Source organism: Lineus longissimus, chromosome 6, assembly GCF_910592395.1.
Source record: "Lineus longissimus chromosome 6, tnLinLong1.2, whole genome shotgun sequence".
NCBI classification, from domain to species: Eukaryota; Metazoa; Nemertea; class Pilidiophora; order Heteronemertea; family Lineidae; genus Lineus; species Lineus longissimus.
The window spans coordinates 9,601,372-9,745,550 of NC_088313.1; the positions used below are offsets into that span (position 1 = coordinate 9,601,372).

The 144,179-nt window shown below is 41.7% G+C and overlaps 5 protein-coding genes, 1 long non-coding RNA gene and 1 pseudogene across 7 annotated transcripts; 3 read left to right on the top strand and 4 right to left on the bottom strand.

Moving 5' to 3' along the window:
• The first annotated feature begins 33,102 nt into the window (after window positions 1-33,102).
• On the top strand, window positions 33,103-36,423 carry LOC135489957 (uncharacterized). The gene is made up of 5 exons (XM_064775594.1): window positions 33,103-33,253; window positions 33,899-34,047; window positions 34,397-34,960; window positions 35,366-35,492; window positions 36,299-36,423. Exons 1-5 carry the CDS (start codon window positions 33,103-33,105, stop codon window positions 36,421-36,423), a joined length of 1,116 nt encoding a protein of 371 aa, XP_064631664.1.
• Window positions 36,424-39,651: 3,228 nt separating this feature from the next.
• On the top strand, window positions 39,652-68,311 carry LOC135489672 (uncharacterized). Its single transcript, XR_010447191.1, has 4 exons — window positions 39,652-39,966; window positions 44,742-44,792; window positions 44,922-46,083; window positions 66,326-68,311. It is a non-coding gene; the product is annotated as an uncharacterized LOC135489672 (long non-coding RNA).
• Window positions 68,312-70,707: 2,396 nt separating this feature from the next.
• LOC135489651 (uncharacterized) lies at window positions 70,708-75,532 on the bottom strand. Of its 2 annotated transcripts, none has more exons than XM_064775096.1 (3): window positions 75,208-75,532; window positions 73,385-73,511; window positions 70,708-71,376 (listed from the first exon to the last, which is right to left on the bottom strand). In XM_064775096.1, exons 1-3 carry the CDS (start codon window positions 75,484-75,486, stop codon window positions 70,964-70,966), a joined length of 819 nt encoding a protein of 272 aa, XP_064631166.1. In that variant the 5' UTR covers window positions 75,487-75,532; the 3' UTR covers window positions 70,708-70,963. The 2 variants fall into 2 exon arrangements, with proteins under 2 accessions (XP_064631166.1, XP_064631167.1); XM_064775097.1 differs by lacking the exon at window positions 70,708-71,376 and adding an exon at window positions 71,934-72,112.
• A 2,281-nt stretch (window positions 75,533-77,813) lies between these two features.
• LOC135489233 (uncharacterized) lies at window positions 77,814-79,858 on the top strand. Its single transcript, XM_064774492.1, has 5 exons — window positions 77,814-78,030; window positions 78,321-78,379; window positions 78,840-78,933; window positions 79,329-79,389; window positions 79,776-79,858. The coding sequence occupies exons 1-5, from the start codon at window positions 77,904-77,906 to the stop codon at window positions 79,792-79,794; spliced, it is 360 nt and encodes a 119-aa protein (XP_064630562.1). The 5' UTR covers window positions 77,814-77,903; the 3' UTR covers window positions 79,795-79,858.
• Window positions 79,859-81,024: 1,166 nt separating this feature from the next.
• LOC135489958 (uncharacterized) lies at window positions 81,025-82,483 on the bottom strand. The gene is made up of 4 exons (XM_064775596.1): window positions 82,421-82,483; window positions 81,980-82,054; window positions 81,590-81,715; window positions 81,025-81,330 (listed from the first exon to the last, which is right to left on the bottom strand). Exons 1-4 carry the CDS (start codon window positions 82,481-82,483, stop codon window positions 81,025-81,027), a joined length of 570 nt encoding a protein of 189 aa, XP_064631666.1.
• Window positions 82,484-89,151: 6,668 nt separating this feature from the next.
• LOC135489959 (uncharacterized) lies at window positions 89,152-95,073 on the bottom strand (annotated as a pseudogene).
• A 31,710-nt stretch (window positions 95,074-126,783) lies between these two features.
• LOC135489774 (uncharacterized) lies at window positions 126,784-135,783 on the bottom strand. Its single transcript, XM_064775292.1, has 2 exons — window positions 135,662-135,783; window positions 126,784-130,037 (listed from the first exon to the last, which is right to left on the bottom strand). Exon 2 carries the CDS (start codon window positions 128,280-128,282, stop codon window positions 127,230-127,232), a length of 1,053 nt encoding a protein of 350 aa, XP_064631362.1. The 5' UTR covers window positions 128,283-130,037; window positions 135,662-135,783; the 3' UTR covers window positions 126,784-127,229.
• Window positions 135,784-144,179: the final 8,396 nt, after the last annotated feature.

Sequence of the window (144,179 nt, forward strand, 5' to 3'; positions counted from 1 at the left end):
TGTGGCTGTGAGGCCTATTACAAGGGGATGAAAAAATTGAACTAGATCAACTGGCAAGTGTACCCTTTGAAAACACTATCTCAATGTTCCCCATGCCCTGACGTATTATGATTGGACACTGCAAGACGTTTTCAGTGGTGGGGTACCCCCGCCAGACTTACGTAACTGATGCACGAAAATTGATCTAGATCAACTGGAAAGCGAACCAAATGTAACCAATTGCAAAATGTTCAGTACCATCCCAGGTACCATAGTTGGGCACTGCCAGCCATTTTTTTCAGTGGTGGGGTACCCCTGCCAGACACACCCAAAGGGCCACGCCCAAGAATTGAACTAGATCAACTGGAAAGCGAACCGAATGAAACAAATTGCACAATATTCAGTACCATCCCAGGTACCATAAATGGGCACTGCCAGGCATTTTCTGTGGTGGAGTACCCCTGCCAGACACACCCAAAGGGCCACGCCCAAGAATTGAACTAGATCAACTGGAAAGCAAACCGAATGAAACCAATTGCAAAATGTTCAGTACCATCCCAGGTACCATAGATGAGCACTGCCAGATATTTTCAGTGGTGGGATACCCCTGCCAGACACACCCAAAGAGCCACGCCCAAGAATTGAGCTAGATCAACTGGAAAGCGAACCGAATGAAACCAATTGCAAAATGTTCAGTACCATCCCAGGTACCATAGATGAGCACTGCCAGACATTTTCAGTGGTGGGATACCCCTGCCAGACACACCCAAAGAGCCACGCCCAAGAATTGAGCTAGATCAACTGGAAAGCGAACCGAATGAAACCAATTGCAAAATGTTCAGTACCATCCCAGGTACCATAGATGGGCACTGCCAGACATTTTCAGTGGTGGGATACCCCTACCGGACACACCCAAAGGGCCACTGGATCTTTGCTGAACTGCGTGATAAAATGTTATACAATAATTATCTTTCACTTACCTCGGGAACATGAAATCCACAGGGGCTGGGTGCACTGACGAAAGCTTCATGGAGCTGAAGCCCATTAGTAATGCACTCTGAAGTGAGTGCGGGGCCCTAGGCCCAAATGGTTGCGACAAAAATCGACCACTTACGAAGATGGGAGAGTGTGAGACTTCCCCATCACAGGCACTACAGATGTGCAGTGCCAAATCCAGAGCGCCCTGGGGTGTTCCCAGACAGTGGACACCAAGGAAATGATAACAAATGATGTTGACGTGGCAATTTGGTGTCCACTGCGCCTGCATGACCGCAACTAGGAGTAGGGAAACATTCGATCACGAAACTACAGGTTGGAAATAGCGTCTTCACCCAAGCCAAAGATATGGCTAACGCCCTAAACCGCCAGTTCACAGGTGTTTTCAACAAAAAGCAGCCCCTAAGCCTTTCTCAACTGTCAGGTGACAAAGCTCAACGCTCCCCATCTGGAGTCAACACCATGCCGGACATCGAGGTTAACGTCCAAGGCGTCGAAAAACTCCTAAGCAACCTGAACCCAAATAAAGCAGCGGGCCCAGACAACTTCAGTCCAAGGATACTGAAAACGCTGTCCTCAGTCCTGGCGCCCACTTTGACTATAATATTCAGTCGGTCCCTGATGGAAGGAGTGGTACCAAGCGACTGGAGACATGCCCTAGTGACGCCCATCTATAAGAAAGGGGACAAATCAGATCCGGCCAACTATAGGCCAGTCTCCTTGACTTGTATCTGCTCCAAGTTAATGGAACATGTTGTAACTAGTAACATCATGAGGCACGCACGCAATCATAACCTCCTGTATGATCTCCAACACGGCTTTCGAGACAAAAGATCTTGTGAAACTGAACTACTAGGTTTCATTGACGACCTGGCAAGAAACATGGACAAAGGCAAACAAACCGATGTGGTAATAATGGACTTTGCTAAAGCATTTGACAAAGTGGAACATCTCAGGCTCTGCCACAAGCTAAGACGATACGGCACCCGTGGCCACACCAACCGATGGATCCAGAGCTTTCTTTCAGGGAGAACCCAGAGGGTGGTACTCAACGGGGAGAGGTCGGAACTCGGTGATGTGCTATCGGGTGTCCCTCAAGGTTCGGTCCTGGGGCCGTGCTTGTTCCTATTTTACATAAACGACATGCCAGATGAAGTCAGATCAAGGATCAGACTCTTCGCAGATGATACAATAATGTATATAACTGTTAGCGCCGATTCGCCATACACACTGCAGGAGGACCTATAGACCGTCTGTCCAAATGGGAGCCGGATTGGTTCATGGCTTTCCACCCCGACAAATGCGAGGTTATGTCTATAACAAGAAAAAGGGATCCAGTACTCTGGTCATACCATCTGAGAGGCCATGAACTAAGGCGAGCAGACAAAGCAAAGTATCTCGGGGTCACAATAACAGCTACGCTATCATGGAAGCAGCACATAAACAACGTGACGTCCAAAGCAAATTCCACACTTGGCTTCCTGAGAAGAAACCTACGGGTGAACTCCAGAGAGATAAAGGAGAGGGCATATTTTGCGCTTGTCCGTTCAAACTTAGAGTACTGCGCATCGGTTTGGGACCCACATGACCAACAGGCCGCAAGAAATATCGAGATGGTACAGCGCCGTGCGGCAAGATATGTTACAGGCCGCTTTGAAAGAAGAGCGAGCGTGAGCGCGATACTCCAGGAACTCAACTGGACCACCTTAAAACAGAGACGCTCGGATCAGAAGCTAGCTATGATCTACAAAATCAGGAAAGGTCTTGTAGCTATGAACGAAAGAGACCACGGCCTAATACCACTCACAAGCCAAGTGCGGTATAACAATTCATGCAGCTACCATATACCAAGGGCAAACAACTCGTTCTTCCCCTCATCTATAGGGTTGTGGAACAGTTTGCCCGAGGTGGTCGTGACCAGCTCCAGTCTTGAGCAATTCAAGACTGGACTGAAAATCCATCATTAAACAATAACTGACCCAGAGCTCTGTAACATCTTGAGCTCTGGGCTCATAAGTGGCCACCAACATCTGGGCCATTTACCCGCTGCGCACACACATTGCCAGTTACATTAATCTTCAATATGATGAAGGAAGTTAACTTAACGGAAGAAGAAGAAGAAGAACTGAATGAAGAGATCATTCAGGGACTGTCTGACAGCTGTGATTGTTGACCCGACGTCATGACATCATGATGACGTCATGGCATCCTTGTGATGTCACCAGTGACTTGTAGCCTGAGCCTACATGCTCTGTTGCTCATGGCAACAAAAGAGGACCAAAATGAAGGATTTTGGCTACTGGGCACCGTGCACTGATGGTATGAAGCAACCATGTGTGCCTGATAGGTCATGAAAGTGCAGAAAATGCGGTTTCGTCAAGAGAGACTCATCAGATGCGTGTGGCGACAAAGAAATACAGTTGGATATACAGAGGTATCCTGATAGCGGGACCGCAAGGAGTCAATTTCTCCCCTTGATTCACATAGAGTAGATCTTGGTCAGTCCATCCAGGCAGTATGGCCTGCTGGAGGGCGGTCTGAGCCAAGCAGTTGGCAACAAGTTGGTCTAGATGGTTAAAAGTTTAACCTGTGTGCCTAAAGAAGACACGTGAAACCGGAGAGGTTGAAACAGCTGGACAGTAAAGGAAATAAGTATACGGAGAGAAATAGTATTTAAATAACGTGGCAATCGGATCCATCCACGGACATTTTGCGATTGGTTTGCAAATGAAGATGACCTCAGAAATAAGTATGAGGAGCTCCCATTCAGGAATTACAAGTATCGTCAGGGAAAACACAATGTTTCATGTTATACCAATATGAAACGGCCATGACTTCTTGATTGTATAAAGTGGCTCACAACAATCTCCTGTAATTGTCATGAATAGGGGATCACCCATGTATTTTCTACAAACCAGTTCCTTCTGATCTTATGAAACTGATCCTTCCTGAGGACATCGTTCTTGGATGTACTGTAAAATATGTGATAAGCGAACGGCCCACAAAACTGTTCGAGAGGAAATCATTGCGTATACATGTTCAGGTCCTTTGAAATAGGCCTAGATGACGCTGATGACAAGTGTCGTTTTCATGTGGTTATAGCCTAGGTGTTATTGGTGGTAGACTTCTACCCCGTTCGTGCAAAAGTACTTGGGCTCATTGAGTTGAATTGGATGAAAAGAAAGACAAACAGGATGTGATGATTAATACTAGGTTTAAGTCAATTCTTCGTCCAAATCTACAAATTCTAGACCACTGTCTTCGATTTCAATGTTATCAAAATCAATAATGTCTTGATCAACGTGATCTGGCATTGGCTCATCTCCTTGAAGCAGTCCGCACGCACGCCAGGCCGTATGGATTGCCTCTTCCGTTGTAGGGCCCCAGGAGTCGCTGATAATGCGCAAAAGCGTATCCCTAGTAATTGGCTCACAACGACCATGTTCATCATTACTTTGGATCTTCCAGGCCTTCCACATTTTACGCATGTTAATTTTGAAGGAACGGATGACAGTTTTATCAAATGGCTGGACCAAAGAAGTACATCTTCCTGATACCAACTGGATAAAACCAGGCGCATCTTCAATGTGATGCTGAACCTGGGCATTTCTATGGGCTGGGAACATGTCCCATATCAACAAAAATGGAAAGGCATAACCTACAAAAGGGAGAAGACTGTCATTAACCTACGATAGTAGTGTCTGCCAGTTTGCCCAACCCGTTTCAGACCCGGTTACTCGGACATTGTCCGGTGCATTTTCCCTCAAATCCTGGATTACTTCCCCGTCAGCCCTCAGTCCTCTGAGTATCACACACGCAGGCATCTTTCTCCCATCCCTTGTAATCCCTAAAGTTACTGTACATCCTAGTTTCGGATTCCCTCGGGACGTGCGAAGATCAATTTGTTTTGCCCCCTTTTCATTGTATTGTATCGTATCGTATCGCATCGCATCGTATCGCATCGCATCGCATCGCATCGCATCGTATTGTATTGTATTGTGGCGCCTTGTCAAAAAGAGCAAACGTTTCATTCATGTTTATCACAAGTTCAATCCCATTTTCATCAACCGTCTGGGTAACATTTTGCTGAAAATTGGCCACAAGTTCATCCGCATTTTCGGGAAAAGCCGTAACATTTTTGCATTGTTTCCTAAAACTAATACCGTTCCTAGAGAGAAAACCAGTTAGCCACCCCCTGGACGCCCTGAAGTTTGTTAATTGTGGCCGATGCTGCCGGTATTCCTGTTGCTGCTGTTCGGGGAGCACTGCCCACCATGTTCGGAAAGACTGTTCAGCTTTAATCATCATGTCGTCACCCGAGACAGGTACCCCATGTTGTCGCCTTGTTGCCATCCATTCACGAACTGACCTGTCAACCTCTGGCCATAAGGCTGAAAGAAATGTGGACTTTAGAAAAGAACAATTTCAAATTTAAAGTTCCAGGTTCTCATGGACATCAAATTTGAAAAGAAAATGACATGGAAGATGGCGTTAATTTTCTGTTAAAAGTACAATACAGCACTCACCAATGCCTCTTTGTCTTTGTCTGCGCCTGTTGACCTGCCTGCTCGTAGTTTCGCGATGTCTCTCTCGGAGGTCATCCTCTTCGCGGAGCCATCGGCGCATAGTCCCGGAGGGGATGTTATACTCCCTGGCAAACTGGGGCGATGAAATCCCATGAGGCTGCCTGATGTTTTCGTTTTCATAGACATCGAGCAGACGGATTTTCTCCGCCAGTGAATACGATCGGTGACGACGAGCAGGAGGTTGTAAGGCATCGACATTTTCATCAACATTATTGATGTCGCCATTATCCATTGGATGAACGAAATCAGAAAACATTATCAAAATGCCAAAAAAGACAGTGCACATCATTTTGGTTTCTTGCTGACGCTTGCGATTGACAATCTTAAATGCACGAGGAGGCCAGCGTTAAATCGGTTATTCAATATCATCTAAATTCAAAGTGATATCAGACATGGATTTTGTGGTACATGTACATGCTCAATAAATCGTGTAATTAGCGTCATCCAGAAGTATTAAGGTAGCAGGAAGGGTTGGGCGTTTGTGGTTTCTGAGTCTGAGGGGGTCGGTGTCTGTTGACTGTGCTTTAAGAGAGACTAGGCATGGCGCCAGTCTCTCTTAAAGCACAGTCAACAGGCATTTGGTCTCAGTATTTGGGTTTTGATTGCCATGACTGTACCCCTGTAAAAGTCAGAGGAGGAGAAGTTTGGAATGATGAAAGCATTGAAGAAGAAGAAATGTTATTATTGAGGAAAGCAAAATTTATTATGAGACGAGAAGGCAGTGTCCTGACTTGATTATTTTGAAAATGGCAGTCTGAACACATTAAAAGGTGGAACATGGCATTTTATCGACTTTGAAGTGTTCCGCAGTTAAAGGGAGACTATAGGCAGCAGCTAGGTAGGCAAGATAAAGTCATACAAATTTGCCAATAGGGGTCAGTCATATCTCTAGGCATGGCGCCAGTCTCTCTTAAAGCACAGTCAAGAGGCATTTGGTCTTAGTATTTGGGTAAGTACAGAATCAAGGCAGCTCAGAGAGCAATGATTGAACGATGCTGTGGACAAGTCCAAGGATACTGCATCAGTCACGACCAACTTCTCATCAGAAAGCGTCACCACCAGCATATTCAATGTTCAGTTCCAACCTGTACCAGTCCAATGCACGCCTGTCATGGTCAGCAGTGGTCAGCTTAGCGCGATATGGAACATTCTTCCGAAACTCAAGCGAGGGAAGTCTGCTCATTAGCCTATCTCGCGCACTGCTCCTTCTTGTCAAACATCGTAGTGAAATCGTGGTACAGTGGGGCGTCCTCGAGGATTGCAGCTGGTCGGACAGACGTGAGGTGGAATGTGGGCGGCTGCACTTCTTCGTTGATGTGCGATGGCAGATAGCACAGTTGTTGCGTTGCATGACAGCTGAAAGTGAATGTGATATCATAGAACTGAGGCGTTTGCAATGAGACTATAGGTGAAGTAGAAGCAAGGAGTGAAATGGGCCATCTTCCAGTGACTAATATACAGAGTAAGGGCACTGGGTGTTGTTAGATTCAGCATTGAATGTATTCCTCGTACAAGCGTGAATAGTGTGGACATACAGTGAGAGGTGAGAGACCCCTATTGACTACTTCTTGTAACTTTATCTTGGATATTATATTAGTATTGAACTTCTAGCCATGGAATATGAAGAAATTGAAGTTGTAGGCATGGAATATGAAAAATTATTCAACGGTGAAAGACATTATTCCATGAGGCTTTGCCGTGATCGCAAAGGACGCGACGCGATTGGTTCACATGCTAATGAGGTATGATAATGATAATTACCTCTATAATGCTACTTGGATAGCGACTGTGTTGTTGATTGCAACAGTGGTCTATGTCAATGTGTGCCTGTAATGTCAATGAAGTATGATGAGGTGATGACGATAGTGCAATTATTAAATATTGGCAAGAGATCATACTACAAGATAGGTCTTGTTTTTGACAGATGACTGTGCGACATTCCCATTGGGTCTTGTTAGAGTCAGCGCTGCATGTATTCCTTGTACAAGCTTGAATAGTTGTGACGACTTTGAGGGGTGAGAGACCCCTATCGGCTACTTCGGCTAACTTTATCTTGCCTACCTAGCTGCTGGCAATAGTGCCCCTTTATCAAGATTGAAACCCACTGTGCGGGGCTAAGAAATTACCTTTATAATCCTAGTTGGATAACCACTAGATGATTTGAAGAGTGCTCTGGGGATGTGTGCCTGTAATGTCAATGAAAGTATGATGAGGTGATGACGATAGTGGAATGACGAAATACTGGAAAGAGATCTATTCCTAGAAGAACATATGTCCTGTTTTGACTAGGTGGCGCATTTTAGAATCAGCAGTGAGCACTGTGTGTAACATGGTGGAGGCAGCGGAGATAATAACTGTGTCGAAAGTATTGTTATAGGGCCTTCCCTAGGCCCATGGGGTTAAATTTACAATCCACGATTGAAAAGACGTAGTTTGATCGCATTCAACTATAAATCCATTGAACAGTTGTGTTCCTTTAGTCAACCGATGACCTTTTGTTGGGCCATGATCGGGGATTGTAAACTGTAAATGTATTATGGACTGGGAGACAGGGGAAACACAACTGAAATAGACCAAAACAAGTGATTTTGGGGCTTTGGTTTAGACGCATGCCCCACATGCGCCATGCGGGATTATACGGTTCGTGAACTTGTTGACATCTACATGATCTAGTGCTGTTATTGGTCATGGTATGGTACATGGTAGGCCTAATCATCATGGCTATATGTTTCAGGAAAAGCTCGGAGTAAAATGAACTGCCGATGAATAATGATGTTGTTCATGTTTACCATGTTTACCATGTTTACTAGTACATAGCCATAGGGTATGCACTGGCCAGTGCACTTTGTGCACGTCGTCATGGTCATGTACGTGATTCCTTGCATATTTTGTTTTTTGAATGCGCATGCTTTTTGGGCAAAATCACTTGTACCAACACTAATGAATAATGTCTTCTTATCCCTATGACTCCATACACAGTGAGGGCATTGTCCCATTCCCATCAAATGGTAACTTATTGTACCGTATTAGGGTGGAAGTTGGGGAGCAGATACCTACCGTTGCACGCCTGTCATAATCAGCAGTGATGAGCTTAGCGCGATATGGAACATTCTTCAGAAACTCAAGCGAGGGAAGTCTGCTCATTAGCATATCTCGCGCACTGCTCCTTCTTGTCAAACATCGTAGTGAAATCGTAATGGAAAACGTCTGGCTTTGCGCCAGACGTTGAGACTAATAAGTGAAGAACTAATAGGTAAAGAACTTCTACTTGCGCGAGACTGCTCTGATAAAATTATCATTGCAGAGACTACGGTGACGTACACATATATTTTTTACAATCAAAAATGCCCTCAAAAGACGACATGGAATGATTATTTTATTGATATTTCCTACTATATACCTTCCAATTATCACTTTATACAAATAGATCGGCGTTAGGTCGCATGCTTTTCTTTCCTGGTGACACTATAAAGCAAAATAGTTGCAACCCCGTAAATGCGCTATAAGTCCAATAATAAGTGACGGTGACCCGTTATAAATGTTTCGCCAGCTTCGCTTTTTTGCCGCTACGCGGCGCGTTGGGCCCTTGCGTCTAGGCCTATTTCAAAGGACCTGCACATGTATACGCAATGATTTCCTCTCGACCAGTTGTGTGGGCCGTTCGCTTATCGCATATTTTACAGTAATTGTCACAATGGACTGCTTATAATTCAAGCAGCCCAGTTTTGGGTGAAAACATGAACAATTTGATGTCATAAAACCCCATATAAAGTCAGCGCTTCGCTTCATGAATGCCCGTCATGCTTAAAGCGAAGCATGTCTATTATGTCACCTAAAATGCACACCCTTTTTTTTAAGAAATAAGAAAGAGATTTTACTTGGTTTATGGTTTTATAATTATGGCTCTTCGTCAAAAAAATGCAAATTTTTATCGTCACTAACCTGATGATCTTCCGACCAATAGTCAAATTGTTTTAAGATCCCTTGTAGTCATAGCTATCGACAATTTTGAAAAAATGCAGTTACGACGAGTCGAAAGCTTCTCTTTAGGTGGGTTTGCATAGGACATGGCTGGAAGGAGGGAGTCTTCGGAGTGCAAACGGAGGAGAAAACACCTTTGTAAAGAGTTCAGCTCCAAAGGGGCATTTTCACTTGACTGGGGGGGGGGGGGGGGCAATTGTACAGGGGTTTATTTTACTAGGGGCGGCAATTTTCTGGGTGGCAATTGTCGGGCGGCAATTGACTGGGGGGGGGGGGATTTTCCTAGAACCCCTCTGGATATTAGCATCATGAAAGCGTTTAAATGCCAACTACGTGTCATCTGGAAAGCCGGAAAAATCGGTCACACCGAGGATGATTGGAAAGTCCCCAAATCGAACTTCGAGAGGTCGTGAAAATGATCAGCTTGGGAGAGGATCAGTGCTCATGCTGTGCGCACTTTTGGAGCTGGAGATAACCGTTTGCTCAATTATTGACGACAATGAAGGTCAACAAGTAGAACTTGGACAATTAGCTGAAATTCAACAGAGTGACAAGGAAGATGATTTACAGTTTCTAGATGAAGAGCCCAATTATCAAGAATAAACAAAATTGTTCTTTGCTTCATCAGATAAAATGTATCCATAACTTGGTAAAAGAAATGGCAAGTTGCCATTGAAATAATGCATCTGCCTTCCCTTCATTTACGCAGCACTATTTCATTCACAGTAAGCATTCAACGGCTGCAACGCATTGCCCATTTCGAAGGGCAGGTTTGATTTTGCGTTTTGAGTGTTGTAAGATTTTAGGCGAACATGGATAGTCCACTAACCCAATGTTCTGAAGCTTTGACAACATTGTTCGCAAACGCCAGCTAACCTCCAGGACTGACATAATAACTGAGTATTCCGTAATGCGCAGGTCGCTTAATAGTTTGGATCATCATTGGACATCAACGCTACTGTTAGAGTAAAAATTGACAACAGCGCTGGACTTCGAAAAAAATTTAAATCAGGTCTGGTTCAGACGGCGAGCTGTGCGAGAAACTGCAGCTGTATATCCTTGATTCCTACCCACACACGGCTGGAATTCCACCACTGGTGGGAGAGCTTCCAGGTGATGAAAGAGACAACTTCCTTTTGAACCGTCCCTCTTTCAGTGCTCTCCAGGATGGATCAGCGGTTTCATGAAACGAGAACGTATTGTATTTCGTCCTATGACAAGAAACACGACTTCGGTTCCAGCTGACGCTAATGAGCGTGTCCCCCGATTTCAAGGAAACGTCAGGGACATAGTGAGGCAACATGTCATACATGCAATTTACAATATGAATGAAACCTTTTGTCAGTTGGACTTTCCGCCCATGTATACGGCAGCTACTCAGAGACGAGCGATGTTGACGTTAAAACGTCAAGGGGCAATTCTAGATTAGGATGCACCGTTTCGTTGACAATTGGATCTAATGGGGAAAAAATGCCAGCCCCTGTTGTGTTCAGAGAACCAGGCTTCATTCGAGAAATTCGTGGACTGGAAAACATTCCTGAAAATGTCCGTGTCACTTCATCACGGTCAGGGTTGGAGAATCGTGACACACTCCAACATCGGCTTGATGAAGTCTTTTTTCCATTCATTGGTGAAATTTAACCAAATACAAGGCTTTTACTCTTAGATCAGTTTAGACCTCACTTGGCAGGTTGAGACGGACTGTTTGTTCATTTCTCTATTTTCTGCCTTTTGTGAAATATGAGCACATCAATTTCTTCCATTATCTCCTGGTGTCATTTAGGTTCATCTTCTGTGCGACATGCGACGGGTTTTGCTAGATGGGGTCACATCTATGAGTCAACCTTTGGACTTGACCATTATGCGGGCAAGACTGGAAGCATGCAAATACTGCAGCCGATGGCACCTGTCCTAGAATACCCTTTGCATCTGTTCTACAAATCATTAGCCGAGCTTGGGATGACGTCCCTCCTGAATCCACAGCACGTGCCTTTCAGGTAGCAGGACTCGTCCCGAATGAAAACAGGGAGTACAGAAATATTGCTAATGACCTTCTTGAAGATGAAGATGCTGAGGCCAATGAGATTGATTTTGATGACCTTTAGAATGATGATCCAGGTGATGCCTTGTAATTCCACTGTTCCTATGGTCAGAAATCTGAATGTACCTTAGAAGTAATGAGAATTGATTTAGAAAAGGACATTTTCAAAAACCGAATGTACTGAATTTTTAATGATTGGAAATAAAGTGTAATTTCGGACAGGTCAGTTTTAGTTTTGGTCAGTCATCTACTGATCTAGGCCCATTCAAAGTTAAGTGATCATTTAAATCAGAATGCATCAATGCTTTCTTCAAACTCTGGCTTACTCATGTCATTTTCAAATGACATGAATTAAACATTATCCTATGACAGGACAATCTGTCCTAAACGTGTCTCAATATTCCTTGCGGTAGTGTGTGCTCTGAACACCCCTCTTGTACCCATTAAGTATACTATAATAAGGTATGGCCCGACTAGCGAAAAGACCGATAAAATTCGAACTTACTGTATGTGGAATACGAACTTCCAGGAGATCCGGACTCGCAATTTGTCACTTCAAAACATTCTAGTTACGTATAAGTAGAACCTTGTTAGGTGGTATTTATGGTTCATAAGAGTTCCTGGCAACTTGAATATGAGTGTAACAACGGGGCTCGAGGTGTTCATGTACATCTTCGTTACTCTAAGTGTCAGCTATATCCCCATATTTCAACGAAAATACGATGAATGCTTACGTGTGTCCGTGTTTTCACAAAGTAGCTAGGGACTAGATTGAAAACTGTTGATCAGTTTTTACAGCGATTTGAATGATAAAGGTAAACCTCGATTTTGATACCGACATTTTGATACGTGTTTCATTGGGGCGTAAAACGTAGTAATGGTGCTAAAATTTACACGACGTGTGTATATTGTCGATCGTAGATGTGGCCAATATTTTAGATAATTGTTGTGCACCTATCGCTTAGATATACAACTTTAAAAAACAGAATAACAGAATAACCCGACACAGTTGTTTCGTCGCCAGCCTCAGCAAATACGGCGATTTCTGTCCGTCTAGATGGGCGCGTTACAAACACCTTACAGTTCTGAAAGGAAGTTGCAAAACTTGGGCGTCCCTTATACATGGTTATACCTAGAGGTAGCATTCAAGTATTCTCAAAATACATGACCACGAGATCATCATTATGATGGTTGCATCATGTGTGCTATGTAACAGGCAGAAAATAAAACGACTTTTGATTGAGAGCTACCCGACGATAATATTCGTCACAAACGTATTTTACTTGTACTGTCTAATTTGTCGAGTTGATCGACAAATTAGACAAAGGTGTCGTTTATGTAGACGTGTTGTCTTCAGTCATGGCTCATGTCTGGTCCAGTGCCTTTTACGATTCATGGTTTTATAGCTGAACAAAACTGAGTTTTCTGTTAGCGTATAGGTAATCCGAAAATGAAACAAACAACCGTTATGCACCCCTTGAGTTAAATTCTGAGTACACGTGGCAAACTTTATTATAATTTGACCGAGATATGGTCATAGCTTACAGCTACATTAAGAATTGATAACATGTCAATAATCTATAGCATTGATCCAATGTATCAATGTTTAACATAGATATGTAAAGGAGCTTTACTCCTTTCTAAAAAGGAACTATTAGGTTTCCTGGCCTTGCAGTCGATCATATTCTGCCTGTTCCATGATGTACATCTCTGCAACCTTCGACTTGATTTCTGAACGGACAACTGAAAGGGGAAATAACGCCAAGCAATAAAAAAGTCAAGATTTAGTGACAATTAGTATAGGAACATACTCGCTTAGCCTTCAAAATTCTCTACCAGGGCCAATAGCCTTGTTTCTTTTCAGAGACAAGCGCATCGAGCTCTAACATGGGAAGACCACAGATGCCGAGAGGTATAAAGCGGTGAGAGTCCATCACTCAATATTGTATATTATAGGCTACTACACAAGCGCCCTCCATCTACAAATAAAACCGAGGCGAAGGAACACGGGCGAATTCCAGATATTTCATTTTAACACACACTGAGGAATGGTTCCCAAAAGGAATATGAATCCTAGCTCTGATGATTATCATCCTTACTAATGAGGTTTAATGCCGTTCCTGTATGAAGAAGGTGGTTCTACAAAATGAGAAAATGTGGAAAACAATCCATAAACTGTTTTTTTTGGATGAAATGCTGTACACCTGCTCGAGACGAGGGCTCTATAATCATCAGAAGTGCAAGCTCTGGATGACCCCCTTTAAAATGTCAAGCGATCGCATGATTCGTATTCTTACCTTGACAAGTAGCCTCGATGACGGAAGTAGCGATATTCTCTAAATTGCTGTAGTCGCTGGCTCGGAATACCATCGACTCGTCACCATTAGTGAAGTACATTGCCAGGAACATGCGACTCCCCATTATTCCGGATGGGAAATTTTCCTCGGATCCCGTCCCGACCACGAAAAGGTGTATCCCCTCATGTCGGGTGGCTGCTGCTTCTTTGAAGGCGAACAGCGGCCACGAGGGAGCCCCGTCAGTGATCAGGATGAGCACCTTAGGAGCGGTACACCGTGCACCTGCATCGTACGTCTGGTTCAGCAACTGCGACCGCGCGATGAAAAGTGCGAGGTGCGTATTCGTGTTGAAATTATCCTCGGGCTGTGTCAGGTCTCGGAATTTGCGCCCGATTTCTGCAGGGCCCTTTTTGTTCGCATCGTCCCCCAGCCAGATTCTCGCAACTGCCTTATTCGAGAACTCAATCAAGCCGATGTTTAAAGAAGCCACCTTTTCCGCCATCTTGCCAATGGATGCTACGGCAAATTTCTTGACCGCCTCGAAGTCTTTTCCAGGAATGCTAGCGCTGTTGTCGATGACGAACACCGCATCTAGTTTGTCAACGGGTTCGCATATGCCTGCATTGAAAGAAGTTAAAGTTCGAAGGTAAACGAAAATATGTTGCACAGCAATCTCCAAAAGCTTCATCGAGTCACATTAATAAGACAAATACAGTATTCGAAATAAAATAGCACGACATATTCTTTCTTTAATGGAAAGTGTATTTGAAGGAACGCAAATAATCCGCCCTGGCGAATGCATGTTTGTCTTTTGACAAGCATTTGAGCGATTTCTTGCATATCTGTGAATCAATAAAGTTGATTGGTGGTACACCCAAGTCTGGAAATTCAGAAAATCGAATGTTTTCTTCCTTTACCTGCAACAGCACTAACTGCCAAACACAACAACATTGCCGCAAAAGTGAAGGAAGGCATCTGGTTCATTTTGAGGAACAAGTTGCGTGTATTATTGTAATATAGCAAAGGCATCTCCTACCTTTTATAAACTTGATGTAACCAGAGAAGTACTGGTACGGTCTGTGGCAGTCGTTTGTTACTGTATTCAGGACAATGTCTTTGTCCATCCATAAGAGTGAAATAGTGTTTACTTTCATGGACAGCTGTCCTAACAGCGAACTAAATACATGTAATGGTCAATGCTGATTTTAGAGCTTAACCAAAGCCAGTTGCAGACGCACCAAAAATAAGCACGCTACTCTTTTAGTTACCAGTAACGCAAGCAGCATCTTGGTCGAGTAAACAAAGAGATGTACGGCCCATTCTTTCAGTAAAATCAGCCTGTACGTGAAGGGAAAAAACTTCTCTCCGTGCGCGTCAAATTTCAATTGTTGACAATTAAATGAGGAAAACGAATAACATGCTTTTGTTGGAAACCATAATTGTTGAAAAAGGGTTGGTGAGTGATAATAACTGCATTTGTTCGTCGGAAACAAGATCGGCGTCTCGTCTGGGCGTTTATAACGCCCACGTCTAAGATGATTCATGTGTCTTTCTTTGAAGGGTGGCATGTATAGTTATGGCTGACTTCTTGTGAACAAACTGTAAGAGTGTGATTACATAAATGTTACACAGACCTGGGCAGCTGGTGTCATAGTTGACCGGCTTTAGTTGACACTGTGATAGAGCATTGATGAGGCCTAGCCTAAGGATAATCTAGTGTCGAGCAACACCACTATCTTTTGATAAATGTGATCTGGTCACATTCGTGAGTTCGATTAGCTTAGTACGACGTGCGCTTTTGGTTTGTGCAGAAACGTTTCTGGATTAGGCTTGGGATCAAAAACACTGATCCGACGTATTCAATGCGACCGACCAGATAATGGACTCGTCGATGCCTTTGTCCAGGCATTTTGCATAGATGTATGAGGTACACAAACAATGACACCTGACATCGTGTAACACCCCTACAATGGGCCTTTAGCCCCGTCCGAAAGTGTACGACATGTACAACCATTATATAAAGCGCTTTATAAAGAACTGACAAATATATGAAGAATCTTTATACTTATTTATTCATTATCAATACGGGAAGAACGTACCAAGTAAATGACGTGACACTTAAATAGGTTAACCCACGTATAAGTCAACATCTACATGTATTCTTGAGGCATACTCGTATCTGAACTGAAGCCAAGATGAGTGTTAAAAGCTCTTGGATCCCAAAAGCTGAAAATCCCGGGATCCAAGGGTGGTCACGTGGTTGCGAAATTTGGTCTGACTTTCACGATGTATAGCGCCCGCATAAAACCGCCAAAGTCCGGTACCGAGGCGCCATCTTCCGATGCATGCTCTAACTCACCGTACTGTACATCGAACACGCTAAAACAAGCAATAAACTACAGCTCAAGGGAATACAAATATCACTGAGACCGACCTGTCGGTCGTTGGGAAAAAACGTTATTTCAAAATGACCGACTGGTCGGTAACCGGGATTCAAGAGGTTAATAGTCCGAATCGATGAGATCTACTTTGCCCTTTTTCAAATTGCGTTGTAGAGCACTTTTAGTGCATGCTCTGTGAAAAAAATTAACAGCTGATAATGGTCTCCATTAAAAGCTGCCAGATATGCGACTAAGTAGATGTTTCTGCACTGATGATAGCCGGCCCTTCACGAACAGGTTCCCCCAGGTACTTGGCAGTAAGGTTGAAGGTATAAGAAGTTCCTGGGATGAGTCCATCAGCTTTGTACTCTGTCCTTGTCGATGGCAGAAATACGCTATATGAACCTCCATACGGCCGGGTACTTTTGCGGAAATCGAGCTGTGGAATAATAAAAAGAATAATGAGATTGAATTTCTGCAAGATGAAAACTGATATAGGGTGCCACAAAAAAAACACCTCAACATCCTCGGCCACTTGGTAAGCCTGGGCTACAGCTACAAATACTGTCTTCTCCCACTTAACCGAGCGCGGCTGAATCGTAAAATGACTAAGTCCAAATGAATAGGTCGATTTTACTGGTGGCAGGCGAACATTAGAAAGAACAGCCACAGCTGATAATTGACTCCCTTTTCGTGGGCAATGCCAATGCCTTCCACGTAAGTGGATAAAAGACATGAACATTGACATGGGGTAGTCCTGTACTGAATGAATGAATACAATACAACTAGCGTCCTCATTTTATGCCTATAGTGTCCGTTGACCAGAAATTTCTAATCTAGGGTCTATAATAAATCCAGCTTCATGGGTCTGCAGAATGTCCCAATAAAGAAGTCTTGCTGTTAACGAATAAATTAAAGAAAAGATTTACTTATCAATTTACCAATCAATTTTATTATCCAAACGGGATTTACACGTCATCATCAAAAACATCCTCTTCTCCTTCCGAAAACTCAATCCCCTCAACAAACTGCTCAAGCTCATCATTTACCATCTCTACCCCCTCCCCGACTTCGTCATCGTCCTCAGGAACTAGGCCACTGGCTCTCCAACCGTTCATAATCGTCTGTTGTGTGAACCTTTCCCAGCCGAGGCTGATCATCCTGACCACATCCCGCCTGGTGATCCGCTCACAATGTCCTTGATCATCAGTGTGGCCGATTTTCCACACTTTCCAAATGGTCCTTAGGTGACACTTGAAGCTCCTGTTTACGGTCAAGTCCAAGGGCTGCAGCAGCGAAGTACATCGTCCTGGAATGAAAGTGTCTGTCCCATTCTCTGCGGTGATTGCATCACGAAATTGCTGATTTCGATGCGCCGGATACCTGTCTAAAAGTAACAGGAACGTGGCCCCTGCTACAAATGGCACAACCAGGGCCTGCAACCACTCGATTAGCGATTAGTGTCGGGCCCAACCCTGTGGACTACCAGTTATCTGGAAAAATAAACAACAAGTATGAACATTTACATTACTTTTCTGAACAGTCAGACACGCACAATGTTTTGGTTCCATCCATGACAAACCTATAATAATTTTAGTCATAGGAGTTCTGATTTTCCTAAAAAATACTACCATTAACTAGAATAACCGTCAATGACAACACTGATGACGTCAGGTACATTTCCTGTACTACAAGCACGGACTTGTATTCTATGCCAATACTCACTCGCACATTGTCTGGAGCATTCGCCTGAAGCTGCCGAATGACGTCACCATCTGGTGCCAAGCCTCTGAAGTTGACCTCGGCTCGTCCTTTTCGTCCGTCTGTCGTAACTGCTAGAGTCACCGTGCATCCAAGTTTCGGGTTGCCTTGGGATGATCCAATGTCAACATTCTGAGACCCAGTCGCTTCCATTGTTGATCTTGGCACCATATCAAACAACATAACACAACACAACATGATGACATCAAAATCAGCGTCTCTGATGAGGTCGGCAAAATCTCCCCGGTAGTCGGCAACCAAAGCCTGGGCGTTGTCAGGTAACCCCCTTGAATCTTTGGTCTTCCTTCGATAGCTGATTTGTTTCCTTAAATGGAATTTGCATATTGTTAAAATTCACCACATACAATCCATTAAGGCCGATCCATGCAACAGCGGAATGAAACTCACCTTTCCATAAAGTTGCTAAGCCAATGTGCAGATGCATGGAAAAGGTATCGCAGGGGTCTCTGGTCTTGTCTTTCGGCCTTCGTTTCGTTCGGAAGCTCTGCCCACCATTGCCGAAATTCTCTTCCAGCTTGCCCTTTAATATCCTCACCGGAAACAGGGAAACCAAGTCTTCAGCGCTCAAGGAACCAGGTGTTCAAATTGTTTTCCATTTCGGGCCATATGCTGAAATAAAAAAGCTAACACGTTTAACATCTTTGGAAATATTGATTGCCGATAACCACAGGTATGAACGAAATGTTAGTCCTAGGAATAAAGGTCCCAGGAACAATAATACTGATATTGTTAAAGGCAATGGTCAGGGTCAGTCGCTTTGATGCATAGTGCGACTTATTCTTCCGTCCATGACACAGAAGCGGACTTATTCCGGTCGGTATAGGCCAACAAGGAAGGAAATTCATTTAGCGAGGAATATAATGCTTGTAGAAACACTACCTTGTGCATCAGTGCCGTGTTGCCGTTGTCTCCTCCGTCTTCTATGGTCTTGAGTTGATCTATCTCGGAGGGCAAACAAGTCATCCTGTGTGCTTAATCAACGTCTAAATGTCTGCGGTGCTATGCGGTGGTGTGTAGCAAAGGATGTCGCAGTTTCAGCATCACGTAATCCTATAGCATGCTCCAACTGGTATGTCTCGATAAGGTCAATCTTCTGATTGAGACTGTAGCTTTTCTGGTGCCTACATGCACCAGGTACAGCCTGGTTAGCATCATCTACATCATCATCATCATCATCATCAATCATCGTCGTCGTCGTCGTCGTTGTCGTCGTCGTCGTCGTCGTCGTCGTCGTCGTCGTCGTCGTCGTCGTCGTCGTCGTCGTCGTCGTCGTCGTCGTCGTCGTCGTCGTCGTCGTCGTCGTCGTCGTCGTCGTCGTCGTCGTCGTCGTCGTCGTCGTCGTCGTCGTCGTCGTCGTCGTCGTCGTCATCATCATCATCATCAGTAGTGGCTGTCAACATCATCTCCATGCTCCATTCCATACGTTAACATCATCAGGGTGCCTGCTAGGCCTACCCACAAAATCCATCGCATTGCGTGCATCTTACCAGAAGAACGTGGTCAAAGCAAGATGGCAGACAACAATTATGACATTTGACACGAAAGTGCCCTTTATTGGATTTCCCCAACAAGAAAACGATTCCATAATCGATTAGATAAAATAAATTCATTTGAAAGACTCTGGATTGGTCAACCATTTACATGAACTTACGTAACTTCAATAATCATCACCCTGACTGCAGGGATTACTGGCCCTGACCGCGACCAGGCGTTATTGAATTGACAACATTTACAAGGTTGTCTTCCTATAACCATTGATCAATATAATTGGCTGTCATATTGAATGTTTGCAGCCCACCGGTAAAAGACTGCCATGTTTCTGGACTTAGTCATTTTCGAGCCATTTTCCTGGCGCTCGGTTAAGTGGGAGAAGACAGTATCTTTATTGAACGCAATATTATGATTCTTCTCTAACTTTAACACTGGTACTAGTGGTAGCATTCTTAAATTGCCACGATCACACGAGTGAGGCACTTAATTAACTTACCAGATAACTCGTTAGACTACCAACCGTTTGGATGGTCCCAACGTAGCCAGACAAATGTAGAACTTCTCGAATTGTTAATATCAGTACCATTTGAAGTTGGACAGTGCATCATGCTTAAACATTAATTACCAAATGAATAGAATGTAGGCCTTCTATTAGGTCAACTACGGCAAGGAGTCCAATTTAATTTAATTTCGACATTTCACTTCTTTAGGTGTCATCTATTTATTCGGGTTTTATCACCATCTATGCGTCTTTATAAATGTATCGACCTAGATGTCCGATCAAGACCAAAATTAGTTGATCCGTACGCGATCTCGCTCATGCATAAATTATCGTTGTGATTACTTTTGTAGTTATTCACACAGGCAGCTGGGGTAACAACGTATTATGTCATCACCCCTCACTCCTTCCATTTGACAGATTAACTGCGAATACGACAACCAACATAATAGTTATGCACGAGCGATATTTAGCGTACGAATAAAATGGATTTGTCTTTCGGACACCGTGTAGAAATGACAACAAATAAGTTACAAAGACCTACCGATTGGGTAATCAGTCGGGACGTAGATAGTGGACAGGTTACCATATCTACAGTCCACTTCCCGGGCCTGGACCTTTACAACGTACGTTTTCGCCGGGTCCGACACGGTAAATTCACCCGTCGTTTCGAAAGGACCTCTGTCTGGTTCCACGCGGCCATGGCCCCACTTGCGTGGTAGCTGTGGAAGATGCGGTAACTGTGGATCGTGATGGGACGCCAGCTTGATTGAATTGGAGGGTCAAAAGTCGCAGAATATTTTTATAACGAGACTCTGTAGAAAAGGAGACAAGAATGTCAATTATGGTTAGATGAAGTTTAATTGGTCTCCTGCAGAATGATCTCAATACAATTAATACAATACAATATATATACAATTGCAGTAACGGATTCACATGGTGATATAAAAGCTAGCTACAGATTGTACATGTCAATATTAGATAAGCTAAATACAACCCGAGAAGTATTTGGGCAGCAGGCATATAGACTTAAATTAAGTACATGTATGACGCGTCATGAGAGCTAAAGGTGTGGTGAAATATAACCGATGAAAATTGTAGTAAAAGGTTCGCTTACCTGTAGGAGGGGAGACAAGAATGTCAATTATGGTTAGATGAAGTTTAATTGGTCTCCTGCAGCATGATCTGACGATTCCGCCTGGGTCAAGATGTTATAAAGCAGGCCTAGACCACGCCCGGAGCCAATCAAAATGCTCGAACCACAAACGACATCCTGTGACCCTCACTAGGATGACCAATCGACGTCCTCCACGTTTGGACGGTTGGAAAAGGGACATTTTTGGCTGGACCCTGTCGTGCCCGGACGCGAACTTAAGAATTTATATAACTTGTAAATCGGACGGTCTCGTTAATCTGAAACGTGCCGTTTTTAATAAAATGCTGACCGGTCCCTTGAGTTTGTTCGGGCACGTAGTATTTAATTAATGATCGTGGCAGTGAGATTTGATTGATCTTTGCCGAAGCGGATGATTAATCCAGAGTTACACCGATCTTCGAAATGCTCAAATAAATGACGTGCCATTGTCCAGTCTATGATGACAGGGAGTTATGTCATTAAAAGAGAGTGAAGTGGACGGTCACGTTCAGGCGAGTTGCTGGACGTGTCCTAGACAATATTGTTCAGCTTAAATTGGTGAAAAGTAGTTTCGTAAACATTGATAAGCATACCTAATAATCTTGACAGTTCTATGAATTAGTAAGAAAATTTGTTAAAGGTTGCACAAAATAGATCGTGTAAAAAGTTCTAAAATAATTCTAATTCTCGCCTGCACTGGACATTCATTTGGTCCTTCTCAACAATAGTTGATGTTTGCCATTTTTAGAAAAACCTTGTTTTGAACATCTCTTCAATGGCGAAAAAAGCATAAAGCCGTATTGGCACAATCCATATCTGTAGCTTCTGTCGATATTTGCGTATATTCAAATGGCCGCGGCAGAGTCAATCACTTTTATTGAGAAATTGTGAAAAGTAGCGAATAATTTACGACAAGGATGAGCGCTTACGTACTCCCTTTTTCAGCAATGAAGCCTTCCGATTCAGACCAGGGACAAACTCCTTTCTCGTTGAAAGCCCTGACTTGGAGTCGTAGTCAAAAGAGAGGGGTAGGCCAGTATACCTTGACAGCCGGTAGTCTGTGTGTGAAAGTCCAAGACTGGAATACTCTTCTTTGAGTATCTAACCTGTTAATGACAGATGGCAAAACGCATGGTATGCATACGTTCAGTTAGGAAGACTCACGTATGCATGGGCATAGAAATCGAAACGTCGTCTATACACACGTCAATTTTTTTCTGTTGCTGAGAAAATTTCTTTATTGTTGAATTTAAGCAAACGAATAAATTGATTCAATGAACTAATTGATTTATCAAAATGTGAGCCCTTGCGTCATACTCGCACAGATTCCTCAGGAAATGCAGGGTGTTTGCATAAATTAAAGGTCTTTTAAATGCAATCGCTATGAGGTCAACTGTTCGTGCACAATGCCAGGGCGTAAGAAGAAAGCTTTAGCATGACACGTGGCTTGAAACACTGCTGTGGAGATAACCCTATACGTTCCTTACCTCATACTTAGTGACGTTTTCCACTCTCGGTTTTCGATGGTATACATCAATTAATTCCTCAAATATTATGCCGTTCCTCGAGGATGAACCGGGGGCGACCCAAGTCCTTGGCAATCTAAGACCCTGGTCTGAAGGGAAGAGAGGTGGGCTCTGATGACAGGAAAAGGTCCACTAAACGGTCTTACCATGGGAATATTTCATTGTCGTATCCAAGGGCCTGTATTAACTAAGATTCTCAAGTTCGTTTTGGTAACTTTATGTTTGAGAATTTTCTATGTTTTGACTGAAGTTGATTCTCAAAGAATCTTATGTCAACTGTTCTCAATATCACGAGAAGATGGCACTGCACGGAAAAAAGCCTAAAAAGATTGGCAAATTTGTCAGCATTTCGCTGTAGTCGGCTCGTTCTTGGTGATGTCTAGTCCGAAGAAAGTGTATTTGGATATTTAGTGCTTTTTTAGAAGTTTCAGATAAAATATATGAATTTCAATCAACTGCTGTATTTTCTGTATGAAATTCAAACGAATCCTTGTGCCATGTTTTCGTGAGATGGACAACAGCTCCAGATCTTTGCGCCCTAAGGAAAAAAAGATACTTACAAGATTCATCTTCACAGTCCGATGTTGTAAAAGCAACATCCAAAAAGGAGGAGGAAGACGGGTAAAGTCGACATCTTCTAATGGCGTTTGGGCGTCAAATGAGCGTTAAATGAACATCAAGCACGTCGTCATATCCGGTGAACTACTTTCACTTCTATAAGGTCAGCTAAAATTCTCCCGCACACTACGTACTACATTGGCATTATCTCTTCAGTTGCGGGTCATTTAGAACCCAATATTATTTATTTTGTTACAGCCTGTATGCTGTTAGCCTTTGTGGACGCCAGTGAGACTTGTTCACAAACACGGTTTATTTTAGGCCTATGCATTTACTTACTTATGTAAGCGCATGGGTTCATTTCTGGCATAGTTTTCTGTACTCAGCCATTCGTGCACAGAGCTCTGTGGTGAGGAGACCAGAAGAACGTTTGCTCTTGTTTCTCCTTCTTGGACAATTTACTCCAAGGTTCGACGTTTTGTGATTAATTCTTTCCAAGCCAAATGGAAAGAATGTTTTTCTAACTGTGTGTCGGGCTGTGTGTCTCGAGGGATATTTCATATATTATGTAGTATATACAATGTACATAATATATTACATATATTATGTAGCTACAGTACATTATCCTTGGTTCAGTTTTCAGTGATTATCCTTTGTCAGTTGTTAGTATCCAAAGCCAGACCTGGTACATCTCGAACTATGTATTGGCACAGACCTACACAGACTCGTGCACATGTGATACAGCTATTTCGTATCGTCGTTTTAAAACAAGTCTCTGTGGCGGCCTCAAGGAGGAGCACTTTACGTTTACCATTACGTGTACGTGTACGTGTTGTCGTACTTCCTGTTAGAATCGATATTATGTACTTCCTGTTGGATGTGTACTTCCTGGTTGTCATTCAAGGCCTTCGTGAACCGTGACTTCTCTTTGTCACTCACTTCCGGTACCGGACTTAAACTCATCCTGTTCTTTTTCGTGACGTCATCTCTACATGTACATGACTGTGTTTCTACTGGCGGATGTGTCTTCAGTTACCGACGGATCGAACTTTTCCTAGCTTTCAATGAGATGTGGTGTTGACAATTATAATATGTTTATATTTACCTAACTTGTTCCTGTTATTTTAAATAAATTATGTTTGTGTCAAAAACAGCTTCGAGGTTTTGTTCTTGGGGAAAATATCGGGTGTTTTATGTAGCTACAGTACATTATCCTTGGTTCAGTCTTTAGTGATTATCCTTTGTCAGTTGTTAGTATCCAAAGCTAGACCTGGTACATCTCAAACAAATTCATTCACCCATGTTGAAAGTTATGGAAAACTTCGTAAAAGTTTGTAATTGACTTTATAGAAGTGTAACGGGAATATATCTATGAACTAAATGCCTACTACCATGATTGGGAAAGTCCCCAAATTGAACTTCGAGAGGTCGTGAAAATGATCAGCTTGTCTTGGGAGAGGATCAGTGCTGATGCTGTGCGCACTTTTGGAGCTGGAGATAGCCGTCTGCTCAATTATTGAAGACAGTGAAGGTCAACAAGTAGAACTTGGTCAATTAGCTGAAATTGAACAGAGTGACAAGGAAGATGATTTACAGTTTTTAGATGAAAACCAGAATATCAAGAATAAACAAAATTGTTATTTGCTTCATCAGATAAAGTGTATCCATATCCCGGTGAAAGTCAGATAAAGTGTATCCATATCTCGGTGAAAGGAATGGTAAGTTGCCATTGAAATAATATATCTGCCTTCCCTTCATTTACACCATAACATTTCATCCGTCGTAAGCAATCAACGGTTGCAACACTCTTCCCATTTCTAAGGACAGCTTTGATTTTGCGTTTCGAGTGCTGCAGGATTTTAGGCGAATATGGACAGTCCACAATCTAGCCAAATGTTCTGAAGCTTTGACAACACATGTAACATGTTTCAACATTGTTCCAGGTTACCTCCAGGACTGACATAACTGGCATGAGTGTCCCGTAACGCGCAGGTCACTTAATAGTTCGGGTCATCAATGTTTATTGTTGGAGTAAAATGGACATCATCGCTATTAGTTGCTTTTACACGAGGACGGTTTTAGCCCTCCTCACCTCGAGCCACTTGAAGCCGGATCACCTGTAACTGGCTTTGCGCTATCTACACGAAGACGGATCAAGTCGCCGACTCAAGTTCAGTTCAGGCCACTTAAACCACTCACCCGTCGCTTGGTGGCGCATGTGACTTTTTTTTGGCGGGTTTGAAAGTTGCGTTTTGGTACGTTTTGGTACAACACTCGGCTAACTTCTGCTCCACGAGTAGCCATTGCGAGTAAATAATCAATGTATTAGACACAAAATCGAGATCAATCAAAAAAAGCTATAAACTGACACTGACACTCCTGTTATATATATGATTCTGCCGCGTGTTTTCATGAACTGCTATATCATGATATACCGCGCTACTCGATTTTAGTACCGTGCGCAAAGTGACTCGATGCCAGATCGGCTCTACACGAGAGATTAAGCGTCTTGAAGTGGCTCCAACCCGCCTCACGTGACTCGAGTCTGCAGTGCTAACGCGCCTCGGGTCAGGTCACTTGGAGACGGTTCTGATTTCGTTCTACACGGTAAAAATTATCCTGACCCGCCTCGAGCTGGCTCGAAGCCGGTTCCAACTGTCCTCGTGTAGAAGCAAGGCCCACCCATTACAGTGTTGGAAGGGTACAATCCGATAAAAGTAATAAATGCGGCCTTAGGCCCCTCAAATTTAACCAATCTTTGGTATGTTTTTTTGTGTCGTCATTTCCTCCCCAGTTAAGTACGTATTTTGTTAAGCAAACCGATACCTTAAGCCACCGTGATGATGACACAAACTAATTCCAAATACATAGTTTTTAAAGTAATAGTCGGCCTTTTATTGCAGTATGTTTGTTCTCCTTTTGTTCACCAGGAAACTATTTTTCTGAACGTGTTAGATGCTTTTCCAATTTTGTTTCAGCTCTTAGATAGTCGGAAAACGCGTTATTCGTTATTTTCAGTACATGCAAGTTCTTTCGCGAAAGACCTTTCCCGCCACGTGAGTGCACGCCGAGATCCGAGTTCACGTCACCCCTCGATTAAGACGAAACGTGATTTCCATTTATCGTTGCAGTTGCAGGGAAATCAAGTCCCATCATCGTGACTTCGGAAAAGTCGATATCAGCACCATGACGTCAATGAGTAGATCCCAGCCCAAGTGTGACAATGGGTGATATGAATAAAGACTAGCAAATGCTTTTTTCTAAAACTCCGCGTACATTTACACTAGGCCTTTCTGTACAAAACTAATCTTTATTCATATCACCCAATATTAGGAATTGCTTACTATATCTATAATCATTATTTCTATGTTTCTCTCTGGCTCTGGTGAACCCAGACACCCAGGATCGTTAACCGTTATAAGTTTAAACACCTTTCTTCTTAATTGCTCCTTTCCATTGTTTTATAATCTCTATTATCTGTTAAAGAGGTTGAATAGCGCCTCCAGAAGCAAGCAACAGCGCCACCCGTAGCAGAAATAAGAACTGCTTAGTGACGCCATGGTTTCCATATACGGCATCTCATTTGCATATTTTTACAACCTTATTTACTACGAGTTATAAATATGCCAATAGCACGTGGATCATGCCGGGCGGCGCTGTCAGGTGTTTTCACTATGGGTTACATAATCGGCTACAAAGAGGCCAGTGTTCTGGTAAATGAAGTTAGTAATGATAGCGAAAGAATGTTAGTGTATGTTACGCAGTCAATAGCGATAGTAGTGAGTTGGAGAGAGGAGAAAATGGAAAATGGAGAGAATAGTAGTATGGATTTCGAGTCCCAAGAAGAAACTTTGCAAAGTTTTCATCAAACTGATAATCATATTCCTTCCTTCTCTGTCGTCTCCAACAATTAAAAGTTGCTGCAGTCAACCTGATGCGTTTATCCGCGAGCGAATCGACGAGACGAAGCATTTTTCAAGCATCCGACTCGAATGGTACCTTACAGATCCGCAAGGGGCGCGTTACCGAAAATGTTGCAAAAATCAATAACGTGATCGTAAATATTGTCATATTTTTCAAAATGAGAGTATGTAGATGATACGCAGACGGTAAACTAATGAAAGGCCAGTATCTATTGAACCTTACAAGTGATTTGGGGGCCTTGAAACTCCTTATATTTATCAATGAAACCTTATTCCCGCCTAAGGTTTTGACCGGGCCGTCCAAAACTCCCCATTTTTTGGCGGGCCATTCCCTTTAAGCTAGCTGTTTGACCCCTTTTTAACTTCCTGATTAGCAGCTGGTTACTAGGCCCCTGCCCTGGTCCTGTCTGGTAATCTTGTATTGCTGTGTACTGATTGGTTGTTTCTTTAATTACCGAGTGCTGGTTGGCTCAGAGCTTGATATTTGGGCTAGGCTATTTACCCATTAGGGATGTAATAATAATAATAATTTATTGTAAAAAACCTCCAAATAAGGAGCAGACAACACAAATATGCAATAAAAATCATACACAGAGAACGAATAAAAAAGCGATCAAAAGGGTGAAAGTAAAAGCTTCAATAGTTTATGGCTTTTCCGGTTTAGATTGGCACATAAGGTTTTTACCGAATCGACAATTCCATTTTCCTCCCTGGTGATACGTCTAGGCCTACATGTTGGATTTACAAACAGGACATTGGCGGCAGAGAGGCCCGACGAACTAAACACTCGGTTACACAGGGTACCCTTAATTTTTCTCGTGCCAATGACGACGTCTCGTGCTTTACAATCGATGGAGAGAATCCTTCTTAAAAGTCCAATTTGCTTCTGTTCGATTACTTTCCGCGGGTTGTCAATATCTAATGCCCTTAATAGAGGGCTATGATGACAAAATTTCGATAAACCAAAGCATCTTTTGATCAGGGAACCCTGCAACTTTTCCAGTTTCCAAAAAATTGCCCCGACTCAGATCAATTGTGTGCATACCATAAAATAGTGACGGAGAGCACACGCTCTCCCAATGTTTCACTTTCGCACCAGTCCAGAGACCTGGATAACACATACCACAGCCACTTAAACTAAAGTAGGCATTTCTACAAGATCGCGCGCGATGTGTGTAATTAGGTATAAATGATGATGTTAAGATGTTCTGAGGAAATCCTGGCAGATCCTGGGTCCGTATTCACAAAGCTTCCGTAAGCACTAAGGGTACCGTAAGGCATCCGTAACGATTTATGTGGTATTCACGAAGCTTCCGTAAATTTACGCATCCGCAAATCACGACCGTAAACCAGCCAATATTTGCGGGAGCGACAGAGTACCCGTAAATGCTACGGAAGCTCCGTAACAGCTGAAATGGCGGCCTTGTTTGCACTCTTTGCCGAAGAAAATCGGCGAGCATTGAGGCGGCAACGCATTTTTCGCGATCGGACTCAACCCCTGGACATCTACGACGATGTAGATTTGATCGACAGGTACAGAATGCCGAGGCACGTCCTGGTTGAAGTCATTGACTTGATCCAAGACCAAGTTGAGCACCCAACACGGCGGTCACATGCAATCCCTGCAACTCAACAGATCCTCGTAGCCCTGCGAATCTTTGCAACTGGTCAATTCCAGTTGGCAACTGGCGATGTGAGTGGGATCAGCCAACCTTCTGTTTCCCGGATTGTTACTTGAGTTGCCACGGCACTTCAAAGGATTTCTCACCGAGTCATTGCGTTTCCTCGGGACCGTGTGGCACAGAATCGTATCAAGGAAGGCTTCTATGATGAACGACACAGAATCCCGAACGTTTTAGGATGTCTTGATGGATCACTCGTCGAAATAAAATGCCCCTCCGAAGAAGAAGCTGCCTACATTATGCAGACATCACTATCACGCCATCAACGTACAGGGGCTCTGCTCACATGACAAAAGATTCACTAACATTGTAGTACAGTGGCCAGGCTCCACCTATGATGCATTCATTTGGAGCCACTCCAATCTCAACCGACAAATGGCCAATGGTCTCGGAGATGGTTATCTTCTTGCGGACTCCGCATACCCACTTCGACCCTGGGTTTTAACACCCGTGCGGAACCCCGAGGATGAAGCTGAGCGCAGGTACAACGTCCATCACCGAAGGACGCGTCAAAGGATAGAGGGTACATTTAGCAGATGGAAAATGAGATGGCAATGCTTACACAAGGACGGTAAGGTTACATTGAATTATCAAAATGCCCTTTATTACCGTTGAATCGTCCCATGAAATAGTAATTATCACGAAGTACGCATGTAATAAACAACATATCAAAATAAGTGATAGGGCACCCAATATTTATTGAAATATTGAGGTGAATGAAAAGGGAAAGAATTTCTGAACAACATGAGCTCATTCAAAATCAAAAGACTCAACTGCACACATAACGGCAAGCTACATTGTGTCAGTATTTCGATTTCTTTATTTTGATAAATCAGCTCTAGTTCTTAAAATGTTTTGCTGCTCCCCCCCTTAATCTCAAACAAACAAATATTTTTGAAACCCTTTCTATTTGCAGGTGGTGTCCTCAAACTCCGCGCAGAGTGTTGTTGCAGAATCATTGTTGCCACTGCAGTGCTGCACAATATTTGTGAGGAACGTGGTGTGCCAGTTCCCCCCGGCGCAGGCCCCGTCATTGGTGACAATCCTGACCTTGATGTGAACAACCCAGTCATAGACGATGATGCTGATGGCGCAGCAACAAGAGCAAGAGTGATTAGGGAGAACTTTTGGAACTGAAACAATGGTGTTTGACTGGACATCACCACAAGCGTTCCCTATAGTAACATTGAACAACAATTTATTGTGTACATACCGCAGATTCACTTTTCTAATACCACTGCCAAATATGCAAAAACTGACCACTATTTATTATTCATTTGGCCACTCCAACCAGTCGTCATGACGGCTAGAAGGCCTGTGTGACACGCCTACCACCTATTTCCCTGGTGATGAGTGTGGCTATTTTTCCAAAATGTTAATTCATGAAGGTAATGAACTGGTCTTAGAAAAGTGAACCTACGGTATTGTGCTCCCTTTCCTAGGATATCCACTTGTGCTGACTGGTTTAACTGTGAGGCGAGCATTCATCGGGAATTTAAATTCGCCCACTTGAAGACGTACCCTGATTAATATTCATGCAGAGTGATCGAATTTGGTTTTTAAACCACGGGAGTATAACCTCGCTATTAACCTGGCTAATGTCCGCCTCTTAGTTAAACTAGCCAGCTCAGGTGGATGTCTTAGGAAAGGGAACACGATATACATCGTACATCGCCTCTTTTTCGGCCACCACATGAATCATTGAATACTACTTTACCCTGGGAGCTCAACCTATTCATGTATGTAACAATGGGAAAGCTTACACTGGCAGTGGATTGGTCGGCCAGTACACAACAAATGACCTCCATCCATCTTTGTCGTCATGATTTCTTAGGCCTGCTCCAGCAAAAACAGTCACGTCAAGGAAATGTACCACTTTGCACCGGGACTTTGCACTAGGCCCTAGGCCCTATAGCGATTAATTGATCTGCCTAATGTGATTCACAGAAAAACTTTGGTTAGGCAAAAGCCACACAATTTCGGCAAATATTCCCTTGGCAAATATTGGCTTTGGGCTGTTGCATAATCAAAGTCTTTCTGTGTTTTTTTATTTAGAAAGAGAGGCCTACCGCCGGTAATTAGGGTAATTACGAGTAATTACTGGTGTGAGTGCGACTGCTTTTCCTGAAGCGGGTGCAGACATTGATAAAAAGTCCAGTGATCTGAAAGTGGCTAATATATGCCAAAAATGATTTCGAACAGTTGAAACAAACAATCTATATAGCCTATATAGGGCTAGTCTAGTGTACCAATATTGTTCGACACTTCTCTGTATAGTGCGTGATGGATTCGACTCCCTGACAAACAAAACAATATAGAAATAAACAAAAACAGATAATCATGTGCTATTAGCCTAGCATACACGTGGTCATGGCAAACAATTACAATTCTCAACAGGCGTTATCATCTTTAAAAGTCATAGGCCTGTCTCCTACGCTTTTGAGAAGGCCTCTAAAACGATATAAGCAAGATAAGCTGGGTGTGTGTTCATCAATTCAAATTTGCTAATTTCAAGAGGGCCTCTCAAAAGCGTTGGACCCTCCTTGTTATAAATTACTGTGTTCACTGGACCACACGCCATTGTCAATGCGTTGCGTCAGACTGGCAAAATTCTCCCAACCGGCTTCTCGGGCCATATAGTCTTTAAGTGAAATAAATGTGCCACTAATAGAACTCTTTAAGAAGATCCACAGCAAACAGATTTTCGTTTAAAAATGTCAACCACACATCTACTCACAAAAGACCACACTGCAATTTTGAACACTTCTGCCTACTTTTGCTGTGATGGGTCACGTTTTTATATAATATCGATCCACAGAGGTAAGAGAATAAAATCTATGCCCACCTTTTGTCGTTTCGCCTTGGGCATGGGGACAGCCAGGCCGGGGTCAGCAGTGTCGAACCCTCCCACTATGCCATATGTTCTAGTTGCTCCAATAAGACCAATCACCCTTCTGTCTATATCCGTCATCTGGCTATTATCCTCTGCTCTCACATTGCCCGTTATTCCATCTTCAGCCCTTTCTTTATTCGCATTCTTCTTCGCTCGTGTTTTCATGTCATCCCACTTTTTTTTCAGCTGATCCACAGTGCGAGTTACGTCAGGGGGAGAAATCGGCTTCACTTTCTTTGCTATTGCTTTCCAGCATTCCCCCTTCCTCACGTTTGTCACTTGATCCGTGAATTTCGAATCTATCGTTCTGAAGTCCTTTTCCACCAGCTCGAGCAGTCGTAATATTTCATTCTGGGTAAAGTTGGCCTTTCGCTCCTTCTTCTTTCTCTGCCATTTTCACTATGTTCCCACACAAAACAACAACAATACGAAAGAAAACTGGGAAAACCCTCAATATACACTGCCAAGTACAGCGAGTCACCCCTCACCAGTGGAGGCTGGACATACTACACACTAGTTCCACGCTTCAGTGTTATCTCAGTTGTCGGAGAGTTGCCCGTAGCGGGCGATGTATCGGCGAATCTGATTCGTCGAAAAGTTACGGATCCGTAACTCTACGGTGCCGTAGCAGCGGTCTACGGAAGGCATACGGAACCTTTTGTGAATACCGCGCAACGCAAATCGTACGGTACCGCAAGGGCTCCGCAAATCACGGCTACGGCAGCCGTACGTACGGAAGCTTTGTGAATACGGACCCAGAAATCCATCCTCCACCCTCTGTAGCTAAACACGACATTCTCGTGCCGTCGGATAACTAGTGTCGGATAACTAGTGTCGGATAAGTGCTGTCGGATAACTGCTGTCGCATATAAGGTTCCTCAGCCTCCCGCATCGCGGCGCTCTTGTGTCTTGATGATTATTGTTTTTGCTCTAAGCGACATACGATTTACCAATTGGTAACTGTAATGTAGTAGGCGCACTTCAAATGGCCTTGCTTTTGCACGTTTATGCGACAGTAGTTATACATTCGCGTTATGTTCTTTGTAGGGGTCGCGAGTTAGATACGCGCGTTTTGCTCTGTACGCACGGGTTGCTCTACACACACACACACACGAGTCGCCAGTTATAAAGACGCGTTTTAGGACATCATTTAATGCGGAAATAACCGCCCATAGAACTCACCCGGGGGGGAATATTACCGGCAGCGGGTTCGCCCAGCCCGTCCGCGCCACATGAATGGGCGCGCCCCGCACCCAGCGCGGTCAAGAGTAATTGCACGTGTTCCGCGACGCGGACGATCGGAGCCACTCATAGCGCTCTGCTGCAGCTGAGCAGCACGTAAGTAGATCAGCATGGATCAACAGTTCATTTTTGACCTTGATGCAGCAGGCCCCAACATGCCGGCGACAACAAGGAGAATAGATCGAACATCATCGGTTTACGATGTTTGTTTATGGCTGCAAGAAAACCAGTTCCCGGGAGGAACTGTGGACGCGTTCAGAGGTAACATTTGGCTGCACATTTCACCATTTTAGGGATTTATTTTAGCCTATGAGAACTATCTCACACCGGGATCTTACCCGAGATCTTAGGCCCATGCTCTGTGCACAATGAAATGTACACTGTATTGGCATCCATACACACATGATAGCCTACGGGACAACCACGAATCACGATGTAGATCTAGGCATACATTGTGCACATTTAGATTTAGGGGATTCACAGGATTTTAGTATTTTAACAAGTGGGTTGGTAGAGCCCGGGTAGAGCTCACCATGACAGTCAGTGCAAACAGTGCAGTGTATTCAATCATGGAGGTATCGGTATTCCATGATTCAATAAAGGAAAACTGTAGGCCTGGCTAAACGCGCACGAGGGGGCCTGTCGTCTAGAAACCCTTGTTGTGTACCTCATTGGCTTAGTATGCATATCGATTGCGCATGCATTGTTATTGCTGGAGCACATTGTCTTCATTCGATGAGGTATGCAGCAGGTTTTTTTCAAACGGCGGGCTCACATGGTTTACAGTTTTCTCATTCTGCATTGAATACACTCGGGCCTACTCCTTTAAAACACTGGCTTTTCTGGAGAAACTAACCCCTATTATGTCATGTCACGAGTGTACTTAGAATTTACTTTCCATTTCAGACAATTTAGTTGACGGGAGTGTGGTCCATTCTCTGAAAGAACATCAGATAAGAGAGCTGATCCCACAACTTGGAGTCCGTGTGAAATTCGAAGAGCTGCATCAGCAAATGTTGGGTTCACCAACACCCACTGTTAGATATGACTATGAGGTAATTATTAAGTTGGCAGAATGGTTGGCACCAATCAGATCGTCTAGAACGAGATGGCTCACCACCACCTGAGATGTCACATAGCCTAAAGAGGGTGCTGTTCAAACAGACACGAGAGTGTTTCCAGACGGAAAAGCTTGAAACAATCTTTTTAAAGTCTGATTGTACAGGTTCAAATGGAGTATGGGATTTAGCAGTTTCTGAACCAAAAGCCTGAATTCAGGCAAAAGGCTCCCATGCCGGTTGAAAAAAAATCTTATGTCAAACATGGACGAGGCAGCCCCTGTACAGCATGTTCGTGATCATTCGGATCAAAGCTGAATGTAGAATTGTGTTTTTTTCATTTCAGACAGCGGAAACTGACTCCCAGGTTTCACTTGATGCAACACTATCGGAGATCCTGAGCAGCTCCCAAACTGTAATTGAGGGATTTGAAAGTCCGGCATCGTTTGATATAAGCCCAATAGCATATAAGCTAGCATTGTCACCAGCACCCAGTTCGAGTTGTTCATTTTCCATATCAACTGATTTTCCAAGGAGTGCGACGTTCGCTACCCCAACGATCAGTCGTCCAGCCGCTGCAGCAGGCTGTGCAGCCTCCAGTCCAACCGAGGTGATATATCAGCCTCTACCGCCTTCAAAGCCTTCGACTTTCCAGACATGCCAGATCCCTGGTCCTCCGGAGACACTACCAAGGCCGCTATCTTTGCCGAACTTTAGTGCTCGCCTAAAAGACAGTATAACGGCAGGAAAGCTGGGGCTGGATTCGTCGGTAAATAACCTTTTCATCGTGGAATGTGTGAACTATTTCACCAGTTTCAAATCGAATCTCGCCAAGGACTATACAGAAATAGCCGAAAAGATTGTGACAGAATACCCTGTCCTGGGTGACCCGTTTGGAAAAAATAAATGGGTAAGCTGAGTGCTCTAGAATACCACAGGAGAATATGCATGGTACTTTTTTTTGTTGGAGACGGCAGAAACTAAATCAAAGCCACAGCTGTACAACCCGGTCAATTTTTCCTTCGAAAAGGGTATTATAACTGGTTTGACTACCCCAAAATTTGCAAAATTCCAAGGTGTAAGTGAAAACCTGTCTGCCACTTGCACTTTCATGACTTCATAACAACAAGAGTAATTGCAGTGGCCTTACTAATGTGGAAGCAGTGATACTGATACCACCTTGAAAATTGGAATAATATGATACCAAAAATACATAAGGCGAGCTAATAACATGAGACTCCAGTGATGATTGCATCGAAGATTTGTTGTCTTATAGTTTCTAATGTAATCTAATAATTTAAAATTTCACCTTCAGGATTCCATCCGAGAAAAATTCATCAATGCTGTTCTCTATAGGCGAAAGACGCCTAGGGCGAAACGTGACCAAATGGAGAAGCCTGGGAAAAGGAGGCAGAAAGTTCTTCCCGACCACAGTTATGGAGGTGAGCTTTTTTGTCACATTCAGTGGCATTAGTTCCCCTGCAACCAACTTGCTGCAGAAATTAATTTCCTTATTGGGGAGCTTGGGGAGAAAGTAAAGCATGGCTTTTTGAAGTATAACAGGTGGGTGGGAGTTTGGAACCATTCATTTCTTGGGTGCTCGTTGTTCTTCTTTCCAAATATCTCTTTAAAACCAATCAATGACTTTTACCCAAGTGAGCATTGCTGTGCCAGGATCTAACTTAAAGATCACCTTCAGACCTGAGTGTCGAATCTGGCCATAGAGTAAGCGTTTGATTTTAGCACTTGTCCGCTTTGCCGGGACAACATAGATTTTTAGACTGTCAAGTCAAATCTGTGTTCAAGTTGTCCAATGGACAAGTGCTGATTTTCCATTTTGTATTAAGTTTTTAGCATGTACCGTGCTATTGCATATAGGGAGGGGTTAAAAACCTTCCAGAATCTTGCAATGTCACCTAATATTTGAATCGCCCCAAGTCTAAATTTCAAAATGTTCCTTGCTGGAGATGTCCAACCTTCCTTCCCCAGATCCCCACCAGTACAGTAGGCTAGCCTACATGCGTGCAACACACATGACTGACTGCATAAACCCCTGCTAATACTGTAAGGTACTGCTCCACTTTCCAGGTGGCAGCACAGTCTTGCGTAAGCTATTCATTGTATTTGCTGACTTGTGCGGTCATCTATAGAACAGTGATATCTTCTAGTAATCTACCGATGTGCCCCCAACACCCAACTTCTACCACGTTCTATGTGCCTCATATTAACCTATGTTTCTTCTTTCCAGAAAATGTCAAGTTACCTAAGACCGAACTACAGAAACTGTCCCCTAAGAAGTCGACGGTGAAGGCTTTGCTGGAGGCAACATACACCAGCCGGAGGGATTGGATTACCTCTACACCCTCACCGTGATTTTCACAGCTGTCACTGTGATTTTGATTACTATAACCATAAAGGTGCATCTTTGTGCCATGTTTATTGTGAGAAATGATGATGATAATCAATGGGAGAGGTTTTGATAGAAAATGTCTTTTATATAATAATTTGCCATGATTTTCACAGCTGTTACTGTGATTTTGATTGCTATGACCATAAAGGTGCATCTTTGCGCCGTGTTGCATTTGATAAATGATAACAGTGATAATGATAATGAATGGAAGTTTTGATAAAACTGTGATTTTATTACTATTTTGCATTAATAACGATGATGATGATGATAATTACATTGAATGTTTCAAGTTTTGTTAAAGCATTTTTTTTGAGAAAATAAACGTTATTTTAGACATAGTGTTATTGCTATGGTTCTGTTGCTTTTTAGATGGGAGGGGGAAATTCGACAGCCCATCATGAACTGGCATTGCATGCCCATGTGGGACGGGCACACCGTTAATGGGCAAGGCCAGCCCATGATGGGCTGTTGGATTACCCACTAACTCGGTAAAATTGTGAGGACAAGGAAATTACCCAATATTGCCTTGGAGTGAATTTTACCCATGAGATGGGTAATTCGGAAACCTGCACTAGGCTGGCCCTGCCCATCCGGAATGAGCTAGGATTACTGTTACAAGTACGTCAAATTACCCATTATCTTGGTAATTGTGAGGACAAGGGAATTACCCACATTTTTGGGTGGATTTCGCCCATTTAGTTTTTTGTGTGTAGTTGACTTCACCCTTGGCCTTAGTATGGTAAAGATTCATTCATATCAACTCTTGTTGATACTTTGTTGTGCACATAATTTTGTAATGTTTCAGTGTCGGTTGTAGATAAGAAGTTAGAGTGACGTGGGTAATAAATAATGTAAATAGATGTCTTATATGGTTTTGTCTTTGGGTTCGAGTTCAGAGTTGCGACGTTTACGGTGACAAAATATATAAGCCATTTTTACCGCTACACAAGGAAACGCCTGACTAGAGCATCGTTCAACGTGGAAAGGATCGGTGCGTGGAAAGCCGGCGGGCAGAAAATGCATGCCGCATACCGTCTGCAGACTGGGGGTTTTCTCATGATTCAATAGAATCTAAGGTTTGGAATTAGGGGACCATATCAGTAGTTGCTTTGCGCCAACTTTTTTTCAAAGTTTGTTTTCTTATATTTGAATTGCCTGTGAATCATCTTGCAGGAAGATTTTTTTGGGTGTGCATGACATATGACGTACTTAATACAGAACATGTATATTGTATCGGCCTGTTGTGCCTCGTGCGCCTGGTAATTGATTGGCCGGCAAGGTTGGGTTCGTTTCAAAGGCAGCATTTCATGATAAAAAGTGCTGAATGACATGGGTAAATATAATTAAAAATAACAGAATGAAGAAACCCAGGGAACAGAAAACCATTGTATATCAAACACCCACCTTGACAGTTGTCCTCTGTCTCTTGATGTTAAGTGAAAATACCGGCCTCTTTGACATTCTAAACAGGTGCTGTTAGGCCAAATAAAAAATGTTTTCAGGCAAATGTTTATTACTACAGTCCTGGTCACAAGATACATCCTAGCTGATTAGCATCATGTTGGCCCTACGTGCTAAATCCGTGCGAGTCACACATACATGTAGCGTGCCAGTGGATGCACTTGGTTCACAGTTAAAGGAATTTAGGCCTACACCCCAACTCGTGGTGTATCGCAAAGCCTGTTTGCACAACGGCCTAGATAATCTTTGTTCTACCGTTTGGCATATACCTGAAATGGCCTCTTATTTTTTAGTGTGAAAATCACATGGCAACTGTTGAGATGGTCCCCTAATTCCAGATCTTAATTTTAATACAGAAGTTGGCTGAAAGCAACTGCTGATATGGTCCCCTAATCCCAGACCTTAGATTCTATTGACTCATGAGAAAACCCCCAGTCTGCAGACGGTATGCAGCATGCATTTTCTGCCCGCCGCGTGGAAAGCTAACTTGGGTCAAATCGGAGTCAACATCGGCAAAGCGCGATAATTCAGTCAGATTTGAATGTGTCTTTTTTGGTGCAATTTGTTGATGGAACCTACTTGTGCAGAATAGGAGGTGACTGGGGCAGCCGACAGCTTCGTAATATTGCCCTTAATAATGCCAATGGTCCTTTAACGTCACAAATTTGGGCTTGTGCAAAATTGATTCTCAAGAAGTCCGTTCTGAAGAGGTCACTAACTACATCAATTGCGACCAAGTCATGTCAGTGCATAATGAATAGATAAACTTAGAAATGTTGATTAAGGAATAATTACTTCAATCAAGGCACACTATTAACTAAGTTTAGTATCAACATGTGTTAGTAGGTATTTTCTTCGGAACGTCGCAGATCATAATCACAGATCATAATAGCAACGTAAAATTGATGTCGCCCTCTTGCTTATATATATCGTTACTACAAAGTTTGAAACTGAACTTAAAATTGATATCTTCAATTTAATTAATACTTAAATACAAAACGGGTATACCTTTATTTCAAGCTGCAGTATGTATATAGATACATTATATAGTCCAGTTAGGATATGCCTATTTATTGTAAAGTGGCAAGACGATGTTTTTTTCTATTTGCTAATGGTACTACGAGAAACAACATATCATATCATATCATATTATATCGTATCATATCATTACCGGCGTCTTAACCCTATTGGATTTGTGCCGGAGGTATGGGGTCCACTATAGGCTACTGTCCACCTATGTATGCACACGAACAACGATCGGCCTTTCAGACGACTGAATCGTTTCTGTATCTGATTAATTCGCCACGTGTATTGCGCATTCGACAGCAGCTGTTGCTGGTAAATCAATATTAGAGATATACAATTATTAAAGCTGTGCTATCAGTTCGTGTCTAACTTTCCGGTATAACTTTGCCCGAGTCTTGTCCAATAATTAACCATGCATGGTCATGTCGGCAGCAGCAACTGGTTGGTTTTGTGGTGAGACCTCTGGGGAATTGTCGATCCTTTTTCACGAAGATCGTGTGGTAGATCGAATTTTGGTCGAGAAAGCAATTGCAATTGCCATATGAACACAGTGATGCCATCTGAGCACTATGTTGTGCATAACAACTGACAATTAAAGTACACAGTGTGTTGTTTTGATGCTTAGATAGTTATTGATTAGGTTCCAAGTTTCTTTTGTAAAAAAATTAGCAACCGACCGCGCCGACTTCACGCTGCCAAGGCGATGGGTGCTTACGGAGAAACGAATGGCTACGCGACAAACTTGCCTTAAGCGTGACAGGCAATGTAGAGACTATATTTCCAATGCATGTAACTGTTGCCACATAGTATGCTGACGATATTATTGGAAACTCGCTGCATTGTTTGTCGCGTGTGACACAGTCATGACAGTGGGCATTGTGAAGCAATCGGAATATTGTGATAAGTTGCTCATACATGTAGATACACGGACCACCAACATCTCAAATTCGGAGACTGCGCCAGTGTTTGATCGTCTCATTAAACCTTCCATGTTTCGTGCACTAGAGTTAGTGAATAAAGTGAGTATAACCCTACTTTAAATTGTGGTACAACTTCAGATAAAGGGGCGGACGTACAGACCAGCAGGTTTGGATGCTGGTACTTGTGCAGGAACCTTCTTATATTTGCTTACATGTCCGTGTACATACAACTTACTGGCAGGAATCGTGTTTTGCTACTCGTGAATACGGAGCTGTAACTCGATATTCAAGAGCTGCAACTGCTGATTCCTCATTTATGAGGCAGGAATCCTATTAAAGTTGCAACTCAGGATTTATGAGTTGCAACTCAGAACCCGAGCTAGAACTCGGGAATTCGTCGACTATCTTTGCGAGGGCCAAAGTTGAGCAAATGTCCGTAATTTTCAAAAATGGCAATTTCTTTTTAGCTCACCTCCAGAGGGTGAGTTTATCTTATATCGTAGCGTCCGACTTCGTCCGTTAGCGATGAACGTTTTGTAAACTTGCAACTTGGTATATATGTTCTCCTATGTAATGACACCGGGAGACCAAAATTCAGTCCGGTTCAATACTTGAAATTGTCACAAGGTGGCTAAAACCGAAAACATAAAAAGTGCCATAATTCCATAACTAAGGGCTCGATCATCACCAAATTATTATCGTAGTTGGTACATGACATGTCACACGAGTTTTTGATTTGACCTACTTTTCAAGGTCACACGTCAAATAGCGTGAATTAGCCAATGGTGGCCCGTTTTGTAACTGCTGGAGCTATTGACTTGAATTTGGTACATATGTCACCCCTTGTAGACTAAAGTTCGGTCAGGTTCGATTCCTGGTTTGGCCACCAGGTTGCTAAAATCGAAATCAATAACATGTCTGTGGTGAGATAAGCACAATGGCCCTGGCCATTTCATTTTTCTTGTCTTTAACCTCGGGACAATACAATTTTGAAATTATGTTTATGATGCCGTAGGTTATTTACGTTCGTTAAATTTTGGAACGACATTTCTATCTGTTTATCAAGTCTCGATACCGATGGTAAATGACTCGTGTATAGTCCAGCGTTCGACAAGATCGACCACAATAAAAATATCCTTTCAAAAACGAGAGGAGTCAAACCCATTTCATTACATCCGCCAGATCTTCATATAAAGAATTACTCGTATGTTACGTCGTAATCTACGGAAATATTATTAGAATTATCGCAAGGAGCCTAAAATTATCGATGTTGTCCCTTAAAATAGTATTAAATGCACATAATATTTACTTACAAATAGTGGATTCAATCATGAGCTATTTCGATTTGATGGGCAAACCTAGAAATTAATTTTTCAAAAATATGAATATTCAGTTACCTCCAAGGTATCATCTCAACGGCTTATCAAAACCCGAGATGAAAACTCGCGAAATCGCGAGATGAGTAATCATTATTTTCTGCCCCAAGATTTTCTGCTGCACTGAACCATGACAATCCCAATTTCCGAGCAGCCCTGAGACTTTCAATTAAATGGCAATGCGGCTGAAGGCAGTAAAAAGGCTACATGCAACTGTATGTCGAAACACACGACTCTCACTGCCGGTTGCCATTTTTGAAAAGGCCACTCTTACACTCTGCGTTATACCGCGAGGAGGCATGACATACAGTAGTCCGAGCTGGTACAAGAGCTTGATAACATTATGGTGTTTTGTATGATCTTCCCTTTATCGCATGCACATCGACTGAAAAACGCTTGTAAAGCCACACTCGCGAGACTTTCAAACGCTTTGTCAATCACTGTGTTGAACTTATTCTGACGATACTAGTCGGCCTAATGGCAAATAATATGCGAACAAATCATAAAAAATCTCGGACACTTTATTAAGAGAGTAGCTTCACGGCAGGTATGAAAATCTGAAATGTCAACAGAAAAAGAAAAAAATCGGCGAGAAGGGAGTTGGTTTGTGACAGTTTACCATGAATGAAGAAAAAAATCCTGCATTGCATTAAAAATGGAAATAAGGATAGCTCCCTACTATAGCCTCGATCCATGAATGTTCGCCTTTTCAGATTCCATGATATTTGCAAAGCATTTTCTGGCGGATGGTGCGCTCTCCGAGGCTGGCATCTCGTGATTTCACATTGCGCATCTCGCGGTTTATGCCCACTGCTGTATACATGCTTCCCGAAATTGGTGGCTTGCATTGGAACTAACTTTTCCCCCTTGTCCGTCATTAAAGGCATTCACGTGTGTTGGTCAACCATGACTATCTCCTTTGTCCCTCCACCATAAGGCCTAGTTTCCCCTTATGACATCACTTTTTCGGACACTCAGCGTCCCATTTCTGGAAAGGTGTATTGTATGACTTATCCGGCCACCACGATCAACTTGTCTGACAGGCAAATTATTGAATATACACATTCCAGGCCAAGTTATGAAAGGCCAGATTAGGGTAACATGCTCATGAAAATCGATCTAGGCGTACATTGTAATTGTTATCCCGTGGTGATGTCAGTCTATAGAAATGACATGACATTCATTAACCCTCACCTGCGACTAACGGACTTAAATTGAAAAAGCTCGCGATTTCAACAAAAACAATTTTAATGCCTCGTGGGCCAAACTCCAAATCAAAATGCACGGATCTTATGCAAGGGGTACAAAAATTTGAAATCACTCAGTATCGTGATGCTCATCCTCAAGGATCACACCATCTTCACTACCTTCATTGTCTCCCCACCAAAATCTATTCCATCAAGGTCTACATGCTCCGGTACAGGCTCTTCATTCTGAAGTAGCCTAGAGGCTCTCCACGCGGTGTGGATCGCTTCAGGGGCTATCTGACCCCAGGACTCGCCAATGATGCGCATGACAGCAAACCTTGATATGGCAGGAGATTGGCCATGTTCATCATTGTGTGCAATTTTCCATGCCTTCCACAGCCTGCGCATGTTACTTTTGAATGATCGTATTTTCGTCAGGTCAAGAGGTTGTACAATCGAGGTACACCTCCCAGGAATCATGTGCACACAACCGGGTGAATCTTTGATTGTCTGTTGGAGGTGGGCATTTCTGTGGGCTGGGAAAATGTCCCAAATTAAGAGAAAGGGAAATGCATCCCCTGCAAAAGGCAGGAGGCAATCATTAGCCCAGGCCAGAAGCGTTTCCCAGTTAGCCGAACCTGTTGGTCAACCTGTTACCCGGGCATTTTCTGGAGCGTTAGCTTGTAAATATTGTATTTGTTCTCCGTCTGCCCTTAAAGGCCATATATCAAGGTTTGAAAACATGCTTGATACTCATGAAATATGTTGAGGGTTAAAAAAAAAAGATCCCAGACATTAAAAAAATTCTAATAATAAAGTCATTATTTAGTTATTTCAATTTTCAATTTTAAACTATTTGAATTTCCCACCACACACAACTTTAGATTAGTTCCACATGTGGCCGCTAGGGATTTTTGGATGACGTAGATCAGGTCAGTCAGAACAAAGCAAGATGGCTTCCGCATACAGTTCAGAGAGTGAGAGCAGTGAATTTGAGGATGTTTTGGTCGATACAGAAGGATATTTAAACGTTGAGCTGTACATGTTCGAGCCATTAATATCACTAGATCATAATGAGAGTGATCATTCGGACGAAAGTGATTAGAATTTGTGGTTAATCAATTTGCATGGCAGACCTGCCGATATAGCAAAGAAGACATTGATAGACGGTTGCAGATGCATAACATGTATGATTTTTGAACAGACTAATGTTGCACAATATTGTTTCGCCTCGTCAGTGTTGTATCGCCAGTTATGTCATGACGCTGAACTACTATTGAAAAGTGACGGTATTATGCACAATCATCTTGACGTGACGATATAATGCCGTGCAACGTTAGATAGGCCTAGATGTCAGATGACAATAATCTGTCATTGACAGTGGCTGTCACTGACACTGACCTGTGTCGCTGTCACCTTGCTATGGCTGGAACACAAGAAGACACTATGCGGTATCACAGGCCCCAATAGGGCCTACACATTATGTATAACAACCGACCTCAGCAGCCTCGGGCATTAAATGCAATTGACATGGTTGGAACAGCTGTTTTTAACAAGTGGCATTTAATATTCAGTTGGATGCAGATATCCGGCTTCATGTGATAATCCGTATCGATAAAGTGATCACTGCAAAGTTTGGCCGAAGGCCCAGGCTTCCAACACTCCAAACGTTTGCACTTCCGAATCCACAGCTTCCTCCTCTCTCGTTCAACTGGCTTTGGAAATTCATGAAAATGGGTCCCATCCGTCATTCGATTTTTCTTTGTGCTATCCTTGACACAATTCGGAGCCACACAATACACCATAGTGAATGAAACACATTACTTCCAGGTGTGCATAATTAATTAAGGCCCTCCTGCTTTTATGATTGCATGACATGTACAGATGACCTGATCTACATCACAACTTTTGCTGAACCCGCCGCCTGGCTCTAACAAGCCAGTTGCTAGCCTGATTAGGTAATCAAGTTGTCAAACACATAATTGGCTATATCTTCAAAATGGATTGAGCTAATTGCATTTGGTTTTCTGTATTGTATAAAGTGTTAGGTACACTTTTGAAATCGTCTTACAGCAGAAAATGGCAAAAAACCTTGATATATGGCCTTTAAACGCCTAAAGATCACACTGGCGGACATCTTTCTCCCGTCGACAGTAATGCCCAACATTAGTATTAACACCAAGCTTTGCGTTGCCGCAGGAAGTGCGTACGTCTACTTGTTTTGCTCTGTATGTGTATCTGGGAGCCATGTCCCATAGGGCAAAAGTCTCATTCACATTAATGATGAGATCAATTCCATTTTCTTCAACAGTTGCAGCGACATCCTGGCGGAAATTTTCCACCAGTTCATCAGCATTTACAGGTAAAGTTGTTGAATCCTTGCACGATTTTCGGTTACTTAGGTCATTTCTGTTTCAAAATCCATGTAACCATCCTCTTGAAGCTGCAAAGTTAATTCTGTTCATCTGGTATTCTTCTTGTTGGTCATCAGGTAGCTCTGCCAACCATCCATTGAACTCACGCTGACTCTGCATCATCAAATCCTCTTCGGACAATGTGAGTCCTTGTCCACGTCGTCCATTCATCCACTCCGTAACCAAACGGTCAACCCCGGGCCAGAGGACTGAAATAAAAAGTTTCATCTCGATCATCACCAAATAACGACAAAGTTCCCAAGAACCACATCAAGCGATTACATTGTTGATTATCATTCGGTTGTGGGATTAAACTTTTTTTAAATGCTGATGAAATTTTTCGCCTGCCGCATCCCAAAGCCATTTCGAGACCTACCTACGCCTCTTTGTCTTTGCCGATGCATTCTAGCTTGGCGATTGGTGGCCCCACGCTGCCTCTCTCTAATTTCTTTTTCTTCATTGAGCCATCGTCGCATCGTCTTTCGAGGGATGTTGTGCTCCCTTGCAAATTCGGTGGCTGAAATCTCACGAGGCTGCCTTAAAATGTAAGCAGCATGACAATCATCCAACAGAAGGATTCTCTCAGATAAAGAATAAGATCTGTGACGTCGAGGATAGACATCATCATCATCATCATCATCATACACTGTGACAGAATGTGCCTGTCTTTTTCAATGTCTAACACGCCTGAGATGTCCTGACCAGCACGATTTGAAAATGATGACAATTTCAGCCACGCCTGTACTGCACTGTGGATTAAAACTGTGGTCTGCCGTTGAAAAGAAACTCACAAGTGAAATGTCATTTATAACTTGGCCTGGATTGTGTATATTCAATATTTTGCGTGTTGGGCAAGTTAGTCGTGGTGGACGGATAAATCATGTCCCGAACTTCACACCTGGCCTCAACCCACGAATGCAAAACCAAACAGCAGTTACTTTTTAAACAAATGACGAATCTGTGCTGTTATAAATAGTAAGTCGTTTTTTGGAATGTCCTCATTCATGTACGCTCATTCAAGATAGAACGAATACAATAGCAGAGAATGCCGTGGTGACTTTTATTTGCTCACCTGACCACAATGTAATGTCAGTTTTCATGCAGCGAGTCGATGTGGATGCGCCAGTAGTTTTCATGTTTGTAAACATGATACAGTATGCCAAACGCATTGCTGCTTGACGGTATAGCTCGGGGATCATAGGTTGAGCTTTTAGGACGACGATTCTTAATGTGTTGACGGTAAGTCGGCTGGTATTTTACTCGAGTTTATACAGTCAGTCTTTTTGTTTCTGTTCATGCAGTTAAGCTTTATATGTACACTCATGTCTGTCCTCTCCGCCTGGGTTATCATCAGTCATCGGTTGGACGGCTTGGCGCTCACTGTTGAAATGCCCAATATTCCAGCGATGGCGATGCAGTGGAAGCTTCATCTAGCAGGACTTTTCAACATCCAATCATCACAGGCGCATAAGGGCGTTTTTCAAAAGTGGTCATCACCAAAATAAAGCCCGCACCAAGCTTTTTAATGCTACATTTTACAAACGTAAAGTTTATATTCTTAATATAGGTGACCTATACACCTTTCCAGAAATGGGGCGCTGAGTGTCCGGAATAGTGATGTCATAAGGGGAAACTCGGCGTTATTGTGGAGGGACAAAGGAGATAGTCATGGTTGACCAACACACTTAAATGCCTTTAATGACGGACAAGGGGGAAAAAGTTAGTTCCAATGCAAGCCACCAATTTCGGGAAGCATGTATAGGCGCAGGAAGAACAAATTGATGATGTGCATTGAGCTTTAAGTGAATATGCACATGCTAATGTCTAATTTTAAAAGATAGGCATAAAACTAATGTATAAAAAACTTTATTTCAGTACAGCACAATGTTAATCAGCAGTTTGTTCTTCCTGCACCACCTGGAATGTTTTAATTTTCTACCTGCCATATCTTGAAGTCGGTTAGTTTGATTTTATGCGGTTTTTACACTTGTGTTTCTTATGTTGTGCTCTATTATTACTCATTAATCAAAACAAAATCTATCATTCCGTCGGACAAAAAGCTACTTTCTGTGGTCTGGGCCAAACATTGATGTCCCTACAAATGTCCTCAGTAGCTTATACCAGACACATTTTGAGAGATTTCAGATACAGATTCGTCACAGTTTTTCATTGAAAGCGTAAAATCAGTGTGTCGGACGATATCAACTTTTTGAAACTCGCTCTCAACATGTACACTCATGCCTGCCCTCGACACCCGGGTTAAAACTTATATGATATATATTCATATATGAGATTGGGGAAATCGAGTTTTCTCGCTTTTTTGATTCACTCGAAATCAAGTATTGATTGTAATTTCGGTCACCCCTGCCGGCAATTGGACCTGTTCCGGGAAGTTATCGTTTCATCAGTGCACCTCATTGTCTGATAATTCAGCTCATGGAATTGACATATGAACGAAATACGAATGATTAATAAAAATTGATGCCCGGGGAACGTCATCATACATATTTTTGCATACCGGTACCAAAAAGGCTGTAAGCTGCCAAGTTACTGTCTATTCTACAGCAACTCGCATTATCAACACAAAATAGAAAATATCAAAACTGACTGAATTATAACGCTATTCCCATTCCCAACTTTACCCGAGTTTATTTGGCCTCCCTGCCGAGATCTATTTGGTGCAGATATATGCACGGCGAAGCGCTCACGGTTACAAACATCTACACGCCCAGGTCACGCTTACTGCGACGAAAATGCAAATGGCTTTGCGTCATGATAGTGGAGTGACTTAAAAGTCCGAACTTGGCGTAGACAAACGAGGCGGAAAACGTTTTTCGAGCCAGTAGATGTGCGTGCTAAAAATAACAAATATTGCGTTTTTTTCTACTCATCTAGGAGTTGGAAAAACGTAAGACACTTTAAAAGAAGGGTTACTCGTGAAACAGAAGAAGAACAATACTATTCCGAAGTAAAAAGCCGCTCACAGCAGTGTATATAATGCATCAGTTATCATGTTCCATCCGTTCATTCCGACAACTCGACAACTTGACGATCGCGAGGCCGCCCCATGCAGTCTAGATACACAAAGCAAAATAAATTTGAGGCGGAAATATCGATATTACTTTATCTGTATGTTTGCTTTGAGTAGCTATGGCTACATAGTGCGCTTTTGTGTGTAGTATGTAAAACAAATCGTATGACAAGGATTAATAAAGCGTCTTATAGCTTTCAATTTATACTGTGGAAACACCCATGCGGGAGCCTTGGCCATTAAAAATCTACTTAAACGGTGCTTTACTCAAACAGTATTTCGTTCGACGTTTCGTCGGTCAGATGATAGTCGGGCCTTGTGCTCTTGTACTCATGTGTCAGGTAGGTTTTCAAAGGGGCGGCAACTTTTCCGCTCCTATCTTTGTCATATTCTTTTATGGCATGTATTGGTACATATCATTCTTCTACGCATGATCAGATTTTGGAAAGGCTTTAGCAAAAAGACGACACTTTACCTTTAGCTATCGTCTCTGGGGTACTTCACTTCACATGTTCGCCCCCTGTACAGTGTGTCGTGCATTTATGTACAAGGGGCGAACTTGTGAAGCACTGGCGATATTTCTGAAGTTCTTACCTTTCGGTCACTTACGGGACATCAGTCTGTGGATTGATCTTCACACAGTTTTTAACCACTTGCAGAGCCTTGATTCCGTCGGCTGTGTTTTAAAGAACTGATAGCATTATCAAGAGCATTATTACCAATATGTCGACTGCCAACTCACCTTTCACTTTACAATAAATGTTCCAATCTTTGTTTTGTACAAAAGATGAAAGAAAAATCTAAATCTGACTGGGTTATCACGCTATTCCGATTTTGATCCCGATTGGTCTTCGGTGCAGCGAATATCATGGCGCCATTTTATTGGCTAGGGAAATTAACTCTACCAATTCATGTAAGTTGCAAGTCGTGGTCATTTAGACTGTTTATCACAAATCTACTACAGTTTCCACAGCTTGGTTACAATGGTTGATTTTGAAAATGATCACAGCCGATGTTACTCTTCGAAGATTTACATTGGTAAAACGCGACCTATTGCGTTATTTTTTCCTTACCTCGCAGTTAAGAATTTAGGCCATGGCCAGACACACGGTGAATTGCATTTAAACAAAGCCGCTCGAATTTGGACGGGTTAAATATACATTCCCGAGTAACATGAGTAAGGCCGAAGCCGAGAAATCGGAAATGTCCGTGATACGCATTTGGATCGTCTACTGACTACATCCATTACCCCCACGCGGTGGTTAAAGGTATCGGTTTGCCTAAAATATACGTGCTTACCATGAGAAGAGAGACAAACAGAAGATTGGTTAATTTTGAGGGGCGTTAGGCCAACATTCATTATTTTTTCATACGATTGTACCCCTCCAACACTGTAGTGGGAGGGCCTTCTTTCTATTGTGTTGCAAAGGTAAACCAATAACTTTACCCACCGTACTCCTGTGCACAACTCAAAACGAGGCATACTCTCAAGACACCGTAAGGTGCACTTCGAGTGAAAGAGTCCAGATAGAGATAAGTATAATCCTCCAATGTTGTTTATAAACAGAGGTATACAATGCAGTACAAATAAGGTCACTGATGTACACAAAACTCACTTCGTTTGGAGGAATTCAATAACCTTAATACTTCATTTGAGTGATGAAAACAGTTTCGACCATATTTACGTATACCATTTCAATTATATTTTAGGGGCAAACCGATACCTTCAACCATATTTCGAGCAACCTTTTAAATTTATGTTTTGTATTCTTAATAAGGAGGAAAAATATCACAAAAAGTTGAGAATATTTGGTCACAATGGCACACCAGTTTTTTTCAACTTTTTGTAATATTTAGCTCACATGGAGCTTATTGTCATCATGTCTTGTCCGTCTTCTGTCGTTCGTCTGTCGTCCGTCAACAATAGGGGCACGTTTGCTCACTAGTCTAGAAAGGTTAAACTCGGTGTGAGGATGTCTTATAACAACATGACTCAACACAGAAAAAATCATTGCCATTTGACCTACTTTCTTGGCTCCAGGCGACCATCTTTGAAAACCGTATTTTGTCAATATCTCATGAACGCTGATAGCTAGAACAATGCAACTGATTTTTACTGTCAATACTTCAGATAAGATCACATGACATAATATATGGGTTTTTGATTTGACCTACTTTTGAAGGTCATAGAGGTCAAACTCTTAAATTTCAGCGAAGGTAGCACGTTTCGTCATTCATTGTCAGAGACTCTTCAAATTTGATATGTAGACACCTATTGGACATCTGTACATATTATCAAAAACTCAGGTCAATGTGATATACTTTTCAGGTGTAAATAGGTCAGGTCATGAAACTCAATGTCAGTTATATCAAGAAACCTTCACTGTGTGATCCTCAAAGGTGCATCATTGATCGATATGATCAAGATTGACATAAAACGTATAACATTTTGACCTTGACCTAGTTTCCAAGGTCAGAAAGGTCAAACTCTAAAATTCCACTAGAGTTGATACGTTTCACTACTTGTCTATATGTCTGAGATTCTTCAGATTTTATTTGGAGACACCTATTGGGTATCTGTACAAGTTGACCCAATTTAGGTCAATTGTGACCTAGTTTATCAAGTTCACAGAGGTCAAACTCTAAAAGTGTCATTGACAGTGCCACATTTTGTCACATCTAAAAGTCAATTTGACCTGCATATGCAATTTCAACTGCAACTAAATGATTCACAGGTGAGCACAATGTTCCCAGGACATTTCCTATTAACTTATTTCACATCCAGTCTAAAACAGATAGTTTAGAACCGTTGATGTGATCATGTGTTAAATATATGTGTTCATTGCTTCAGTTTAATCATCAGGTTTGGTCTCAAAATACATCCCTAAATTTCACAAAATGCTTTCTAATTTGAGATCTCTAATTTGATATTTCGATAAGATTGATATTGAAATATCAATTTGAATGAATTAGTTACAGCACCAACATTGGCAAACCAAATAATGTTTGGATATATTTTGGAACCAACTAGAGGATAAACCAAAGAAATTAGGGTAAAATATTGGCGTTGAGTATTTTTAAAGATACAAATAGTTCGGTCAATTAATTTTTTTACACTACCATAGTTTTATATGAAAGCCTAACCGATACAGTTCGGAGACCAGTGATTGAATCGTATTCAGACTATGTTGTCCGAATATTTTATATACTGATCTCTGGACGCTTTCACTCGAAGTTCATCCTACTGTGTCTGAAGAGAATGCATCGCTTTCGAGTTGTGTACTGGGGGTACTGGGTATATTTCGGCAGAAGATCCAAATGCACATCACGAACATTCCCGAGTGCTCGACTTCGGCCTCACTCGGTAATGTGTATTTGACCCGTCAGCTTTAATCTTATTTTTTATGGTAAAAAAGACATTGTTCCTTGAAATAAAGTACCTTCTATTTCAATCAAAGTAAGGTCAGGCAAGTGAGTTTCCAAACCGATCGTTGATTTCACACTCCTGATAAAAATGAAAATGGCTACACAGTGTTAATGATTTACGACATCATTTCGACGGATATTACTCGCCATTGTGTTATCAAGCTGCAGTGCAGTGGATTTTCTCCCTTATATCCTGGGTGGAGTTGGATCAATAAAGGTTGTGCTTGGCGGCTAGTTTATTAGCGGTTCAGGTTTGTCAGTAGAGGGTGGATGTGTCGATCTCGTTATTTTCTCTGCCAATGAAGAGGAATTGATACATTTCTTTCGTAAGAGGAATTAAGAGGACAAAAGAATAGCCTCACTCCCTGATCTTCCTGTAGTTTTCTTAGCCAGTACAGAAACCTGCTGGGAGTGAAGGAGCTTCGCATTCAACCGTTATTGCATGCGTTTATCCTGGATATATGATTACGGTAATCTGTTTAGGTCTGGTTAAGAATTTGTTAGTCGTCTTCGCACTCCTCGATTCAGGACTTTTCCCGAAAAAAGTCAATTTTTCTTATTCGTTTTCTTCAAAATATATAAATGTTTTCATTGGTCTGGTCGTCTTAAGCTGAATTTTAGAACTGACGGGTCAAATATACATTTCCGTGTAAGGCCGACGCCGAGCTCTCGGGAATGTTCTTGATGTGGATTTCGATATTCTACAGAATATACCCAGTTCCCTCAGCGCACAAATCGACAGCGGTATTAGTAAGGTTTCCATTTAAAACATGGTAATGCAGTGATGAATATACCATATTTGTACTGATCTTTACAAACAATTAATCAACGCCAACATATGTAACTCCAATTTATTCGGTTTTTCATCAGGTTGGTGTCAACATTTGTTCTTAAATTTCCCAAATGCATTTAATTTGAGATCTCGAATTTGAGATTTCATTGATATTGATATTGAAATATCGAAAAAAAGAAAGTTATAGCATGAAAATTGAAAAACCAAATACCTTAGAATGTATTTCAAGGTCAATTTGGTGATAAACCAAAGAAATAAGAGCGATGTTATGTTGGCATCGATTTGTTTGTTATGATACAAATTGCATACGTTTTCGTCCCGAACATCTTATATAGTGATATTGGGACGCTCTCGATCACACAAAGTGCATCCTACGGTGTCTACAGAGAATGCCTCGCTAAATGCCCTGGGGGAGGGAAAAGTTATGGCATTCATGCAAGTATCTCCCAGAGCTCAAAATCTATTTTTTTAGCTTTAACATGTTCAACATGTTGTAACGAGGTCATCTAATGTTGGTTCCGTTGTGCACTGCGAAAGTTCGCAACATTAACTTTATGTAACGTCGTAAGACCGGCATATGACCTGCGTAGAGATTCCCACTCAATGAAAGGGGTGATCGCTGAATAGATAATTTGCAACAGCGGGGGGGTTGCATCCAGAAAACTGGCGTCGTATGGCGTAATAGGATAGTGGTACATAACAATGCGTTGTTGCTGCATGTTCTGGGACCGTATATCCCACGAAAACGAGGCATTTTTCAGTCGAAGCGCACGGCGGACTATAATAACCGTGATACAAGTGGCCCAAAAAAAGTTACTAAATTCACAGGTCGATTACTCCATAACATGGAAAGGTTAGCACTGACATATATCACTAGATTCGGACTATCAAGGGTTTCGTCACAGTAAAGAAAATAAAAAATGCGACATAAAATTACTATGCCAAAACACTAAAACTGGGAGTCATTTATTCAAGTAAGATTCGGATTAGTACACTTCTTTATTTTCTACGCTGTGACAAAACTATCTAACTGAAAACCTTATGCCTTCAAAGGTCGACATCGCGTTTAATGCTGTACAACCTTTCAGTGTGATATCTGACAATGTACATGATGAAACAGAGTTATCGATTTGTGAATATAGTGATTATTATCATTTACTTGGGGGGGGGGGGGGGGGGGGTCAAAAAGTGACAGGTAAAAGTTATCAATGGGATTTAATAACCAAATCGAACGATATATACCAGGGCCCATATTCATAAAACCCGGGTAAACTAGCAGCCAACTAGGCCTTAGCTGACTGCCAAATGTCTGCTCCATAGTATGCTGCTATTTTCCTATTCATAAAACCCTGCTAAGAACATTGCCAGGTAGTTGTCAACTAAGATTTTGTTAGTTATTAGCTAGGCATTTGGCCTTTGTCCCAAACCACATACCACAAGGCGCGTTAGTTTCACTTTCAATGGGGATGGCATGTAATCATTTTGTGTGTGCCTTTCGACTCAATATCAACATCTAAAATAATTTGTAACTCCGCATAAGATGGACCGATTTTGATTCTGTTTGCGGCATATGGTTGGAATTGTATATTATTTCCCTATTGGCTTTTTTTTAATGTTGCAGGGTTTGATAGTTTGATTTTGAGAATTAAAAAAGCCCCCAAAATAAAAAAGATATACCCGGTTGATTAATTTTTTTTTTGTCCACTTTTTTGAGTTTTGCTGGAAACTAAAGTTACTTCTAATACTTTTAGTAAAAAGAAATTTTCATTTAATGTTCGTGATATTGTATAGAAATTATCAAAGTTTTGACGTTTTGATATTCTTTGATATTTTAGGATTTTTCAATGTCATTGAATACTAGAGGGGGTAATATGAGCATACCTAAACATCAAATCAAAATATCACCTGTAGAGGCAGAAACATATCAAAACTAGTATGATTACGATGATATAATATTTCGCTCAAAATTTCAGGATTTTAACATGTGATAATGCTCAAATTCATGAAATATGCCATGAGTGGAATGAACAGAACACAGTTGCATTGAAAAAAAATTTTTTCAAAAGATTTTAATATATCACAAAAATTGAAATAAGTATATCTCTGAATATCCCGTTCTTTTCTCTTCACACGATGCACTTTTGCCAGCTCCTGAATTCATCTTGCCTCTGAATCCAATGTAGAATTGACAATATTAGTTGCCAACTAGTGACTTAGAGGTACCTCAGAGCACCTCTGAAGTTAGCAGACAACTTAGCACGAAACTGAGCTTAGCGGGTTTTATGAATAACACTTAGTACCCAACTGCGTTTAGTTGGCAGCTAGGGTCAAAAATAGTTGCCAACCAGGCTTAGCAGGCTTTTATGAATATGGGCCCAGGAATTCGGCCCGACTGACAAGATTTTTACTTTGGATTCTTTTTTAATTCCCACCGTTGTGAGGGTTGTTATTTCATAGTTAGTTGGTAAAACTAATTTGTAAATAGTGAAGCGTCACTCAAGCTGATAAACAACACACCCACTGGTGGCAATTAGTAAACATGACTCCTAAAAGTATAATATAAATGTTTGGTAGATTTCTGACATATTTATTTATTTAATAAAACCTCCTGAAAGGAGAAGTATATACAAATTAAATACATCAATGGCCGAGATAATACACAAAACAAATAATACATAATGCACATGATACAATGCTAATATTTATATATAATGCACGTGATATTAAAAAGCTTTGGTGAGTAATTTGGCGAGGGTCCTCTCAGTAGAGTCTGGATATGATTTGATTGATACAGAATGGATCACAATGATGCCTAATCACAGCCCGACTATGTTGTGAATCAGTTTCTGTGTTATTTTAGAAGCTGTTGTCATAGCAACCATGGTATCATGTCATTACACTGTAACCATTTGTTGTGTACGCAATATCACATGCGTTGTGCAACCAAGAACATTATTTGTGTTTATTAGGTTTTTTATTATCATTTTTATCATCAGTATTATATAGGTTTTATTCGTAACAAGTAGTTACGGACAGTGTAGTAATCGTGTGGTTATATATACATGTGCATGTGTGTGTGCACGTGCAGGTGTATGTGAACGTGCATGTGCAGAAACACCCAAAATACATTTCTCATCTTGAGAGGAACAATTAGTCAACATTTACATCTACATGTATATGATTCGAAGCAACTGGAAGGTCCATTGGTATATCTAAGATTACAGAAATTAATTGTTATACATCATATATTGAACTTTACCAATACATTTTATTCGCAACAAGTAGTTACATACAGTGTAGTAATCGTGTAATTGTCTAAATCATAGGATGTAAACCTAACACTCTACGAACTGCCTTCCGCCAGGTAGTATAAAAAGTTTCAATCGTCCTATCATTCAAGTCCCAAATGACACAAACATACAAAGACATGCAGTAAATGTTAAACAATCTCAATTTAGTTTCGAATTTGCAAAAATGGAATTTTGACAATAAGACATTGACTCTGCGCTTAAAATCGGACACAGTCCTGGTTATCTCGGAATTCCTTGCATCAGGGCTAATACGGTGGCCTAAATGGACGGCCGACCCCTCCGCAATCATGCGTGCACCTAATCTATATCATAATACTATAAGGCGGCTTGATAAAGTGCCATTTGGGGGTAGTGTTTCGTCTCGAAATTTTGCACGTTTGCAGGTGATATGTTATCCTGATGCAACGTTATGTTTATTTTCGGAAATTTACTTCAGCGGAGCAGTAATGAAGGATTTTTAATCGGACACTGTCAATTCTCCTTACCACTCACAGAAGCCAGGTCATTGCTGTTTAGTTATGCAGGGGCTTAACCAATTACCTGCACTCCCTGTGGGGTGGCTAACATTACCTGTTGAACAGTTGGCTGTCGGGGGATGATTGGAACAGCCTGTACCTGTTGACCTGCTGAACTATTAAGTTAATGTTATTTTCAATCCACGATTGCAGGTCACCTGATGTTCGAGATTTCGCGGGGAAATAAATTGTAAACAAACGTATGTGTGCAGTTCAAATGTTAACAAAAATGTATTTTTGGTACTTTCGGTTGCTGGACTTGGGTTTTCCCGCAGTAAGGAGCTGGGGTCAAATTGGTGGTCTATTGTTTATGGGTGCTGTGTTAGCCAGAGCTAGCCCTTGATTATGAAGGGATTTTCAAATGAAGGTTACCATGGTCTGTTTATGTGCTCACCACAGCTTTCAATACTTGATCTGAAGAGGCGCGCTGACCCTGAAATGGCCTTATCAAGGAGCTGCTCACGGTGCTGAACTTCTAGCTTGCCTGTCGAGTAAGTGCCTTGCCCGAGACCTGGCTACATGTAGGAGGAGCACGCATTTTAAAGTTATAGTAGTGATAAAATGCAATTGGCTCGAGCCATTTGGAGGCCGACATGTGATGGCCTATCTGGGTACTCCTTCTTCTCCGTATAAAAAGGCGCATATTGCTGACTAAGGAACGAGGCATTGCCTCATCATCTCTATCGGACCAACTGATATTCTTTTATATGCACGCATACAGCACGCCACAGCTAGGTCCGAGTCTGTGGACAAATTGTTGGTTTAATTTGTCTCTTCGATATGGCTCCTTTGATATTGCATTAGATTTTCATTGCAATTCAATCTATTCAAGGTATAGCCCATTTGAACCAGCCTGCGCCACGGGTGCAATGCTAGTTGGAAAGCTATTGTAGGCGGACCATCAGCAAAGTTTATACAATTAGGCCTCAAGTATAAGAGGTGACACTATTAGTGGCATTAGAAATAACTAGATATTCCTCGGAATAAATGGAGGCGACGTTTAGCTTGGTTCCAAGTGAGAATTTGGTTGGACACAATATTGTGATATCATCAGCATACCCAAAGGCACCGGCAAAAATTGTCCCAACAAAGCACCCCTGACCAGAGTCCTTGAGGCGCTCTAGAAGTTCATCGATATATATTGAAAACAGAGCCGGAGACAGTATACCCACTTGCTTCACTCCGTTTGTCACTGTGAAGAAATCAGAGTTATAGTCGAGCCACCTAATCCGCATTTTCTGTTTCATGTTCAATGTTTGACAAACCTTCCTTTTTATCCGAAGACGGAAGAGGCGTGTATATTCCAATCTATCGAATGCTTGAGAAGCGTCAAGCAACATCGCATATACTGAGACCCGCCATTGAGATAATATTTGATTATTTCACTAACAACATAAGTGCAACTGGTGGTGGAAACACCCTTCTTATAACCAAACTGCATGTCGGAGGGCTGAAGTTGTTCCTTAGCTTTAGAAAGAATGACGGTTTCAAAAAGCTTGGAAATTGGGCTGTTGAGTGCAATGGCCGTGTAATTTGTAGAATCGTTTAGAGATTTCTTGGCATTTCTAGGAATACTAGGAATAATTGCACTAATTAGCATGTCGGGTGGAACGTGTCCATGCCGTATCATAGCAGTGAACAGAAAGGATAGCAAAGTGTGGAGCCTGTGGGTGCCATGCTTTAGATGACTGGTTGATAGCCCGGGCAAACCGTCATTCTTGTTAAAATTTAGGTAGCAATCTCGTCCACTGTTGCAAATGTTGCCGATTACATGAACTATTGGCACATGAGCATTTGGCTGAAATAAGACAGTCTGTGTCATGGACAGTAGTTGTCATTATCTGTCTATTAAAGGAAGCTGAGGAAAATGAGAAAACAAAGTTGTATATTTCCTGGCAAAATGGTCCCCAATAGCAGCTTTACTGGTTATTCCGTCGACCATGTTTGGAGGTTTCTGAGATGATTTATTCCTTTTTTCGGACCTCTGACCAGAAATCGGCTTTGTCTTTGTCTGCTAAATGATATTGCGCACGCGTCCGACGCCCGTTTTTGGCAACGACTCCTTCCCGCAGACTCCCATTGGTTTTCCATAAGTTATCACCTCTGCAGCCCAAACGGTTATGTGTTTTTCAATAGATTTGACACACAGGGATATGAACAAAAATGGCATCGTCCTTGTTATCATTGATTACGTAATTTGCATGAAATCCTGTTTCCGGACAACAACTCCTCCTAACCGCTTGGCGGAGAGCACTGACATTTTCTAGGATGATAGGTAATATGTTTAAGTTGCATGTGGGTTTAATTTTTTCAATTATGTAACTTATTTGCATGATAATGAGCCTCATTGTTTTTTACCTCGTTAGCTCACAGCTGGCTAATTATTAATGCTATCGTTTTGCAATTTCAGGGATTTTCAACAACATACACTGTGGGAAGCCTCCGAGTTTGCGCCGTGAACTCCGGATACCTTTTGTTGATATTATTGTTTATCTGACATGCCTATTCTGTTCCCGGGACTAGGTAGTTAGTAAAACCTCGAAGCAGATTTTGTTCGTTGCACGCTAAATTTTGCATCATTGGGTTGCATCACCTGCATTCAATAAATGTACCGCAGTCGTGGACTTTATCGAATTGGAGCAAATTCATCAACAAATTGACGTGTGCAAATCTATTATTAGTATAATTCGTGTTCGGATAGGAACAGTCACAACATTAACCGGCCCGAAAGTTTGACGTCTGGCCAGCCATTCCAGTCCATTCGATGAGGCCCCATCGGGCAACCGGTGGCCCTTTTGACGTAGGTGCATTACAAGAAAATTGGGGAAGTTCAATTGTATTGTAACTGCATCTTTTTAGATCAAGGGACGGTCGTCTCATGTTACTGGCAAGTTATTAAAGTCAACGCTATAAACCTTGAGTGGAAGTTTAGTGGAAGGTTAGTTCCGTGATAAGGTAACACAATCAAATAAACTATTCACATTGAACTTTGGGCGAGGTACAATCCAAGCAGTGCAATTCAATGATACAAACCCAGCGTCCAGCGTCCAGCGTCCTGCATCCTGGTATTGGAAAACTATGGGTTACAAAACTATGGATTGGACTGGGAAAGTCAGGACTGACAGTCATCGCCTCCACCGCCTGTGTGCTGTCAACATTATGATATTGGAGTGGGAATTGGGAGCTGAGAACTTGTGTTAATGTCGGTAGTTTGGGAGCGTGGGTCTCTAGTATGAGGTGTGGGTCCTAGGGCAAGACACTTGGCAGACGGGTCATGCTGGTAGAGGTGTGAGTCCTCAGGCAAGACACGTGGTATGCAGATGGGTCACTAAGTGTGAAGTGTGGGTCCGTGGCCAAGACACTTGGCAGAAGGGTCACACAGGTAGTGGTGTTGATCCTTTGTTAAGGCACTTGGCATGCAGAAGGGTCACCAAGTGTGAGGGGTAGGTCCTTGGACATGGCATTTGGCAGAAGGGTCACGAAATGTGAGGTTTGGGTCGGCCTTAGGCTAGACAAGGAACAAGAAGGTATGTTTAAAGTTATAAAATAACGGTGGGGGGGGGGATTTGCAGCCATATTGGATTTTGGCATTACGGTATCATTTCTCAGGCATAATCGATTGTGCTATTCACATGGTCACATCATGTGCACATGACTCTAGCCTACGCGTGATCAACTTTGGCCCCCACACAGCATCACTGCCAGCAATATAAACATGTTGGCTAAGCCACATTCAAGTACTTAAATATCCCTATTTCACAAGCCTTTTAGTGTTTTGCCACTTCAAGTAAAAATTATGGTAGAAATTTGGATCCCTTTGGAGGGAAATTCCGTCAGTTTTTATCTTAGGTATTAGAAAACTATGGATTACGAAACACTGCCCTGGACTGGGAAAGTCTGGACTGACAGTCATCGCTCTCCACCGCCTGAGTTCTGTCAACGTTATGATATCCAAGTGGGAATTGGGAGCTGATAACGTATGCTAATTTTGTTTGTTGGGGAGTGGGTCTTTGGGTAAAGCACTTGGCAAGCAGAAGGGTTACTGAGTGTGAGGTGTGGGTCCTAGGGCAAGACACTCGGCAGACGGGTCACGAAGGTAGAGGTGTGGGTCCTTGAGCAAGACACTTGTCATGCAGAAGGGTCACTAAGTGAGATGTGTGGGTCCTTGGACAAGACATTGGCGAAATGGTCACAAAGGTCATGGTGTGGGTCCTTGGGCAAGGCACTTGCCAGAAAGGTTTATACGAAATGTGAGGTGTGGGCATTTGCCTAGGTGACTAATTGGCATTACGTTATAATTTTTCAGGCATAATCGATTGCGCTATTTATATATTTATTCGTACACGTAGTGAGTACCATGAGAAAGAGGGGGATTTCGTGCAGCGTGCGTTTATACATGTTGGTGCGATGTGAAAAAGTTCAATATGATACAAAGATTACATTATATTTTGATTATGAACAGGCCAGTCAGGTAATCATTTCATTCCTTCCGAATATTCTATAATCTCCTCTGTCCCTCATCATTATTATCTCTTTAAGAATCTTCGCAGTGTCATTAGTTTGGACCTCATATAGCTGCCTAATCTCGTCTACCTTGAGTAGGTTCTGCTTATTAATACCAAGTTGTGCACAAATCCCATTTACGTTTTTCCCCACATTTGATCGACTACACGATTCGTTGCAAGAGTTGTACAAGTTCTTACAAGTTCGTTCTCACTCTTCAGAGCAATTATGATAAATTTCAATGACCTAGAAAACAACTGTTTTTCCAGGACCTTTTCAGAAACCTGGCGGAGAAGTCCCATAAAACGGAACCATATAAACTCATAACATAGGTTTTGAACAACCGGTACTTGACCTCCATAACACAATGCCCAAGTGTACTAATTAATGCATTTGTTTTAGCGCACATATTAGAAATAGCCTCATTTAAAATCACTACATGATCTAAGTTTGGACCGATGATGTGTCCCAGATGGTTAGCCCTATCTTTAGCCTCAAGTCGGTTATTGCGCCATTGTATATAACATGTCTAGTCTTTCTGTGATAAAGAACAAATGAAATGGCCAGGGCCATTGTGCTCACCTCATGTGGAGGAAAGATGGATAAAGAGCATGGTATTGTGTCATGTAGTGTTAGGTTTGATGTAGGTCCAAGCAATTACAATTTCCCCAAAATGGCCAATTTACAGTACATTCGACCTCTGTGACATTGAAAAGTAGGTCAAATCAAAGAAGACCCGGGTGACACATTGAATGGTTGTTAGAATTAGATGTACCTATGATATAAAATTGGTGCCAATCGGGCAAGTCATCACTAGGAATAATGGCATTTTGAAGAATTTAGGATTTGGCCCTCTCTCTGGAGGCCAAACGGCAAATCAGATCGCACCAAACTTTGGTACCTGAGATCACCTGACCAAGGGGTACATGTGTACTTAATTTGTGATCAATAGTCATTGCAGCTAAGAAACGTGCCATAGTTACGGCCTGACGGCGAATTTACGCCATTTGACCTCTGTGACCTTGACAAGAAGGTCAAATTAAAAACCTGTGTGACATATACTGTATGGTGGTTAGATGTACCCATGATATCAAATTGGTGGCAATCGGACAAGAAGTCAAGGAATAATCACATTTTTAAGGTTTTTGGATTTTGCCCCCTGGTGGTCAAGTGGTGAATCATATTGGACCAAACTTCGGTCCCTAAGATCACCTGACTAAGGGGTAAATGTGTACCAAATTTGGTATCAATAGTCATTGCAGTTTAGAAACGTGCCATCGTTACATCCTAACGGCCAATTTACACCATTTGACCTCTGTGACCTTGAAAAGGAGGTCAAATCAAAAACCCGGAGGATATATGATGCACCTTTGCTAGAAGTACCTACCATATTTTTTTCAAAATTTCCCGACTACTATTAAGGGAGATATTGCATATTTTCACTTTTAACGTTTGGCCCCCTGGTGGCCAAACCATGAAACGAATCGGACCGAAACTTAGTCTCCAAGGTGTCATTACATATGGGTAGATGTGTACCAGGTTTCAACTCAATAGATTTAACAGTTACGAAACGTGCCCTGCTAACGGACGACGGACGACGACGGACGACGACGACGACGACGACGACGACGACGGACGACGGACGCCACGGTATGGGATAAGTTCACCTCTGCTAAGAGGTGAGCTAAAAATGAGCTTTCATAACATCGTCAGCATCTTCCTACGACCCTGTCGTGCTGGAGACATCTGAACAACGTCATCTGTATACGCCAGGGCACCTAGAAATATTTGACCTATAAAACATCCGAATCCGGATTTCTTTAAGCTTTGTATCATTTCTTCTGTATACATACTGAAGAGAATGGGTGATAGAACTCCGCCCTGTTAGAGGACAGCACCCTTTTTATAAGAAGTTTAAACAGCCGGACGTATTCCACCCTATCGAATGATCGGCTAGCATCCAGAAGTGTCACGTAAACATTAGTACCGTGTGGTAGATAATACTCCACTACCTCCTTTAGAACGAATGTACATTTAGTGGTCAAACTTTTTTTCTTAAACCCAAATTGAAGGTCTGATGAGCAAAACACTACTTGATTTTTAGCTCAGCTGACAAAGTCAGCGGAGCTAGTAGAATAGCTGTTCAAATGGTGTCCGTCCTGCAATCCATCCATCCATCCATCTAGGGACCCATCTGTGGACAAAATTGGACATTTCTGATTGGGAAGGCCTAGCCACTTCGTTGACGGTGCTAAATTAGGAGTTGCCCAAGGTGAACTCAAAACACGAAAAATCAGCGCGATCCGACCTGTATTAAGAGAATGAGGTCATTTCGCGTTTAGATTTCTTTCCCTTTGTACCTCGGTCCACAGAGCAAATATTGTTTTCAAATGTGGCTGAATATTTTTTAATATTTTTTCATTTTTTACTTTTAATGGAATTAATATAGTTTTCACCGCCAGTTGGCGCTGCAGGCACATTGACTGAATTTTGGCGATTTCAAATTTGGCGGTGGCTCAACTTTTTGCAAGCAGTGCCGCTGATTGGCCGATCGATAGAAGAGATGCCACCATTTAAAAATGGCGGTAGTCGCTGCTTCAATGAAGAGGAGTGAACTTTCTCATGTTCAATCGGTTGATACTCTTTTAATCAACATGACCATGTACCTGAAATTTGTTTAGGTACTGAAAAGAGTCTATATAATTCAGATTTATCGATAGTTTTTTATGATATTGCGGAAATTTTGTGCACAAATTAGCGAAAGTTGGTGCTCGTCTCATGTCATTTTAGAGCGAGAAATTTGTTTCCGTCGATCTCTACCACTGAAAAATCGCTTGCATAGCTTCGAATTTTTGTGAAAATAAGTATCTGAACTTGGTTTCAAATAGTCTAGAGAGTTACCTTTGTGGTGATACATATGGTATGTGATAAATATTTGTGGAATTTGTGAAATTCGGTTTTCAAACGTGCCGATGATGCAAGCGATCTCGCGTGAATTTTGCAAGTCCTGATATGTCGACCGGGTGTCAAAAATCACTCGCCTAAATTCAATTCAAAGATCAAAAATAATATCTGAACTTAGTTTCAAATAGCCTACGCAATTATCATTTCGGTGATATATAATGCATGCATGTAATAATTGATTAATCTGCCTAAAACGCGCTATTAAAACGGCGAAAGATCGTGATATTCTGATAAACACTCTGGTGGCGGTCGCACTAAATAACGACCGGTAAGGCCCGGCGTCTGGCGGAGAAAAAAAGGTTGCGCCCGGAGGTTGAAACGGGATTTTTATGCACTTTTAACTGTATATATATGTTGTTTGGACATGTATTTCTAACAGTTCTGTAACTTTGATGACCAAGCTTGCGCCCAAAGTTGGTAAAATTGATGCTTGTTTATGGACTGCGCTAGCGACCGGAGAATTCGCCGTCGGCCATTTTGGGTACGGTCCCTGAGTTGTTGTGGTTGGCAATTTTGCAACAAATTTCGCCATTTACGTTTGTTTACAATTATTTTGAAAGTCACATTATGACATCGTAGTATGAATTCGACTGCAGTTTCGTTACGCAGCAATGCTCATGTTTTTGGTTTGCAATCCTGTACTGTCTGTACACTGCGCTGTGCATGGCTGTACTGTAGCTGTAAAAAAGACAAAAACCATAGCCTAGCCCTATAAGCCTATAGGACAGGCTTAGAGTATAACTCAACAGGCCCTCATTATTCATTTGATGGACACCTTATTTGATAGTACCTCATCATTAAGTCCACTAGATCCTGTTCTGTCACATGTCGTAGACGATAGACAATTTTCAAAATGAAGTACACCACTCGCTCATCTTTAAGCCCAGCTCTCGGCTCACATCATGTGGGCACGGTTGGCTGTTGAGTGTTATGGTTCAGTCTGTGAGACTAATTTAAAGAGGTTACACTTTTATTTTGAATTGGAAAACAGCCCACAGGACTGACTTTTCACTGAGCAATAAGTGTGCCCTTCGAAGGTTAAGTCTCTTTCTGGATTTGTTTCCATGGATGCCTTGTTCAGGATATCATCTGACCGATGCCTGATCAAGCACAGACTGTATCCGGTGGTGTACATTTCTCCGTCTATGTCACCCTTTTTTATTCAGTCAGTGTTAATTTCTCTTCTCTTTTTTTACAGATTAACTGTTGTTGGTTATTGCAAGAGGAGTCGTTGGCACATTTCAAGTCCAGGAAAGCACTTGCTGTTCCCACATTCAGAGTAAGGTGTGCTTACTCGTTTTACTGCTTTCCATTCCCGGAGAGCGTTATCAAATATCTGCCGCAAGGCAACAAATATCTGCCGCAAGGCGCTTCAAATATCTGCCGAAAGGCATCAAATATCTGCCGCACCAATAAAGTTCATTTTGTTAACCAACTCTTTATCTTCTTTTCTTCACATACAAAAAAGACCGTCCCAAACATTTGGCAGCATCCACTTCATCAATGTCCAGACAACAGTCGGTTCATTTGACCATTGTAAAGCACCAGGCCCCACCTCACAAAATACACTGTAATAATTATGTACCTTGTGTCCATGTGCATGTTATTAGTTCCACCGACGCTGCATGAAGACAAGGACTCCACTCTTTGACATCACGTACCACACAACTCCTTGACGTCATCACACACCCAACTACTGCAACGGCAATAGAAATGACTTTACGTCATAATACCAGGGTGACGTCAACTCAGTAATTCAGCATGCACTGATATAGCAAGAAGGTCTTTCGCATCAGCACTTCTGCGTGCTAGACGTTATAGCTTCACGTTGCCTCATAATAACGGTACCGACACACACTTGGCCCTTGCCTTCACCTATCCATTTCAGCTGAGCACCAGGCCCTTGGGCCTCTTGTTGTCCATCAAGATATGGTCCAACACTTTGCACAGGACGCTGCTTAACGCTATTCCTCGATAGTTGTCTGAGTTGATCAATGATTTACGTTTGTCCTTTGGAACAGGTATCATAATAGCCCTCTTGAAAGATGCCGGTATGTAAGAGTGAGTCAACATGAGAGTGAACAGGGTCGCAAGCTGGCCATCGAGTACATCTGTGCCGTGTCTGAAATAGTCACTGTAAAGCGTTTGTTCACCATCGTATTTACTTTTTTTAAAGTTTCTTATAGGGGGTGCGTATCCTTTTTTCACAGAATTCCTTGTTCCCAAAATTTTAAGGCTCTCACGCAAACATCACTACCAGCAGGATAAACATGTTGATTACATAAAAATCCCTGTTTTACAAACTTTGTCGTTTCTTAGTGCCGCTGCAACTAAAAATTCTTATGAAAATTCGGATTCTCTATATCTTTGGAGGGAGATTTTGTCACCATGAGGACTTTGAGAACCGATGGGGTTTTGGGAAATGAGCTGACAGGGACAGGGCACCAGTTATTAATTACAGGCGGTGGAGAGTGGTGACTGTCAGTCCTGACTTTCCGTGTCCAGTCCAGTGCTTTTGTAATCCAAAGTTTTTCAATATCCCTTTTTCTGGCTCAATGATGCTCTTGTTTCATCAACTTTGAGAACCGACGGGGTATTGGTAAATGAGCTGGGGCAGGGCACCAGTTTATTAATTCCAGGCGGTGGAGAGTGATGATTGTCAGTCCAGACTTTCCCAGTCCAATCCATAGTATTGTAATTAGTAGTTTTCGAACACTGCCTGAATCCAGCGTCGAAAATCTGCGTCCAGGTTTTACCAGCTACCCTGCTCTTATTAGTAAACAGCGGGTATAGAGTCTATAAACATATCATAGAACATCATCACGGCTTAGTCATTGTGATGGAAATGGTGAAGGATGCAGCTTTTTCAACTAATTCGTGTCATGACCTTTTAAATTCGTATACCTAATTCAAGATCTCTTTGTTCCTATCATTTCAGGAATTGTCCTGACGTTATCCACGTTCTATCATCCGTCCATTAGAACAGGATACTTTACAGGCTTCGCAGAAAACAAAATGGAAGACGATCACGAAGAAAATACGACAAGTCACAAAATGTTGAGGACTTCAGATAGTGACCTAGGATTATCAGTCAGTGGATCTAAACAATCAACTGATGCATCTTTTTTTCGAGGGATAGATGCTGACGTCATGAGAAGAACACAACAAATGGAACATGTTTCGAGGGAGTTTTTGCTTTTGATTTGCGGTACTGCCCTCGTCCTGACATTGTGCCTTGCTTACTTCAAGTGGACTAGTTTCTCAGGGATTATTTATGATAGATCAGAGAGTTAGTTAATGTATTTTGATGGACAATAATCCACTCTGCTCTCATTGTTTCTTCATAGTTGCAATCGGACTTTCTCAACATCCCTGCTCACACTCAGTCGCCCGTGTCATCGTCACTTGCACTAAACTCGCGTGAAAAAGTGGTATTTTTGAAAATATTTTGTGCGAGACCTGGAGAGAAATGACTTTACCATGTATTCTTGATTTAACATACACTGTCGAGAAATATCTCCGTATGAAATCTATAGTATATTTCACTTACTATAAATTAGTGTTGGATTTCATCTATTGATTGTTGCAAATTGTGTTGCCGATCTAGTAGAGCCATCTCTTGGCCTTATGCAGACCTGGTGACTTAAGCTTGATGACACTGGAACACAGTGGAAGTGTGGCTACTCACGGTGCAAACGTGTTGGGGGGGGGGGGGGTAGTTTCAATATTGTACTGTTTCCATACAATATGCCGCTATAGACTGGAGACTGAGTTTAGAGTGAAAGACGAAGAAAAACGTGTCCAGCTGTCCTCTAGCGTTTCGAAACAATGAGGAGAGACACTCAAACATGTTATGCATCGGGAAAGTGGTCACTTCCATCATTTAGGGTCTTCCAAGACTGAAATATGAACTGCAAGATATAGCGTGCCTTTTTCTCTTGGTATCTTTTTTGGGTGTTTTTCCGTTTTTCTGTTTTTCAGATGTGGAAACCTAAAAAGTCTGATATCTCTCTTATGAGTGACTCCTTTTCGATGGAATATGTATGGTATGTTCTCCTAGCAAGGATACATCACATATCGAACAGGTTTTTGATTTGACCTGCTTTTCAAGGTCACAGAGGTCAAATGGCGTAAATTGGTATTTTGAGTGTACCTATGCCTAGTTTTTTAACCGCTAAAGCTATGAACTTGAAATTTGGCACACAAAACTCCCTACGTCATGTAACCTCAGACACCGAATTTCGATCAGATCTAATTCTCGACTTGCCCACCATAGGCCACAACTAAAATAGGTAAAAAGTGCAATATCTCGCTTATTAGTGACTTGTTTTCGATGATATTTTTATGGTAGGTACTCCAAGCAACGATACATCACATGTCATACCGACTTTTGTTTTGACCTATATACTATACATGTAGAATGTTTCTTAACCAGGATGAATTCCAAACCACCAAATATCTATACCGTGAGCACAATGGCCCCTGGATCAGATCGAATTCTCGACTTGCCCACCAGGAGGCCACAACTAAAAAAGTTAAAAGTGCAATATCTCGCTTATTAGCGACTTGTTTTCGATTATATTTTTTGGTAGGTACTCCAAGCAACGATACATCACATGTCATACCGACTTTGGTTTTGACCTATATACCATACATGTAGAATGTTTCTTAACCAGATGAATTCCAAACCACAAATATCTATACCGTGAGCACAATGGCCCCTGGCCGTTTTATTTTTCTAATTGATTGGCTGTGCTGCATTTTTATCCGAATTAAACCGGTACCGGTATTAAATTGTATTTTCTTAAGCGTGCTCCGTCCTTGAATCGCTCCGTTCGAGCCTTCCTGCATACTGATATCAAATTTAGCAAGTATAGACACTTGGATAAAGGTATGAATTAAAGCATTCTTCGCATGAAGTTCATTTTTTGTTAATATTTTAATGACGTCTGAGGGATATACGGGAAGTCATACGTAAAGAAAAATCCTGTATCTTGTACCCTTCCTGCATTTCTAGCCAAAAAAGATGCATTCCACACATTTCACGTGGCTGGCATTTTCCCAGTCATTATATCCATGAGCACACGGGAGAACGCCACCATAGTCTCCCTTCCAGAGTTTCGGTATCGGCCGAAAGTGACCATCGCCTAACTATAAGTGGACCGTACAAGAACGGTGTTTTCCTATAAGTCGGCTGTGCCGTGTCCACTGATCGTGTTTGTTTGTCATGCTGAAGAATTTTAGTGCGGGAGAGCAACATACATTTTGGGCTTATTGTAGCTTTGTAGGTTTGAAGTAGGAATAAAATAAATAAATTGGGAAAATTCGTTGTTTTACCATAGTTATATTGGGCCATGGTGCCATCCATGGAAGTTTGAGGTAATTGGTCCTCGTGGTAGCTTTTGATAACACCTCAAATTTAGGGCACACTCATCACCCCGTTTATTTCATTACTTCTACTGCAACAGCAAGTCATCTTTATAGTGTTGTCGTTTGACTGCTGAATAACCTGACCCGGTAACAGTACATCTCAATTTCCTATATTATTACATCGACAAAATGATATACTGATTACCCAAAATGATTGTGTGCACAGGCCTATCGCAAATACGGCTGTAGCGGTAGGTTGTAAATAGCATTAATTCCAGAAATATTTTCAGTCCAATTATTATGATCTTTCTTATTATGCATTTCGTGTTGATCAAAACAGAATTAACTGTAAAAAAAAACGTTAACACCTTTTTCATGGTCAGCTCAAATCTCTTGACTCTTACTTTCGATCCTTACTGGATCTTCCTCATGATCAGGAGTGTAGGAAACAATTTTACAAAGCATATATACAAGCCAAGAAATAGACTATTGTGATATTGAAATGCATGACTTACACATGTAGTATACTAACCATTATTATATAATGCAAATCTCCATATTAATTTGCTGCGTCAATTTCATTATGTCGTGGCCCGTGCGGCGGTGTCGGTTAATATCCATTGTCCGTCAATTATCAGAGAAACGAGCGGTCCAATTTTTCGGGGTTTAGTGGGAGTGACTATGAGAAAGTTCCTTTCGAAAATTCGGGCGATCCGATATCAAATATGGCCGCCAAGGCAACCATCTTGAATTCCGTTTCGGTCGATTATCAAAGGAGAGTATATTTTCCAAAATCGGTGCGATCCAATAATCAATATCACCGCCACGGATGCCATACTGAATTCCGTTACCACTTGATGAATAACCAACGCCTTGGGCGGTGGACCCCACCTTTTCGCGGTTCATTGAAAGTCTTCAGGCGAGGGTTCCAGATCTGCCCATTCTTTTTCACAGGCCTTTTCAGTGTACGAAGTAATTTGGTGTAATCGATTTGGATGCAACCTCTTTCACACCGGAAAAGTAATGGCATGCTGTTAGTAGACCACAATCAATCGTAAGACACATCAACACATATTTCGATTAAAAAGGCAACCCGGGCTGAAAGCAAGTTGGGGGTTGACCTTTTGATACATTCTAACACGATCTGCACGGCGCACGCCTTTTTGCTCAGCCCCTTTTTTCACACTATACATTCGCATGTCTCATTTCGCATTTGGCATTACATGTATTAGTCAGGTAATGGCTTTTGCGAGTTGCAGGAAAATTGAGATATCGCCGGGCGATACCTATTAGCAAACTAAGTTACAAAGGGGAATCCCAATGATACGTGCGCTCAGTGAAATACGCGTTGTCTGTTGACTTGTTAACCAAAAATGGACACGAAATATTATGTAGTATTGGCCGTACCGTGAGACAAGCGCTTAGCGGGTACGTTACCAAAGAGGCTGGTTCGGTACCGACATGAAGCTTCCGGTCGTTGAATTCGTCGATGATTTCACAAAAGTGATCACCAGTCTGCAAGTTTTCTGAAATTGTGATAACAGCGCCGTCTGAGTTGTACTAGCCAAGTCTACTTACACACCAATTATCATGGTAATTTTCAAAGCCAGTGTCAATTCTATAACGCTTTACCGTCTATTCATCAGTCTTCATGCATTTCTTGCAATTATACTCTTTCATGTAAAACACAGAGTCATTCAAGCTGTAGGGCATCTGTGAGTGGAGTTTTCTCAAAATGAAAAATTTGCTGATTGGACACTTCGTGACATCATCGACGAATTACTTCCCGTAAAATCTACTAAAATTCTCACCTCAACCAATCAGAAGCAGCGGATGGTATAATTTTACTGCGGTTATGGATTTTGCGGAAGATTCATACGGCCAAAAAATCACTTGTGATTCTCGAACTCTCATCTCGAAAGGGCCTTCCTGGGTTTCGTAAAATGGCACTTATAGACGTATATCCGAGATTTTCAACAAAATTTTTTATTTTGTAAGCGTGCATCATTTATTATTGCTTAAACATCCGTGATCATAAGCCGCCTTCTAAAGCATGGAAAATTTAAAATGGCTGCATTGAAAATTAATGGCCGCTTTCCCAACCATAAGGTCCGCTGGATTGGTTGTCGCATTCTCAGATCAACATGACCGACCAGTAAGAGGGCACGTTACAATTTGTTGAATCAAATAAATTTCGTTTAAGCGCTTAAGCAGACCCAACCTTGTCACAGAAGCTGATATCCGGCAGATGCACTGGGAGCCCAGTTGATTCCGCCCCTTTTGCCTTGCAGTCCTTTAACCATTTCATGACACGAATCTCTTTATCCAATGGCCGCGGCTGCACAGACCTCAAACTTTCATTCTCAAAACGAGAAGACGTTATGTTTACTCCCAAAAATCCTGAGCAATTGATGTTCGTGTGCTCCGAATAGTACCTTGGAAAACTAGGAAAACCTCTGTTTTCCAGAGGACTTGCGATGTCATGTTCAGATTTTCTCTCCCAACGCCTGTTTTCCATGGTTGTGAAGTTGATTGAGCTCTGAACTGTATCAATGATCCTCTCCTGCGAGTGAGAAAGATGGGATACTCCATCCAAGTTAAATTGCGGATTACCTGAAACTGAACAGTTGCATAAGTTAATGAACAACGGCTTGGACCAGTTTGTATCGGCAGATGAATTCCATAACTTGAAGTGCACCAATACAGGGTGGTCCAGAAAACTCAACCGGATACTTCCACTACCAGGGGGTTGAAACCATTGATACCAGTTGATGGGGAAGCCATCTAGAAGAAGAATGATACAAAGATCGACCGATTCTATTCAGTAGTTTTTGTTGTAGAGTCGTTTTTGTGATTAGAAGCAAGGTTGGAATCCCCTGGCCATTATATTAGGCTGAAGTTACATAGACCTCACGTTTCATCGACTCACGACTCATTTGTCACTTGTCATTCGTGACCAGATGAATGGACATTGGAAAACCTATTGACCTGTTCTCATTGAAGTGAATTTTGTAAGTTTTGCCCGCATTCGTCGTCTCACGTCATTTCATGTCATTTCACGAGTGAGGCGATGAATGGACATGTTCATTCTTTGTGAAATGAGCTGGCAAAGAAAGTGGACATCCATGTGCATTTGTAGTGATATCGCCTTCGAGTATAGCTACTTTTCGGCATTTTCATTAGTTTACACATTAATACAATAGCTAATTTCGATTGGAAATGAGAAACAATAACAAAAATGCAGCACTTTTATGTACCACATTGTTCTCGTCCGTCGCCTCCGCTTTCGTTTTCTATTCTCCATCAGGAGCAGCATGGCTGCCAGCTCTTCTTCTTCTGAGTCCTTGTGCGTCGCCTAGAAAATCCAAGTGACAAATGAACGAGCGAAAAGTGATCTGTATGTAAACCGCCGCGGTCACTCGTGACAAATGAGGAGTGACACGTGAAAATGAGCCGTGAGTCGATGAAAAAATGTGGCGTGAGTAGCTCATTCCTATGTAACATCAGCCTTAAACAGAACGCTTCTGTTGTAGGTTATAGAGATATTGGTGGTGTGCCGAGGCCTGGCCATGCTAACACGACCTTTACTCAGTTGCAAATGTTCACTAGGAACCTTGTCGATATTATCTCATATAACTATTATTACCTAACATTTAATCCACCTGCTTACTAAGTTCAATTTACTGGCACAGTTCGATTTTTCCGATGCACGAATGAAGCCTGTCTGTGCTTCACAAAAATACTCTTAAACAAAACGTACTGAACCAAATCAGGAAGTCCTGGTATCTCTCCTCTCTAAGTGTGATTCCCCATCCACTGATATCAATGATTTTAACCCCCTGGTAGCGGAAGTATCCGGTTGCGTTTTTTCTGGACCACCTTGTATAGACCCGCTTAACTTAGTTTCAGCCCATGTTTATTTATGCTTGATTTATGGTATAATGAAACAGTTCATAATTTCATTCAGTATAGTTCGGCTTGCTCAGAGCGCCTCAGCGCTGGGCAATCGTCTATTGTACTCGTTTGCTAAAAATAAGGGATCCATACCATCTAAGGACATGTATGAACTAGGTCACACGTCGGAGAGACGCGCATATAATCTATAGGGTCTAAGTTCTTGGTTAAGATCTTTTTCAATTTCGTGTACAGATGCATGCAGTATTCTTGCAAGATTATTATTTAGTGATAAGGTCAAAACCAATAACATTACACAAATCTTGTAAATGTTGCAAATAATAGTAAGATAGCAACCAAGAATCTTATAAGAATCTTACTCCTTTTGTTCGAACTGGGCGAGTTATATAATTTAAATCACCTGGATTTAGAATGAACCGCACTTCACAGTGTAAATGCACTATGCACCAACGAAGCCTCGCTTTGTATTTAGCAGTTACGGTTGAGCAACCATTACTGCTCTGGTTGGTGCAAAATATGGGAGCAGTCTCAAATGCATTTGAAACCACAGTTATATTATTCGTTACTTAATTTGAGATGTTTTAGAATAGAAATGCCCCTCGGTTTTGGTCTACATTTTAGCCCCACCCTCGCGGTGTTAGACAAACAATACCACTACAGTTCGGTATCAATTCCCTAAAGCCATTCTGTAGCCCAAAACAATTATACTTACCCAAGTTCGTGAATTTCGGTTGCCCCTCGCGTGGACTGAGTATGGGACCTGAGCATGCTAACTGTTGAAATCCCTGTAACGGCATTGCGTTCTCGCCAACACTTATCGACCGGGCTCTAGGTATCACCTTCATTGAAAAAAGAATACGGGTAGGGGAAGTGAGCATATCAAGCTGTCGGCCTTCATCACCTTGATCGCCAGGCAATTGCGATTATTTCGGTCCGATGTCATTATTTTTACCATATCGTATAACAACCGGCGGCACGTGCAGAGATACGGCGGTAACTAATGAAACTTTTTCTAAACAACTTGGTTACAATGTTTAGTTTTAATAATGAATTATTTATTAGCTTCGTTTTGACCGCAGGTGTTTTTGTGAGGCAACTATGATTCAACCAAAAGTTGTATGTATTTTAGAATAAAAATTGATACACCACTTTCGGTATAAATTGGATATCTCAACAAACACCGCCGATGTGGCATATGTGTTGGCCTACATTTTCGCGCCAACCTTGGGCATCTCGGTGAGATACTCTATGACCCTCCCTGCCTGTTTGTAATAGGTTGATTGAAATTCCTCATCAGGTGATGCAGAATTCAGTGCGGTTGCAACAACTGTTAAAATACCTTATCAACAAATATAATATGTACATGTTGGATATAGTGAAATAAAGGGGGCTATTGAAAAAAAATTGTGAAAACTAGATTAAACAAGCAGTCTTTAAAAAAAGACTGAAGGGGTGGTTCGAATTGTGGGTGGGGCAGGGAATGAGGTTTTTGCGCATATGATGGGGGCAATCTGGGCAGGAGTTGTTGAAATGTGATGTGGTATCATCAGAGGAACCTGTCATAGATATTTTCATTGTAAATCTAAATAGATAGCAGCGTTCAGGAGAAATTACCGACACACATACTGTATGCATTGAATTAGCTGGCCACCACCAGGAGATCAAAATAGGCCTATATTCATCATTATACATGTTCTAGGATGACTGGGGAAATAGACGCATGATCAGTCCCATAGGAATTTGTCCGCATTCAGTAGGCCTGTGACGTTTAGGAATGCAATTGCGAATTGATCTATGATGGCTTATTGCTAGAACATGTATAATGATAAATATAGCCCTATTTTGATATCCTGGTGGTGGCCAGCTAATTGCATACAGTACTGTATTTACCGTAATTCAACTGTGTGGCGCACCAAATCAGGTGATTCGAAATTCCCGCCACGCTTACTCGCGAACTCAACTGGCTATCGATAGACGGCAGCACCAACAATTTAGACGGTGCGGATTTTTTGGCGACTAAATGTTGAATATCTGCAAAAATCAAGTTGCTAATCCACCAAATCAGGGTGAAAGGCGAATATCACTGTTAATGCGATGCTGCTGTGAAAATGTGTACATTCACATCGCGTATTGACAGCTTGACCTCCACAAGCAGACAACCGACTCAATATACGATTACTACGGCGATGTATGGAACAAAATGGTTATTAAATAAATCATTTATTCAGCAGGCTATATAGCGGCTATTAGTAAATTCAAGTGGGCGAATCAAGCTGAGATTAATCTGAGGGATCTAGGCAGAATAGCAATGTCTTTTTGGACGTTACAAACATGAGAACTAATTTGTTCACGCAGATGCATACATGGGACCATAGAGGAGTAAAAACGAACAACCAAGCACAGATGGTGGTTCGCAATCGAACCACCAAAAATTGACAGTTCACGAGAAAAAACCATGCTTTCTGCTCATCCTATTACTGACTTTAATTACAATTTGTTCAATTACACAAATTTAAAGAAACCTAGTACACCAACCTTCTTAACTCCGGTCCTCTCCACAACAGATATCTTCCTGGTTGGCATCTTGAACTGTTTCCCAATAATCCCTTCCAAGGCGGCAGGGTCCGCGTTAGACATCCGCGACGGGCACAATATGCTCTCCCGATCATCCGTCTCGATCGGCGAGCAGTTGTAATAATTCTCCTCTGACGCCTTTCGCCGCGACGCGAACTCCCCCACGCTGAGGCTCCGTTGAGAGTACAGCCTGCGCCGGTTCACCAGGGGCATGATGTCGGAAGAAGTGTTGAGTCGCATTAGGTGCTGACATGGGACGGACGGCGCGCGGGGTCCAGAGTTATTACCTTTGTTTGGCTCTTCGCGGGTTGTGTCGCTAGTATCGTGGAGCCTTTCACTGAATAAACCGGAGTAGTCACCAGTATAACCATATTCAGGCGCAATAATCGAATGTAGGGCTGCCATATTGAATTACAGAACAATGGGCTGGATCCATTTCACTGCACGAAAAATTACCAGAAGGCTTTTACAGACATACCAATAGTATCCTTTGATACTGGACGGTTGGCCAGTATTAGTTATCGCAGCGTTATTGGTAACATGTAAGTCCAAGCAGCAACATCTCAGTTTACCAAAAATCGTTTGACAAAATTAGATTTTTGGAAATTTCCAAACCGATAAATCAACATGTAAGTGTCTCTTTTAATTCCTTCTCATTTGATGGGTTTCCTGACAACAAATAGAGTAACCCAGCCTGTCACATAAACAATAATTATGGTAGATACATGACATGTCCAGCATTTGCTTTCAATGTTACATATTGCGGTTTGACGTCAGGCTATATACATATATCCGTGATTAAAAAGACCAGGGGGTTCTCCATAGAAGGCATTGGGGTTTTACAAAACTAATCACCGCAAGACGGAATTATGTAGATTCATTAATTAAAAAGTCTATTCCTGCTTCTCAATAATCTTCACACTTGGAGATTGATTAATACTGATAATAAAAGATTATCTGTTGATTCCCTACATGACATGTGGCATATGCTTTAAATACCAACGTTTGTCTTGTCCCATTGGGACTTCATGACTTGTATTTAATGAGAACACGGTTGTAATGCCATAATAATAGAACCTCGACCACGTTTGAATAATCATATATTTGATAAATCCACTGATAAAAACATGGACTCACTATCAGCAAACTGCAAAGGCCAGGCCAGTTTCACATTTATAAACCTTAAAACCTAACGAAACGCCACATGTATACAAACCTTTCACTGGTCAGCGCTACAATAAATTGAAATTTTCAAAAGAATTCATAACCAGTTGGATTTATGATTTCTGTAAAAAAAATATTCAAAATGTGTTGTTCCCACTGCCTCACCTGACGCCGTCTCCTTTGCTACCCAATTTACTAAAAGAATAATTCTGTGAAACACGCCGACTGCCTTTACTCCCTCTCCAGAACCTCCAACAGGATTCGCCGTGGTGTCCTTGTTTCAAAGACCACAAGAAGACATCCTTACAAAACCAGTTATTTTCAATATACTCCACCTCTCGATGTTTCAAACCCCTCCCAATCAGAGCTTGCTCTGTTTTAAAAGCGGATTTCGCACAAAGAACAATAATGCCCATGCACAATGCCCTTCCCGCGCCACGATCATTATCAAAGCAATCTTATAATAAGCGTCAAACGTGATTTTCTGAGTTGAACCCTATTGTCAATAATGTTCATACTTATTAAAGTAGCTGATCTGCACTGGACTTTTGAACAGGAATTAAGTAGGTACATCTTTAGGGCCCGGCAAATTTTAGACAGTTAGTGGGCTGAATCTCTAGCAGTGCGAAATCCGCTTTTAAGCTTGAGTTACCGAAGGGTCTTTGTTGAATTGCGTGTCCCCCGCTGCAAGTTTCTTTCATTTCGGGAGAAATACATAAAAACACTTCAACAGAATGATTAACACCATGAAACCGATGTAGATTGAAAAACCATGACGTTAGGAACGTGTTTATTGTATTTATACCGCAAATCTGAACTTAAACTACACAAGGTGTGTAAAGTAATCAGAAAAGCCACCCTTTCTAGCGGATTGTACTGGTTTTTCTCAGGGTTTTATATACAAATTACAATGTAGTATCAAAACCTGTATCTCAGGATGTAACTAGAATTTCAACTGAGTCTGCATGCAGACTGTGAAGTCTCCGTCGCGTGTCGGGTGTAGAAAAGTAATAGGAGGAAACAGTATTTGAGTAATGTATTTTATTAAGTATTCATTTTATATACATTGTTTGTTTTAAAAATATGTAGTGTTAACAGTTATAAGTAGATTGAATTGTCTTGTACAGTGGGGAAGCAGAATAATTGAATAGTAATGCAATAGTTGTGAACAGCTGAACCAACATAAGTAAATATGTTGCGAGATCATTTAATAGTGTGAAAAGTTTACAAGTGTCACACTAGCTCAATCAAATCATGCTCTTTGTTCATTAAGAACTAGCATTAGGAATTTTAAGGGTGGGAATTGCAGCAAATGTGATGTCATGGTAGCTGTAGTATGTATAGCAAGTCCCGTAGATTGTGGAGGCTGGTGTTTCTCTTTGGTATATTTGGTCCAAGTTGCCAGAAGTGGTTGGCTGATATGATAGAGCCATTTAGATTTGGCCGGAATCTGCAAACCTTCTCCCCATCTGTGTTGACCAGTTGTACGAGTAATGCTGGCCTTCCTCTTGTGGGATACATCAGATAACTTGCTGATTTCTTCTGCCAATTTATCATTTCAGAACCAGGACCCCTTTCCAACTACAACGACGTCAGGATCCAGCTCAAATGGCATTCAAGGTATTTTGTTCATATAAATCACATCTTCTTGCTTTCCTGTAATTGGTATAACCAGATGTGCAAGGCTATGTGTACATGTACTAGTATGCTATTTACATATGGCAACATATTTGAAAGATAACAAAACATCCTTTGCAAGTTAGAATAGTTCACAAGAATGTTATGTTTGCATATCAGCTGTAAATACATAGTCTTCCCAACAATTTTCTAGCACAAGCCTTGATTACGAACTGAACAAATTAAATGCCCTTATTCGTATGATTAGTGATTTTTTTTCATTTGTCTTTCAGAATTCTCAGGAGCAACGCCTACATGTATTGTAGCAGGTGGAGAATCAGATTCTGAAGGGGTAAGCCATTTTGATCGAAAATTCATCATACATGTAGCTAACCTTTGCATGTACATGTACAAGTACTTATAAAGCTACATGTAAATGTGATTGTACGCAATTGCTCTTTTGTTTTGTTTTGCTAATACTCTAGACCACGGTTGCCCAACTGAACTGCAAAATATTCCCAAGCAGCCAAACCTGGCAAGCAATATGGCACTGTACCAGATGGCATTACTCTACTCCACTCGACAGTTAGCCGATTAAAGTGTTTAACTCTGGTTGAGTTGCGACTGTATATCTTCTGGTCTTGATTTATTTTTAAACATTTTGTTTGAGCATACATGTAGATGTCAATTAGGAAGATTTCTAACAACATCATTTGATCGTTGTGTTTAATTTCTGAATAATCTTTACATACTTCCCCTACTCTGGAGCTGGTTTGACAATATGATTTATTAATTTCACCTATTCATTTCAGTCCATTAGTGTGGAAATTGTGAAACCTTCTAAGAGAAACAAATGCCAAGTCTGTTGCAAAAAAGAGAAAGGTCACTGTGGCAAAGAATGCGCAGGTATGGCGTTAATCTGGATCATTTTTTTTCAGAAGGATGTGATCGAAGTCATGCAATCCCCTCCCCTTCCCCTAAAACTGGCAGGACTCGATGCTCAGAAGTTGCCAAAATCCTTCTCAATACAAAGACTGCACTGTGCTAGCCTTCCAGAATAAATGGAAATCTTCTCAAATCATCTTCAATCAAATCTTTCTTGATAAGTTTTACATGTATGATGCTGCATGTAATATCTTAAAGAGTTGGACACAATTAAATTTGTGACAAGGTAGCTTGTTTTGTTATTCAGAAATGATTTGCATGCTTCTACATTGTACATGTAACTCGGTTTGAGTTTCAAATAACAATTGTACTGTATACTTTGTCTGAGAGTACATGTACATGTATACATTTTTCAGGTATCCAACTTTGCTGCAAAGGAATCAAAGCAGGTTACGATCGAGGAGAGTGCCTTACCAGGTAAATGTCCCATTTGTCAATCCTCCTTGAAATACGGACGAAGCGATTTATTCTTTATTTACCGTTGGCCATGTTTGACAGAAATCACAATTGAAATCTACATGTACATATATGTCCAGCATTTGCTAACTACATGTATTTGCTTAGACACGTGTGATCTTATGTGAGGAACCTCAATGGTGAGTAGCTCAGTCACCGATTAGAGGTCGTTGAGTCCCTGGTTCTCTGTAGCCATGAGATTGTCAGCAGGGCTTTGCCAGACATACTCAACTCCAACCAGGTCTTTAATTTGGTATTTTTCTGTTTTTCTCAGCGCTGACTGAAAAGCTCATTGGAAGTTGATTGGAAGTGATTTATAGCTCTTAGTTATTTCTTCTTTTTTTCAGATGGTCACTTTATAGTTGAGAAGATCTTGAAGGATAGGATGAAGAATGGGGTCAGGGAGGGACTCATCAGTTGGGATGGCTATGATTCGACGCACAACACGTGGGAGCCTATGAAGGAATTACCAAAAGACATTGTTACAGACTATTATCAGAATACATGTAAGAAGAAACATTAGATAGTTGTAGTACATGACATACAATGATGTCCAGTCATTTTCAGATTTTGAGTGGCCATGGACATAAGGCCAAATTTCAATGAAAAAAAACAACATTGAAATCTAAATGCTGAAATGGCGCAAAAAGAAATTTCTGAATATGACATGAACATAATCAGAGTTTGAACGACTACCACTGCTCTGTACAAATCATACAAATATCCAATTCACAATTAAAACGACAAAAACTGGGTCAAGACTAGTAACTTTCCACCTGTCATTTTCCATCATGAAGGTTTAAGAACCAAATGCAACAATGTAACTAGAGTCAGACATGGATGAGCAGAATACTCATTATCAAATGATCTCAACATCATACAACAAAAGTTGACAGCGAATCATAATAACCACCCGGTCCCCGGTCTGGTCGTTCAGCAACAACTGGATTTACACAACGCACTGCAAACGTCTCCATTGCAGGAAATGTCCAATGATGAATATTGTGAACACGGCAGAACTTCAGTATTTTCAGACAGAGGCTGCCATATGCAAAGATATCTGAAGCGATAGAAAATGTTTTTTTCCTAAGAAGAACTTCAGGCGCAACATCCTCTTCCTGAATACTACGTACTTGTCTGGCCGTGAGAACCTTGGCAGATTCTATCTTGCAAGATCTACTCCAATTGACAAGAAACAATTTCATTCCTGGACTCTCTGAAGCTTCCACCACAACATGTTCTGCCCTTAAGCTATTCCATAAAAAAACTTTTTTGAACACACTGTCAAGGTGAATCCCAAGTGTAACCGCCACATTGGCCCATTCCTCACCACTCAGTGGTCGATAAGCGTCTGTCGATAGAAAGTCCCCCAGATTATAACACAAATCATCAACCTGATGAAGGGATGTAACCAATCCTGGCTTCCTGTTGGAGAGAGAAATACCTATGGGATATGGGGTGTATTTAGCATTTAAACACGACAAAACCTGGAACTCATGGTGAGCCATCATACATTTCCCTTCATCAGAATACTCTTTACAACAATACCGATTGCGACCATGTTTTGCCATGAATATATTTTGTTTGTTTTCCCTTTTACAAGTGCCCCTGTAACTCCACAGTGATATAAGGCACAAAAACATTGTCAATATCAGGGTCCGGTTCATAAAATGTTTGGCTGAATATCGCTTCGGAAACTTGTCGAGAGGTATAGGCGGAAACTTGACTTGACAGCCTCAAATGGGTGCATCGCTTGTGATGCTCGTCCCGTATTGCCGAATTATACGTCAGATTCGTATACTGCCGATACAGGTTGTCATAATCGTCATCTTTAACCTGGAGGTTTTCCTGGAGCTCGTCCTTGGCAGCCTCTAACTTATCAATCGTTTCATTCAATTTAGCCTGAAAATATCAACATTCACAATGATGAAAATGACAAGATAGTTTTCTGACATGCGGCGAAGTGAAGGCAACTATTAACCTTCATAACAGGTTCCAGGTAAAAGGCAATGTCACAAAAATAAGTAATGCAATGCAGCCAACATTTGCCTTCAACTGATTAGGCATATCATGGATAATGAAATAAGAGGGATATTACACTTATAACATGTATAAGAACTGCGGTGAAGATGTCCTGAAGTCCTGTGACCTTTTCACTTACAATTTCTTTCTTGTTAGTATTACAGGTCATCCCTTGAACTCTTTCAGCTGATGGACCATGATCAAACAGCCTCTTCTTACAGCCCATCTTAACTGCATGTACCAAAGGCGATGCTGGGCTATCTTGCTGAAAAACATATCAACAGAAATATCAGCACTAATTTTTTTTTTCTGAAACATGAAACGTTCTAACCTACAGACACTGACACTTGGCGGCCTGACCAGTTCCACTCAAGATTTAGTTCAAAATTAGATCAAGTGGTTGGAAAACCCGAACCAAGGTATGGAGCATTGTGTATGTGTGGATTTCTATTTAACTGGTGCATGATTCAGCATATGCCTTGAACTATTATCACCTTTTCCACAACATCTATAGTACTTGGCTACTTACATGTATCGTGGCAGCTTCCAAATCAATACCAGCAGTTCCACTACCAGTTCCAGGAGGATGGATTATCTCAGGATCCTGATATGTAATAAAAAATTGCACAATGTTCACTGACTACACCAAGTAACAATCTGGATGTGATGGGATGAGGTTAGCACATTACTGTCCACCAAAATGTTTTTCATTATTATTTTAAGGTATATGTAGCCAATATTTCCCAGGGTTTTGGTACCTGCATTAAAATGAACAAAGGCTTTGTGTCTTGTTACTGATGTTGCAAGGAGCATCCTCTGCCTTCCGCTAATGTGCATAGCCAATCTGGGTCCAATAAATCAGGCACGCTCTTTGACTGCATTTAACAAGGTAACATTGAGATAAGAGTGAAAAGCTTTCAACTGACATTTTAGATCTAGCCAGATATGGGAACACAAATTTTGAACTTACATCTTTGCCAGAAGTTCCAGTACATGCAGTTGTACTTGTGCTTGCAGGTGCACTTTCATCCATTCTTTTTGGCTCACCGTAAGGGGAGTCTATATGATAGCGCTGTGTCCGTCGTCGTCGTCGTCGTCGTCGTCGTCGTCGTCGTCGTCGTATCCTAACAGTGGCACGTTTCTTAACTGCTAGGGCTATGAACTTGAAACTTTGTACACAGAATGCCCTAGGTCAGCTGCCCTCTGACACTGATTTTCGGTCCGATCTGATTCTCTGTTTGGCCACCAGGGGGCCAAATGTCGATATCTAAAAAGTGTGACATCTCGCTTATTAGTGACTTGTTTTCGATAAAACTTTTGTTGTAGGTACTCATAGCAAATATACATTTTATATTATACGGGTTTTTAATTTGACCTTGTTTTCAAGGTCGCAGAGGTCATATGGCGTAAATTGGCCATTAGAGTGTAAACTATGGCACGTTTCTTAAAAACTAAAGCTATGAACTTGAAACTTGGTACATATAACCCCCTATATCACATAGCCTCTGGTGCTGAATTTTGGTTCGATCTGATTCCTAACTTTGCCACCAGGGGGCCAAAAGTGGAAATCTAAAAAGTGTGATATCTCGCTTATAAGTGACTTGTTTTCAATAAAATTCTTATGGTAGGTACTGTTAGGAAGAATACATCACATGTTATACGGGTTTTCAATTTGACCTACTTTTCAAGGTCACAGAAGTCATATGGCGTAAATTGGCTGTTAGAGTGTAAACTATGGCACGTTTCTTAACCAGTAAAGCTATGAACTTGAAAGTTGGTGCATATAACCCCCTACATCAGATAACGTCTGATGTCGAATTTTGGCCTGATCTGATTCTTTATTCGGCCACCAGGGGGCCATAACGGAAAAAGGAAGAAGTGCAATATCTTGCTTATTTGAGTGAATTGTTTTCAATAAAATTTTATGGCAGGGACTCCTAGCAAGGATACATCACATTTCCTATGATTTTTGGATTTGACCTCCTTTTCTAGGTCACAGAGGTCAAATGGCGTAAATTGACCGTTCGAGTGTAACTATGGCACGTTTCTTAACTGCTAAAGCTATGAACTTGAAAGTTGGTACATGTAACCCCCTACATCAGATAATCTCTGACACCGAATTTTGGCCTGATATGATTCTTGATTTGGCCACTAGGGGGTCAAAACTGAAAAAGTAGGACGTGCAATAGCTCGCTTATTAATGACTTTTTTTCCGATGAATTTTTTATTGCAGGGACTCTTAGCGGTTAGCAATCACACGATATTGATCTTATTGATGTCATAGTCAATTATTGGTTGGATCATAAACTTATATATACTGCCCTGTCTTATTACTTGACATCAATACACATCTAAAAAAAGTCTTCATGCCTGATTGTGTTCACCATATTCACCTCTAAACTAAGCATGATCCTGCCTACTAAATGATGTATACGGTGAGCACAATGGCCCCTGGCCGTTTCATTTGTTTTTTAGAGTCACGTTGTCGTTTTTTTTTCATAGCCAGAGGTGAAGGTCCAGTAAAAGGAGGCTGAAAATCAGATTTGAAATTTGAGTCCCCAAATTGTAGAGAATACTTTTAACAAACAAACTGACACACGGTGAGCTAACGTAGTGTGTTCTCCGGGAGGTCAGGTTTGACTTAGTTCTTTCATTTAAATCTTGTGCCCAAAACCAAACACACACTTCGTTTTTTGGACTGGCGAATTTAAAAGATTTCTAAACGGACGCTGTTTACTTCCACTTCCAGGGCCAAAAAGAATTATATACTCACTGCAGTTTTCTTTTTCTGCTTGTTGCTACGGTTCCTCCTCTTTTTTTGTGATGCACCCAAGGGTGTTGGTGGAATCATGTCAGGACTCGAAGGCTGAAATTCATAAACCAGAGGAAAAATGTCAAGACAATGCAAAAACAGAGACTTATCAAACATTAAAGTCTAAGTCACCAAATGTGATGCCAATCAACTATATATGATTGCTTTCATTTTTTGTCTGTTGTGCAAACAATAGGCCAGGCAACATGACAATATCAAACCATTTTCAGCTCGGTTACAAACTGATGCCCAGAGTGGTATCTTTGCTATAAATTTCTGATGATCAGCCTCACTGACAATGTATGAAAAGCCTCAGGCTCAGGATGATGAAATCAACAACATTTGGAACTTATATTTGGCAATGTCTTGCACTTGCTCATGTTCTAATTTGTTCTAAATCAGTTATTCTAACATTCCGCTTTCTCATTACTCACCAAATGAACAGGACTTGACGAAAGAAGTTGAAGGGATGCATTACTTCCATTTCCATCACTGAAAATCGACACTGTACTGTCACATTCATCATCACTAACGTCCATCATAAAACTTTTTTGTCAGTCTGAAATAAACCAAATATTATGACATAGTACAAAAAAAATTAATCGCAAGTTACTTAATTGATTTCAAGATAATCAACCCAAATTTTAGTCGAACATCTGGTTCATCTTGAAAGAGAAAACTTTCCATTTTTTCCCCTCTTAGCCAGCGTAGTTCCTGGGCTTATCCATTCGTTTAGGCCCTTATACCCCTATTTTACGCCTTCTACCCCTTGTAACAAGCACTCAATTAATTAAGGGCCTGTGGTCTACTATATAATTATATATTATTTTGCTGTTAGTGTTATATGATTTCTCTGTAGATTCTAACGCTTTTTTTTTTTTTTATTATCATTTTTGTAGTCACGTCACCTCCGCACGCTGATGGTCAGGGTACATTTCCTAAGACAGATCCCTGCCTGTTTTACTGCATCTTCTCTCTATCCCGCACCAGTTTATTGTATTTTCCAAACCTATATGAATGTAGTATTCATCTGGCTCAATAAACTGCTTTGAATTTGAATTGAATTTATAAACGAATCAATCATGGCCACGTGCATTTTTGAGAGACGACTTGCCACGACTTCTTTTCGATTTATCAACATCATGATTGTCATAAACTGGCCCGATAATAGGTCTGCCTTGTTCCTTACCTTTCCTTATACTTCTGTAACACTTTACGATAAGAAAATCTAATGATGAGGGCACAAGTTTTTTTCATCAAATCAAATCATCAAGTACGGTAAACTGTAAACACATCAATCACGTGATCATTGTCACGTGATGGGCGGAGCTGCCTCATGGTGTAACGGTAAAATCAGTCCAGGGAAAAATAATTGTCCGTTGGTCTCCCGGGGTAGGTCTGCACGATCAGCTGGTCATTTGCAATGGTGAGATCATTACGAAGGACCATCAAGTAACAACATCTTATTTAGACCAATAGAGGATACTATGATATTGTCTTCAATACTACTTGATTATTATATGATATATTATATTATAAGGAAAACATAGTCACAACCTTAGATCATGACGAACGGATTATCATTATTCAACCTCATCCTGATAATAGACGATGAACCATCTCTCATCATGATATCACAACATGATATGATTATAGACTAGACAAGTGGATGATAACTGGATGATAAAACACATAATCGCAACCTTATATCATGACGAAGGACCATCACATAACCTCATCATCATGATAACAGTCACAACATTGCCCAATATATGATATTATCCACAAATTATTACCTGGTATAATGGGAAAAACATAGTCACAACATTATATTATATAAGGACCATTCGACCTCATCATGATGATAACATGATATGATACACTGATACCCAATGTGACAGTGTCTTCAATTAACATAGTTACAACAACCTTAGATAATGACTAAGGACCATCATATTAACCTCATTATGACTTATAGTCACTAATTTTATATAAAGACCAATATCGTCACTTATATTACCTGGTATAATGGAGAAAACATAGTCACAATACATTAGATCATAAGGACCATTTGACCTCATCATGATGATATAACATGATATGATACACTAATACCAAATGTGACATTGTCTTCAATCAACATAGTCACAACAACCTTAGATAATGACGAAGGACCATCATATTCAACCTCGTCATGATAATAGTCTGATATAAAGACCAATATGGCACGGAAGGAACATAGTCACAACCTGCGATCATGAATCAAAGACAATCATCAACTCATAAGTACAAGGTCACAACCAGATATGATAGCCAAATAACATTGTCTTCACTTATTACTTGATATTGGTGAGTCACAGCCTGAGATCATCCACGCATGGTCGGTTTAAGGTAAAACCTGAGATCAGACGAAGGACCATCATATTATTCAAAATAATCTCGTTATAACAGTACTGTCATCTCTCATGAAGATCAATGTATAACTTTGTCTTTAATTATTACATGTTAGGAAAACAATAGTCACAACCTTAGATAATGACGAAGGACCATCATATTCAACCTCATAGTCACAACCTGATGATTCGATATAATGTTGTATCAATATCCTTTATTTTGTTAATGAAAACATAGCTAGTCACAACCAGCAGATATCATGATCCAGGCCCATAACATTCAACCCCATGAGGATGATAATCACAGCCTAATAATGATACATATCATAATTATCTACACCTAGACCAATGTTGTTTTTATAATTGTGTTAGGTTGTGACTCTGTATAGCAAGATGAGTCAATATCTTCTTGGTTGATATGATGGAAAATGCGAGGTAGAATTCAGATGGTAGTCTGAGGAAGGGCCACCCTCAATTACTCAATTCCGCCTCGGATCAATGTTGATAATCAATGGTCGAAGCCCTATCTTCAAAACCAGTCACCAGTTGAATTTGTCGTCCCAATTGTTTTCAAATCAGAAACTATAAGACAGCCTCACTAGACTGTCAGCATGGTAATTGCGTTCCTGCCTCCCTTATCGTTGGAGACTGTCACCATCAAAAAGGTAATTGCATTACTGCCTCCCTTTATCCTGTGGTATACAAGTCAATCAATCACCTGCAGTTGTATTGGAGACTGTCACCATCAAAAAGGTAATTGCGTTACTGCCTCCCTTTATCCTGTGGTATACAAGTCAATCAATCACCTGCAGTTGTATTGGAGACTGTCACCATCAAAAAGGTAATTGCATTACTGCCTCCTTTTATCCTGTGGTATACAAGTCAATCAATCACCTGCAGTTGTATTGGAGACTGTCACCATCAAAAAGGTAATTGCATTACTGCCTCCTTTTATCCTGTGGTATACAAGTCAATCACCTTCCCTGAAAATCTTTCAGCACGGAGTGAGCAGCATTATTGTGTCAATGAAAAAACAAAAACAAGACTTGAGTTTTATTGATTTATTCATCTAAACAATGCATCCCAATGGGTACAGACAAGCACTTTAAGTACTGAATAGAAACACTGTCATTATTGCTAGCAAAATGCCCGTCCATCATGGAAATATGTTACATGTATTCATCTTCAACCCTGAAGTGCTCATTTGTTTTTCTTTCATCGAGCCCAAACCACTGTGTCACAAATGTAATGTAGTGTGGGGCATGAACTGCGAAAAGGACCAAATCAGACCCACCCCCAAGGGTGACATAGATTAGCTACTACTAGTTATAGTAGATGGCTAAGAAACAAAAGAACCCACCTGCAATCAACCCAAAAAACAAACACACGTACCAACATACATGTATATTGTACCTAATCAAAACCTACAAATTCTTCTAATGTTCAACCCATTAAGGGTTTGCTATAGGCACCGCCATTTTGGCTAGCGCTTGAAATCTTGGAGCAATTAGAACTCATTCAAAATGAAGTGAATTCAAATTTCAAGGATGGTATGCAGTTCTTTGTTTTCCAGGGAACTGCACCCCAGCCTTGTAATTGGGATTAACTGCATTTTGAATGAGTTCTAGTTGCTCCAAGATTTCAAGCTCTATCCAAAATGGCGGTGCCTATAGCAAACCCTTAAATTGAAAAAAATTTGATAAGTCAACTTTTACGCTCTACGTAGTACCCTGTACTGAGAGGCTTGGTAGGTGCTAAAATAACAAAACATGCACTTTTCTACTATTCATGAGTTGAAAATGAAACTTGGCACATTTGTAGCTATGTACAAAATAAATTATCACAGCATTTCATCAAGATTCCTCCAGAAATAAGCATTACAAAGGAGAAAATGCGTAAATTAATGCATTGCGTCAATGTACAGGAATAAATTAAAAAAACTATTTTGTTACCATGGTACCATGGTTACTGAAATGTGTACTGAAAAATCCTCCTGGGCCCAAAATCAGATTTAAAGCTGACATGCATCCAACTCCACTTGAAACATGATAGACACCCAGTGACAGGTCTCACTTGACTGCACAAACAACAAGTTCATTGACGAGACAGGTCACAGATGAGAAGAAGAAAATGAAAAATATTATTCCCTGAACGGGTTTGAACTTAAGACCTTCTGTCCTTGATCCCTACAGTCTTACCCACTGGGCCATGAAGCCGTTGTCGAATATGGACAGGTGGTTTTTGCCATATGTACCATTTTTAGTTTCAAAGTGATCATGTAAATTGCCCATTGACAAAGTAAAACCAAGATTCTTTAACGGCAGATAACGAGACAACCTGCGATGACTGATAAGGTTTTTATGAAACTTGGGAGAAAATGGCCCCAGTAGTACACAGTGAACCAAAAAGACAGAGTGACCATTTTATGATGCACAATGATAACACAGACTCAGAATCAATGGGCTCCTGTTTACCTAATCACTTAATATTGATGATTTAATCATCTTCTCTTTCTGGCTCAACTATACTAGTATCAATCTGTTCAATCCATTTTTCCAGTTCACTGTTTTTTTCAATTTCAACTTCAACTTCAGCCTCATAAGCATTGGCATCGTCCACCATTTCATCCAGCTCCACCACAGAAAATACATCTCCTAACCTGAGGGAAGTTGTTTTGAGTGTCTGAGAATATGACTGGAAGTCTGGAATGATAGGGACAATACTACCACAGGACTGCTGTAATAAGGAGAACTCCCGCTCTACAGACACAATCTTTGAAGATATCAAACTCATTTTTCCTTGCATCAACTTGCAATGCGATTTGGAGGCCACTCGTGCTAATGATTCGGTTAAGTGATTGTGCCTCTCACAGAAAACCTTAGCAACATTCAGGATTTCTTTACTGACTAACGAGATTTCTTCTTCCGCCCTCTCCTTCAGGCACAGTGTTTCCTCCGCATGACGATATCCTCGGGCATCAGGCCCTATTAAGAACTCACAACTGACGGCTTTTTCGAAGGTTAGAGTCGAATCAAACTTGTTGGTTAGATCATCCAAATACTTTCTGATCTGCGCATTTGTCCTTGCTATGCTTCGTTGCAACTTGATTGCAACTGCCTGGCCATCTTAAAAAAGAGAAAATTAGCAAGGATCAGCATATCAGTATCATTTTACAGAAGTACATGTAACATGCCTTTATGGAACTTTGGCAGTATTTCCGAGTCCACTAACAGTCACACATCCGCCATCGTATGGTGTCTTATTTGCCCTGGCACTCAGTTACAAAGGACCATGTTTCTCAGTCTCATCTGACGAACAGCTAGGAGAGTAAGAAATTTTGGTTCCTAGAACCTAGAACCTAGAATCCCCAACAATACATCAGAAGAGAAAGTTGATAGGTGAGGACCACTGGCCCTGTGCTATGCAGCACATGAATAATGATATAAGTGTAAAGAAGTTTGCGGTTTGAGTGGAAAAAAGTCACAGCGTTTCTTGATGTCAGAAACTGCTGAGCTTATAAGAACACTACTTCTACTCCAGCACTATGCACATGTAAAACATTGTGCCTATTGCGTGGTAGCCAGCAATGTTAACCACCAGGCTCCTCTAAGGACAACAATGATGATCAATTGTTTTAATGTATTTTTGTTTTTACCCAAGCTGTAAATGAAGTCTTTATAAATAGTAGATTGACACCTTTCTTGTTGAAAGAAGTAGCTAATCCATAGAAGATTGAGGGGGGAATCACAAATACCACTGTATTCATTGGCTGCCGGTGTTGTAAGAGCCTGATTGACCCAAATGAAATGTACGTACCTGCATACTTCTTCTTTGTTTCAAGGAGAATTTTCCTTTCACTACAATGCTTATGAAGTAGGTGTAGAGTCTTCTCTTTCCCGGACAGAGCTGAAACAAAAAAGGAGACATGCATTTTTTTTACATACATGTACATGTACATGAAAGTCAGTTCACCAGTCGTTGGCTTGCTTGTTTTGACATTTATTTGATATCATTGTCAACACAGCTATCTGGTTAAGAAGGTTTGGACTTGAGCCTTCCAATGACTTGCCCCATTTGGGAAATATGCCCAGGTTCGGAAAATTTAAATTACATCAAAGTTTCTCCTATACACTGTACAATGTTTCATCATTTTGGCAAAATACACTCACGCATAGCAATATACATACCCTGGTTTGTTGAAAGCCGATTAGCCTCCCTCAAGCTATGGTCTAGTACATCAGTGACAGACACTGAAATATAAAAGAAGTGCATATTCAACTGAAATACTTTAGAACATCATCTTCACTGACTTCAGGTTACCATCAGGCCCACCCTCTTTGAACCTTCACACAACCAGCCAGTGAGACTACAACCCATAATTCAATAGTGTTGGATGAATTTCAACAGTCAACTCAGAAAAGCTGGTTGATCATAGTTGATGTGATAGATGAGGAGGTCAACAGAGGGTAAAATGAACATTTATACATTATGATGTTGGGAATAATGAAAGCAAGCTAATGCATGGTGAACGACCTCTGATACTGCTCTACATGTCTATTATATCAGCTTCATAAGTGCAATGCATTGGCCAATTCTTTTTGTAGAATAGCACAACTTAAGAAATAAGAAAGGTCAGATGTACCTTGCATAACTCTGAGTAGGGATGACAATTCCTCACCAGCAGCTGCCAACTGATCCTTAGCCCTGTCAATCTTTGTGCGAAGGAAAGTGCCTGCAAAAATTAGATATCATCTACATGAACCTGAAGTTTCCGGTTTATTAAACCCCCATCTGGGAAGGTGGAAAAGCAGGCCACCTCACAAACTCCCAATACGTGCCAAAAGCAGGACTTCCCAAAATGCAAAATATCCTTCATACCCAAGTTGAATGGTGCAAAACCCATCTGGTCCAATACTGTTGTGTGGATAGAAGTACATGTACACAGTGTTATTCAAGTCTTTTGTGGAAAAGAAACAGACTTGAATGGATTTTTTTGGAAGACAACATGGTCGGAGGTCAGATCACAGCCAGTGTTGGGCATGACACATCTTTTACTCATAACAATAACATACATGTACAATCCTGGTAAAAATTCACCAGAAATATGCTTTTTCTTTCTAATGTGGGCACTTTTGTGACACACACAAACAGCTGAGGGCTTGTGAACCTATCAACACTTATATTTGATGGGATAACATTTCTTACCAATTTTCAGCTGTTTCCTGTTTGCATAGTGTATGAGGGCATCAGTCAGCGTATCAATGCGATGGCTGGGTGTCATCTCTTTGGTAATTTTTGAAAAGCTCCGGAGATAGGACCACAGTCTTTCTAGACTTTCACCATCTGTCAGACCAAAACCAGGGAGCCTTCGTGGGCTGTAACGCACCTTGAAAAGTAAAATATGAAGGATGGAAAAGGACTTGCCATGTTGATCAGTTTATTACTGGATATCTGGGGGTTTCAGTGGAGAGCAGAGAAATTATACACTTTGTCATCATTTGTGCTTTTAATATAATGCTCCTAACACCAAGGTCTGCACCAGCGGGTGCTTCAATTGCGCTCGTGCCTTAGGCTTCTGCATTCACATGGTAACCTTCCTCTTCGACGGAGCCTGGCGTCCTGATTGCTCACACAATTTACACCAAATTAGGGCGTTTAAAAAGCTGATGACTTACATCAAGTGGATACAAATTGATTTCTTCCATATTGAAATGGTTTAAGGAAAAGATACCGAAAAACCCTACATGTAGTGTTCTCAAGAGAAATTTGAAGTAATGAAAATAGGAAACTTAATAGAACATCATGCTGTCAGATGAGGTCCAGTCAGAAAGCCAACTTGCTGTTTATGGAGGGAGGAACAGCAGGTGATTTGTGGTTGATGAGAGTAAAACTGAAAAAACATTCTTACCTGGCAATCCCACTTGTGTCCGTAGGCATGGAAAATGGGAATTGCCATTTTCACAGCATCAAGAGAAATATCACTGTGGTGTTTCTGAAAAGATCATTACTCATAATAGATCTTGCTGATGGCATACATGGAGATGAGTGACAAATTCCCAACCCTTCCACAAACGCATCAAATCCTATCAGTATTTCAACCCACGAAGGGGTAACAAGTTTTTATATCGAGAATCAGAATCAGAACGGAACAAAGTGGATACGTGTATGGTATCTTTCAAACATGCTGAAATTGATATATGCAGGTACATGGATGCAATGTTTATCAAACTTGTCAACAACACACCTTTATGTAACTTTCATGGAAACATGCAGGAAATGTCATACATGAAGGAAATATCTGATGTACCATACTTTTCCATTAGCTGCTGCAGGAGATAAACTGGGTAGGAAAGCCTGAAAAGTTGATAAGAGGATACAAAACGCTTTATAATAGTTTCGTATAAATGCACATGACTCATTGTAAAAATTCAGTAGCACCGTTTACACAAATGATGTTTCAAATGATTCTACCATCCTTTTTCAGAACTACATGTAAGATGTCTGGACGACTAGTTGTCGTATTGCCTCGACTCTTGAGATCTCAAAAATAAGGCTTTGGTAGTAATGCCAGTTAGTGTAATGCAATTTATAGTACTTTGCCTCAATACATGTTACTCCTGGTGTCAGGTTAAACTCAAGAGTAAAAAGTAACACATAAATGACAGATTCATGCAAATTTTAGCACAAATGATGAGTGGTGAAAACCGCGAAGTATAAGATGATAATAGTGGTATTCAGCATATTAGAATTACAGTGGACCCCCCTCATCTGACAAATATGTGAGAGACATAAATTAGGTACCAAATTAATTTCTATATCATTTTTAACCTGTGTAAACAAGACACCTTTATCAAGACAGCATTTAGTCACAGGGGTGCCTTAAGAGAGGGTTTGTGGTTCATGTAAACTCACCGTTCGCCATGTTTCAAGCTGAACATCATTTGGGGGAAGTCATGCCTGCACGAAGCCCCAAACACTGCAGTTTCGTCTAGTTTGTAATACCTTCCCTTTGAACGTATATTACTGCCAGCTTTGAATTCATTGCAGTCCTAAAAATAAGAACAAAGAACTGTGAATGCATGCAGGGCAAAAAAAGAATATGGTATTTTCAAAACATGAGTACCAGACAGGTACAGCATGAGCCACATGAGCCAAATTTACTAGCTACTCTCCAAAGAGGAGTAGGAAAATAATGCAAGCCAGTCATGTGAAATGTCGTACTCAAGCTAAATATTTTTAAGGGTTTTGAAAAGGCATTTTGGTTATTCTTTCACTTCCAGTTTAACATATGTCACAAATTTTCAAGGCATCACTTACTGGGTTATCTGTAACAACAAAAGGGTGATAGATTAGCTTCAGTGCTTCGCAAAAATTCATCACAGGTACAGGAACCTGAAGGTACAACACCCGCAGCATTTCCATGATATGGAAGTCGAAGCACATCTTTAGTTTCTTAGGTGATGACGGCCAAAAGTGGTGCCTTATCAGGGTTGTTGCCTCTTCCTCACAGGGACAGAATTGACATTTGGCTTTATGATGTCTGCCTGAAATAATCGTTATTACAAGGTCACGAATACTACAGAACCAAGGCGAACCAAGGCAGACCTATTGACTATATTTTATTTTGGTTACCACTTGCTGCTGGGAAACGGTAAGAAATCATAACTTCAAAGATTTATGACCACTATTTCAATTTGTCAGTAGAAGTAAGACTAATTACATGTATATCATTATATGTAAAAACGCTCATTGGTCTTAGGCAATGTTCAAGACCAGAGTGAACAATTACATCACTTGAAAGATCCTACTACTGTAAAAACTGAAACTTCTGCAGCTAAATGATATTCACTATACATGTATATTAGATAGAATACCTTTGGCATCAACAACTATTATATCTCGGAAGTAGGTGTGACTGCAATGCGGATGTACGAAGGAATCTATAATCACATCATCAGGAGAGAAGGGTACCCATGCGTTAATCTGAAAGAGCACAATAATTCACAACATGAACAACAATGAGAGGCAAGGTGGTGTGAAATAAATGTTACTTTGGCAACACTTTCCATCACTGGCATAAATGAACTCAAATTTCCGATTAACTCCAACCTGATTCATAATAATAATGACACATGATAATGAGATATGTCACCCAGGCTTAACACTTCATAAGGTTTTAAACAATTCATCCTTGGTGTCTGGGGATTCATTACAGTTGTAATGCTGTGACAAAACTTGTCTAGTTGATATTTTGGTGCCCCCAATACACCGAGATTCTGATTTAAATATAGTGATGAACTATGTACATGTATTACCAATAAAGGTATTACCTACCCTCCAAATATACATCATGTGAAAATACTGAAACAAGTGAGCTTTCCTGATGCACTCAAGGCAAAGAAATGTTCTGGGAGAACAGTCGCTGCAGTGGTATATAGCAGCTGAAGAAATCCCACAGTTATCACACTGTTCAGAAGGTGAAAGACTCTCATGAAATGCAGTTAATAAACTGGTCCTCAACGCAGTCCAACTTTCATTTCGATTGTACTTGGCCTTACGGTATCGCCCAGTGGCGTTGGCAGATGATTTTTGACCTAGAAATAAAAAAGAAGAAAATAACAATCACTGTCATGACTGTCAATCAGACAATAGTAGAGCGCCTATTGTGGCTTTTATTTAGGTTCTGTTAATGCAATCACAGGGAATTACTGCCCAGTCTTAGGCTGACATAAAAAGTAATGGGGGCCAGTTGTTTGAATTGTATAATATTAAAATATAACAAAACGAAGAAGATTCAGCAGGGCCACTGTTTGAATTAATACATTATCGTCTTCTGTCCAAGTAGAAGACCCGCTAGTGCTATGAGAAAGTTCTGACCATGTCTCTCAGTCTCATCAGAAAAAATTGTTTTTATATCATTCATATCATTAGGCTAATACCACAGACATGACAGAGCAACTAAATCAAAACCTAACAGAAAATGATCTGATGATAAATCAACTAGAAAATACAAGGTATTTTAGTTAGTATCAGTGTGAAACACTAAAGACTGAGTCAACAGGAGTGAATCCTGCCACTTGGAATAAAGATTCAAAAGTTCAGCATTTTGCCACTAGTGAAATGTGGTCTTTACTCTTCTTCAAGAAAGGTGATGTTGCATTTACGGTTCAGTGTGAATGATGCGCACAATCTGAATGAGATCTTAACCAACAACAAACACAGAGCTTACAGTGGATTGAGTAGTTTATAGATGATGAGCCAAACTCATTTGACACCTGAAGGGGCAGGACATCATACGGATTGCCATTCAGATGCTGCACTGGAACCGGTACTGAAGAACTAGTGCTAGTAACAGTCACATGTCCTGGGGGGCGGTAAGGAAGACTTCGCGTCTTCAAGTGATTTCCTTTACCTGCTACTTGATACTTAAAAGAAATTCGACCTTTCTTCATTTCAACACCTGAAATAGCAAAGATTTAGAATTCTATGACGTAAATAGACATCATCGTTTGAACCCTATCATTGAAACCTCCACTCTGTTTGTTTCATGCGTAATTAGTGGGCCTATACCAGTCTGCACCATCCCTGTTTTCAGAGAATTATTTTACCAATATAAACATTGTGGATGTCCGGACATACTGTAGTCGAAGCCCACATGGCCAAACCATGAAATAGGCCGAGTTCAGAGTTTGAATGCGACTTTCTCATTGGTGGACCGTTAAATTATTCACAGGGGGGACACAGACGGACTTGTGGGTAATCTAAAACGTACTGCCAGCCTTTCTGCCATCTGCTTATAGTTGTATGACATGTACTGAAATCCAGTTTGGTAGAAGGCCTCTAGCATGTCTACAGTCTAGCTTACCTAATGCCACTGCCAGCCATGATGTCCAGCCAAAGGGCATGGCCCATGGTCACGGATGGCGGCCGGCCATGGCATGGCTGATGCAGGGGCTACTAGGGTAGGCTAGATTAGAATCAAGAATGGCTAGGGCCTACCCACCCTTGACCCTAGGCCTAAGGCCAGTAAGGGCTAGGCCCAAAGCCTCATTATATAGCTCATGCCGTTATGGAAGTATTTAATTATAATTGTTAATGTTATGGACTATGGACAACAGCATGGGCCATCATGGTGGTGGTAGGCTAGCCAACACCATAGCCGTCATAGGCCTAGCCCACACGTATTGGACATGTTATGTTGCATGTGTTGTGTAGTGTGTAGGCTATACTGTGTAGTGTAAAATGCTTGCCCAAGGCCTACTCATAACTCATAACTGAAAAGTTGAGTTGAGTCGAGAGAGAGTGCTTGCTAGAATCAGGCTATAGCCTACTGCATGCATAGATCGTATTCATACCTTTAAAATATACCAATCGATCAACTCAAATTCCTCCAAAAACATGATTTTCCAAAATTAATATTGCAATGGCCAAATTGGCGCCAAATGCATGTGCATGAGTTTCGCGGTAGAGCGGAGCAATCAAACCTCGGTTACAGGAACAATCTCAAAGTAGTTCCAGCGCTAGAGTCTAGAGAGACTGGCTCGTGATTGGCCAGTAGTGGTAATACGTACACTGACCACAGAGACTGGGCAGGAGTACCTAAACTCTGAGTACAACCCTGTTACCGATCCCTTGTGGTCCTGGTAGCTGATCGCTCGGGCGCGCGGGCGGGCGGCGCGCGATGGCTGGACGAGAGGTGACGGGGGGGGGGGGGGGGGGCGAGGGGGGGCCATGTGGCTGGTGTCTAGAAGCCGTTTAAATGTCCAAGGATTAGGATTGAATGTCCGGGAAACAAAGGATTCTTTAATTCGCTATATACTAAGCTATTGACGGTCGTGGTCTCTATAGAGCCATGTGAGCGAGCATAATACAATAGGTCCAGACACTTTTTCCAGGGGACATTTTCTACTTCTACACCGGCTGTGAACAGCATAGTATACATTGACATAGCCCTTGTGCGCGTGTGGCCGGTGGGTTGGTGCCGGGGTGGGTGGGGAAGTAAAAAGGGGTCCGGCCTTTTAGGTTTTTGACGGGCACGTTTAGGGCAGGCGGTATTTGCACCACGCCACCACGGGCACCACGCGACCACCACGCCACCACGCGAACAGGCGGAGCGATCATAATGACGATATCAAAATAGCGGTCGATTCATTGGATCATGGTTTCTTGGAACAATTATAGATGGCGTTGGCTGCTATCCTAGCTTCTCTGATGCCCGTTCTTGGGATTATTGGAATAAAGGCGTACGCCAACTACGGAAATACGTACTGAATTACCGTTGAGTAACTAGACCTACTCCAACTGACGACTGACCTGCAAAAACCATACGAGTACGAGTGGGTTATATAGTCTCCCTTTAAAGGGGTGGCCGGGGGGGGGAGGGGAGGGGAGGAGTTAGATTTATCACTCACTCGAACACGTGTGCATAGTTTCAACATACTTTTGTGTGAGAGACCCTTATTGGCGACTTTGTGTAACTTTATCTTGCCTACCTAGCTGTTGCCTATAGTTCCCCATTAAAGGGGGACTATGTAGGAGCAGGGGGTCAAATTGGCCAACTTTAGCTGACTTATAAACAGAGTAAGGGCATTAGGTCTGATTTGATTCATCACTGAATGTATCCCTGTTACAGGCGTGACTAGGTTAGGACAAACTGTGAGAGGTGAGAGACTCACTGGCTACTTTGTGTAACTTTATGTTGCCTACTAAGATGCTGCCTATAGTGCCCCTTTAATGGACATGTCTCGAATCTTATGCATTCTTTAGGGAAGGTGAATCACTAGGCTTCCCAAGCCAACAAGCTTGGGAATTTTTCTTCTTATCTTCAATATTGTGATCATTATTATACATTGTATATTATTATTATAATCGACGCGCCCGCCTGACCTTTGAAGACCTTTGTTCAATGGACACCAAAGCCTAAGTTGCATTCTGTCATCTGTAGCTGTGGCTAATGACACATCTACAAAATAAGTCAGTTTGATGAGAAAGTAAAGGTTTCAAACCAAAACAGGTGCCCTCTGTAATGGAACTCTTGTAAAATAAACAATCCGTCGTTGTTGAAACACTCCCGCAATGATTTTATTTGAACGCAATATGTTGCGTAATGACTTTGGTTATAATCATGCGGAGTATGAAAGGCTGGGCTGTATCCGTCAGTACCTGACTGACGATTGGACCCATCGTTTGCATTTGGTAACCCCCCGTTTTTTTGAGAGATACAGGCAGTTTTACAATGGAAAGAGAAAAGGTAAGAAAAATCTTCTTGGTGTGATAAGATCTCTCATGACAAACGGTTGGACACGGATGTATAGCGGCTTAATAATAGCCCTGCTTTTTGCGAATGCCATTAACAAGTAATAAATACTCGTAAATCCCGTCAGGCAACAACGCAGTATACCAACATGCCATCTATAATTGGTAGGTGTAACCACAACTCTCAAGTGTCTGTGGTCTGATGGTCTGTTTTGATATCGTCATTATGATCGCTCCGCCTGTTCGCGTGGTGGCGTGGTGGTCGCGTGGTGCCCGTGGTGGCGTGGTGCAAATACCGCCTGCCTGGCCGCCGCGCCAAAAGGCCGACGCCCGCCTATGGCCTGTTATGTGTAGCACTATGCGATTCACTGATTCATTCAATATTTCAGTCAGAAATCGAATGAATAGTTTCTTTAGTGAAAAATAAATTAAATAAATTGTCAATCGAATCGAATGATAGGTTGTTTTATCAAAAATGTATTGGAAAGAGTTTAAAATATCAAGACCGAGATCAAACAATCTCATTCGATTCTTACAAATCACCTATTCAATATTAATCGCATAATTCGTCATATAGATTAAAGTACATTTCGATATAATCAAATAGTTCTTACAAAAAATTGAATGATAATTTTGATTTTAAGAATGAATGTTCATTCGATTCCATATCAAATGAAAAGCAATATTCGATTTAAAAATCAAATGGTCTATTTGATTTAAATCGAATTACCATTCGATTCTGTTCTAAAATGTATTACATAGGCTATATTTGATTTCAAAATCGAATGGTCTATTCGATTTAAATCGAATGGTCTATTCGATTTAAATCGAATGATGTCTCATTCGATTCTGCTCCTATTCCATTCGATTCTAATTGGTTGCTAGTTTGTCACGTGACTACGATTGACCAATCAAAATCGAATAGAAATCTACAAAAATCGAATGACATATTCAATTTTAAATCGAATGGTCTATTCGATTTTAAATCGAATGACCTATTCGATTTAAATCGAATGAGTATTCGATTTCTAAATCAAATGGTCTCATTCGATTCTGCTCCTATTCCATTCGATTCTAATTGGTTGCTAGTTTGTCACGTGACTATGATTGACCAATCAAAATCGAATAGAAATCTACACAAAATCGAATGACCTATTCGGTTTTAAATCGAATAAAATCTGATGATAATTCGATTTTAAAATCGAAAGACCCATTCGATTTCAAATCGAATATATGAAATCGAATAATACTAAAATCTAATTCATATATTCGATTTGAAATCGAATTTACATTCGATTTAAATATCAAATCGTATATACTTCTTATTTGATTCTGAAATTGAATATACTTTGATTAAATTGAAAGATTTGGTGTAATTAAAATCGAAAATGCTTCGTTTTTTGACCAGTTAATGCGATATATTTGAATCTGATTTTGATCTATTTCTTTCACCTTTTGATTTTTTCTAAGTTATATTCGATTATGAATTTATAGTGTTTGATTTGATATACAACAAGAACAGTATTTTTTGTTGATAAATGTTTGAAAAAAATCGAATGAATATGCAAAAAAATCAAATGATTGAGGGAAGAATCGAACAAAATTGATTAAAATCGAATAGATAGGCACAAAAATCGAATTTTAATTGCAATGTTGCTCAAATCGAATTTTGCTACAAAAAACATGCCATACCCGCCCGCCAACCCTTGTCGAAGGGGACGCGTCGACGGCCGAGAGGGTCGTCAAACCAACGGTTGGGTGATTAGGCAGGGCAATCTGCAGCGTAGGCCTTACGTGCTACTGGCTGGCTGGTCCTGGGCAGGCCCCAGCCTACCGCATCATCTCGGAATTAGCGGGCGAGAGTTTGGCGTTACTGATTAGGCCTACTGCACACTAGGACACTTTTTGCAGGGGGGCAATTTTTACTTCTACACCGGCAGTCAGGTGTCGTCTTTTACTAATGAGGCTGCACTTGGGGCCTAAAGAGATAAAAGAAGACGTCTTATCCACACGTGTAACAGGCACTGTCGTATCCAAGCCGGGGATCCAAGCCCTCCAAAGATGAGACCGCATATGCAAGACACAACGCAAAAAAAGTAAACAAATATAGATGGTTGAACGACGAGAATAAGTCATCGTACTAACTTCGCGATTCGACAAAAGGGTGCGATCACAGTAAGGTATCGCACCAACAAAACATTCGATGATCAAGGCTAAAATGTTATCGCGGCCGTATACTAGATGTCTAATAGACGCGCAGATCAGCGTTAACAATGCTAACATCTTACCAGTGTATAACGTTTAACAACAGCAGAATGGGGTGGATTGATGGGTATAGACCTTTTTTGAGAGAGGTGTCACAGCAATGGCAAATCCATTGGCTAATGGTTGGTTGCAATCGAGTTGTAATGGTTTTGGGTGATTTCTCATACTTTTCTTGAACAAATGTAAGAACTTGCTTTCGAAAAAGAAGCCTTTGGCAGCAGACACATGTATAAATAGGACCAGCGTTACCCAAACCATGCTGTTCGTTTTGAACTGCACAAGTTAAATCACTGTCGCTTGAGCAGCAACGCATTGTTTTTGGACCCGTCGGCGAGCATATTGTTCACGGCTCTTTTTTACCTGCTTTGCTCGATAATCAGAATCATGCTTGTATTTTAAGCGTTTCACAGCAGCATCCTGACTGCGCTTGCGTTTAACACCACCACTTGCTTCTTTTTTCTGGGGTGTTGTAGGTGGTGCGAGTTCTACCCGTTTTTTCTCCTGGTCCTTGAAATATGCATCCAAGAAATTTGTTGAAGCATAAGACGAAGAAGGCTGAGGGGTCGTGGAATTCACTTCGGATGAAGATTGCCTAGCAGCTGCCCGCACCTCTCTTAGATGAGCTTTTCTAATAGCACGGCGCTTCTCAGGACTTTGGGTTTTCTTACCATACAACATTTTAAACTACAAGTACAATGTGTATGAAAAAGCAAAAAAAGCTGTTCTTTTGGTTGGTGTCGAGGGCGACAAGGGCCTTGGACTAAGAAACATGCTCATCAGTGTAATTTTCCAGCACCAAATTAAAATTTCCTGGAACAGAGTGATCACTCTAGTTAAAAACCAGAGTTAAAACCCAGAATGAACGCTTCTGCATGAGTACATCGTAGAATTCCTCGACTTACTCTAATTTCTCAGGTGTACTGCAGGAAGAGCTTGCAGGCGAAGTAAGGGCATTTTTTTGCACTGGCGTGGTGGTGCAGAATAATACGTAGCCGTTCTTTTGGTTGGTGTCGAGGACGACAGGGGCTTTGATCTGAAAAATTAATATGAATTTTATAAATTGCTTCGACTAAGAAACAGAACTCTTACACTTCTGAATTACAGGTATTAATTAATATGGTGACACCAGCATGACCAGTCTATGAACGTGTATTCACCATCAGAACAACCTTTCAACACAAAAAGGGATGTTTGAAACTTATCATTTCAATAGTTTTCGGAGTGAAGTGTGTGGTTCCAGGACTTACTGTTTTTTCTCTGGTTTAGTACTGGGAGAGCTTGAACTTGAAGTTGAAGGTGAACACAGGGCTGTTTTCTTTACAGGAAAATATTTTTTGGTAGGTGTAGAAGACATCCTTTGAATCTGGAAAAATCAATAGTAAGCACATAAACATCATTTCACACAGAGACAAACATGCAAAACAATAGTTAGGGGCAGGCCCAGGGGCGGCTAGCCGCATCTAACTCCAACAACATTTCTGAGTCAGACTGGGCAAGTCAAGGTATACCAGTCTACACCATCACGGTATACATGCTTCCCGAAATTGGAGGCTTGTATTGGAACTAACTTTTCCCCCTTGTCCGTCATTAAAGGCATTCAAGTGTGTTGGTCAACCATGACTATCTCCTTTGTCCCTCCACCATAAGGCCTAGTTTCCCCTTATGACATCACTATTTCGGACACTCAGCGCCCCATTTCTGGAAAGGTGTATAGGCCTAGCATGCACTGTACTTCCCCCTGTACAAAATACACAGGCCAACTTTCAAAAACCTTTAATTTGTTGAATAAACTTTTAATTTGAAAAAATCAGCTGCAGGCATGTTGAACACCCATTACTTGAAATGTTTGTGAAGAATTAATAATTTTTTCGAATGTTGTATTTGTACACATGCACACATTTTTTTCAAAAAATGTACAGGAGGCTTGGTCACGGTATACCCGTACCGTGATGGCGTAGACTGTACACGGTGTACTCCAGGAGGCCTAGTCACGGTATACCGTGATGGCGTAGACTGTACACGGTGTACTCAGCACAGGCAGGTCCTTACTTTTTTCTGAATGCAGAGATCAATTAATGGCAAGCGAATCTCAGTGTCAGACTCATACGATACATGCACCTTCCGATCCCATGCACACGATGAAGGGATGATGCACGGAGTCAACCACAAGGGAAAACACGGCCGGTAGCACAGACTTTCGCATCTTTATTTACTTAATTTTGACTATCTATCCAAGACTCACCTCTTCAATTATCAGCAATGATCAACGACACGAATGTAAAGAGCCACTATCTTACGAAAGTAAAACGAATAATTAATTCAGTTGGCTAAAAACGTTCGATTACTTCTTCGACAAGCAAGGGCATGAAAGCGAAGAACTTGTTTTTTACCGGCGTTGAGAAATTCCGAAGATATTGAAACCACCCTGCCAAATTCGGATGATAATCCTCGTGGGACTGACAAAGACAATTTTGCCAATGAAATAAACAACACAAAAATTTTCAACAAAATATTGTTAAATTTATTGATTGATATTTAAATATTTTTCATAGTTGATAAACCAATATTTCCACTTTTTTACTAATGTTTACGATGGCGAATCCTAAAAATATGCTACCGCTCAGCCCGCCCTGAAAAGTCGTAAAAATCCGAGCCTCTGACATGAAATTGTAAGCAAACACAAACCATACAAAGTTTTCCCCGCCGAGAACGATATGTCTATGATAACATCGTGCATATTCTTTAATTTTTCATTTTGTACTTTTCACCCAAAATTGTACACAACATCAGCCGAGGTTATAGGCGAACTACAATACATTATCAAAGAACACGATACATAGGAAGAATGGGCACCTGTATATATGGCATGTTTTTTGTAGCAAAATTCGATTTGAGCAACATTGCAATTAAAATTTGATTTTTGTGCCTATCTATTCGATTTTAATCAACTTTGTTCGATTCTTCCCTCAATCATTTGATTTTTGTGCATATTCATTCGATTTTTTTCAAACATTTATCAACAAAAAATACTGTTCTTGTTGTATATCAAATCAAACACTATAAATTCATAATCGAATATAACTTAGAAAAAATCAAAAGGTGAAAGAAATAGATCAAAATCAGATTCAAATATATCGCATTAACTGGTCAAAAAACGAAGCATTTTCGATTTTAATTACACCAAATCTTTCAATTTAATCAAAGTATATTCAATTTCAGAATCAAATAAGAAGTATATACGATTTTGAAATCGAATACTCATTCGATTTAAATCGAATAGGTCATTCCATTTAAAATCGAATAGACCATTCGATTTAAAATTGAATATGTCATTCGATTTTTGTAGATTTCTATTCGATTTTGATTGGTCAATCGTAGTCACGTGACAAACTAGCAACCAATTAGAATCGAATGGAATAGGAGCAGAATCGAATAGACCATTCGATTTAAAACCGAATAGGTCATTCGATTTTGTGTAGATTTCTATTCGATTTTGATTGGTCAATCATAGTCACGTGACAAACTAGCAACCAATTAGAATCGAATGGAATAGGAGCAGAATCGAATGAGACCATTTGATTTAGAAATCGAATACTCATTCGATTTAAATCGAATAGGTCATTCGATTTAAATCAAATAGACCATTTGATTTTTAAATCGAATATTGCTTTTCATTTGATATGGAATCGAATGAACATTCATTCTTAAAATCAAATTATCATTCAATTTTTTGTAAGAACTATTTGATTATATCGAAATGTACTTTAATCTATATGACGAATTATGCGATTAATATTGAATAGGTGATTTGTAAGAATCGAATGAGATTGTTTGATCTCGGTCTTGATATTTTAAGCTCTTTCCAATACATTTTTGATAAAACAACCTATCATTCGATTCGATTGACAATTTATTTGATTTATTTTTCACTAAAGAAACTATTCATTCGATTTCTGACTGAAATATTGAATGAATCAGTGAATCGCATAGTGCTACACATAACAGGCCATATGTATACGAGGTCGGCATGGGCGAGAATAATTCCCCTACTGAAACAGGAGTCCCCGTCACGTGACGGAGACTAATAAGAGGGAGAAAGTCTATTCTGTTCATTAGTATCTGACTGCTCAATTCCATTTGTTTGATTCAAGTTCATTTCCTGGCGAGATTTCCCATACAGTTAGGTCAAGTTAGGGTGGCACACTTTATAGAGGGAAAGGATTTCTCCCTCTTATTGCATCCTAGAGGGAAAGGATTATTTATTCAAAAATTAATTCCACCCGGGGCATCGGTGGCTTCTTTCACTGTAAGTATTTACCAAGGAAAGACACGAAAAACCAAAGCCAAATATCTATCGAACCATTGTCAAGAATTTTGACAGGAATTTTGCCACTTATAAAACCAAATCAAATCTCCAGTTTAGCACACCCGTTTCTGTACTATTCTTTAATCAAGTAGTACAAATTTTCGAGGGTAAGAGGACTTCACCACTCACCAGTGATTCGGACAGTCCTCCATATTCATTACACATACTGATCACCAGCCATAGGAAATCAGGGGTTCACACCTCACACTCCTCACACTAACAATAGGCCATCAAGCAGTATGATTTCAGTGTGCTCGTATAATCCGTGTAGTGGGTTTGAGGAGGAACTCGAGTCTATGTCTTACTCATATAATGCATTATTGCCAAGTGCCCGAAAAAAAAGTCATGTGACTAGAATATAACAACGTGCTGAGTCGGAACATTGAACATGAAATACAACATAGGTCATGCATGCTGCATGGCGTAGGCCGTTCAAAAAGGGGATTATCGACATTCAGAGAAAAAGGCTATTTTCTTAGTCTATCCCTAGAAACTCATCTCAGATTATTGTCCATTTTTAGCTACCTGTATGGCAAGCGGAGTGTCCAGTAATTAAAAAAAACCTAGATTTATTAAAAAAAAACTGGTTTTTTACTAAGTTTATTTGGAAAAAATATAGGTTTTTTTAAAACAACCTTGTTTATTAGCTAATAAACCGAGTTTCTTAAATAAAACCAAGTTTTTTACCTAATAAACCTTGTTTCTATCCACAAATGTCAAGTTTAACAAATAAACTTGGTTTTATTCCCTAAAATATAAGTTTTTCATCCAGTGGTAATAAACTTAGTTTTATAGCAAAGAATCTTGGTTTATTAACAATAACTGGACAAATGGCCAATAAACCTACCTTTTTACTTAAAAAACTTGGTTTTATACAAAACAACTTAGTTTTTTGCAATAAAACCTGGTTTTATTGTAAAAATGTAGGTTGTTTTGAATAACTGGACAAACGGCGTGCAAAAACCTACTTTCTATCGAGAAACTTGTATTTTCTACCTTGCCCCATGTACACAAATCTGCGATGTTATCGGGACGAGGATGGGCAACCTCGGCACCACGTGGTACTAATGCTGCACTGCACTGCACTCTGTAAACTAGTTAGTGAGGCCCTAACCTCATCCCAGATAACTCAATGTAGGTAGGATCGAGGTTTAAAAATGTAAGTTTTCTAATAAACCAGGTTTTTTTTTAAAAAACTAGGTTTATTAGTAATAAACTTAGTTTTTTTAAATAAACTAGGTTGTTTTGGTAATAAACCTTGTTTTATTTGAATAAATGGACATTTCTGTACAGAAACTTACATTTTATACGATTATGTGGTAAAAAAACAAGTTTTTTAGGTAATAAACCAGGTTTTTTAGCATAAAATGTTAGTTTCTGTTAAAAAACTACTTTTTTTAGAAAAGAAAGTAAAAAAATTTGGTTTTATTAAAGAAACTCGGTTTATTAGCTAATAAACAAGGTTGTTTTTAAAAAACCTATATTTTTTCCAAATAAACTTAGTTTATTAGGTAAAAAATCAGGTTTTTTTGAATAAATCTAGGTTTATTTAATAACTGGACACTCCGCTTGCCATATACCTGAGCCCTCACTATCTTGAATATAGACTATGATGTAATAGCTTCTCTCTCATCAAATAAGTATTTTTCATTAGAGTTACCTCATTCTCCCAATGAGGGATTGTTGTATTTATAACACACAGTCAAGCTGGCCAATCAGAGGCTCTGAAGCAGATCTGGATTTTTCCCTATAATGATGTCATTCTGGGATCTCCTTGGATCATTAACATAAAACACTACTTTAGAGGTCTTGGTAGAGACTGTCAGTGAACTCCAGGTCATTTTGGAATGCATCCTTGTACAAGTTGTCAAATATCTAGTCAAATTTCAGTGAATTCCAATCATGTCTTGTCAGAACAAGGCAATCAGGCTAAAGGTGATCTAGAGGTTTAAGTCGCCACTGGAAAGACAAAATAATTCACTGGAAAGCAACTAACTTTTAACAACCTGGGCTTATATTCATAAAACCCTGCTAAACTAGCAGCCAACTAGGCCTTAGCAGACTGCCAAATGCCTAGTTGGCTGCTCCATGGTATGCTGCTATTTTCCTATTCATAAAACCCTGCTAAGAACATTGCCAGGTAGTTGTCAACTAAGATTTTGTTAGTTGTTAGCTAGGCATTTGGCCTTTGTCCCAAACCACATACCACAAGGCGCTTTAGTTTCACTTTGAATGGGGATGGCATGTAAGCATTGTGTGCTGTCACGTTGCCTTGATCTCTATGAGCTTGCTTCATCCGCAAAAATCAATATGGTAAAAACAAAGGGTCTTGTGGTGTGGGGCCTGGAAGGATAGATTGGACACGCCACTCAACCTCTCGTGGAATACTGACGGGTTAAAATTTTATGTTATCCACCTTGGGAATAATGTGTGTTGCAAAAAACATGTACACTCGGAAATGTTTTCAGTTAATAGTTGCAGGTAGCAGTTCACCACTAGGGAAAACTTTTACCTTCATTACCCATAAATATAGTTGGAATAGGTACAATTTGCCACTTGTAGGACATATGATACATGATGTTTATAAATTGCCAGGTCAAACGAGGGTGGGATTCCAAAGTATCCAAAGCGGCGTACCATCATATGCATGCTCGATGCCTTTAAGGAATGGGAATAACTTGCTCGGCTCGAGACATCCACATGATGTACGCCCCAAAGCAGCTGCCTCTTGGGTGGGTGGGCGGGTTAAAAACAAAAGAGAGACCACCACTCTGACCCCTACTAGCCAGTTTATGCAAATTAACAGGTAATCCGAAACAACGCCGCCCCCGACTTATGCCCTTCCACCTCGTCCATTTCCAAAACCAACTGAGGGAATAGGGCAATCCCATGTCCTCTGACGTCACACCGCTTAGGATACCAAAGTATCCAAAGCGGCGTACCATCATATGCATGCTCGATGCCTTTAAGGAATGGGAATAACTTGCTCTCTCTCACCTCATCCCGTGACCTCTCCTATCATCAGGTAGGAGGCGAACCCGAGCAATGATGTATTGAGATCTCCAACCCTTATCCCAAACTCAATACATCATGCCCCCCCCCCTCGAGGGGGCCCCCTTAACAAATACTAAAAAAAAAAACAGTCAAGTTATCAAATTATAACACTCTTTATTCTGCCTTATCTGCACATCTAACTGTTATGATTACATTATACACTATTTACACTTAGCCTAACTGAGCAAACATTTTACTATACCAATCTGATACCCTAGGCCCAACTACTACCAAATTTGTTTGCGGTATTTTCCCTCCCTTGAACCTTCACCTCTGTCTCAATACAGCCCTACTCGAGGGACGGTCCAGGAAGTTCAGACTCCTCGATATAGCCCTCCTCAACTTTTTTCCAATCCTCTACACTAGTTCTCGCCATGATTGATGCCATCTTCGCTGCTTGGTCTAGCTTACCACTTCTGGCATAATGTTTTGCCGAAGACTCGCCTGTCCAACCAATGTGTTGCATCATGGCTTCCAAACTACGAGGCGAGGTGTCCGTCTGTACAGACAGCAAACCAATTTAGATAGCACACCCACTCCTCATGCTATGAGGGGTTTCGCCCTCATCTATTCCCAAAATACGCAAATAATGCTTACGTCTCTGATAAGTTGCCTCGTAGGAAAGAGAACGATCAAGCACCCGTTGGCCGGACATTGGTCTGAACAGAAACCCCTGCTTTAAGTTGACATTCATAGAGGTGGCTACCTGGAGGTACCTCTTCAATCCCAAGATCGGGCAAACCATGGGCTCCTTGCAAGTAAATATAGTAAATATATTCGGATTATCCACGCGATAGGTTTTTCCCCACGTGTGCTTAATCGCGTAACCCGAACCTCCCGGTAGCTCCCGTATTTCCTGGGTTAACATTATCCCAGCATCGTGTGCTCTATCCCCGCCGAAAAACATAAACTTGAATAAAGCCTGGTCCCTAGCAAGAATAAATCTCGAGGCTAGGTTGACCTCCTGGCGGGCCAACTGCCTGTCCATATACATAGAAATTAAGACTAATTTTGACATGAACAATGGTTTTGCCTGTGTTACCATGACATGGCCTTTACTTTGCTCCTCCCGGATCTGCTTTAAATAAGTCGAAACTTGATCCGAGATGACCGGATTTCCCTTACCGCCAGACGACCACCTGTCTGGCCTTCCTAACTCTACAAAAATAGCCTTCAGCTGAGATATTCTCGATTTTACCGTACCGTAAGCGAGTCTTCTCGGACAATTACAAGTCGGCGACTTGCTGCCAATAGCCGTACATTGAGTGACATGAATCGCCGTCTTTCCTTCCTCATCGGCCCACGCGAAGTATAAGCAAATGTCATATGGGGAACAGGTAACTACGTCCTTACCCAGATGCTTCAGGAATATCTCCAAACTCTTCTGAACCTTGGACTTTTTTGTCTGATACCTCGATGAGCCGAAACTTTCCATCAAAAAATCCACACGACTTCTCAAACCGTAGATGTCCACCGATGCCTGACTTTTCGCGTCACCAGGTCTCTAAATAGCCAAATTAGAAAGAGAGAAAAAGAAAAAAAAACATAAAATTTTTCGTCCACCCAGCCCTCCCAACCAGCTACAGCGACCCCAACCTAATGGCACACATTATACCACTAAATGCCGCTTTCAGCCAAGCCACACAACGTGACTCTGGTCCCTCCGTTACTGTAAACTCGGTCCTGAGCCAGACATTCCTAATAGAGAATTTTTTAAATCTATTTATTCATTAATCGATAATGCTTGGCTTCAGGTATGTCAAAATTCCTTCCCTATGCCCTGAATTCTATTTGTGATATAAAGGTCAGAAATTTGACCTTCGAATCACTTCCGAATTATGCTACTTTACCCTTTGTCCCTGAGTGTCTGGCTCAAGGCCGTGTCACCGTACCTACTTTTGATTCACTTTTCCCAGGTCAGTCGATTATTTGGTAATCACACCTTACCCCGTATTATCTACAGGAATGTACAATAAATTGGTCACGACATAATCGTCCGATTGGTTCATAAGCATCGGCACTAAGCCCAGTGCTCTACGGAAATGTATCCCTGTAGAAAGACAATAATAGGGGCAAAACATGCATATTTGCCCCTGACCTTAGAGAAGTGAATCTAGAGTATCTCGTCAGCTGAGAGCATTGCTCCCCAAGGTTATGTTATTTTTACTCTACTCCAATACAAGCCTAGCAACCACCAGGGGACACCTCAGGGGCGAGCGCACATACCCTTGTTTTGACGGAAGATCAACTACATCATATTCGTTTTTGGCACCAAGTTGAAAAGTAACGTTAGCCGATGCCATCACAACCGGCCACCAGTGAGGTAGAGGCGACAACTTTGGTATCACCAAAGTAATTCTAAGTGGCCTTGGGTTCTCCTGTAATAGAAAACTCAGAACCGCTCCCACTAAGCAAAATGGCGGAAAACAATAATAATTCTCTGAATCAGACAAGGTTTTGGTGAACACATTCACCCCAGCTGAGTTTGGCAGGGGACATGGGGTGAAGTGTGGAAGTGCCCGTCCATTCCCATCTCTCATTGCATTCGAATCTAAAGCCATCATATCCATAGTATGTGGCCCGAATGAATCTTCCAGTTTTGACCACGCCGCTTCTGCCAGCTTGGCATCACTTAGGGACAATTTACGGGAGGGTGCGTCTGCCGGGTTATCACCAGATGGCACATAGAAAAGCTTCAAATCGCAATTATATCGCGCAACAAACTGAAATATGGATTTCAGCAATCTCACCAGGTCAGTATCTCTCGCCCCCTGATTTTCCCATGATTTTACAACGGCTTGATTATCCACTGCCACGTCTACTCTCCTGTCCAGAATCAACTCCGGAATCGTCTGGAGGCTCTTTAGCAAGGCCTCAGCCTCCTTAAGATGGATGGGCCTATCATCACCGTGCTGCCACATGTCATGAATCATCTGCCCGTCCGAAAAAGCAGCTCCCCAGGCGTATCCACTCGCATCCGTCGAGAACTGAAAATCAACATGACGCTCCCCCCTCCAATTCGCCCAGTTTGTATGGTCATCCAAGAACCGCCAAAACATTATCTCCTCCCTCACGTCTCCAACAACCTCAATATCTTTTTTGGCTTTCCCGGCTCGACCAATCGCGCAAGCCATTGCTCTGATGTACAGGCTAGCAACTGGGACGCATAACTTGAAAGACACGCATTTTCCCATTAGTTTTTGCAGAGTTTTCACTGGCACCGTATCCTCCCCCAGAATGTTTTCCCTCAATTCAATGAATTTTTGTTTCTTGGCCTCTGGAATTTGAAATTGTCTTAAATCAGAATGGACAATCAAACCAAGGTTTGTAAGAGCACATGTAGGGACCCAAATGCTCTTGAGTAACTCGAACGTGAACTCAAGCAGTGTAAGCGTGGCTGCATTACAATATATGGCCATTCCCGTTTGCTGTAATTTTGAGCCTCTAACGAACTTCGCCGGCCCCAAAAACCTGTCGTCTATGTATTGTGTTGTTACCACTCCTTTTAACCTCAAAAATGCTGTAGCTTGCATACCCACGGACTGATAGACAAAAGGAGATTCGGACCATCCAAATGGCAAGCACTTGTATTGCATATACCATCCGCCGAATTGAATGCCGAAATATTTCCTTGACCTCTCGGTCAAAAATACATCCAAATAGGCGGATTTCTCATCTGAAGCAGCCATCAAATCTCCTATGTCTATCAGTGTGGGTATCAACGAGGAACCCTCCAAGGAAAATGGTATATGCTTCATGAATAAATTCAAAAATCTTTCATCATGGCACAGACGATTTTTTTCTTCCCCCGGTCACCATTAACAGTGGCATCACCAAATGAGGAGGGGCAACTTCCCCAACTCGTCCCAGGAGCTCCAGCGACCCATTTGCCAAACCCTCCTCCAGATGTCGCGCTATTTCCTCGCCATGTGGTGCACAGTTGTTGTGGTTTTCGAATATCGCAGGTGGTGGGATTTTCGCCTCATACCGGACACCGTTGAATGTCCTTTTAAACGGCTGAATGAAATTGTAAATATCTACCTTATTCTCAACCCAATCTCCCACCATCTGCGTTGACTCATTGTCCACCAACTTCAACAATACTTTCCAGTTGTCCACTTCTTCGTGCAACTGTCCTGCTACAAAGTGTTTTTAATCTCTCAATTGTAAATTTTTTAGGAGATCTTCCCAGTTATTCCCCAATTTCTGCCAATCCTTCGTAAGAAACTCAGGGTCTGGATGATGAGCGGAGGGGAACGGCCTGCCCGTGCAGTCGACAAACTCCGGCAACCTTACTTCTGACGTTGCCTTGACCGGATTGAACTCCGCATTTTTTTTCCATTCTGGGATACCACTTGACTGAAATGCCGAAATAAACCGTCATTATTTTTCCAACAAAGCGACGTTGAAATAAGACTGCAAGGGCAGCCCTCCCCCTCCCGCTCCCACTGGGCATCAGTGTCCCAGCGAAAACTAGAAGAGAAGACCTAACCCACTGATATTTTCGTCCTGTCCAGAAATTCAACTAATACCTACACGTATCTAAACGGAAACAACAAACTCCTCACTTTCCTTTAACCTATTTTATTGCCTAATTACTTTTCCTTCAGCTTCTTACTTTTACAATACTGATATTTTTTATATACTAACCGATCCGCTTCCCAACAATCTTAAACCCGCATCACACTTTTCTCATCTTAACATTCACCAAATTTGTCTTTTCCTTCTTATTTCAAACCAATAATTACTCGGCCTTTGTTAGTTGAGGGGCGTTGGCCGTATTCTGAGGACATGCCCTAATGAGATGCTCTGACGAATTACACAAATAACAATTTCTTGCGGCGTAGCCAACTCTAGGACCGGATCTGAAATTTCGTCTCCCCCTAAACCCTCTACGATATGGGACATTCGCGTAAGTCTGATTAGTGAAACCCCCCTGTTCCATCTTCTTCTCCTCCTTTTCTTTTTCTTTTTCTTCTTTCTTCTTTGCTTTACGCCAGGTATCCACCGCCGCCTGCGCCTTCCTAGCTTGTTCCGTCCCCACTAACCTGGTGATCAAGGTATGTAGAGAACCAGACTTATCGTTCTCCCGGCACATTTTCAGCGCCAACTTGTAGGAATCTGCTTCCTCGTGATCCACTCTGGACGCAGTATCATATAGGTGTTCCATTGCCGCTAACAATACACCGTTGTCAGTGGTAGATCGTAACGCTAGGGTCCTCACCTGCTTTAACGCCGCTTCTACCGAGCCCTTCTCTTGTTCCTGCTTTAACTTCTTCATAGACTTTTCCAGTTCGTCCACTCGAGAGCTCTCGCCGGTTGTACTGGTTTTCTCACCGGTTGCACCCTGCCAAATAATTAAAACAAATTAACTGACGAGCCATAAAGATTTTCTAATTCTTTCCCGTTCTATTATTCCAACAACCAAACCAATCTCTTTTTTTTTTCTTTTTTTTTTTTTTTTTCATTGATCTCATTAACTCTCCTACTCCCTCTGCCATAACCCGCTATGACAATTAATAATGTAGGCCCGGCCCTTTGTCTTCGATGACCGTGACTTTAATCATCTTCCCTCGGAAGGTCGACCTCGTGATAACACATGGTGCGCAACTGCTAGCTGATACCGTCGAGTAAAGTTTTTTCAATAAATAAATAAATTTTCCTCACCCTCTTGACTCCTTTTGCTTGTTGCGCACTTGTTCCTTTTTGCTCGGCCTGCGACGTAGTATCTTGCCCGGCTGGCTGCACCGTACTAGTAGTCGCGGACAACACCTGCCCTGGCTGTGCCATACTGTTTGCCTGTAACACTGCGCAATGCAGCATATGTCTTCGGTTCTCTACCGAATCATCCGCGTCTATCAGATCGAGAAGAGCCTGCAAATAACACGTGATATATTAATTTTTATTACCCGCTAAGGTCTAGGCCTACCCTCCGAGAAACCAACCAAACATATTTCCCTTCCTTTGGTCTACCTATCCAACGCCTCATTATTACCCCTAAACTTCACATTCAAATGACCTCCATCATCGCATGTATGTCGGCATAACTTTTTTATCTCTCTTTAGTCTCCGCAGTTCCTGGCCGCTTTTACAGCAGTGGCAGCTACATTTATACCGTAACGTTACAGGGGTGGGTGACGTATCCGCCTCTTTTATGTTAAACCCCCTTCGTTCTCTCCACCGCATTTTCTCTCGGCGCCGCCTCTACCCGAGCCTGTCAATGACCCATACTTAGGAATTTTCATTATTAATATTTCTTTACCGAATGCTACCCTGAACCTTATCTACATGGTCTCGGCCCTACTCTGAATTTTTCTTAGCCTCAGACAGATATTTCTCCGTCTGGCGAATTTATTCTCACCAACAAGTCCAGTAATAAACAAACCCGCACTAATTCTAACCGGTCATGCCTTTCGATTTTTCTCATTTTTACCCAGTTTTTTAAAGGGCGTCTACAAGTATATATAGGCCTGAGCTAGGCCGGCAATATAACCAATTACTCGATTAATTTTTCCGATAGGGGTCTTCTATCTTACGGCACATGCTTGTGGAAATTTTGAGAGAAATGTGACCCAGTCTTTTTACTACCGCGGTTGTAGCCTTATACCTCTAACTCCACTACTGACCATCGACCTAGCCTCCGCTCACACTGGACACTGAACAATATCAAATAAATTGTTTTATTACTCACCGACGCCTCATGTCCCGTCAGTCCTTTTGACTCTCTGTTCAGGTCTTCTTTCGAATATGAATGAAGCAAATGCTTCTTCGACACGCTCGCTAGTGACTCTTGTGCTTGTAGAGTGTCCACTTGCAAATTTTTAAATCTCAAAATCACTGGCAGCACATCTGCTCCTCTCAGGGAGTGGCCCTCCTTGAGCCATACAATTGGTGATGACATGTTTGAACCTGTGCTTCTGACGATTCAGATTCAACTGACCCCAAAGCTCGCCAAAAACTCCCTATACCACATTCATTCGATCCCCGATTCGATCACGTGCTCTGCGTCATCCCGTCCGAGGGCTTCTATGAACTCCCAAACCCCCTCAATTTCACCTGATCATAAAAGAATTTTTGGTTTTCAACACTTTTCTGCTGACTAATCCCTTCCTTGGGCGCCACCCTCTTCGTTTTTCAGTGCATTCACTAATAGAGTCTTCGCCGGCGTAACCAAACTCCAAGTCCCCTCAATACCAAGCATGATTACCGTCGTCATACTTTCTCATGTGCATTGAACTACGACATCCCGACTTGAGTAATGTAAACCTACTAAATCTTCCATACAACTTGCCCATTTTGTTACGCCCTTTTGTTTTATTTTTCTATGCATACATACTGGTCCTGTCACCTATTTACACTATTTAACGCACTTCACTATTCGGTCTATTGAAAATACCTGACTGGACCCAACTTAGATTGACTTTTCCGTCCCTCTTTTCCCAACCATGATTTTCCATTGGCCCTCTCTTGGCTCAATCTTCTTCCCACTTGGGCTCTCTAATAAGCTAAATCAGTCTGCCGCTTTGCCATTTCCTTTTTCGCAATTTTTTACACTCGTTCATCTAGTCTCACTTAGCTTACTGCGTGCCCTAGGGCCTATCCTGTCCACCAAGATTGCCCCCCAGCAAAAATTTCTCCACATCGGTCATCTAGGCGAACCTAGCCTACCTTCCTGCCCTAGGGCCTATCCTGTCCAACAGGATTACCCCCGGCATCTATTTCTCACCTTCGGTCATCTAGGCGAACCTAGCCTACCGTCTTGCCCTAGGGCCTATCCTGTCCAACAGGATTACCCCCGGCATCTATTTCTCACCCTCGGTCATCTAGGCGAACCTAGCCTACCGTCTTGCCCTAAGGTATATCCTGTCCAACAGGATTACCCCCCGGCATCCATATCTCACCCTCGGTCATCTAGGCGAACCTAGCCTACCGTCTTGCCCTAGGGCCTATCCTGTCCAACAGGATTCCCCCCCCCCCCCCCCCGGCATCCATTTCTCACCCTCGGTCATCTAGGCGAACCTAGCCTACCGTCTTGCCCTAGGGCCTATCCTGTCCAACAGGATTACCCCCCGGCACACACTCCAAAAACGAGTATACTTGGCCTCAACAATCCACACGGTTGAACACGGAGCTTTCAGACCGCGTGTCCGCCCTGATCGGATTTCCAAAACCAACTGAGGGAATAGGGCAATCCCATGTCCTCTGACGTCACACCGCTTAGGATATCAAATCAGGGAACTGTTAGAATTAAGGGATCAGGGGAGCAACTTTTTGTCGTGTGCTGAGATCAAAACACTTCTAGATTTTTTGTGTACAATGTAAGTGTCTGAATACTTTTATTGTTTTGTCCATAAGTTAAAAATTATGTCGAGATTTCGGTGATGTTCTTTTGTTGGCACCCGCACAAAATGTTCATGCACTTGCACAATATTTCTGTACCCTTAGTACGAATAAACATACATATAATGCAACATTTGAAGACCAGAACTGGGAGAATACCTTACAATCTGTCAAGCGCATAAGTAGTAGATGGAAGCCCATCTTCCCGTTCCTTTCTCTAAAGGGCAGTGTCCTAGTCATCAGTTACCTGGCAGCTTCAAGGCTGTGGCATAAATTTCATATTTTATCACCTCCCAAGAAACTCGTTTCTGACATTCAGGCTGTTTTCACCAACTCATTCTGGCATGGTAAGCGTCACTGGGTAAAGCAAAGCCTTCTATATCTGCACACGGAGGATGGTGGCCTCGGCCTGGTTGGTGTAGCGCCCAAAATTGCGTCGTTCCGACTAGCTTTCTTTTCGGGGAGGCAGACCATCCTGCTTTTGGAATGTGCCGATATATTTTCAGAGACTATCGGGCGTTGAACTATGACATTCAGTGGTTCATGTGTGATCTACCGATGGGGTTTTGGCCTCCTTCCACCAAACTGTATCAGTACATGAGGGATTGCATCACTTCCCAAGCCGTTTTAACCATCCTCAGCACTGTTGACAAAAGATATCAAATTCTCTCTGAACCAATCTTTTTCAACCCGACCCTCCTGCCAGGTTACAACCCCTCAAATTCTATCCTAAACCTCACAACATTTCCACCATTGCTGGTCGTTTCAATCCAGATGGTTCCCTCAAAGCCGTGGAAGAAATCCATCAGCTTGCAAGCAACCACACTCTTCGCCTATTGGAAAAGGAGCGCCATGCACTACTCAGGGCTATTCCCGAAACTTGGCTCGGAGTAATTCGGTCCCCGGAGTCTCCTCCTTTGGGCAAGCGAACCTGCACGCCCCTCAGTGTCCTTAATTGATCTACTCGATTCAGAAAAGTGCTTTCGGTTTCAGGACCTGGCCACCAAGAAATTCTACAACATTTTTGGTAGGGCACACTACTCCCAAACACACGCCAACCAACCGGGATACAAGTAGAAGAATTCTCTCTTGTCGGCAAATTATCCGAGGTTTTCGGCTATTTTCACTTCTCCCATTTCAAAAGAGCATGGGAACGTGCAATGGCGGATTTCTCATGGTGCCATAGCCAACCAAGTATTCCGCTGTGATGCTGGCTTTGCCCGAACTCCTGACTGTCTTTTCTGCTCTGCTTACGATGATCCAAAGCACTCATTCTTGGAGTGCCCCTCCACCAGTAATCTTTGTGCACTTATGATTCGACTCGCTAGTGGTCTTGACACAGACTATGTATTTTGTCCCGAAGATTACGTATTTCTATTGTCACCAAACACAACTGTCAGGAAGCAGCTAAATCTCATCTTTGTTTTGTCCAAATCAGCAACCTACAAAGCCCTTTCAAATAAGAGCTTTGGCTCCGGCCTACTGACTCCCTATTACTATTCAAATCATATCCCAGAAAGACCATCCAAACTGACTTCGATTTCTACCGTCTCACAAATAATTTAAACGCGTTTCTAATATTCTGGTGTCACACCGATGCCTTCTGCGTCATCGATCGAGAAGACAATATTGTCTTTAGCCATAACATAGTTTCAAACTAGTGAACTAGTCTTCCGCTTGGAAGCAGGGTAGAGCCCAGCTCCCAGCCAGGAAGGGCGGCAGCATTGTATCTCTCATTTTTCCTACATAGCCTACATTAAAAGAATCACCTTCCATCGTAAGACGCATTACTTAGTATTAGGCCAACCGCTGGCGACCTAGAATTGTTACTGGGTTGGTGTCATTCTCATTTTCACTTTCTCTTAGAGTTGCTTAGCTTCTCAATAATTTTGTCCCTTACCTATGTTGCAATTCTATTAGTACTCACTCAATATATAGTGCATCTCACTTTCTATTTTGCAGGAAAGAAGACGCGGTCTCTCGGGCAGCTGGTCTTTAAACCGGCCGTGACCCCAATTGAATCCATCCTAACAATAACAATAAAATTTTCAGGTCCCACAGTTCTTTCACATTTTGCACTTTTTCATTGGTGGCTTCTTGCCTTTGCCCTGATATGATCAGATCTCCCTGATCGGCACACTTTCATTTTCTAACAGCTTAACTCACCAATATAATACCGGAAGTGATGAGTATATACACACCAACTAAATTTGTTCTTTCACCCTTGTACTGTCCTGATTCAATACCTATTATTATTGTTGTCGTCGTCGTCGTCGTCGTTGTTATCATACACTGTGCAATAATAGAATGTATCATAATTGCACCTACACATTGTAACAAACACAAATTCCAGATCTCCATTAATAATGACTTTTGCCTAATTGATGCTCATCTTGTGTTCCATCGATCTGGAACTGGTAAAAGTGTCTTTATGTCTACCACCGCCTTAACCGGAATCACCTAATGTTTCGTATGTTCATGTAAATTTTACCCGTGAAGCCATTCAGGTATGTCTCCAATCCATATCTTCAGCGCAAAATGTGTTGTTCGCGTGGGCTTTTTCGTACGAACATCCTGAGATCGTGTGTTTGTTGTATGAATAGCTGGCCAGGCTAACATGCCAAAAGTAATTGACGGTGCTGCAGTCCCGGCACTAGAGTTATAAATGCAACATCGCCCCAGCAGTTAAAAGAATGTTGGTGGTGTAATGGTAAAAACACTGACCTATTACGCCACCGACCCGAGATCGGAACCTATTTTTGGCCTATTTTTGTTCCTTATTTTTTCCGTGATTCTTATCATTTTTAAGTGAATACATACATTATTAGTGAATCGCACTTTCAGTAATGAGCAAAAACTTGCAAAATATGGCTATTCTGATCGCGCATATTTTTTACTCTAAATACGAACTGTTACTTTAAATTTGAGGATGAAATTTGACAACGTTTAAAGTGCATAGGTGCCCATAAAACCAGATAAATTTTACTATTCAGACGAAGACAACGACAATGCCAGGCCGACATGACACGCGTGCGCCGCCTGTTGATAGTTTAATTAACTAATGTTATATAGATTCCCAGCCTCGACCAACACCAATACGCCAAGTGGTTACTGCAACTCCGAAACGGGCAACTTAAATACATATGCAATATAACGGCAACTACATAGTCCCACCATGGATTGTATTCAAATCCAATCGAAATGTCACATCATACTAGAAAATGCCAAGATTGTCGATGCAGTCATTACAGATTTGTCGCGGGGATTTGATCGGACATTAGAGAGTTTTCGCTATCCCGTCCGAGAACCAATCCACCGAGAACGGTTCCCGTTCCCGTTCCCGTTCTCGGAAACGTAAAAAACGGTTTCGCATTCCCGTCCGACATCCGATACGCGTCAATAGATGGCTGCACTGTTCGCTGTCATGGAAACGATAATCATGGCGCGCAATTTGATCAACATTGCAATTGAGCATGAGGATGACGATTTCAGTTTGCGATGGACCATTTGGCGTACGAAAGGAGAGAGAGTACTTATAACCCAAACTGGCCTCGTTTTAACGTAGACAAACTCAGCGATGCAAAATTGCAAAACTCAGTGTCTTGCAAAATTTCGCATGCATGCAGTGTACGTGTGTACGTGAGCTCGCTTTGGGTGGTGCCGTCCGCTGGCTCAATGTCGGCTATCCTCAATTTTTATCGACTTTTGAAACAATTGTATAGTTGTCTGATGATTTATTGTGTATAAAAGGGTTGCCGTACCGCAAGTGTATCCCATATATTTGCCATATTCGCTGCAATTGTATCTCAATTGATCTTGATCAGTTCTCGGGATGAGCAAGCGGGAACCAAGGCCTGACTGACGGAATCCGATTTCGAGAACGGAGAAACCTGCCGAAAAATTGATGACGTCATACGCATAATCCCCCGATTCCCGGTGAATTTCTCGGCGGAACGGGATAGCGAAAACTCTCTAATATGCCTAACCCAAAACGATCGCCAACACACGACTTGATCCTCAAAGTCAACGACGTGCTCGGGTAGTCTGGGCTCTTCAGCCGGGTTATGGCAATCAGACTAGGAGACGGAAATAAAACCTAACCGAAGACGATATAAAACCTGACCGAAGACGGAGCGCACCGGCCATACTGGCGTCTAACCGGGTACGCACGCATTTACAACCTAAAATGCCTATACAAAGCACCTTATTTCGTTGTGGCGTCAGACCTATGGTTCGTCAACAGGTAGGTAGGACGCCGGGGCCCCAGCCTCGAGAGGCTCCACCTCATGCTACTGGAGGCGGCTACAGGATGACTGGAAGTACCAGGGTCACCTGTAGCAATGTTACTGGTAATAAACATCTACGAATTGCTCACTGGAATGCTGAGGGTGTGAGAAAAAAGAAGCTAGACCTGCAGTCCTTCCTAAAATCTAATAACATCGATGCGTGCTGTGTCCAAGAAACACATCTCAGCCCTGACCACAGATTTACCATCAGAGGATACGAGACCTTCCGGCAGGACAGGGTTAACAGATCAAAAGGAGGAATCATCACGCTGGTCAGAAACAACATAGCAGCCACCCTCACACAAGACTCAGGCCAAGAGGAGACAGAACACCTAGGAGTAAAGATGAAGTTAAAGAACGCGAACCACCTCACTGTCTACAACATCTACTCCCCACCTGACAAGCCTATCTCACTCCTTGACCTAGAGCCATCCACGGAAAATGGGGTTATAATGGGCGATTTCAACAGCCACTCCCCAAGCTGGGGCTACAGAGACCTCAATGCAAAAGGGGAGGAAGTAGAGAACTGGATGATACACCACCAACTACAGCTGTTGAATCACCCAGACGACCCACCAACCTATTACTCGAGATCATGGAGGACTACAAGCACCCCTGATCTAGCCATTACCACTGAAGATGTTCAACGGATCAGCAGGAGAGAGGTCTGCCCACAACTTGGAGGGAGTGACCACAAACCTGTGATCATTCATGTAGAACAGCAAGTCAACAACCAGACAGGACTCCCACCCAGCTGGAATTACAAAAAGGCCAACTGGGACCAATTCAAACTGGTGTCAGATAGAAATAGTCGAGACATCATCCTCACCAGACGCAGCCCAAGTAAAGATGTCAAGCGTTTCAACAAAGCGATACTAGATGCAGCAAAGGTAGCAATACCAAGAGGAAGAAGGAAGGATTATCAGCCCTTCTGGACCCCGCATCTGGATGAGCTGCACACGAGACTCTCTGAAGCCAGAGAGAAAATGGAGCAGGAGCCAACAGATGGACATGTCATTCAACACAACAAGGCAAGGGCCGAGTACATCAGGGAAAAAACCACCCATATCCGCAAATCATGGCAGGAAACGACATCATCTCTGAATATGGAAAAAGACACCACAAGACTCTGGAAACTGACAAAAGCCCTCAACGAAGAAAAGCAGGACAAAAGGCGAACTGTGCTCGATGTAGAGGGAGAACTTCAGTCAGGTTTACAAGCAGCAAACACTCTGGCGAAAACCTACCAGAAAAGAAGTACTGTCAGCATGTCCAAAGAGCGAGTTGATGAGGTGAGAAAGCAAACCAAGACCGAGACGGAAAGAAACACTACAGCAGAAGACTACATGGAAGTTCCTTTCAAGATGACAGAACTCAACAGCGCCCTCAAGACACTGAAGAAAAAGAAGGCACCCGGGCCCGATGGGATTAGCAACGAGATGCTCCTTAACCTAGGACCAACAGTCAAGGACACTCTCCTACATATTTACAACAAATGCTGGAAGAAGGGGACTGTACCATCAGTATGGAAAGAGGCTCACATAACTCCAATCCACAAAAAGGGAAAGAACAGAGCACACCCAGAAAATTACAGACCCATAAGCCTTGTAAGCTGTGTTGGGAAACTGATGGAGAAAATGGTGAACAAACGCCTAATGTGGCACCTAGAGTCCAAGAGCCTTCTCAGCCAAACCCAATCCGGATACAGGAAACATAGGAGTACCGAAGATCAGCTTTCACTCCTTGCCCAAGAAGTAGAAAATGGTTTCCAGGAGAAGAAAAGCACACTAGCTGTGTTCTTTGACCTCACACAAGCCTTTGACCGTGTCTGGAAGAACGGCCTTCTCCTGAAACTACAAAAGAAAGGTGTAACCGGACGCCTTTACAGGTGGACGAAAGGTTTTCTACACCAAAGAACAGCAAGAGTCAAACTGGACGGCATCCTCAGCCACAGGATTAAACTCATAGAAGGTGTACCACAGGGAAGCGTGATATCCCCCACCCTCTTCCTTGTCTACATAGACGATCTCACTGAATGCGTACCCCCAAGCGTCTCCAACACCTTACATGCGGATGACTTCTCTGTCTGGAGTACAACTCTGTACACAAGCACTGCCACAAAACGCATTCAAGAAACTGTGAATAACGTCGACACCTGGGCAGATGATTGGGGACAAGAAACAAGCAAGACAAAAACCTGTGCCACCCTTTTCAGCCTATCTACAAAAAAGGTAAACATCACACTCAAGATAGGAGACCAGGTCATTCCCCAAGAAGACAACCCCACCTTCATTGGCATCAAACATGACTCCAGGATGACATGGAAGACACAAGTCGAGTCAGTCAGAGACAGAGCAATCAAACGATTAGCCCTGGGAACCGGCTGGGGCGCTAACGCCAGGATACTCAAGCAGGTCTACACAGGATCTGTAAGACCAGTTATGGAGTATGCTTCTCAAAGCTGGGCAACAACCGCCAAAACAAACCAAGCAAAACTCGACAAAGTACAGAACTTCGGCCTGAGGATAATCCTAGGAGCTATGAAGTCGACCCCGATTGCTGACATGGAAAGGACGGCTGGCATCGAACCCCTGGAACACAGGAGGAACCAGAAAATCCTCATCCATGGGGAGAAAATCAGACGCCTTCCAAGTCACCCTCTTCACCCCAAGCTTGAGGAAACGCCCAAGAACCGTCTAAAACGCAAAAGTTAAAACCATCTGACTAAGAGTCTACAAGATTCGGCTTCTGAATTGCTCCAGCCAGGAAATCCAGTTGAAAACCTGCAGCCAACAGCGTGGTCCCAGCAAGAGCTCCGAGTGGAAATCCAGCCTTCAGTACCAGACCTGAGAAGCAAGGGGATCCAACTACCGGATATCCAAAAAGCTCTCACCATGGAACATATTGACCGGCAATACCCACATGACAGATGGACACTAGTCTACACGGACGGATCAGCTGAAAGCGCAGTGAAAAACGGAGGAAGTGGAATCTACATAAGATACCCTTGTGGAGAAAGCTCAACCCTCTCCGTCCCTGGAGGAAAATACTGCAGCAACTTCAAAGCAGAGGTGCTAGCTATAACAACTGCCGCGAAACATCTAGCACAGTCCCAAATGACATCACCATTGACAGCCATTCTAACAGACTCACTGTCCACACTCCAAGCCCTAAGATCAGAAAACATCGAGTCAGAAATCAAAGATCTGAAAGAACACCTCCAAGATCTCACCAGTAACCACCACGTGGTCTTGCAATGGATTCCCGCCCACTGTGGAATACCTGGAAATGAAAGGGCTGACCAACTAGCAAAAGAAGGAAGCCTACAGATCCAGCCAAATGGGAAGCAGTCATACAGAGAAATAACAACACTCCTGAAGCAGAAATGCAGAAATGACCGGAAGAAAATCCAGGGCAACCACCACCCCCAATCAGATCAGCTTTGGCTACTTGACCGAAAAGACGCTACTACCATCTACCGTCTAAGAACAGGCCACTGTGGCCTGTGTGGGCATCTTAAACGTAAAGGAGTAAGAGACACAGCAGAATGCCAATGCCAGACAGCAGTGCAAACACCAACGCACATCCTACAGGACTGTCCCCTGTACCAGGATTTACGAAATAGATTCTGGCCAAAGGACACGAAGGTCGAAGAAAAGCTGTGGGGAACACAGCCGGACCTTCGGGCGACAAGCCGCTTCATCTCCGCCACAGGACTGAGGTTATAGTACTTAGGCAGGTTGAACGCTGAAGAAGAAGAAGAACGACGTGCTCATAAGCAAGTTGCAGGTGTCCTCCAAAACGTATTCGAGTGGATACAGGCCAGTTTCTGATGATGAAACGTAACAGGAAAACTATCCCATTGGATTTCTTACATGTGCTTCAATGACTTCGACGGCATGACAACCGTTCGTCTCATCTTGAAATTGGATGCAATTGTTATGCTTATCCGAACCTTGACATCTCAAAATAACTCCGCAGGGTGTATCAATAAAAACGGAACAGTTGCTATTTTCCCCCATATTTACAACTCTAGTATAGATATGACAAATACATGTAGGTCATATTATGCGTATGGATCTTCGCTTCAAATTGACACCATTCATGTTTGAATAGCGTTCCGCATGGCTGGTCAGGCCCTGTTAATGAAAAAATGGCCAAAAATATAATTTGTTGCAGAGTGAGGATTACGTTTGTATTTAACGCTCGGCGTCTTATTCATTGCATAACATTCTTAAGTAATGCTCAGATGGTAGGACATATAATGACATTTGGAAAAATACAATGACATTTGGAAAAATTGGGGTAGCTGCGGCCACAGGAGAGTTCCTTCATTGTCACTGAATATGCACGCTTTGGAAGTTTGCCAATGGTGATAGAAGCCTTCGCCCGTAGGGTATCCCAACAGACCTGTCCCATCTAGGAAAGCCGTCCACCATTCATTTTCAATAGGAATGATTTGCGCCAAAAACATTATGGCTCGGACTTTGCGGCAATGGACTGTTGATCGGGCCCTTAACGGCCAACGTTACTTGGAAAGGATAAACCTTTTGATCATTCCAGTGCTTGATGCTCATTTTACGAGGAATCAGGCTGGAGGTTTTCGTGATCTTTGGTGGGCTTAGGATGGTGTCCCTTTTCAATACCTGGATTGAGTGACAACACTTTTCCTACCATCTGGGCAATACTTAAGAATGTTATGCAGCGAACAAGATACAAACGTAATGCTCACCCTCCGACAAATGGGATTTTAGGCAATTTCGTTTAAACATTGCCTGACCAGCCATACGAAAAGCTATTCAAACATGAATGGTGTCAATTTGAAGCTAAGATCCATACACATAATATGACCTACGTGTATTAGTCATATCTATCCTAGACTTGTAAATATTAGGGAAAAGACCAACTGTTCCGTTTTTATTGATACATCCTGTAGAATTCTTTTGGTATGTCAAGGTTCGGAAACAAGAGTGGTAAATAAACTCGAAATTATAATCAATATGAAATAAAAAGGTTTCTTTATGTTGGTTATTCCGATCCATCCACCAAATCCGGCACGCCATCCACAAATACTAAGCAGCTTTACCGAACACTCATGATCAAAGTGTCCATGCCCCAAAACTCCGTGCGGAGCACGGGTAATTGCTTGTCTATATATTGACACTAGAATTGGTAAAGTCTTTTTATGTCTACCACCGCCTTAACCGCTGATGGAATCTCCTAATTTTTCGTATGTGCATGTAGATTTTACCCGTGAAGCCATATTTTCAGTGCAAAATGTGTTTTCGTGTTTTTTTTCTCGCATGAACGGCTGGCCAGGCTAATATGCTGAAGGTAATAGACGGTGCTGGCATCTGAGCCTGGCACCTGAGCTATCGATGCAAGATCACCCCGGCATACTAGGAATGCTGGTGGTCTAATGTTAAAGACACTGGCCTGACACGCCAGGGTCCCGTCTTCTTTCCCGTGATTCTTATCATTTTTCAGTGAATATGTCTATATTAGTGAATCGCACTTTCTGTAATGAGCAAAACTTGCAAAATATGGCTGATCGCGCCGAGATTTTACTTTAAACGTACTGTTTGAAAAAAATCTTAACTCGCGAAAATACTGCCGCGAATATGTCCAACACCTGGCATTCGCGAAAATGTTATGCTACGAAAATGATATCTTCTACAATATTTCACGAAAGCGTCACTTGTTGGAAAAAGGACGAAACTGTCTTCAGAAAACACCAATGTTGTTACAACCATATACTACTATTTATAGCGCTGTTTAAAACAATGATATCGGGGCATTCGACAAAAGTTCACGACGCCAGGCCTGCGATATGCCCGGGCCACGTAGAGAGATGATAAGTAATCATCACGCTGCAGCTTGGAAGTAAAATTTACAAAGAAAAAAAGCGCTGTATTCAGCGTGCGCATTTGAATGAGGGTGTTTCAGTTATCCTCTCCAATTTGGCAAAACCAATGCCAACGTTACCCCAACGTTACCAATTAAAGTCTTCACCCGCAGACAGACAGAAAATAATCAAACTCATCTATCTTTTCCCCTTCTACTAACCAGTCCCATATCTGATCGTTCTTGTCATCATTCAAATACGGCGACCTTAACTCCTCGGGGAATGCCGGTTTAACCGGGCCCTTTATCTTTTCGAAGTCTTTGTATCTCTTTATACCAGCGCGTTCCGTACTCCTGACGAATTGATGCTGCCCGGACGCCAGGCTTTTTTCGCCGTAACCGTCGAAAGTCATGAAGGACATGTCCTGACTGAACGGATCACTGAAGAAGGAAAAGCCCGTAGAACTCTTTCTTGCGCTTTTGTCCGGTTTTTGTTCCTCTTTTGGCTCATTTTGTTTAGAGTCATCATCATCGTCATCCTTTTCTTGCACACTTTGTAAAATCTTTTCAGCTTCCTCCTTCAATTGAAGCAACTCGGGGGGAATCTTGGCCTTTAGTGGAATGAATAGATTAGAACGCTGTTTTAAATTTTTGTGGTCCTGCGTTTTCGTTTTGGCGCGCGCGGGTGCAGAACGCGAATACGACCGTCTCGCTTTTTCGGAGTCAGAATTCAGTTTCATGTCCCTTTCAAACTCTGGGCTCATGATCCGAGAGATCACTCTCCTGTCTGAGTCTGAGGACATTGCCGTATTCGGGGTAAGATGATGCCTCGCGCTAGCAACAGTCCTCGCCTCATCGTAGCTCTGTTTCGCCGAAGTGTAAGGCTCCGTAAACATAGCGCGCAAATCCGTCTGAAAATTCGTTTCTATCGAGTTTTTACTCTTTTCAACGGGAAGGAGGTAACTGATACCCTTACTGACGCGACTCCGTACTATCCCTTCCTTGATTTTCTCAATGGGGGGTAAGTCCGGCCAATCATAGAATGCAGAACTGTCTCTAAACGTATCGAACGTTGCAGTTGTAAAACTTTTCCCGCCCAAAGTCGAGCTGTCAACGGAGTTTACTGTCTCTCTTGTTAGCGGACGCGACATTGGCCTGTCAGGCAGTACCGAAATATTTGTGTATAGACCCATTTTAAGATTCCTTGCAGCCGACATGAGATTAGAAAATAGTAAATTTCGTTAAAAGGTTAACAACAGAAAATACTTGACGAATATCGGGTACGTAATGACACTCCAGCACTTTCTTTCAGTTGTTATGTTGGTATACAACGGTCCCAGATTGTTTCCTTAGTATTTCTCTGTCAACGTCTGGTATCCAGGTCTCCAAAATGTGGCGTCAAAGACTGAGTGCCCTGATCGAATTTCCTGTAGTTTCTCTTACTCCTCTAGTGGAATCTCACGGAATAAAAATCAAGAGAGGACTTTGAAGTCAAATGTACTGAGACGAACCTGTCTCCGCTGCTAAACATAATTCGTGTCCACCGAACAAAATATCTTATTTAAATCATCCATCCATTAAGCGCCATAAAGCATTGAATCCAAAACATTTTAACCAGCGTAAGTCCTGTGTGAAAGTTCTCAACGACAGCATGTTGATATTATGAATTACTATTTGGGTTCATGTGCTGTTATTCTCTGCAATCCATGCAAAAAGTATAAACCACTATTTAATCCTCTGTGTACCTTTGATTTTATAAAGGTTTATTACCAGTTTTAATAATAACTGGTCTCTAAAACGTGTATTGTTAGTTTATTAATCGGCATAATTCCTCATATAAACTGTCAATATGGTTTTTTTTCGACGGATTTCGTTTTAATCCTCACTTTTGGCCAATAAAATGTATTCCTTTGAGTATGTGGCCGAGTAATGGTGTGAAAAACAAAGTGCAATACGAATGCGTTTGGTTCCGATACACTATCTTCCTCTTGCTATACCAGGAAATGGGAAGTTCCGTCTTAAAAGAAACCCATTTAACTAATCTTCATGTCTGTGTAGGTACCGCAATGATGGTGATAAATCAAATCCCGAAAATAGGCACATCCCTTTCAGCGTTGTATAGTGAAATGCTGAGCAATAAGTGTCCAAACTGGCAAAAGCTGTTGACGATTCCATTCGTCCCCTCTTATGTTTTGACTTAGACAACACTTAGACAACATGATTCCGACCCCCATTGACTTGTGATTATAATTGCCCCTCTTCTCCTGTTGGTAATGTTAGTGTTCTCAATAACCTACCATCAGAATATTCCTATAGGAATTGTTAGAAAGACACGAGTAGAACCCCATCACAGACCAACGAACCGACACAGCGCCATTGTTGACATTTTGTTTCACTCTACTAAAAATCCATTCAAAGTCATACACAAAAATTTCTGTCCGTTTCGTCTCTTAACAATTCTTCGTTATTCACCCGATCTGATCGAATTCACCTAGCTCTATATTTTTCACGCGTTTTGTCCAAACACTACTTGTTTATATCCATAGAGCTGTCAACAACTCGAAATAACATTTTGTTAAAAAAGAAACATTCAAGTGAAACATAGTTCACAGATCCTCGCCTGTGTTGTGATGTGGGATCAATGCTTAAATGCTTTTAAAAATCGAGGTGTCCTTCTCGTCACTGTAGGCAGTCCGAGGACCTATAACCTTCATTCCTTTTCGGAAGGGCTGTAACTTTCACGGAAGCTATCCTTATGGTCATCTGAAGCAGAGTCATGACACTGTCCGAATCGAAGAATGGCTGTCGATAAAGACCCATTTTGCTGTAATTGGTTGTCCATGAATGGATTTACATTGCTGGATTGGGAGTTCCAATGTCTCGCAGCCAATATTCTCATTTGCTTCCATATAACTTCAACACATGCTGCAGGTTACCTCATCGTTTGTGGCAAGCTATCGAGTTCGATAAACCTGAAATTAAACAACAACGACATAAAAGCCAGAGTTGGGTAAACAATAGTACCAGGACCTATGTCAACTAGTAAGGCGTTACCTAGAGTCATGGATCGACCCTGTGACGACTTGGTGTAAATATCGATTTTTCCGTCGTCACGCTGATGGCGCTTGATTATACTCCGCTACTGCTACGATAATGGGCGTGAACTCGGATCTCGGCGTGTACTCATGTAGCAGGAAAGGTCTTTGGTACAAGGATTTATGCGCAATAAAATAATGAAGAACGCGTTTTTCGACTATCTAAGAGCTGAAACAAAATTGAAAAAGCATGAAACACGTTCAGAAATAGTTTACTGATGAACCAGAAGAAGAACACACATACATATACTGCAGTAAAAAATTCTTTTAAAAGCAACGTTCGCTTCATTTGCAATGTACATGTAATTCGATTAGGCCTCTTAGAAGAGTATAAGGTAAGTCAGGTAGAGAACATTTTATTTTCCTTAATCAATCAACATCAAACATCAACAACAAAGCGAATCATTCAGAGATACCACCCAACGTCTTCGTATAAACGGTACTACCTTCCGTTTCGATGGTCAGGGCAGTCAGTTAATCCCGTTTAATTACTGCATAGTATGCGTTAATCGGTCGGCCCGCAAAATTATCAATATGAATGAAACTTTTGCACTTTATGACATGGCACCACAGTACACACACAACGCTAAGGGAGCGAAACAAATTGATGTGCTTACTTCTCGTGGTAACTCAAAATTATGGTGCACTGTCACATTGGGTATAACAGTAAGTACATGTAAATGGCAGGATAATGCCTGCAAGTGTCATCTTCAAAGGCCTAAGGGCAGACGGCGCAGAAATTGAGGGTTTGAGGGAAAATGCTCCCAACAACAATCGTGTATCGGCATCCGAAACGGGTTGGGCCAACTGGCAGACCCTTCTTTCACTGGTGAACGATTGTCTTATTCCCTTTGTAGGGGACACATTTCCGGTCCTGTTGATATGGACATGTTTCCAGCCCATCGAAATGCACAGGTGCAGCGTCGCATTGAAGATGCGCCGATGGTCTTAATTTATGAATTTAGATGAAGATTTAGACCATGATTTGGCGTAAACCTACCATACCCTGTTAACAATTCTTCTCCTGTGTAGAAATCCTGTGACGAATGGTCAAAATTTCAGGTCTACTGAACAAAATAGAATTCATGAAAACAGGTGTCATCAGTTTTTCTTCAATCCCACAACTGGAATTCCAAGGGTTAATGCAGTTCAGCACGATGGTCATTCACGCAAGCAATGAATGCAGACGAGTCGGCCTGAGCACTAATGAAATTGACCAGACCGCTATTCTCGCGGATGACGGTTTGATCAATAGACACTTTTTGAAATGTTTCAGCCACTCGCAGTCAAAAGCACGTTTTTAATGATGTCTTGCCCCCTTCCCCCGCCAGCTACGCCCATAATAATGCCAGCATAAGGTGAGGAGCCCCCCCCCCCTCCGCCAAATGACGTTGTATGGCAAACGTGTCAAATCAGCAAAACTGTTGAGTGATTTTTTTCTCATCGGGCGATAGCATATCCATCAACAGTTCCATCTCTGCGATATTTCACCGCTCCAGATGGGGGTGATGTCTAACGCTTTGTAATGTATCCGACTATAAGGGCGTGAATCCGGTATCCTTATTTTGGCCTTTTTCAGTCACATTTATTTCGACACTTGTCCGCTAAATATGATATGAGCAGGTGTCGCCAATTTTCATTAAAACCTCTTCGACCAGGAACCTGTTTCATAAAGCCTAATAAAGTGCCTTTGGCCCTAATGCTAGGATAAAGTCACTCCTTAAAGGAAGAACGCGTTTCATAAACTTGCCTTTAAAATATCTAGGTTAATGTTACCATTAAGAGTGTTTCAGGTAGTGGTTTTATCCTGTCTTTATTTTATTCGGTTCCTTTAAACCTGAAGGTAGTCTAGAGTTCCTTTAGTCGCGAGGACTTCGTCCAGGGTAAGCGTGGAATCATGTTGCGCTTGATTCAGGAACGGAATAGGCGAAATCTTCGACGAGAACGGGTATTCAGGGATCGATTCAATCCGCTAGATTCCATGAGAGATGATTTATTCATCAAGAGATATCGTTTCCCGAAGAACATAATGTTTCGATTTTTGGCGTCAGCTGTCGGAGGAGTTGGAGCATCCTACTCAGAGAAATGACGCCCTCCCAGTATCATTGCAAGTGTGTATAGCATTACGATATTTCGCTACTTGGCATGAACAATCTAGTATCGGTGATATTCACCATGTGAGCATTGCGACAACATCGAGGTGTATTGGCGCTGTGTCATCAGCGTTTGCTGCACGCATTGACCAACACGTTCGCTTCGAGAGGGACCTCCAGAAGGTCAAAACCAAATTTTTTGATAGCACGGGTTTTCCAAGAGTAATTGGATCGATCGATGGGACCCATTGTCGTATACGCAAGCCTCACATCAACGAAAACGTGTATATCAATCGGAATGGATACCACAGCATTAATGCCATGCTAGTTTGTGATTGGGATATGATCATAAATAACTGTGTGGCACGTTTTCCAGGAGGGTCTCATGACGCTATCGTTCTCCACAGTCCCGCCCTTGGCCAGGCATTTGAAAACAATCCACCGAATGGTTGGATGTTAGGAGACTCGGAGTATCCTTGCAAGAGGTGGCTTCTGACACCTCTTGCCAATGCCCAAACCAGACAGGAAAGGACATTCCAGGATGCAAATATGATGCAAATAAGAGCCAGTTGCATCATAGAACGTTGCAACGGTCTCCTAAAGCAACGATTCAGATGCCTCCGCAAGGAGATTCAATACACACCACAAAAGGCAAGCATTATTATTCAGTCCTGCTGCCTGCTCCACAACATTGCTGTCCGGGATAGATTGCCCTTAGTGGAGGATTCAGATGACGATGACGATGATGACGAGGACTCTTGATGATGACGCAGGGATGATGATTTTCCTCCTCGAGACATGGATGTGAACGGCAATCAAATTCGCCAGCTTGTAATTGAGTTCTGAGTAGAACTCCACTAAAACATCAAATTCAGTATCAGTTCAATTGCCGGCGATATCGCTGTCTCTTGGCCATGTTCCTGGCACAGAATTAATGCATGGAAAGGAAGTTTCTTATGTCGAAAGGGCATTCATATAGTGTATAGGAACCAAAGACACTGAAATTGACACATTTTGCCACGGCCCGATTATGTATTACGAATCTCAACACAATAAATCACTCTGCGTTCGAGTTTTTTTTTTTCACTAATGAGGTACACCATACAATCATTTATTAATGGCAGGCCTGTTAAATTTAATGTAATGGCAGAGTAAAAAACGAGTTATGAAACGCTTTTAATACGCAGCTTTGAATAGACGTTATATCCTTCCTTTATGGTACCTTGAAGGAAGTCTGTTAAAAAGTTTTATGAAACAGGTCCCAGGACTGGTCAAATGCGGTATCTGGAGCCGGGTGTGGCATCGAGTGAAAGGAGACAAATTCCAAGTAAAGCATTCAGAATTTGGATTGTGGCATAGCCCTGACCCAGGTCCTTCAACACAATCAACAATCTTTGTGAGTTTTTCCTTCTTTTGTTTTTTTTTGTTGAAGGTTGTTGAAGTTCTCAAACAGTTTGGGCTGGAGGATATGTGCAGGGACCACTCCCCACCCGTGCAGAGAAAAACAGCAAGAAATTAGGAGACTTCCAATCAGGGTACACGTTGCAGAGAGTGATGGACAATTTCGATGTGACGGGCCGCCGTAACAGAGCAGTTTGGGGCTTGATTTGCACATGACATTGCACATGACAAGAAAAACACTTTTTTATTTCCGGAAAAAGTCCACCAAAAATCACTAGTGTTGCAGTACAGCAAGAACTAAGACTTTCTGGGGTGTTTTCATGTTGATTTCTTGGCTTGGTTTCGAGCTATCATGCCTTTCTGCAAAAATATCAGCATGCAATAGATACCTTTTCTATTGATCCAAACGCCCACCACTTCAACATGCACTGTGCCATGTTATACATTTAGGGCCCTGGGTTAACAAGCAAAGACAAGTTAATAATGATAGGTCATTGGGAGCAGCTAGCCTCAAGTTTTTTGCTCCCTTCATAATTGACGCATAGCCTAGCCGTTTCGTTTTGCACCTTTGTGGGGGAGGCCTGCGTGTCTAAATGAGCTAATGAATTATACAAGGACTGGTCTGACCTCACAATGTCTAGTGTTGATTCAAATAACTCAGTTTGAGAGAGAATGAAGTATTTCTATTGGAAATCTTAGAGGCTTTTTGACATTTTCCTTTTTACTACCGTGTATGAGCCTTGGTAGTCTACAGTAAACTAGGGCAGAAATCTAGAGCATGATTTTTTTTTCGTACGGCGATAAGTACTTACACGCTGTGCATTGCATTGTTGGGTCAACCTCTCTCCTCAGCCATCATCAGCCTCACTAGGTGCGACCCTCGAAGCCAACGGGCTTGTTCCTTTTAGTATTCCAATTGTTCAAACCTCACTCAATGACGGAGGGACATAATTTTCTCATTCATGGGCATTACTTTTTTGGGGTTTTTGACACTGTGATGTAACTGACATGTCACTTATACACTCATACGGTTGTTGAATAGATGTGTTTTGGCAAGAATTATAAAGAATTTTCTTTGTTAAATCTTGCTTGTGGTGTTTAATTATGTGGAAATAACTGAGTGACCAACTCCATAACCTTCCTTGGGTCGAGGGTGGCCGTGTTGTGAGCTTACAGTGCAGTGGGGTAGTGTCGGAAGTCCCCGCAAATATGAATTATTCAAAATTGATATTCAACCAGAAAAAGTCTGTTATTTCAGAACCAGTGTAAGATATTAACATGATAACACTTCAGGCAGTCTCATGTTTTGCTGTACTACAACACCATTGCTTTTTTCGTGGATTTCTTCAAGAAATAAAAAAGTTTTTTTTTTAGCTTTTGTAAATTGATGATTGCATAATGAAAGCAATAATGCATTTCATTGCGATCATAATGATCATACAGACAACAACATTTGCGACAACCTTGTGCAAATCGCATTGAAAATGATTGAATAGTTTAGGAGATATCAAAGTTGTAGGCATTGATATTAATTTGAGCTAGACTGTACATATACATTTTGTACACGTTCATCACCTTAGAAATGTAAATAAACCTTCTTCGCATGGAAAATTAATTGTTGAGCATAGGTCTCACTAGCCAGTGGATACAAGTTCTCCACTTTGTCCCCCTACCCCCCCCCCCCCCAAAAAACACCTTCGTTCTTCAGACGTTGCCATGGATATGATCGAGTTGGTCCATCGTGTTGAAAATAGTATTTACTATAACGCCATGGTTTCCATGTACAGAGATGCTTTGGCGATTTTATGAAGCCGTATTGTGTGAGCTTAGGACTGGTTCACTACCCTAATTTGGCGGACATAAGGTAACGTCCAAGCCGCTGGGCGTGATTTGGCCCAGTTCAACGTGTGCTGACAACGACAATGACCTGCGGAGTAAAACATCCTACAACCTCCCGAGAGCTAAATGTTCTTTTGGAACAAACTATATCTATAAAAGTCAACCTACCGAAATATGTTTCCGTCAATTGCCCCAAGTTATCTTATCGTTTGTTGAGTAGAAAAATGCTGTCCTGTGATATTTTCCAATCTGTACAGCAAGTTAGATGTGTCTCCCTACCAAACATAGGCCAATATTCCGTTTTCTAACAGTATTAAAGATTAGTTTCGACTATCCATTTATCGTTCTAATAATACCAGATAATACTTAGCTTTGGAAATAGAGCATCGATTGTAAATAGTAGTAGGCCTTTACATGCATAAAAAGTGGGTGTCTATTCATACTACTGCCGTTCAGGAAATTCCATAGAGTTCAACAGGTTTAAATATCAGCACACTACAGGAGGCGCCTTTCGTTGCTAAGTTGGGTATAACCACATGGCTAACTAGAATTAAGGACCCTGACTACAATGTGTAAGTGACCTGGGCTGCTGATACGTCACTTTATTAAGACTGCGACAAGAATGTCGACCTTCGATGTCAGACCACTATTGAATATTCAGAATGTAGGTAAAAAAGGTACAGGTAAAAAAGGTACAGGTAAATGAAACGGCCAGGGGCCATTGTGCTCACCGTATACATCTTTTAGTAGGCAGGATCATGCTTAATTTAGAGGTGAATATGGTGAACACAATCAGGCATGAAGACTTTTTTAGATGTGTATTGATGTCAAGTAGTAAGACAGGGCAGTATATATAAGTTTATGATCCAACCAATAATTGTCTATGACATCAACAAGATCAATATCGTGTGATTGCTAAGAGTCCCTGCAATAAAAAATTCATCGAAAAAAAGTCATTAATAAGCGAGATATTGCACGTCCTACTTTTTCAGTTTTGACCCCCTGGTGGCCAAATCAAGAATCAGATCAGGCCAAAATTCGGTGTCAGAGATTATCTGATGTAGGGGGTTACATGTACCAACTTTCAAGTTCATAGCTTCAGCAGTTAAGAAACGTGCCATAGTTACACTCTAATGGCCAATTTACGCCATTTGACCTCTGTGACCTAGAAAAGGAGGTCAAATCCAAAAATCGTAGGACATGTTGTGTATCCTTGCTAGAAGTCCCTGCCATAAAAATTTTATCGAAAACAATTCACTCAAATGAGCAAGATATTGCACTTCTTCCTTTTTCCATTACGGCCCCCTGGTGGCCGAATAAAGAATCAGATCAGGCCAAAATTCGGCATCAAAGGTTATCTGATGTAGGGGGTTATATGCACCAAGTTTCAAGTTCATAGCTTTACTGGTTAAGAAACGTGCCATAGTTTACACTCTAACGGCCAATTTACGCCATCTGACCTCTGTGACCTTGAAAAGTAGGTCAAATTGAAAACTCGTAAGACATGTGATGTATTCTTCCTAAGAGTACCTTCCATAAAATTTTTATCGAAAACAAGTCACTTATAAGCGAGATATCACACTTTTTAGATATCCACTTTTGGCCCCCTGGTGGCAAAGTTGAGAATCAGATCAAACTGAAATTCAGCACCAGAGGCTATGTGATATAGGGGGTTATATGTACCAAGTTTCAAGTTCATAGCTTTAGTGGTTAAGAAACGTGCCATAGTTTACACTCTAACGGCCAATTTACGCCATCTGACCTCTGTGACCTTGAAAAGTACGTCAAATTAAAAACTCGTAAGACATGTGATGTATTCTTCCTAAGAGTACCTACCATAAAAACTTTATCGAAAACAAGTCACTTATAAGCGAGATATCACACTTTTTAGATTTCCACTTTTGGCCCCCTGGTGGCAAAGTCGAGGATCAGATCAAACTGGAATTCAGCACCAGAGGCTATGTGATTTAGGGAGTTATATGTACTAAGTTTCAAGTTCATAGCTTTAGTGGTTAAGAAACGTGCCATAGTTACACTGAAACAGCCAATTTATGCCATTTGACCTCTGTGACCTTGAAAAGTAAGTCAAATTAAAAACCCGTATGATATATGATGTATCCTTGCTATGAGTACCTACCACAAAAATTTCATTCTAAACAAGTCATTAATAAGCGAGATATCACACTTTTTAGATATCTACATTCGGCCCCCTGGTGGCCAAATTAAGAATCAGATCGGACCGAAATTTAGTGTCACAGGTCATCTGACCAAGGGAATCCTGTGTACAAAGTTACAAGTTCATAGGCTTAGCGGTTAAGAAACGTGCCACTGTTTTTGAAACAGGATACAACGACGGACGACGACAGACGACGACGGACGACGGACACTGCGGTATTGTATAGACTCCCCTACGGTGAGCCAAAAAGGTACGGTAAAAAAGGTACAGGAAAAAAAGGTACAAGTAAAAAGGTATCGGTAAAAAAGGTACAAGTAAAAAAGGTATCGGTAAAAAAGGTACAGGAAAAAAGGTACAGGTAAAAAAGGTACAAGAAAAATGGGGACTAGGTAAAAAAGGTACAGGTATGGTGTCTTTGCTGTCAAATGTTATAAATTGCACGTCTTGTTTATTGTAAATAGAGAGTATTCGCACCCGCACGGTTAGCCAAACGACTACATTTAGGTCATCAAATATTGCGGTCTTATGACGTTTACACATACGGTTTGGAGAGATTATTATCCGTAGCTAGTTACAATACGTGAGTGAAAAACGGTTTGACAAAACAGCATGATTATCCAAAAAAATCTTCCCACAATGATAGTTTTTCTTTTAAAATCCTAAATGAACAAATATCTTTGCAATTTTTGTGAAACATTTCGTTTCTGGCATTTGTATCCATGTTTATTTCACTTTTAAATATCTTGTTTATAGCCGTCCATAAGTGCCTTTTTCATTGATGTCCAAGGCAGTCAAAAGAGGCATTTCGCAATTTAACTGATTACAAAATCAGCACTGTTAAGTCATCGACTTCTGTGCGGTCGTTACGTGTACACAGGCCCTTATAAGAGGCCTTTTGGCTAGCCGTCTGCATTTCACGCATAACAAGCTGGATATCCGCAAGGTGAATGGCGTTTAGCATGTTTGGTAAAATACACTACGGGTAGCTTGATTTTCTCTGGTGGTAGATCTCAGTGCCAGAAGTAGCTATTTGTTATTAATCCTTAGTTTCGGAAATAATTTCGTATTCTTTAAATGGAATTTTATGATTTTAAAAAAGGCCTGCATAAAACTTTCCTGATTCTCTTTTAGCATGGCGACCGAAGGTGCAAGTACCAGCAAGTCAACAAACAAAAAAAACGCGCCTACTCGATTTTTCCCAGCACTTGGCATTCTTCTTCTCAGAGAACTGGTTGCGGTACAACCAACAACTAAGCCAGCGTGGGATGAAGTCCACCAATATGTGAACACAGCTTTGACGGAGGTGAAGCGCGACAGCTTTGTCACTCTCCGGGCATGCAAGGATAGGGTGAAAACTCTCCAAGAGGCTCATACGAAGGACGAGTTGAAATCTCTTAGAGCGTAAGTATATCTTAAACACTGAAACATTGCAGTGTAACACAAATGTGGCTAAGAGCGGCCCCATACACTCTGTGTCATTAGGCCCTTGGTGATTTTAAGTTACCAGGGAGATATCATTTTCTTGATGGAAAAATTGGTCCAAGTATATACATGTACTATGTGTTTTTCCATTGCTTTAGCACCAATTAAAACACTATTTTATAATTTATACTCCCAGTTTCTTTCTCGGCTGAAAATGCGTCACGCTGACCTTTGATCAGGACCTGCAATGTTACTCATCAACTTTTGTGTCACTTTTTAGGTCTGGGACAGATGAGGAATACGACGAGCGAGCCCAGCTGCTTACTGATTTGGCCAGCCAAAGTGAGGAAAGGGCGGCCAAAAAGCAGGAAGAAAAACCCGATCTCAAGGAAGCCCAGGGACGACAAATACGCCAGGCTGCTATGGAGACGCTGAAAGTAAGAGACGATCCGGAAGAACACGCGGATGGTTTTGATCGTGAGTTGGACGGAGCTGATGAAAATCTCGAACATCATGGAAAGAAAGGTAAGAATAACTTTTTCTTCTTCACGAAAGTATGAAACTCGCTTTAATGGCAGCTACTGATTGACAATACGTACATTGTATTACATGTAACATAACCCGACTCTGCATTAAACGGCGGGTACACTATTCTTTTTGCAGCTGCGAATTGCACCACCAAGCCGGCAACGAAGAAGCGTCGAACTGATTCTGCAGAGTACGTGACGTATCTAAAAGATAAACTTTCCTTTGAAAAAGAGCGTTTCGAAGTAGAAAAGAAGGAAAGAGAGGCGAGGATCCAGAGGGATCAGCAAATGATGGAAATGATGATGGCGTTGGCCAAAAACAAAAATTAGATGCTGCTCGCAACGATGTAAGATTTGACAAATAAATAATTACTCGCAGAATAAATTTGGACTTTTCGTCTGTAATTTGCACAATTCAAATATTTTCTCTACATTTACAACGCAAAGTTCAGGCTAAATAGTTCTCTAAAGTTGGAGGGTCCAGTTGAAAGTACTGACTCGTCTGATTGCCATAGACACATGTACGACAGTTGACCAGAATAGCACCTACCAAGTAATACTTGGCTACTGGAGACAACAGTACTTTTAAATTTTTCCTAAAGTCCAAAAACGCGTAGTTTCGCACCAAATTTCCGAACTCCCATTCCACGCATTGACGGACAGAGGACATTCTCCTGTTGAATTCTTCTTCTGCGGCACACAGGTTTGCTCCTCTGAATGGACTCGACAGATACCTTCGAATGGGATAAGCCGGATCGCCGTATATTGCAAATGGCAGGCCATTCCTATCAGTGAGATCTCTAGCCTCCATTTGCTCCATCAGTCCACTCATACGAAGCAAAGCGCAATCATGTCGACGCCCTTCCAGTGGACCATACAGATGCGTAATCAACCCGTTTGGTATGACTACTGACTGAAATTTAATCGCATGTATACGCTTATGCCCATTATAACACACGCGTTGATGGCGTGTTGGCCTGCATATAGGACGAACCGTGCCATCTACGAAACCAATGCAGTTCAGCAGCGGGGCACCCTTCGCGTGTATCTGGTCTGCATAGATTTGAAGTTGTGCGGGATCCAGCCATGGGTTGTCGAGAGTCCTCAAACGATGAGCATGAGTGTTGTACAGAAGGCTTATAGTCTCATTAATCACCATTGACATGGTAGATGCAGGTCGTCCAAAAAACCTTTCCAAATCGCTCAGTCTGTTCGGATACGAAAATCGCCTTAAAACCATACACAATGCATCGAGTCCGCTGCACGTGCACCTGTTTGTTACAGTAATCACATCAGGAAGTCCCGACAAGCGATACAGACGATAGAGTTCTTCCTTCCTGAAACGAAAGTTGAACCATGACTGGTCATCAGTAAGCTCATCCAAATTAAACCTCGGCCATTGAGGGTGTTGTGACGATCAGTGATCGTTTGTTATTGCGATCAGCTGACTTCTTCCTTGACCCGGTTTGACCCCGTTATTGTATTATTATTTCCGCGCCAAAAAATTGTTTACCGAGATTTTGCGAGATGTTGGCGAGACTTAGGTAACACCCATGGGCATGTGTGTTCAAGACAGCACTTCGACTCCGTCCGCGATTGAGTGAGGATCGCCGCCGGTTCTGTACTATTCTATAGATGACAACGCCCAGAAGTTCGTAGCGAGATGGTTGAAATGGTTTGAAGCAGCGTTGAAAATGGTGGTAACGTTTTTATGATTGATTCACGCCGTACTTTACCGATAGAATGAAAAAAAATGCCATAATTTTACCGGTGTGAAGCCTTTCACGCTTTACGTACATTTGTATACGGCCGATGCACTGACCGTGTGTATCGTGCTGTGTTTGTAACGTATCACCAGTTTGTGTCTTCCTCTCGCTAATGTATAGCTATCTGTGCATTTAATTGACATGGTTTTCTATAGTTTGAGAAGGGGTCTAAAAGGGGGGTGTATTAATGTTTGAAGGTGCATTCTGGTCTTTGCGGACCAGGTGCTTCGAATAGGCTCGCGTAGATCAGGTCGACCTGAGCAACTTTCCACTCCACTCTTTTAGGCCTATTTTCGATGAATGGGCTGTAATGTTGTTGATTCTCGGTTAGAATGAATCGTTATCGTTTAGTATTTTAGTCCATTGGTGTTATTGGACATACTCGAACCTGTTATATAGACTTTAAAAATTATAGACCGTGCGAACGGATTTCTGGAAAACCATTATATAAAACTCAGTTGTATTTTGGGACTAAAAAGATGTTGTGTTAACCCACGGTTTTAATCTGTGTATGTTGACTTCAGGTGACTGTTTGATAGTTATATTGTTAGAAGCCAGTGGGTGTGATTCCATCACTGTCTCTCCGCTTACGCCAGAAGCCGTGTTGAAGAGTTGGACGAATCCGCCCTGCTGAGATCGAGAAGGACGAGGCCTTGCTGTTGACGTCCCTCCCCGTTTATAGAATACCCGTGGCGGTATAGTATTCTTAATTTACTGGCTAGTTTATTGTTACGACCTGCCGGCTAGTTAGGACTAGTCTGTTGCCATCTGGGCAGAACCGGTTGAGTCGAAGTCATTTATATAGTCCTAGCTAGCGGTCAGGTTGCTTCAGTCAGCCTGAGTCAATGTTACAGACTGTTTGTGTTGTAGCACGTTTTGAGTTGTGAGAAGCATTTTAGTATATATCCCTTAGCGGAAAAAACTTGTATTGATATATTCCCCTTGGCGGGAAGATAATTTGACATATATATAATCTACTACGCCCTTCTACTGACGTTCCGGGCTAGAAGACCGAAGTCTGCAATCGAACACGAGACGGAGGATAGCCTGTTGTAGATGCCGGAGAAGAGACACCGCAATCGTGTGTAAAAAACTAGTACGGAGCCGCTGGCTCTAGGCTGAAGCATTTACAGCTGTAGTGAATTGTAGGTATCTTATGATAGCTTGTACCATAAATATACAGTCCTCTTCAAAAAGTAATTAACCTCTGGCATAGTTATCTTATCGTCATCTTGTCAATTCGTTGATCGCCAGAACAGAGGGTCGTATGCAATCGCGCGTTCCTGTGGTCTATCGTGAAAAAGAATGTACAGAAGATCTTCATCCTCTTCCTCGACTGCCATTTGTAAAAGGTCCATGTTGAAAGTCTAGTGAGCGTCGACTGTTCACTTTACCACTTGTAGGTCTCCTCGGACATGACCCGTGCAAAGTTCAGAAAATAATTACCTAACCTGTCGAATGCCATTGACAAATTGAAGGTACCTGCCTTCTACAAGGGAAACTTACATAAACCTTGTGTATTAACTATCCGTAAAGGCTAACCGAATCTATCAGCGAAATCACGATAAATTAAACGTTGACCGTTTCACGGTTACGGATGACTAAATGTAGTCGTTAGGCCTAAATGTACTGGTGCGAATACTCTCTAATGAAGTCAAATTTTGGGGTTATTATGATTATTATGTAGATGTTGTGTGGTGGAGGTAACTTATACTGAGATAGGCAAAGTTTAGATATGTTTTCAATCAGTCAGTCAAATGGAAACCATGTTATGTGTTGGTTATTTGTTTTTTGTGTATCCAACTAATTACTTCCTTGCTAGAGTAAAGTTGATTAACTTCTAATTGCCAAAGCATAATTATGACTACTGTAATTAATCCAATTAACAATCAATCAGGAAATCCCTTGTCCAAGGTGGATTGTTCCAGGTCTGGTATTAATTAGGAAGGTCTTCCCAAGCTGATACCACCTGGAATATTTATTTTACTGATACCAACGGTTTTGAATACATTCAGGGTTTCTTTCGCACTTTTGTAACTATGAAACCGGTGTATTCCTGTTTCGCCTATTCCTGTTCCGCCTACTCCTGTTTCGCCTATTCCTGTTTCGCCTAATTCCTGTTTCGCCTATTCAAATGTATTGCTAACCTCCCCACAGACGTAGGAATATGAACCGTCCCTTACTGACCGACCAAACCCGAGGAGAGCCACATATGTACGCATTGAAACAATACGTCAATGGAGAGAGGGACATAATGAGTTACGTTGATGCCATCAGTTACCTTGTCTGACATAATATCATGATATGTATTTTCCACCTTGTTTGACTTTATATGTGCTGTACCTACATGTATATTATGACATGGGTTTTACAGCTGATTTTGATCAAATAATTATGAGAATGTACAATATTATGTATTTTTATCAAAAACTCATGAATTCAGTTTTCATAAAATAAACGACTGCTTTACTCTACTTAATCTATTAGTTTTTACTGTGCGTCAGTATGGTCCTATGGTCCTATGGTCAAATAAGTCCCGGACTGTCCCCGCTTTCAAGGTGACTCTTTCAAAACGGTCATGGCATAACAAAGTTGATGGCATTTGATTAGTCAAATTGTCATCACATCGTTAACATCATCCAATTGTCCCCTCACATTTTCCCCATAAAATGGACATGCATCCCTAAGGTTCCCCGTGGGAGAGTCGATTTATTGTAGGGGTACTGGAAAGTAGGCGAAACAGGAATAGGCGAAACAGGAATAGGCGAAACAGGAATTTTGTAGGCGAAACAGGA

Excerpts from the sequence above, each read along its gene's own strand:
- LOC135489651 (XM_064775096.1), bottom strand. The coding sequence starts at position 75,486 with ATGCGACTCAACACTTCTTCCGACATCATGCCCCTGGTGAACCGGCGC. Across the intron at positions 73,512-75,207 it reads AGAGGACCGGAGTTAAGAAG|GTGATACCTAGAGCCCGGTC; the intron begins GTTGGTGTACTA and ends TTTTCAATGAAG. Across the intron at positions 71,377-73,384 it reads ACCGAAATTCACGAACTTGG|TTTCAGGTAATCCGCAATTT; the intron begins GTAAGTATAATT and ends GCAACTGTTCAG.
- LOC135489774 (XM_064775292.1), bottom strand. The coding sequence starts at position 128,282 with ATGTCGGCTGCAAGGAATCTTAAAATGGGTCTATACACAAATATTTCG.
- LOC135489233 (XM_064774492.1), top strand. The coding sequence starts at position 77,904 with ATGCTGGCCTTCCTCTTGTGGGATACATCAGATAACTTGCTGATTTCT. Across the intron at positions 78,380-78,839 it reads GAGAATCAGATTCTGAAGGG|TCCATTAGTGTGGAAATTGT; the intron begins GTAAGCCATTTT and ends TATTCATTTCAG. Across the intron at positions 78,934-79,328 it reads CTGTGGCAAAGAATGCGCAG|GTATCCAACTTTGCTGCAAA; the intron begins GTATGGCGTTAA and ends TACATTTTTCAG.
- LOC135489957 (XM_064775594.1), top strand. The coding sequence starts at position 33,103 with ATGGATCAACAGTTCATTTTTGACCTTGATGCAGCAGGCCCCAACATG. Across the intron at positions 33,254-33,898 it reads AACTGTGGACGCGTTCAGAG|ACAATTTAGTTGACGGGAGT; the intron begins GTAACATTTGGC and ends TTTCCATTTCAG. Across the intron at positions 34,048-34,396 it reads CTGTTAGATATGACTATGAG|ACAGCGGAAACTGACTCCCA; the intron begins GTAATTATTAAG and ends TTTTCATTTCAG.
- LOC135489958 (XM_064775596.1), bottom strand. The coding sequence starts at position 82,483 with ATGGATGAAAGTGCACCTGCAAGCACAAGTACAACTGCATGTACTGGA. Across the intron at positions 81,716-81,979 it reads TGGAAGCTGCCACGATACAT|CAAGATAGCCCAGCATCGCC; the intron begins GTAAGTAGCCAA and ends TATGTTTTTCAG. Across the intron at positions 81,331-81,589 it reads ATACTAACAAGAAAGAAATT|GCTAAATTGAATGAAACGAT; the intron begins GTAAGTGAAAAG and ends TGATATTTTCAG.